We start from the raw sequence: 121,896 nt of genomic DNA, 5'->3' as shown, positions 1-121,896 counted from the left end.
CAGAAGCATGCGCCTTTAGGTCCGTCTGGGATCCGTCCTGTGAGGGTGGGGGGTACTGTCACGGTTTGGGTTTCATTCCTGTTTTATTTTGTAGTTTCCTGCCTCTTGTGTCCCTGGTTAACTTCACTTCCTGCCTTGTCCTGTCATCCCCGGGATTGTCTGCTGTGTCTCTGATTGTTTCCACCTGTGTCCAATCACCTGCCATGTGTGTCTTTTGCCCTTTGTCGCGTCATTGAATGTCTGAAGGTCTTCATGAATGTCCTGCCTGTGTGTTCTGCGTGAATGTCATTCCTCCGTCCGCGTTTTGCCCCTCATTATCTATTGGATTTAATAAAGTAGTTTATTTAAGTCTGTGTTTGGGTTCTTGGGTCCTACCCGTTTGTGACAAAATCAGGGAGTAAAAAAGTATAACATAAACACAGTTGTACATAGTTTGAATTTATAATTAAATTATAAAGGTATTGCTACAAGTGGATGTCCCATTAGTAGCTATTTACACCAAAATGGCATCATAATTTGAGAAGGCTGGTTTTATTACAAATATCCCCAACAATGTAACAGTAAAACGTGAAGTAGCCAGTTGTGGCAGTGAAGACACTCCACTAGATGTCTCTTTGCTGACCTGCTCCTAAATGTGGAACAAGCTCTCTGAAGACATCAGGACCACAGAGAGCCTTCACATCTTAAGACTTAAGCCTACTTTATGCGTCTGCGTTTTCAGAGCAACGCAGACGCAAGACCCCCTTGCATGTGTTTTCACACCTCCTTGCGTCCATGCGTGTGTCGAGCCATTTTTCTAGGCTTGCGTCTCTAAAGGCTCCGGCTCATGCTTCTGCGTCGTTGCGTCGACGCAATCGTTTCAATTCATGGTTGCAGAGTAATTCACCGCCAGAACAACAGGTGGAGTAACGTGTTTCTGTTGAAGACGACCTAGAGAGTCACGTCTATTTATTCATCATAGACTTTATTGCCCTTTATTGTGCATCGCCACTGCTGCTTTTCATCGCGGACACATTTGTCCCGTATTTTCCTCCACAACTTTGTACACCTCTCGACCGGCAAACCGGCGTTTGCGGCGATCTCCCTCCGTAAATCCAACCCGCTTCTACAACCCGCCAATGACGGCTTGTATAAGAGGTCAAATTTGCGCATTTCTTCCGACAAAAGTTCTTAAATCTGATCCGTTCTCTCGTAAACATTCTTCGTTTTAATAACGGCGGTATCGGGCTATGAAAGCGGAAATGTGAGACTCCGTAAAGGACGTAGTTAGCAGACCAATCCCAGCCTGGTGCGCTGCGGGAGGCTTGCGTTGCTGACGTAAGCCTAGAAAAATGGGTCAACACACGCAAGGACGCAAGGAGGTGGGAAAAGCGACGCAAGGGACACGCAAGGGGTCTTGCGTCTGCGTCGCTCTGAAAACGCAAAAGCATAAACTAGGCTTAAGAGATACCTGGGCATAAAGCCTGTGCCATCTTGGCATTAGGATGATGTTAAGTTTAATAAAACACAACAAATAGAACAATCGTTTCCCTGATTTCTTAGAGTATATTATGCTCATGCTGATGTTTGGGATTGATTTTCATATCATTTCCAGTTGTTGGTGTGCCGTGAGATTTTTTTCTGTGTCTCAAGTGTGCCTTGACGCAAAAAAGGTTGAAAAACACTGCTCTAGCCAGTGACGCCATTCCTCCAGCGCCAGCTTCACCGCCAACAACTCCTGATTACCGCCAACAACTCCCGGAACAGCCGATCCCAGGCACTCAGAATGACAACGGTTGCTCCAACTATGGATAGCTTGATGTTGCCAATCAATTTGGGGGTTATGCAAATGCAACCAAGGGAAACCGAGGATTAGAGGGGTGGTTGGGGCGGAGATGACCTTAAAACTGATCTTTTCCCGATGGTTCCCAGACAGAATCAATGTAATAGGGATGGTTTGGTGAGTAATCTTTGACGATTGATGGCAGTAACAAGGAGGGGGGAAGAAATCGACTCCATGGGGAAACCGGCTTGATGCCCTATGCAGGACTCCATTCAGGGTCTCCAAAAAGGCCGAATACTCTGAGCTGCTGTTTGGTGCATATGCAAAGACAACAGTCAGAGCTTTCCCCTCCACCACCCGAAGGCATAGGGAGGTGACCCTTTTGTCCACTGACTGGGGTAAAGTCCAATGTAGCAGCACTCAGCTAAATCTTTAACTTGTATATACAAAATATTCAGTGAATTTATTATCATGAAAGTGTCGTACAGAAAAATGTACATCTTTGTCTGGATAAATCTATTTTTATTGCATTTCAAACTTTGAAAAAAACATGCAATTATAGGGCTTTTACTTTGCAGAAATCTCCAAATCTGTACAGTAAAAATGTTTCAAATTCAGCATGCTAGTAGTCAGAGAGGTCCTTAACACAGGTACATTGGTCTTGCCTTGGAACTATTGATAAATCTGTTTTTATGGCAGTTAAAATGTGGCAGCCTGATCTCCAAGACCTGTTGGTAAAAATGTATACGAAAATCTTGAACATACAAATTTCGTAGTGATACATACAAAATGACGTCCCCTATTCAAAGTGAATGGGGACCTGCACCCCGTAAACACACTTTGTGAAGTCTAACGATGTAAAATAAACGTGTTATGATTGCATTTTTAACGAGAAATCAATGTTAACTTGTAAGAATGGAATCCTAACCCTAACCCCCTCCAAAAATCCGGAGAGGTGGAGAGACGTTCACTCAACAATCCGACATGGTCCGCCATGTTGTTCACTCAAGGGGCGTGGTTAACCACCGCCAGTTCGTATGTATCACTACGAAATTTGTATGTTCAAGATTTTCGTATACATTTTTACGAACAGGTTTTGGAGATCACGTTGAATATGGAGATATAGTATTTTTGAACGTGCAATTATAGGGCTTTTACTTTCGAGATATCTCCAAATCTGTACAGTAAAAATGTTTCAAATTCAGCAGGTACATTGATCTTGGAACTATTAGGAAATCTGTTTTTATTGCAGCTCAATTATGGAGAACTGGTGTTTTTGAAATTTCAATTATAGGGCTTTTACTTTAGAGAAATCTCCAATTTTTTACTGTACAAACATTTATTTTATTGTACACCAGTAGTCCTGTAGGCCTACACACATACTTCTATTATTGTCTGGAATTTGCTATTTAAATGGCCTTTTTTCGGGTTACTTGTTCAATACCGTAAGTGTAAGCATATACGTGCACTAAAATTCAAGCGTCGGCTGCGTTGACCAAGGAAATCCGAGTGTCGGCTGAGTTGACCGCAGTTCTTTAGACTCTACCTCCACTAAAACACTAACTAACTGCAGCACTTAAATTGTACTTATAACGCCACTTATCTATAGCAAGTTGTAAATTGGCTTATTTGAGGAAATTGCACTTTCTTGTTTCTTTTTCTTCTGAGTTTGTACCCTTATGGTTAAATGCACTTATTGTAAGTCGCTTTGGATAAAAGCGTCTGCTAAATGACATGTAATGTAATGTAATGTAAAAGAGGTCAACACTGAGTCTGAAGCAAAAGTACAATACCGGCTTCAACATGCAGCCACTTATTGCGCAAAAACGACTTCCGACGTCCGACTTCCACTAAAGGTTTCCAGATGTGGAAGGAGTCGAGGGCTGAATGCTGGACTGAACTGAATATATGATATAATAACACATCTGTACGCAGGGCTGGACAAGTGGTTTGTGACGACGCGCACCATTATAACACGACAGCACGTCCGGGGGGAGACGAGGGCTCCGGGCTGCTGCTCTTCCGGACTCTCCTCTCGCAGAGGGAGGACCCGGGAACGCCGCCAGGGGCTGACTGTCCGCCCGTCTGTCCGCCCGTGTCTCTGCACGTCTGCGTGTCCCTCCGCCCATCCGCCTGTCTCTCTGCACGCGCCACTCCGCCGACACCGACCCGACGAGCTCCCCGCCCGAAGAAAGGAGAAAAGTTACCCGACTCGCAGCCGACATGTCTCAGGTGAGAAGGCCGCTTGGTCCGGGATTAAGCTCGACGCGGTTTAGTAACGTGGACCTCAGGAACATTAGTTCGTTCGCGAGCTGACTGAGATGGCGGAGAAACTACCGGGAACGGGCCGCAGAGAACTAACGAGGTTCTAACCGCGGACGGGCCTCCCGGTCCCGGTCCCGCTCACAGCGTCGCTCGTCACTTCATTATTACTTTAGTAATAGTGACGCTTCGTCGGAGTGTCTCCGTGCTGACGTGAGGCCCGTGTGTTGCTGTCTGTCCCGTGTGTTGCTGTCTGTCCCGTGTGTTGCTGTCTGTCCCGTTTACTACGACATCTGTCTCATGTATTATATTCAAATATCACATTCGCGGCTCGTCAGTAAAGCCTGTCCCCGCGTATTTCTGTGTAAGTACGTTGGAGCAGCGCAAACATCTGTCGGATGTTCCCGTGGTGTCCTTGATGTTCAGTAGGGAGGGGCCACTTTTTCTTTGGCGGAAGAGAATATACAACTTTTACTGTATCAGCGCAGATAAAACAACAGACTACAGCGACATCGCTCACCGAACCTCATTGGGAGCAAACAATGGGGCCCTGGACCCCAACAACGTCCTCACACCACAAGTGTTGATGTCCACTCGGCAGTGAGCTTGAAATGTATGAAGTTTTTGTGTGTGTACATGAAGATTCTCCACAGCCCAACTGTCCGGTGTAAGTCCAGAAGCGTTTTGCCGTGTTGTCGCGTTGTCCCCAGTCAGGATGTCGGTGCTTCCTGAGTCGGGATCGTTTCTGTTGAGGTGAAGCAGGCCTGCAGCAGCTTGCATGAATCACTCACTAAGGGTGTGGTTGTGACAAAGCCGTTGGCCCACATGCACCGAGTAAACGTCCTTATTGCTGCTCGAAGCCAAGTTGAAATCCACACCGAATCAAATTCATTTCTGTAACGTGAAAGATATTTCAGAGGATCCGTTTTTCGTCTTTTAGCTGCTCAGCAGCTCACAGCTGGAGTCTAGCTGGTGAACTAATGGTGACAGTGACAGAACTCCAGGGAACCGAGACAACTACAAAAGAGTCCAAATTGGGGGACATTGATCAGGTGGACACGTAGTCTTACTAATGAATAATCATGTTGCTCTGTAACTGCTGGATGATCTGCATTAAGGGCGCAGGGGGGGATCACTGCAATGGCTTAATTCAAATAAATAGTTTTGTTAATCCCTCGTAACAAACAGAACTTTAGTCATATCCATTTTCTGTGCAAAACTAAATGTAAACAATTACATTTGGCAAGTCAAACAATAGCACTTTGCTCTTTGCCTAAAGCTAACTGCTAAGTGGTTTTGCTACCTAAACCTTATCTCTTTTTAGTTGGTCAAGTTAACTTCAACCAAGCTCTCCTCCTAAACCGAGCTATCGAGTCAACTTGCCAATCTAAAGTACAGTGCCTGGAAATACACATTAAATTAAAAATACATTTAGAATGGAAACATGCTGCTCTGGTTATGTTGACCATCTTTTTCATTTGTCTTCTCGCCATCTCTTCTCCTCAGCAGTCTGACCTGGAGAAGGCCATCGACACACTGGTCACACAGTTCCACTCTGCTTCAGCTGACAAGGGTCCAACTCTGAAAACTGATGAGTTCAAAGGTCTTTTGTCCTCCCAGATGCCTAATCTGGTCAAGGTAAACCAGCTGGCAGTGTCCATGTGCTTCACTCTCAGCCAGGCCTGCTATTGACTACAACAGTTGGGTCTGACATCACACCTCACATTACTCACTGTGCACAAAGAAATCCTCACCAGCCCCACAGGCCTTATGCACAGATATATATATATATATATATATATATATATATAAAAAAACAGATAACACCATTTAGGTTTTGATTATATTTACCATCAAGGTTTTTTAAACTAGTATTCTTCTGAAAATGTATTATTTTAATCTGTGTTGATCACAATAGAAATAGCTACTGTATATATGGGGATAGAGAAGTGGATTATTTTGTATATGGATGTTAAGTTTTGAAACTGAATGGAATCAATTAAGGGTCAGGGTATTTTTCCAAGTGGACGAGGGAGTCCAATACGACCCTGGAAGAAATCCTGATTTTCTCAAGCAATTTTACCACGTTCCCAAATGCAATGCCCATCCCAATACAATGTAAAAAGTGATCCCTTATTGTATGGGCGAAGATTTGGTCTGTGGATAGACTTTTCCCAAGGAACACACTAATCTTTTCTACCGGTTTTTACTTTGCTCATTATGACAAAACAGGTCGGCTCAGACCAGGGCTTCAGTGAGATCCTGCGGAAGATGGGTGTGGGTGACGGTGAGGGCATCTCTTTCAAGCATTTCTGGAACTTGATCCAGTCAGTAGCCTCCTCACAGCACGGCCTCCTCAAAGGGCAGGGGAGGTCCTCCTGTGGCTGCATCCTCCTGTGAAGAGCAAACTCTCAGCCCAACACATCAGCACTACGTTTTCCACCATGTTTAACAATAAGCACCTCACTTTTCTAACTAGGTTCTGACAGAATACAAAGTATAGTACAAAGAAGCCACATTTTTGACTCAAACATTCCTTTTTTATAATGTAATCTCTTATCTGAAACACCTCTGCCAGTATGTACTGCCCACCATCCTTTGCACCAGTTAAAGTGAAAATTCAGCTTAATTGGTATTTCATGCATGTTGGTATACTTTTAAACAATCTTACAATAAAATATCCTATAGGCCAGGGTTTTTAGTTGGGATTAAACTGGTGAAAAGGGGGAGGGCAACATTCACAGTGAGATTCACGTCTACTTATTTGTCACATTTTTTCCCCGTGTATAATATTGATTTATGGTGCCTTCAAACTAACATTACGAGTATGAACTTGCTTCTGTTTTGGTATTAACAACTTCATAAGTACTTTTAAAAGTTTGGAAAATGAAAACATGCCCTTGAAATGATTAAAAACAAAGAAAACTTGTAATTAGATATATGACACTAATTATCTGAAAAACATACCTTTTTGATTCATTCTAAATATTAGTATTTCGGACAATGCATTCATGTGATGAAACCGCTTAAATTGTGTGCTTTGTAGTCCCGTATGTTTCTACAAGTAATGCTCTACATTGCAATTCTGCATTTTCTTTGTATTTATATTTCGATATTCTCTATTCTGACCTGTAACCCCTGAAGAAAAATGATGTAATAAACATACAAAGAAATAACAAAAACTGCAATTTGATATTGTTAAATCATTTACTTATGTTTAAGAAAAGCATTCCTTAAAGTCTATACATTAAGTAGTTTAGATGAAAAAGTGACTGTTTTCATGAAGTACGCTATTTAAACAGATATGAAGCAGAACCATAAATCTGAAGCTGATAGATAGATTATGCTGCACTATATGGCCGTATCCTATAATATGGCCTGAAACAACATCTGTGTCAAACCTTTTTGCAAAAGAGGAATACTAATCCAACAAATACACAAGCATTATGGATGTGTATTCTCATTTAAAGAGGGAGTACAACCTCTCTTGAGTTTCTTTCCCTCTGGTGTACCTCGAAAGTACTCAAGATAAGAAGAGAACACATATCTATTCATGACTTTAACCCTCCCAAAGATTTCTAGCTCTGTTTGCTCGTCATGTCCAACGGCATTCATCAGCTGTTTCGATTTGATGTACAGGGCATTTTCCTTTTCAACAACCTGATCCAACCAAATCTGTGTATTTCTTGGTGACATTTCATAGTTGTCAACAGTACCGCCATAGAATCCTCGTCGCAGATGTTTTGGCCAAGGTTGGTCAGTCTCCATGGGGTGGTCAAGTCCAACAAAGGCTGTACACAGGGGGCTGTCAGTACCCCGCAAGCGACCAACTTCACAACCTATCACGCTCATAAGAAAAAGCGAGAAGGTCCTGAAGTTATACACGGATGACGAAAACACTGCAGCCATGAAGTATCGACCCCATCTCTCACAGTTGTAGCTACACTGCTGGAACTGGAAAGTCTGGCGACAGAAGTCATTGAATTTGGCTGCTTTGAGACCCTGTCTCAACTCCTGCAGGGAAAACTCACCCTGCTCACTAAAAGTCTTACGGAAATATTCAATTTCTGCTTGATTGTCCATGTTCATGAACTTGCCTGCCAGACTTACATTTAGACTTTCTCTTTGTACTTTATAAATGCATGCATTGAGAACGTAATAAAGGTCTGATGCAACTTCCTCTTTGGCATTGTATCGTATCTCCACAAGTAGATCTTGAATGTTACTGATATGCTTCAAGACAATATTGTTTTCTTCTGGTCCGGGCTCTGTAAGCCAAATTATTATCTGGAGGGTTTTGTCTGGGACGTAATTAGGAGCACGCCTTCTTTCATTCTCCTCAAAGAACAAGCTCCAAGTGAGCCCCTCCAGGCAATCTATGGAAGGGTACTTTTTCCGCAGCTCCATTGGAACAAACATTTGAGGGTGACGAGGCCACTCCAGTGTCTGGAAATACAACAGATTTCCTTCATAATCAGAAAACACTGGCCCTGCACAGCCAAGTTCCACTTGAATTAGCAGCTCACCTCTTTCGTCTAGTTCAGCAATAACCCTTCTGCGGTGGTCATGGGACCTCCAGACCCCATTAGTCCTGGTCATTATTTGTCCATCAAAACTAACAGACAGGAAGGAGTTGTGTAAGTGTAGCTGAGTTTCCACGCTGAGAGACTGGAGAACTTGTAGCAGCTGCCGCATAAAGTTCAGGTCATTTCCAAGGTTGCAGCTGAGGAGGCTGATGGTGCCAATACGACCAAAAATGCTGTATGTTGTTAAGGTTGACACAAATCTGGCAAGTTCTTCTGGGCCATAACCAGCAAGCTGGACTGTTCCATTGGCTCCATTGCTGCCATGGCCAACCAGTATGACATCCTGATTTCTATTGGAAAAGGAATGGCTTCCCCTCAGCAAATGTACAGCCCCCTTCTGGTACTTCAGCAAAGTTGATACAGTCAGATGCCTCTCAAAGAGACTGGTAGCTGCCTTGATCACTGCTGGGTCCTCTTCCATAATAACTATAGTCTGTTGACGTGTTTTACTAAGATCTCTTTCCCCAAAGCTCATGTGTTGTCTCATTTCTGTCTCAAATGTGTTACAACCAAAAGTTAAACTGTCTACCCAAGTCAAATGAAGTGGTAAAGCCTCCTTAATGAGACAAATACCTCCACCACAAGCAGGTATTGTCTCATTAATGGAACACAGTACGTGAAAGAAAGGAATCGAGAAATCAGTGATAATCTGGCACAATTTAGACAACATTTGAGATTCTCTAAACAACAATTCTACTCTTGTATTGATTGCAAACATTAGCTTCGACCTGGTATTTCCATAAGTATAAATTGGCCACTTTCCAGGGTCCCCAGGATCTGGTTGTAGTGGGTCAAACCCTAGTGGAGTCCTCTGAAGACATGCCCTGAAAATAGATAAGAATTACAGGTTGGCCAAGATCAAGTCAATGCACTTGCTTAAATTAATATAATTGTAATATGCCCTCTGATGAACGCACCTAAGTAGTTTTATTGTGAGTTTATAGTGTAATGTCTCGGTAACACCATAAAGTCCCGATCATCATTTGTAGACCTTCACATTGAGAGCTGATATTTGTTGGCATAAGGTCTTATTTGACATGTTAACAGCAAATAGTAGTAGTAGACGGAAAAAGCTTCTCCTTCCTACCTACTGCAATGTTAACAATATGAGCTGTGAAGCAATAGGCTGCATCGACAAGGAATGTTTCAATGGAAGCAGGGACATGTGAACCACACTTGACACGCTGCACGTCAATGTTGAGCTGGCCTCAACCGTTTTCAGCATCAACCAATCATCTTCTCTTCACCATCTCCCTGCCCACAATGCCTCTTCTGATACGGAAGAAAACATTACTGTGGATAGCTAATCCCCAGTGCTACTTAACAAAAATGAATACAGCAACACTCAAATGGAAACTCAGTGACAACGTGTCAGGATCCCACCAGCTTCACTCACTCCTCCCACTCGTTCACAGTCCCCTGAATTCTACTCATCGTCACCTGCACCTCATCAGCTCACCTCCCTTTATATCTGGCTCCTCTTCACACACTCTGTCTGGTCTGGTCTCTACAGGACACCACAGACTCCAAGCTACGTACCTGAATCCCTACCGGCTGATCCAAGGGACTCTCCTACAGTCCGTAACCTGGAACTCGGACTATGTCCTGTTAACGTTCCATCCTGGTCATCTGCCTGCCTATTCCTCATATCTCCGTCTGCTTCCATTATCGTGTCAATAAACTATTGAACTCACCTCACGGCTGCCTCCTGTCCCCCATTCGTGACACAACGTAGCAGGTCACTTTGCCGCTGCTCGTAGTCAGCAAATAACCTTGAACTCTAGTAATGCTAGCGTCTCTCTAGAGTTGTACTTGCTCACGTTGTAATTGTTTTGCACGTCATGCCTTCCACAATGACTAAATTAATCAGCACCCTACTGTCTCTACAAAAAAGATGATCACGTTCCAAAGGTAGTGGAAAAAATAAAGTCCAGCGAGAGATGGAGAGAACCATTCAACAAACTGCAATCATCCTTCCAAATGCAAATGTCAAAAGAGGCAAAGCAGCCACTGCATGCTGCTGAAACTTTGTTCTGCCCTTCAGAGCTGTCAAGTGAAAAGTGAAAATGTATTTTTGTGTGTGTTGTCAGGCCAAATAAATTTGAAGTCACTTGATGAAATAACCGTCTATTATAATGATCTCAGCTAAATTTAAAATTACAACCATACGCTGCACTATCTTCCCTGGTGCTTCTTAAACTCTTAAACGCTGAAGCCAAATTCTTCCCATGGTCCCTATACACCCCGAGCAGAACTCTGTAGCAACCTTGACATTAGGATTCAAATGGCTAATATCCAATCCTAAGCTTTTCCCTATTTTTACCAAATTGTCTGGCATCCAAAATGGATGAACTAGATAACCTATGGGACAGTTAAACAATATACATATGACAGAGTCCTCATATGTGCTTGATATGATTTGGTAAAGACATTTTGTCCATCCCTGTAACTCTGATGGTTAGTAGAAAAGCTTTACTACAGATATGTATTATTACAACAATGTAGAGTAAAGAAATTACATTAACTGCAGTTGATATTATAGCCTCTAGATATAATGTCATGTAAGAGATAATGTCATGTTAGGTTCATCACTAAAAGCAGACGTCTGTTGCATTATGTGGTGTCTCACCGGTTTCCTAGATCAGAACTGGAGGGAGTCCTCTGAACACTCCAATCTGTAATGACAAAAAAGCTAATAGATCAAAGACATTCTCTGATTCCCATTCCCATTGACAGGCTGTTAACTTTAAATGCTGCCTTGTGAGTCATGAATACTTCTGGCTAAATATGCATTGACATTGTAGGTCAAAACAACCCTAAAAAAATGCTATGTTGATACCTGACTTAATACAGATATGCTACCATAATAAATGTGACAGAGACTTCACAATTAGCCAGACTCAAGGAGAGCCATTACAAAGTACTGATCTTACCAACATTCATTCCTGCTGCCAAAGAAAGTTGAATGATAATGACACTTAATCCACAAGGTTTCAGCATGGTTTCTCTGCACAGCTGCTAAAGTGAAGATCACTGTGAATTCAGCAGGCCGAGACGGGAGCCAGTCAGGTCATATCTCAATCCGCATTTGTTTAGATAAGAATGGAAATGGCATAATGCTTCCAACTGTGGTCTTGATCAGTTAAACAATAAAAACGGTATACTGTGAACATTTCCTTTGACTGCTTTTGAACTATGGCTTACTTCTCTGTGTAAACAATTAGCATGGTTTCTTCCTATTTTGATTGTGAATTATTATTAACACTTTGACTGAATATGTAGCTTTCCAAAGATTGTGCTGACGTGTCACTGAAAACAGGTTGGTCTCAGAGACTTTCCCTGTTGCTCTCCGAAATCAAATAAAAAATAAATTCAGAAAAACATTGAACATTTTCTGGTGTTTTCTCAAATGTTTTCTTACGGACTTCGGAAGGCAAACGTCAGAAAAGATCTCCGCCTGATTCATGAACGCCTGAAAATGGGTTCTTACACGGGCAGTGTTCTCATTTGGGCTCCCCCTCACGGGTGTTCTCGTAGGCCCAGATTTGCATACAGAAATGCCTTGTCAGCTCCTTATAAGGGCATGCGACCGAAGAGACATGTGCACAATTGACAGCCTGCAACAGGCAACGCAGAAGCAACTTCAGATTGATTAAAATCATGTCAAAGTGGAAAGTGGAGAAAACTGAGATCTGACTTCATCGGTGCATAATGTAGATGTGTCCATTTACACTGTGGCAATAGACTTTAGTACGAACTTATTTAATCACTTTTATTTGCAATGTTCGTGTAGTGCTTTTGTTTATTTAATGATATCACGATGCCTCTTGAATCTTGAATTGTGAACGTAATCGTTAATGATACAAATAGTAAAAAAAAATCTGAGGACGTCTGTAGAGTTTATATGAACAACTACTTGAACAACTACTTACTCACAGAATGCCTCAGACTGGCCATTTGTGCTTATATGTACTACAAAGCACTCACAGTGACTGCCATCACACCGCAGTGAGGAGTGATGTCTAAAACTGTTTTCCAAAGCAGATACACCACTTATGAATCACAGGAAGGTCAGCGCCTATATGTTCTCCATCCCATGCAGCAATGCACACACAGAAGGGGTCTGTTGAATGACGACATCTGCATGGAGAAACGAGAGGAATTGGCTGGAGGTGGACAGTGTCAAGGCGGAGCAGCAAGTTTGTGTCAATTTCAACTTTTCCTGCACAGACTGGTGCAAAAAGTTCCTTGGAGACAAAAAGGTCTTGGATGCAGCCAGGAATAATCAGAAGTATTGCATATAGAGTACACTAATTGGTGAGTACACTAATCTTATGTGTTATTTCCCAAACAGCCGCACCAGCACTTTCTGACCCAAAGAGCGATCAGCGTACAATTCATTAAAACGTCTTCCAAGTCTCAATGTGGTCTAGTGCAAAATTAGCTGGAATCGCAATATTTTGTTCAAGTGAATTGTGACAGAATAATGTTTTGAAATAAGTTCTTTGGTATCGCAAAGATAACGGCACTTAATATCCTTACTACTACACGTTAATTATTACACTTACTTTTGTTTGGAATCAAAATCATACAGTTGAATTTTCCTTAAAAGAAAACTTTGAAAACGTTGTTGTCGATTGTATTTCGATTGTAAGTGGAAATATGCAGGTCAGTAATAGCTGTGAATGACTGAACAGCTAAAATAAGAGGAATATATATGTATTTATTTTTGACGGATAGACGGACAAGCAGATGATGATGGAAGCCTAACTCCTGGCCACAACCCCGCGTAAATTACAAATCCCCCTCTAAGCTCAACCAGAGAGACCAGCCACTTTGCTTTTTCAACTTGGATCTAGCATCTGGGTTTCAAACTGGGGGGGAAGAGTATGGTCGTCCTCCAATCAGAGGAATAGCGGTTCGATATCAGTGTGTGTTGGTTAAAGACCAACTCAAAAGCCCCACAAAATGTCACACAATGAATTATTTTGGATAAAATGTGCCTGTTGTGTCCTCACCGCAGTCCTGTGTGCGTCGCAGCTGGGTAGTGTAGAGTATTAGAAATAACGACTGACGCTAGGGTTCAGAAATGAAGAAAATGCATTTAGTGTACACCAGAATACAGCCATTGATTCTGGAACTATGTAATCAATAAAACAATGAATATTGTAAAACCACTGTAATTTTGAAACTTCAACCGCTTATCCGGGATCGGGCCTGCTCCAGCAGGGGACCCCAAACTTCCACATCTACTGGGGGATCCCAAGGTGTTCCCAGGCCAGTGCAGAGATATAATCTCTCCACCTTGTCCTGGGTCTTCCCCGGACAAAAAGTCTATTCCAAGGTACTGAAAAAGAGGGTTCGGCCGATAGTGGAACCAAGGATTGAAGAGGAACAATGCGGTGTTTGTCCTGGCCGTGAAACGACGGACCAGCTCTTTACTCTCTCATGGAGGGGCCTGGGAGTATGCTCATCCAGTCTACATGTGTTTTGTGGACCTGGAGAAGGCGTACGACCGAGTCCCCCGAGAGATAATTTGGGAGGTGCTGCGGGAGTAGGGGATCCTACTTGGGGCCATCCAATCCCTGTGCGCCCGAAGCGAGAGCTGTGTCCGGGTGCTCGCAGGAAGTCGGAGGCGTTTCTGGTGGGGGTTGGCCTTCCCCATGGTTGCGCCTTGTCACCAATGTTGTGGACATGGTTCTCATTAGCACATAGCTAACTAGCCAGCTAAACATCCCGGTGTAGAAGTCTCTACAGAAGCATCATATGTGCGGCTTCCCTTTCCTTTCACGCTGGTCCGTTGTCCGATTATGAGGTCAGGCTGATCTGGGTCCAAAAACTAGCGCTAAAACAGTTTTCCAGCAAGGTTGGGTTCGGGTCGGGTCTTCTTGAAGGACACTGCCGGTGGTTGCTCTTGTTATGTCGATAAACGGCGCGTGGGAGACTCATCCTAACGAAGGGCGAGCCCAAATCTCAATGTATTTTAGGACGCTGAAATGATAATGTCACTCGTTAAACTTTGTGGCTAAACTGCTTCTTAGACCGAACCCAGCTGAGCCAAGCGGAGAGGACACGCAGGAAGAGTTTATAACGTGGAAGGACAGGGCTCGTTGGTGGGGAGCAGAGCAGCTGACCTGCCCACAGATGGCAGGGTGACGGTGTAATGCGTGTCGGTGCCTGCAGGTGGCGGCTGCAGCCCTGCGGACCGCCGATGGGAGGAGGCTCTGGGGCTTTGCGGTCGGAGTGAAGGCTCAGCCGCGGTCAGCGTTTTCTCTCACCCGATCCACGCTTCTTGGGTTCAGCTCGGACTCGTGCAAACACACCTGCGGATTTTCTCTCCAGAGAGGAGGCGACGCAGGGAAGGAAACCGACCAAAGCGACGTAAGATCGATCAGATTAAGTTCCATGTGTCTCTGTCTCTTTAAGCGCGATGCTTGAGGAGTGTGGCGGCGTCGCGCAGAGAAGCAGGATTCCTCTCGAAGACAATAACCTGCACGATACGTGTAACGTGGACGTCTTAGTAAACGCTGCTGTCTAACGTGTAGTTACACACACGCAGCAAAGTCAGCAACGCTGAAGCTGTCGTGTAGTTGGATAACATGACACACACACACACGAACACACACACACACACACACACGTTTGCTTGTTGCTGATGTTGGCTGGTTTTGTTTAACACCTCTATGCCCTTTGTATCATCACCTTCAACGATTCATTTTCATCAACAATGACATCATACATGCGTTGTGATTTGGGGTCTAAACATGTCACACACATCTGTGTAGAATGTCTTCACGTTGATGTCCACTGAGCAGGTCAGTTCTAACTTTCTGAGGGTCTTTCTGTCTCTCTGTGCCTTTCTTAGATCCAGTGATGAGCGGCTGCGTTTGTGGCTTCAGATACGATACGTCGGGACATTCTGGATGAACGAAACGTCTCAGATCCCCTGCTGTGATGGAGCATCCCAGCCTGCTGTCCCTCGCTGTGGCTTTGTTGGCTTTCCTGAGCTCAAGTTCCACGAAACTGACACCCAGAGTTTCCTTCCCTACGGGTGTGTATTGTTTTATCCTTTTACAAATCTAAACATACTTAAAAGTGTCTGTGTTAGTAGCGCAGCTTTGGAAAGTCAAGTGTTTGAAGTGTTGGTGGGAGGATGATAATCAGCATGTCCAGTTGGAGGTCTCATGAGACACGGACAGCTGTTTTAGCACCTGTGAAGGAGATTTCTCAACTCTGGAATTGGTGCTAGCAATAGTCCACATCAGGGCTTCAGACCTGTTAAGGCCAGCATCCCCTTCTACCTCCCGCCTGTGTTCATACCTCAATCCCCCACACTTACAGAAAGAACCTGCGCTGCATGAAAATTGGACTAATTACAGAACAGTTTGCACTCAGTGTTTGTGTACAATATTCAATCAGCTGTTAAATGCGCAACATTATGACATATTAATCCTGACAAAAACAAACTAGTGTCAATAACTTCCAGTTACCAATAAGGATGGTGAGGCACATTAGTTGACCATACAGCATTACCATTACATACAAATGTGTACTTACACATAACGACTGATCACCTCAGGAAGGGGAATTTGAAACCACTTAAAATAGTGGCACATGTATTCTCTAAGAAACCGATGGGAATAAAAAAGGAATAGTCTCGCTAGTTGTGCGTTCTTAGACGTGGACGGAACTGCCGTGCGCAGCGAGAAGTGAGGCAATTGTATGAGGTGAAAAGTGAAATGACACAAAAATATATTTTTCCTTTTTGTGGTGCGGCCCGGTGGGGGACCCCCTAGGGGACCCTGCCTTAAGGGGTCCGTTTGCCGCTCACCGCCCTTGTGTTTAACACGTGGAGGAATTCCTCTGTAGGTCACGCCTCTGTTGGTTTTACTTCCAATGCAAAAAGCTTCCTCATCTTGAGCTACCGTCTCGCTTCCTCCGATCTAACTGACTGCAACTAGCGGCTCTTTTGTTTCTGGGGTCAATTTTGTTTACTCGTTTACTAAAGTTGCGTTATTCTCATTTCATAGATTAACACGTTAATGTTGACACCACTATTATTTTTATAATTCATGTTTCTATTTTGTGTAAACCCCCACTATTATTTTAATATATACACACCATTAGACCACCGTTACATGTTTCTTCTCACGCACCCCGGGGGCTGCCCGCGCCAGACTCCCTGGTTTACATCAAAACACGTGCAGAATAACCAAATATAATGTTTGTGGCTGATAATGATTTACTATAGCATATGACCAAATTAAACTTATTCTACATGCTCAGTGATATTTGACATTTCAATAAATCTTTCTGTGCAATTTCTTACAGTGTGCTTACATGTAGCTTATTCTAATTGTCTGTGCTTTTCAATTGCATGAAATAAGTAATAAATGACTTTTGTTTACTGCTGTTTACCAGGTATTCCTGGAAGACATCTCACTCGCTTCAGTGGCCATGATGTCAGCAACACCACCACACTGCTGCTCAGTGACAGTGGAGACATGCTGTATGTCGGATCCCGGAATGCTGTGTTAGCACTGGATGTTAGCCACAAGGATGCTATCATACTGAGGAGTAAGGTGGGGGAGCAACAACTTATAACCTACATTTAGAGATTCATCAGTATATATCTTGCTTAGATCTTACATTTATAGAACTCAAACAACTAGATACTTTACTTTTGGAGGCAAATAAAGGAGATGAAAAGCAGGTGAACTGTCAGCTGATGAGCTGAATTATTACCTGAAGAGTTCAAACTGAAAGCAGATGAACTGTCAGCTGAACAGTAAGAGCTGAGAGCAAGCGAACTTCTCAGCTGACCGGTGAGAGCTTAGATCAGCTGAACCCTCAGCTGCAGAGTAAGAGCCTAAAGCAGCTCATCTGTCAATCTAAGTCTAATCCATCAAGTAGTTCCTGTCACTTAACAATTCAGCACTGAAAGGGAGCGCTAAGAAGAGAACGCAGCTATAAGTACTCTTAAAGGGGAAGAGAAGTGTTCTCACCCAACAGCAATATTGTAAAGACCTATTACATTTTGAGGAATTACTTTTATTCTTATTATTTTCTAAAGTTTTTTGCCTCTTTGTGGGCTTCGTCATATGCCAAAATATGTTAAATTTAACATGCACATCAAGATTTGTGAAAACGGTTGAAAGGGTCTCTGTAGCGCCTCCTATAAATGTTCTTACATTGAAAAGGCCCACTTTTTGCCCCCTATGACTGATTGACTTGAAATGTGGCCGCCACGATAAGAGCTGTTAGAATTCTCTAATGCTGAGGAAAGGAGCTTGAATGCTTCTTTACTTCGCTCCTTCAGCGTAGCAACCACTGGACCATCCTTTACCAGAGGGAGGGCGCTAAGTTAGCCCCACAATCCTTATTTCAATATTAGTGACGCATCATTTGGCCGTTGACGAGAATCTTGATCGAGAAACACAGATCATGTAAGCAACTGTTAGCATAACTCAATATATTGCAACCTTGTTAATAGTAATTTGTACTTTGAACCTGGTTGTTTGTCGTCTGCATGACCCTAACAAACAGACGAAGGAATCTGAGATGCTGCTTTAGTCCATCTTTGGAGTAATTGTTGTTTGGCCGCTGCAGACCGACGTCTTTAACATGCGTCTCCCGTCGCATCAGAACTACGTAGCTTAGCGAAAGCGTTTTTCTTTTCCTAACTCCTCATGAATTCTCTCCATCTCTCCTTGACCCCGTGACACCAGGAAAAAGAAGTTGGTTTAACTCAGCCTCACATGATCTACCAGTCGTGACCTCCATCTGGTCACATTTAATCCTAGTGGCAACAGAGGTTACTTGTTTATTACGTTATAACCAGTGTTGGGCCAGTTACTGAAAATGAGTATTTAGTTACAGTTACTAGTTACTTCTTTTAAAGGTAATTGAATTACTTACCAGTTACTGGGTATCAAAAGTAATTAGTTACTCTGGAAAGTAACTTTTAAGTTACTTTTATGTCTGCTTTTTAAATGTAATGAATATAAATAGTACTGAACAGTCAAACACAATAAACATATTTTTTAGAGCTATTTATTGTAATCAACAGGGCAACAGGCCTTCAAATCGAGCAATAGTACACAAGTCCTTTTTAATACTTAATACAAAATAACAGTTTGAGGCGTTTGCCTGAAGGCAATTGACTCGACACTTGACAGGATGCATCTCATCTCCAACACAGCGAGCGATCAATCTATTCAGCTCTGGCCGGCTTATTGGCTGCACTGCAGTCCGTGTGAAGTGGAGCTCTGGTTGTTTGCGTGGAGCAGCGCCTGCAGCATCCGCGGGGCGGCGCTCTGTCGGCATGAGCGACGCGACGCTGTTTACGTGCACGTACGCCGACTATTCTGTGACGCACAACGTTTGGTGGCCACAACTGTTTAGTGCTGACAGGCAGCTGTTTACTTACTATTGGCCGGCCCTCCGCTTCGCGTCACAAAAGAGAGTAACGCGAGTAACGAACTCATTTCAATTTCAGTAATTCTAACTGCTTTCATTTATTTAAAAAAATACTTCGTTACATGCTCGTTAACGCTAAAAGTAGTGGGATTACAGTAACTCCCAACCCTGGTTATAACCTGCTCCTCACAGATTAATCAGATCCCTCGCAAAAGTTGTCAGAATACACTTACGGCCTGCATCATATTTCACTGTAAATATTGTAAGAATTCGTCCCGGCGAGTCAGAGCATCAGCGAAGTTGATCCTTCGCCAAGAACGAATAAACCATGTGCCTCCACATGATCAGATCCTTTCCTATTTCCACATGTTTGATGAAACCTGACCAGACAATTTTGAATCATAGTCATAACGTCACCTGCTGGTATCAGGAAGTAAAAGTTTGCATACTTTGGCTTGCTTCTCTCAGTAGGTAAATCACATCGACATCCAACTTATTCCACGCAAACATAAGACTGTCCTGATGCCCCTGTAGCATTTTATGTTTCGTCTAACGTTGCCGTGGCAACCCGTTCTTCGCAGTAAACAACAAAGGTGCTTTTGAGGGACTAAATATACGCAAATTGTAACTAAACACATTGAAAGTCAAAGATGTAGTTACTTGATATGATTTTAATGCTTCAAAATGGTAGCAATATGTAAGACATGTAAACTGAAAACAAAGTATTTGGGACCGTGCTCCAAACCGTGCCAGAAGTAGGCTATTTTTATTTTTCCATTCATTTTTTTGTGCTTTAAAATAACCACCTGCTCCTGTAAATTATCGGATAGACTTCAAAGTGGGTCAGTACAATCTAAAAGCCTTAGTGATTAAAAGTGATCAAAATCTTGTGTGTTTTCCCTTAAACCATCAGATCTACATGTCGTTTATCGTCAGCATCCCAACAGGAATGTGTTATCGGGTCGTCTTGTAGAACCATAGGTGCCCACAGATGACAGTAATAATCGTCTCCTCCATTTCTAATTCAACAATGTCAACTGTCCTGCCAGGGAGAACAGCGGAGAACCTCAACGCTGTTAGGCTCTTGTGACCCAGCATCTATTGTCACATGTTGTCTACTTGTGTCTTTGCTTTGATTTGATACGTAATAATGTAGTATGGTATCCACCTGGAGTGCAGATCAATAGAAAGATTTGAGCTAATTGTTCATACATTTAAAATACATCTTAAAAACGTAACACTATCAGTATTTTGTGAGTTCACTGATGAAGGTAGGTCTGAAATAGCCATATTTATGAATACTGAATGATTTCATTACACTATCTATCTTCTATGTAAATGTGAGTATTCTACTAAAATGTGAAGAGGTCCAGTTAGAGAAAATCTCAAGAAGCAAAGGTGCCGAAGAGCATAATGTGACTACTTACTTGAATGGAGGAATAGAGTTGTATCAACATGTGCATGTAATTCAATAACTAACCCAATTCTAAAACTCTTGACAATATTTATTGTCATGTAACAAAGAACTGAACATATATGTGTGACTGCACATGTATATATGTATATGAATATAAATAATGTTCTCTCAATTAAGCTAAATAAAAGTAGGGCTGCATTTAAAAAACAATAAATTGGAATTGAAATAAAATGTTCAAATAAAAAATAAAATAATGGGAAGATAAGCTTGAATTTCCCCTTCTCTGCTTCACATTTGGACTTAACTGTCTCAGAAAATTGTTTTACAAAACACATTTTGTGGGAAGTATGAGCAGAAACTAGTTTGTCCATTATGGATTAAATGCTCTACTTTCACAGTCCACGTTTCTCTTTTTGAAGAGCGCCGTTTGTTCCTCATTTTTCTCACCCTCCCTTTCTATCACTACCCGTCCGAAGAGTCAACCCTCTCCTGAAGAAACCTACCCTCAACCCTTCTGAAGAAAACAACTACAGACCGGTCTCTCTTCTTCCCTTGCGACCTTTAACCAACTCTCCTCCTATCTCCACTGTAACAACCTCCTTGACCCCCACCAGTCAGGCTTCAAGGCCGTTCCACAGAGACTGCTCTCCTCGCTGTCTCAGAACAACTCCACACTGCTAGAGCTCCTCTCTCTCCTCTGTCCTCATCCTTCTGGACCTCTCTGCTGCATTTGACACAGTCAACCACCAGATCCTTATTTCCTCCATTCAGGAACTTGGTGTCTCAGGCTCTGCTCTCTCTCTTCTCTCGTCCTACCTCGACGGCCGCACCTACCGGGTAACCTGGAGAGGATCTGTAATCTTACTACTGGAGTTCCTCAGGGTTCCATCCTGGGTCCCCTCCTCTTCTCGCTCTACACCAACTCTCTCGGCGCTGTCATTTGCTTGCATGGCTTCTCCTACCACAGCTATGCCGATGACACCCAACTCTCTCCGTCCCTCACTCGACACCCAGGTGGCGGCACGGATCTCTGCCTGTCTGACTGACATCTCTCAGTGGGTCCGCCCACCATCTGAAAATCAACCCCGACAAGACTGCACTACTTCTCTTTCCGGGAAAAGACTCTCCGACCCATGACTTGATGGTCAGCTTTGGCAACTCTGTGCTGACGCCCACTTTGACCGCAAGGAACCTCGACGTGACACTCGACAGCCAACTTTCGCTGACTCCCACTCTCCGCTCTGCATCTGATAAACTGCTTGTTCCTCCTCAGTGAGAGCCTTCACATCTTCAGACTAAAGACTCTCCACTAACACACTAACTAACTGTAGCACTTACATTGTACTTGTAACGCCTTATCTATAGCAAATTGTAAATTGGCTTATTTGAGGAAATTACACTTTGTTGTTTCTTGTTCTTCTGAGTTTGTATCCTTATGGTTGAATGCACTTATTGTAAGTCGCTTTGGACAAAAGCGTCAGCTAAATGACATGTAGTGTAACAATATCTATAGTTGTGTAATGGAAAATGTAATTTTATGTGCTGAAGTTTTATTGATGGGTAAGACCGCTCTTCTTCTTTCAGCTGGACTGGAGCCCCTCAGAGAAAGACATTGAGCAATGTTCCATGAAAGGCAAGAAAATGGCAAGTAGTTTATCCTGTGAAGTAATGACACGTCCACGGATCAAACCAACCGGATAAGTTAAGGCTGCCAGTAACACATAGCTACCATAGCTACCATTTTCTTAATCAGCAGTAAAAACACAGGAAGTTGCTGTTTAGGTTTGACGAGCAACGTGTCTCATAACGTTTAACAATGAAGCATTTTACTCAATCTAATCATTGCTACTGTATATCTTTGGTTTTAGTGAAACATCTAAATTGATGTCTTTATGTTTTTTTTTAGGCTGACTGCCCCAATTTCATCCGTGTTCTGCAGTTCTTTAACACCACCCACATCTATGCCTGTGGAACGTTTGCCTTCAGTCCACGATGCACCTACATTGTAAGTCCGTTTTTGACAAAAATGTAATATGGTGTTCAACATTCTGACACCATGTTGATGCCCGCTGCTTTATTTCAACAATTGAATTGGCCCAAAACCCACTAAAAGCAGTCGGTTGCATTTAATGTGATGCCATTTAATGGCAATACATCTTTCTTCCCTTTCTCTCCAGAACTCTGAGACATTGACAATGAGCCTCAAGGCGGATGAAGGACGGGGTCGCTGCCCCTATGACCCCTACCAGCGCAACACTGCTATCATCGTAGGTAGGTAATGCAGTTACGTAATGGGACAGTGCCGTTACTTTGGGCAAGTTGAAAGAAGAATATAGAATATATCCAGCTGTCTGGATTTGGCAGGAGCGTGTTTTATTATTGGCAAGTATGAAAACTAAATTATTAAAGATATCAATATAAATCTTATTATTAATAACGGAGCACCACCCTGAGATGACCAAACGTTAACCAAACTTAAATGATGTTTCCTAATTGATTTTCACTCAATGTTTCTATATTCAAAGTTCCACATTAAGACTGAACAGTGAAGGTTTGAATTGTAGCTTAGAACACAATATACAGCAATTATCCCAAAACACATGCACAAAGAAGTCACTTAAAACTGTTCTTTAAAGTATCCATCCATCCATCCATCCATCGTCAAACCGCTTATCCTGCACACAGGGTCGCGGGGGGGCTGGAGTCCATCCCAGCCAACTTCGGGCGATAGACAGGGTACATCCTGGATTGGTCGCCAGCCAATCGCAGGGCTACACAGAGACATACAACCATTCACACTCACATTCACACATCTACGGGCAATTTAAAGTCCCCAATTAACCTGATCCCCAGAGCATGTCTTTGGACTGTGGGAGGAAGCCGGAGAACCCGGAGAGAACCCACGCAGACACGGGGAGAACATGCAGACTCCACACAGAAAGGCCACTGGGCGGAAACGATGGGGATCTTCTTGCTGTGAGGCAACAGTGCGCACCACCACGCCACCGTGCCGCCCTCTTTAAAGTATAACAGAGTTTATTCAATTGTAACAACACTCATGTCAATACTATTTAAAATGAACGACGAGCACTATACAATTACTATCTCAAAACAACAAAGAGTAATGTGGTGAAAGTGTGCTTGTGGGTCGGTAGGGAGGGAGCCGAGAAAACTAACAGATGGTTTTGATGAGTTTTATTCTTTTAATATGAACAGTGACGTAAAATCGCTCTTAGTGGAGGCGGTTTGCTTCGAGGAGTATTTATAACAGCACATCATTTGGAAATGATATTTTCCGGGGCATTGGCGTCAGCACGTTGAAATAATAACAATTAAGGAAAAGAAAAGGGAAAGAGTGTTGAGATGATTCAGAAGGCACGACGGGAGAAGGTAACAGTACCCTGTCAAACAGGCTGCCAGTTGTTGAGGATTAATTGGTTCATAACATAAAGAAGCTCATTGTGGAATACCTGCCTGTTTTAGACATATTCAATATTTCTTACAGGAAACCAAACTGTTCGTATTTGAGGGGCATGAGTTCAAACTGTTTTTGTCAAATTCCGAGTATCTCTTGAGTTTTGTCCTGTTTGTAGATGGAGAACTTTACACGGGGACGGTGGCAGACTACAGGGGGAACCGGCCAGTTATCTCCCGTCACCTAGGCGAAGGCCGCCGCCTGGACCTCAAGTTGGATGATACGTTAGGATGGCTGGAGGGTGAGTGGGTTCAGTCAGATACAAAATGCTCGTAGTCATATATAAGATTTAACCTGTTTGGACGTCAGTTGTTTAGAAAGATGCTCAGCCCTTGATAATTGCTCAGTTCTTGCTTTGATGTGAGGGATGGGAACTTCTCAAAACTGAGAATTAAGAGACAATAGGAAGTAAAACAACAAATCAACATAGGAGGTGGTTCTATAAACCCAGTTTGCCAAATCAACACTTCAAAGCTTTGCAATGGCTTAATTATGAACCACAGTTGTTTATGAAAGTACTGTCATTATTAAAATGACGGATGTCTCAATTATTCTGCTCGTGGTCCCTATCGGACCTTATATTGATCTTATATTGTCAATCTGTCAATAACGATACAATACTTTAATTTCCCTGGAAAATACAGTACATTCAAAATTGATTAGAAATATTTGACCTGTATCCAAGGTGTTGCCTTATTGTTTTCTTTATATGAAATTGCAAACCGTCTGTTTAACTGAGGGAATACCTTTATACCTTTAAAGAGTCCTCCAGTGTTTCCTGTATTCACTTGAGTGTTTATTTTTGGTTCTATGCAGATCTTTTGCATCGATTACATTAGTCAACTGCTCTTATTGGCTTTCTGCTCGCAGTGCTTGTGTTGACTATATAGTTGCGTGGTGAGTTTGGTAGGAAACAACTTTTGGATTTGCTGTTTTAGATTTTATTTTATTTAAACAATTTGACTTATTTCAACAAACCGTGGGAATACTTTGCCATCTATTTTCTGTAGATCCAACCTTCATCAGTTCCAGCTTCATTCCCGACGAGGAGAAAATCTACTTGTTCTTCAGTGAAGTGGGCCGAGAGTATGACTTCATCGACAAATTTATTGTTTCTCGCGTCTCTCAGATCTGCGTGGTAAGTATAAAGACGAGGCGTCATGTAAGCACCACAAACAGCAACCACATTTGTCTTTAGATGAAAGAACAATACTCCTGTAACTGTGCTCCAGTCTTATTCTGACTCTGAGGTAGTCATTACGTTCTATTATGGTTTTATTATTTACGTTTTTGTGACATACACATGACTCACACAATCCTACATTTTCTGTTTCAGATGCATCTAATGTGTACATGCAATATTCTAAAGCATAAATACTCTGTCAAGGCTCAAAACTAGTGTTTTTCTCATCAAAAACTTGTCAAATGGGACCAAAATCCGGCTGTCGGAGAAATCGCGCGCCCTGACTAGGTGGACGGTGTTGTGTCTGAAATACGGTGTGGATCAGGAATCAGGAACATTCATTGCCAAAATATGTCAGACAGACATACAAGGAATTTGACTTGGCGGTTGGTGCATAACATGAGACAGTAAGACAATGGACAACAAGACAGATAAGACAACATAGTGCAAGAAAGACAGTGCAATCGGAATTTAAATTAAAAATAAAAGTTAAAAATAAAAAGTTAAAAATAAAGTGCACCAGCGAACAGAAAGTGACAAATATATGTGCATGTGGAGTGTGACCGGTGGAAAAAGGGATGACTCAGTCAGTCAGTGGGGGACCTGGGCTCTGTTGATGAGACATTACATTACATTACATTACATGTCATTTATCTGACGCTTTTATCCAAAGCGACTTACAATAAGTGCATTTAACCATAAGGATACAAACTCAGGAGAACAAGAAACAAGAAAGTGCAATTTCCTCAAATAAGCCAATTTACAACTTGCTATAGATAAGAACCATTATAAGTCCAATGTAAGTGCTACAGTTAGTGTGTTAGTGGAGGTAGAGTGTGAAGAGGTGTGTCTTTAGTCTGAAGATGTGAAGGCTCTCTGTGGTCCTGGTGTCTTCAGAGACCTCCTTCCACCATTTCGGAGCAGGACAGCAAAGAGTGGTGATCTAGTCGAGTGTTTTGCTCTCAGTGAGGAGGAACAAGCAGTTTATCACATGCAGAGCGGAGAGTGCGGGTCGGGATGTCGGGTTGGACCAGGTCCTGGATGTAAGCTGGACCCGATCCATTCACAGCATGGTACGTGAGCACCAGTGTTTAGAACTGGATGAGCCACCGGTACCAGTGAAGAGAGCGGAGGAGTGGAGGAGTGTGGGAGAACTTAGGTTAAAGACCAGTGGAGCTGCTGCATTCTGGATGAGCTGCAGAGGTGGAATGGTGGTAGCAGGAGACCTGCAGGAGAGAGTTGCAGTAGTCCAGGAGGGAGATGACAAGAGCCTGAATCAGTACCTGCGCCGCCTTCTGAGTGAGAAGAGGACGTGTTCTCCTGATGTTGTAGAGCGTGTATCTACAGGATTGTGTTGTCAGTGATGTTGGAGTCAGGGAGAGTCGGCTGTCGAGTGTCACGCCGAGGTTCCTAGCAGACAAAGTTAACACGGAGTTGCCAAAGTTAAGGGATCACAACCACAACAGTGTTTTTTACTTGATGCCTTCTCCTCTCCTGTCAGAGTGATGTTGGAGGTCAGCGGACTCTGCAGCGACGCTGGACCACTTTTGCCAAGGCTCAGCTGTTGTGCCAGGCTGACAGTGAGCTGCCCTACAACGTGATCCAAGACATAGACACCCTCCCACCAGCAGAGGGAGCGCCTGCAGATGACACACTCTTCTATGGCCTCTTCACCTCCCAGTGGTCAGTTCACTAAAGGGCAATAATCCACACAGCAACCAAGTGCACCCCCTAAACAGTTTGATACACACAAAATGTCCTTAAAGAGGTGTACGGCACTTCACATGTGATCAGAGATGGTGTTCTGCATTCTTTGGTTGTAACGGGTGATTACTTGAGTTCCTATTGCCTTTCTATCATCTGAAACCAGTCTCTGACTTCTCTGACCTCTCACATCAACAAGGCATTTTTGTCCACAGCAGCCGCTCGCTGGATATTTTCTCTTTATTTCTCTTTTTGGGACCATTCTCACAACCTCTGTACGCCCCAGAGATGGTTGTGTGTTGAACCAACTCAACATCACATTCAATTTTGCATTAATATTTTATAGCCGGCGTGTACACTCGTACTGATCTAAGGTGCCACTGAGGACATCATCATTCCAGCAGTATTATATATTCTTCTAATAATGTGCATAGTGAGTACAATTTTGGTTTTCATAAAGTGGGGGAAAGGCTGTATTTATTGGTTTATTCCATAACGAAAGTTACACAGACAAACAGCTTATAATGGAGTACTCTGCGCTCTTTAGTCATCTCAGCATAGCCACGTTGCTAGATCACTTTACCAGATTACTTTACTAGATCACTGGATCACTTTACTAGAGCAAAGTGCAGTAATGAAGCCAGTGAAAGCTCTCACACAATTACGCTATACCCTCATTATCAGTCTTAATCTCAATGCCATTAAAAACATGAGTGAATTAATACAACACATACTTTTTAAAAACAATATCCTATTTTATTACATTACATGTCATTTAGCGGACGCTTTTATCCAAAGCGACGTACAATAAGTGCATTCAACCATAGGGTACAAACTCAGGAGAACAAGAAACAAATAAGCCAATTTACAATTTGCTATAGATGATCGACGTTACAAGTACAATTTAAGTGCTACAATTTGTTAGTCTTTAGTCGAGGTAGAGTCTATTTGTGTCCTGTAAGACACTACTGTAATACTACTGCAGTCGTGGGCGTATTGGGAGGAAACAAGTTCTCAGGGATCCCTTCATCCACAAGCACTTTGATTTCTGGACCAAAAAAAAAAATCTTCAGTTTCCTCTCAGGAGTTGCAGAAATGTACCATAAATAACCCTCAAGCAGCAGCTCGTTGCAGGATATTATCTAGTATACATGGAGCCGGAGCCGGCAGTGCACATCACTGTGTCTTCTGACTGACTTTGTCCTTTCTATTTATCTACACATGTATTAGTCTGCTGTGTACATCATTTGCTCTCATTCATTTTGTCTTTTTTTCTGCATTAACTAGGTCTGTCAATTCTGGACGATCAGCAGTGTGTTCATTTCGCCTGACCGACATCAAATCAGTTTTCTCTGGTAACTACAAAGTCCTGAACCGGGACACGTTGCAGTGGAGCACACGTGTTCAAGAAAAGGTTGCAAATCCAGGAGAGGTAAATCCAGTTCATATGAGAATGGAACTTTGTTAACTTTTAACAAGATGGGACTTCATCCTGTTGTGCAGCAGTTAAAGTATTATAAACGTGAGAAGTGTTGAAATAATGCAAAAATCCAAAAAGCCAATTCTAGAAAGGCAGACGTCTGCATGCGCTGCTACAAGGGTGGCAGTGACATTGGGGGGTCTAGACGGAACAGACCTGGGCGGCAGATGTTGGCTCTGGGGACGTGGAACGTAACCTCTCTGGGGGGGAGAGGAGCCGGAGCTTGTGCGGGACGTGAAGCGTTATCAGTTAGATCTGGTGGGGCTTACCTCTACGCACAGCCTCGGCTCTGGAACCACACTCCTGGATAGGGGATGGACTCTATTCTACTACTTGCTGCCATATTGAAGAAAAACACCTCCGGTGGAGCTTCTCTGACATTCCTGTGGAGGTAGGGGACATTGAACCAGAGTTGTGTATGTTCAAAACCTCCATTGCTGAAGCCGCGGCAGTGAGTTGTGGCCTCAAGGTCTTAGGTGCATCAAGGGGCGGTAACCCTCAAACCCCGTGGTGGACACCGGTGGTCAGGGAAGCTGACCACAGACTGAAGAAGGAGGCCGACCGTCCGACTCCAGAAGGAGGCCTTCCGGGTTATGATATCCGGTGGGACTCCGGAGGCAGTTGCAGTGTACCGACAGGCTCGAAGGGCAGCAGCCTCTGCCGTGATGGAGGCAAAGCAGCGAGTAAGGGAGAAGTTCGGGGTAACTATGGAGAAGGACTTTCGGTCGGCACCAAAGTGCTTCTGGAAAACCATCCGGCACCTCAGGAGGGGGAAACGGGGAACCATCCAAGCTGTGTACAGTAAGGATGGGACCCTGTTGACCGCAACTGAGGAGGTTATCGGGCAGTGGAAGGAAGACTTTGTGGAACTCCTGAACCCAACTACTACGCCCTCTTTGGTAGAGGCGGAGCTGGAGGCGGAGGAGGGATCATCGTCAATTGGCCTGGTGGAGGTCACTGAGGTAGTCAAACAACTCTGCAGTGGCAAAGCCCCGGGGATTGATGAGATCCGTCCAGAGATGCTAAAAGCAATGGGTGTTGGGGGGCTGTCTTGGATGACACGCCTCTTCAACATTGCGTGGAAGTCTGGGACAGTGCCAAAAGAGTGGCAGACCAGGGTGGTGGTACCCCTCTTAAAAAAGGCAGACCAGAGAGTGTGTGCCAATTACAGGAGTATCACACTACTCAGCCTCCTGGGTAAAGTCTACTCCAAGGTGCTGGAAAAGAGGGTTCGGCCGATAGTCCAACCAAGGATTGAAGAGGAACAATGCGGTTTTCGTCCTGGTCGTGGAACGACGGACCGGCTTTCCGTCGTTCCACCGTCGTTTCCAGGATCATGGAGGGGGCTTGGGAGTATGCTCATCCAGTCTACATATGTTTTGTGGACTTGGAGAAGTATCACTGGGTCCCCTGAGAGAAACTGTGGGAGGTGCTGCAGGAGTACGGCGTGAGGGGGGTGATCATGAGCAGTTCCTTTCCTTCTCCACCTTCTACACTTCTCTTCCCATCATTCTGGTACAAGTGGATGTTTGTTACATCTGTCCATAGGATGTTGTTCCATGACTGTACAGGCTCTTTTAGATGTTTTTGTCAAATTCTAATCTGTTTTCTTCTATTTTTGTGGCTCACCAATGGTTTACATCTCATGGTGAGCCTTCTGTATTTAGTCTGAAGTCTTCTCTTGATTGGTGACTTTGACACAGGTGCGCCGACCTCCTGGAGAGTGGCCAGCTGTTGTAAAGGGTTTTTCATCAGGAAAATAATTCTTTGGTTCGTTTCGATTATTAAGCCTGATGAGGGCTGCCTCCACTGATTGTGGCAGCTCTTTAGACTTCTTATTGAGAGTCGATAGCAACAAATCCAAACACAAATACCACACTTGAAATGAACTCCAGACCTTTTATCAACTCCTTATAAATGAAATAACAAGGGAATAGCACACACCTGGCCATGAAACTGTGCAATCCCTTGGGGGGGCACATACAATAATAAAATGTCTTTCAAATCCATTTTGGTTGTGTACAGGTCCAAAATTATGGTAATGGTGTCAATGTCCAAATATTTATGGAACAACTTTAATCGTGTTCAAATGACTGTGTTACTGTCAACCTTCCTCTATGTGTTAGTGTGGACTGCACAACGCATCTGACAACGCCCTGCGCTTTGTCAAAGAAAACTTCCTGGCAGACGAGAGCGTGCGTCCAGTTGGAAGACGTCTGACTATGTTATCTTCTGAGCACGACTACAGCCATCTGACCGTTCAGAGAGTCCAGGCCGCCAACAGCAGAGACTACACGGTCCTGTTCCTGCTTACAGGTTGGAAGCCTTTCAAAATGTGTCATTGTGGTTACACAAGTAGGAACTTGGAAATTATGACAGAGAGGACGAATTGTCAAAGGAAAGACTGATAACACGTTGGTCCCATTTGTTAAGAGAGTGATAGACAATTCTTTAAATTACTATTTGATACAATAATCTCCAAAAGTGAATCTGTGCTGCAGACTGGAATACGATTTTAAACTATATCAATACGACAAGTACAAAAGTACATGGATCCCATTGGTTAAAATATCTCAATAAATTGAAAGAGACGGGTATGTTTGATGCCTGAAGGAACGAGAAAAAGACATAACTCACTATTCAGATACTCACCAGGTGCACTCCAGACTATTACCTGATGAACACTACAGACAGACACAAGGGGAAGATCAGTAGAGATCACAATGCAATTTATTTAACTTTGTAAGAGGGGTTTCTTTGTCAGACTCTTGAGTCCACTGCCCGGTGATCAATTCTCTGTTAGGCAACGTGAGCGGAAAGTCTTTCCCACCGGCAAATGTCTTGCGTTGGTAGAGAACGGGGCATAGAAGTTAATCGCTGTCTCTTCCAGGATCCCGATAACAGGGTAACATTGCTGCGCTTTCACATGTTAGTGTGGTTGAAATATTAAATAGCACTTTATTCTCCCAGTAACAAACAAAGCCTTTACCCCAAATACAATTATTTGTATGTAAAGATGAATTCATTGCAACCTAACAGTATAAAAATGTCTGTAGTAACATTTTACGTGATCTAATCAAGCCTTAGCAGGAGATTCTGAAACGTTTCACTCTTGATATTTTATCTGAGAACTCTTGGCATCTCAGACAGTTACCATCAAAATGAAACAACCATCTGTCGGGGACGGTGAACCGTTATTTAGACAAATCAAGTATCATAATTAATCTTCACCTGCTTCATTTTAAAAGCCCGACTAGTTTATCACAGCAGATATACACAAAGTAATCACAGAAGGCTGCTCCTTAAAGTGTAACAAGTTCATTGTACAGGCTAGAAGGCCGTCTTTGTTCACCACCAGCCGCCACAGTGAGACACAACAAACCCTGGGGCCTGAGGATGTGTGTAATAGCATGTTTAAACAGTAGAGCAATAATTATTCAGTATTTTGAGGAGCTCAGCAGCCTCTACTCAGACTATCCCCTTGTTGAACAATAATGTAAACCTTTACACAAAAACATTCTAATCTACTATTTCCCATACATCTAAGACTCATTGTGAGTCAATAAGGTTTGCTGTGTTCCCTCCAGTTGTGCGCTGTAACGCCCGAGCCGGCTCATTGGGCGTCTACTGCTTAGTGTGATGTGGAGAGGATCCGGCTGTAACTTGGAGTAAAGAGGTTGTTTATCACCGTGTGGTTGCTTTTATACCAAGCTGGCCTCTACCTGCAGTTCCGGTGCTTTCTGTGACAAAAAAAGGGGTTAGCGCAGAGTTGTGGGTGGTTATCGTGTCAGGGGTCTTGGTTGCCAGCTGGTGGCCAAATCCGCATGGTGCATGTCCTAGCACATCAATTTCACCGGAATTTTCTCACTAACTTTCTTTCAGAGTCTGGTTACCTACACAAAGCTGTCCTTCTACAAAGTGGGGCCCACATCATAGAGGAGGTGCAGGTTTTTGAGCAGCCTCAACCTGTCAAGAGTCTGAAGCTCTCCATACCCAAGGTACACGTTTCCTTACAGCATTTTGGATTAGATATGCTTCTTGTCCTCCAAGGGGAAAACGAGGGAAAGCAGATTCTGCTTGGTGCACGGATGTCACAGTGTTAAAGGAATCATGCAGCCCTCAGTCAGAAACTCTTTTCATTGAATTCACCACAGGAGTTTTCAGTCATTCTGTCCGGTGTTCTCAGGTCTGTCTGATTGAGGCGCTCCAAATCAAACTGATGGTACCGAGCAGCCTGCTTAATGTTTTTGGAACATTAATAAGAGTTTAAAAGTCGATATTTTTGATGAGTTGATAGGAGTTTAAAAGTCGATACACCCCCCATACTTGGATTGTTGGATTGGATTGTGAAAGACTGTGTTCCACTCATCTTCTAAAATTCTCATCAAGTAGTAAGCATTTTTGAGATCGGATATAGAAAGAATCATAGCAAATTTCAGCTGTCCAGCTGATGGAGTGAAAGAGGTGGGATGCCTGCACCTGTCGATGCACAATCTGAGAAACTTCTTTCTTTCCTACGCAGAAGGAATCTACTCCAGTAAGTGAGGGAGAGGGTCTGGTGATGCCCGCAGCAAGGAATGACCTGTTGTGATGTAGCCATTTTGTAGATCTGTACACAACATCCTCTGTGCCAAAACCGGCACAGGAAAAACCCTTCGATAATCCTATCCAGTGTAAAGGCATAAACAGATTATTTTGGATAAAACCTAGAAAGAAGTATTCTTATATTATAGTAAAACTATTACTGTATACTTTTTGATATGTTTTACACTTTAATGAAGTTTCGCAAATAAACTTTTAGGATTTTTCTCAGTGATTTTTTTGTTGATAATAGATTGCACAATAGGTTTTTCACATATGTGTTTCTATGAAGCAACAGCTGCTCTCAAGTTAAAGGGAGCAAAATTCCTTGTAAAGTATTCTAGTCTATTCTATACAGTTCTAACGGTTTTGTTTCTCATTCTGTCCCAATACAGGGAATGATATATGTTGGCACATCTGAGGGTGTAGTACGAGTTCCAACAGCCAACTGCTCTTTCTACTGGACCTGTCCTCAGTGTGTTCTTGCCCGAGACCCCTTTTGTGGCTGGGACCCTGTCAGCAGGGCCTGTGTGGGGGCCTCCAACAGCCGGACCAGCCTGTGAGTACAAAAGGATCATGTTAAAAATGACTTGTATTGTGATACACAGATATATAATACTACTTTTACATTATACAGCATCTTTCGGCATAAAATGAAAAAACAATAAAGGTCTATGTACACTAGGGGTGCCCATTAGGTTGGTCGCCAAGGAAGTGCCGCTTAAACAAAATCACGTCAGGTCACCACACATGCGCAGTTGACCACTGGAGCTAACGGAAAACTTGGTAGTGCTAATTGTCCTTGCATAATAACGCACACATTTAATTTGATTCAAAAGCAACCCAATGAAAGCCACAATGTTTAAACCAATCATAAATTCCCTTGTTAATGACTCCATCTATTGCATAATTAGGACCCAAACAGTTGGACCTATTTCAATTCTGGCACAGACCAGCAATTGGCGCAATGGAGGCCAGAAGGTGACATGGGTCATTAAAATAGTATCCAGGTTTTGTGCTTGAACTCACAGAGTTTTCCTTTAAATGAAACTGCATTGTCGTGGTGTGGTGCAGAGAACTTTGGTTACTTCCGCTCTTCCGGTGTGCCAAAAGAAAAGAAAGTTGACCCCGAAAAATGAAACCGCCTGCTGCAGGTGTAACAGATGTGTTTACGACATGGAAGACGTCGACTCAGATACTGATCTTTTCAGCATTTATTTGCTCCTGCAGAAGACAATAAAACAAAGACATTGCCTTCTGGTCTCTGCACATCAGCATCCTAGACACAGGGTCTTCTGTGAAGGAAAAACGGGACTCAAGTCTAAATTACAGCTTGTCAAAGATCCAAATCATGACAAAAAGGGGAGAACAACAACCCCAAGTGAACAAAATAAATGTGACAACTTCAAAAATTCCAGCATTAAAACAAAAGAAAACACATACCTGCAGAAGACAATACAACACAGACATTGCCTTCTGGTCTCTGCACATCAGCTCCCTACACACAGGGTCTATGGAGGGGAACGTATACGTCAGGACGACCAGCGACGATGTAGCGAATACAAATGGCGCGAAATTAAACAATGACCAAACGTATACTTTTATCACCACTCCATCGTCTAGAATAATGACGCACCACAGCTGATGGTCATGTTACCCACGCTAATGGTTGCTGATGTTAACAGTTATATTTAAGAACATAGCGAAATAGTGCAACATCATTTTTCCCTCAACTTACCTTCAACAGAGTAACGCTACTGTGAAGGAAAAACGGGACTACGGAAGCCTAGGAGGCGCAGGAGGGATGAATCGCAGTTTCCGCAAATTTAACTTGTCAAAATAAAATTCACACACTCAACAAGATTGTTGAATAATAACCACAAATAAGATAGAATACATTGAAAATGACAGTGTATTTCTAACTCCGTTACACAGGCAGTTGGTCAGCTTTTTGCATTGAAAGTAAAACAAACAGAGGCGCGCCATACAGCAGAGAACTTTACAGAGGAATTCCTCGACAACCGTCAAATGATGGAGAGTTGAGAGCACAGCAAAGTGCACGAGGACAATAATTGCTCCCCAGGGAAAAAAAATGTAAAAAGCCATGGGTTAAAAATGCAATGTAAGTCGCTTTGGATAAAAGCGTCAGCTAGATGACCTGTTATGTAATTGAAGTAATTGCCTTCCATGGTTTAACCTCTCTAGAATAAACCGTAAAAGTCATTCAATACAACAAAAGTGAGGGGTTGGATTGTCACTAAAAGGCCCACCTGTTCTAGGCACGAGATGAAAAAAGCATGGACCTGAACCGTGAAATTGGCCAATACATTTCCAAATTACGTTGACCTCTGCTGGATGTCTTCTGAAGTAAAAGGTGACTTAAGGGTTTAAGCTTCATTAGTGGCAATAATATATGTTACAAAGCAACGCTATGTTGCCCAAATGCATGACAGACATTTATGTTTTGAACATTCATTTATTTGGTTCTTTGAGATATTTTTTCAGGAAGTACTTGAAAAATCTCCAACGCACTACTATCGATGAAATATAATTATAAAATTTGAACTAAATGTTGGTATTCCCCAGAACAGATGGGTTAGGGTTTTACAGCAAGTAGACAAATGGTATTTTCTGTCATCTATTTTCTTACCCTATTGCGACACAATCTAAAATGAATTTTTAAGTTGAACTATTGGATTGCCAGCATGAGATCAGGATATCAAGGTAGCTTTTTTGCTGACTGTAGTTCTTCTTCCTCAGATGCCAGGACATAGACAGAGGAAATGTTAAAGAGGCATGCAAGACAGTTTCAATTACGCATAGAGACCGATTTGGTCCAAACAAACTGCCTGCAGGTAAGTGTAACTTATCTCAGTGGCTGGTTACATACTACATAAAAGAAATATTCACATATCATATTTAAACTGTACTTTTCTTCAGAGAAAAGGTATTGTCCACTATGCCACTGAGGCTTAAACTATTTAATCACAACAACTGGCCTGTGTACTTTATTCACCTGAAAAAATTGTTTTGAAATGTTCAGGTGATTATTATTATTATTATTTCTGACCAAGATGAGCACTAAGTTAACATTTTAAAGTGTAAAATGAACTTCTTGGTGGACAAATGTATAGACCCTTGTGATGCTGTCTCTGTTCAACCGTCTGCTTCTCTGTGTGAGGACTTTCTTTGTCAATAAGATTTCTGCCCTTAGACCCTCACTCCGCCAGCATGCCCAGGACCCGCAACTCCTACAGCAAGCTCAGCTGTTTTTCACCAGTTTGAGCCTGTCTCACTTTCTGCACTTACTGAAATAGCTCATCACATACGCCCTGCTAACTGCCCATCAGACAGACATCATTCCATCCCACTTGCTTAAGAAGGTTTTCAGCTCAGTTGGGCCTTTTATTTTGTTTCTTATAAATCTGTGTCTCAGCTCTGGACGTGTCCCAGCCTCCTCCTCAACATGCCACAGTGCAGCCTCTTTTAAAAAGGAAACATTTGGATCCTTTGGTTCTTTCTAATTTCAGGCCAATCTCCAAACTCTCTTTTATCTCCAAGGTCTTGGAGAAAGCTGTTTTTAACCAATTGCAGGAATTCCTGGGTCGTGCAAACATTTGTGAACAGTTTCCGTCTGGTTTTAAGCCTCTTCACAGCACCGAAACAGCTCTTTTAAAAGTTTTTAATGATCTTCTTTTAAACCTTGATTCTGGTAACTGTGCATTTTTTAATGCTATTAGATCTCACAGCAGCATTCGACACAGTGGATCACTCTATCCTCTTGTCCCGCCTCGAGCACTGTGTGGGCATTAGAGGCTCTGCTCTAGAGTGGTTTAAATCCTACCTTGCAGATAGATCCTTCTGTGTACAATTGGGGAAGTTTTCCTCCTCAGTGGCTCCTCTGACCTGCGGAGTCCCCCAGGGGTCAGTTCTAGGCCCTCTACTGTTCTCCTTGTATATGCTACCCCTGGGATCGATATTTATGAAGCATGGAATCCCTTTCCATTGCTTTGCTGATGATGTGCTAGTGTACTTGCCACTGAAGGCCCCCTCCAAGGAATCCCTTCATGCTGTGTTTAATTGTATGACGGACATTAAAACATGGATGGACCTAAACTTCTTAAAACTAAATGAAAATAAAACAGAGATTGTGCTATTTGGTTGCCCTGACTTGGCCCAGGTCCTTGCCATGTCCCTTGACCCACTAGCACCTTACATTGGTTCCCAGGCCAGAAACCTTGGTGTGATTATTGATGGGGCGTTTAAAAGCAGGTAAGCTCTGTGGTTAAGGCTAGCTTCTTCCAGCTTCGGCTTCTAGCCAAAGTCAAACCCCATCTAAAAAGGGCTGATCATGAAAAAGTCACGACTGGTTTTATATCTTCGCGCTTGGACTATTGCAACCCCCTGTACGTCGGTATCGGCCAGTCTGAACTCAACCGTCTACAGCTTGTGCAGAATGCAGCAGCCCGTCTCCTAACGGGACAAAGAATCATGGGCACATAACGCCAGTGCTTTCCTCTCCACTGGCTTCCGGTTAGGTTCAGAATATTTATCCAGTCTCATTAATGTGCATCAACCCTCCAGAGCCCTGAGGTCAGCTGACCAGTTGCTTCTGAACGTTCCTCGGTCGTTCCTTAAAACGAAAGGAGATCGAGCCTTCGCAGTAGCGGCTCCCAGACTGTGGAACGCTTTACCATCTTCTGTGCGGTCTGCGACGAGCCTTTCTACTTTTAAAACTCGCCTTTAGACCCACTTGTTCACATTGGCCTCTGGCTGAGTTAAGTCACCTGTATTGGATCTTTTATTTGTTTACCTTTTACTGTTTCACAGTTTTTTTCTTGTTTGTTGTTTTACTTTTGCTTGTATTGTATATTGCTGCTGATTATTTTTATTCTGTAAAGCACAGGCTGCCCATTGGCCTTTAAAAGTCCTATATAAATAACATTGACATTGATTTTAGAAAGGACCTCAAATCAAACATTTCTGCTCTGTCATAGTGATTTATCAGCAAAGACGTCCACTTATACGATGTATTGTGCATCTAGTATGCCCAAAGATGTCAAGTAACAAAGTACAAATACTTTGTTACCTTTTTCCCCCTTACATTACTTTTACTTTTTTCCAGCACTAAGTCCTCAGCTGATATTTACTAGGCAGGGACTTTTTTATCCGTTAACTTTGTTCTATTAACTATCATAGAATGATATCTTTGATAACTTTGGTTCTATCAACTCACCGTTTGGAAGAGATTTAAAATGAAAATGTCCACGTAGGAGTACCCGTCTCCATTTTTCTGTCCCTGTTTCTGTTTTGCAGCAACAATTTAAATCTCGCCCCCCAATGCTCTCCTTGGCTGACACCCCTTTCCTTGCCCTGCACCCTGTTTCATAATAGCCTTTGCCTGCCTGCACTAGTGGGTGTGTTTTTGATCACACTTTTTTCTCGAGGATTGGACACACTTGGGCGTGGAGTATAAGCAAGGGGAGATGATACGTTTTTTTAGCAGTTTTTGTCTTGTTTGTGTAAGGGTCATGAATTTCCTTCCTGGTCAACACATTCTTTGGCGAGTTTGATTGTTGTGTGCAGCTTTCTTGATATTGCATGATGCTAGGTAGAGACATGTGGTATGATCTCGGTGAGTAATCTGTATGTCAACTTCGTCCTGTAGGAGAACTGGTGTCTGTGTCCCTGAATGAAGTGGTACGGCTACAGTGTCCTGCAGCTTCGCAGCTCTCCCAGCAGCTCTGGGAGCGTCCAAACAGCCGGCTGCCTTCAGACTTGTACCTACACCTGGAGGATGGGAGTCTGAGCTTTGTGGCATCCCCCGCCACACTGGGTCATTACCTCTGCCTGTCCACTGAGAACGGCTACCAACAAACTATGGCCATCTTTCATGTCAAACAGAAGAGCACCCCCTTGACTCAAATTCCAAACATCTACACCTGGCCTGAGGCCCATCGCATAGCCACCACAAAGAGTGTGGCCAGGACAGGTCCTGAACTACACACCTCTGTGGGGACCTGGCCTAAAACAATAGAAACAAGACAAGGAGAGACTGAGGAAACATTGTCTAGCAGTCAAGTCACCACCAGACTACGGAGCAGAAACGTGACCCTGTTGAGAGAGGAATCTTGGCAGAGAGAGCCAGACTTCCGGGACGGAGAGCCCCTCCTGTTGGCCCAAGGCCCCTGCTACCTTAAGGAGCTAGTGGTTGTTTCAGTTCTGCTGGTGCTCTGCCTCAGTCTGCTAATAACCATGCTTCTGTATGGCAGCAGACAGCGCTGTCACAGTCAAACGGCCCCGCAGCCAGTAACTCCAACTAGAGAATGTGACAGAAGGACCCCTGTGGAGCAGGAGGCTCTCAAGGGGAATAGTTTTCTGAGCAAACACAGTGGACATGCTAGTGGACTTGTTTGTAATGGGGTCCTTTCAGGCTCTAATGGGCATTTGCCTAACACCCCTATCTGAACAGTCTCAGATGAGATCAGAGGTGAGGAAAGGACATCCAAGGTACCAGAATTACCAGGGTTCAAGCTCAATGGGAGGCTCTGGTTACACAGCCAACGAAGACAGTTCAAACACTGTGGACTCACAGGTAAGATCTAGATCTAATAGGACGAAAGACAATCTGTTGGACACCAATGCAGACGCATGACTGTTGAAATGGAACTTTTAATTGTTACCAAACACTAAAACACATGTCCACTGTTCTGTCCTCAATTGTTTGCGTTTTCAGCTACGACAATCACAACCACTTGAACTTGAAGGTACTTGCTGATCCAATATAGCTGGTACTTTAAACATTTTTTATAGACCATCGAGGGTTTGATGCAAAACCACTGACTGCCACATATATGCCATATACTGTATATAATATATATGTATGTATGTATATACAGTTTTATGGGACCATTGCATTTTCAAGAATGCTAGATAATGGAGTAATTGGTCAAATATTGTGAACTGAGGTTGTATTTGGTACTTATGGTAAGTATATGTCATATAGTTTGGAGAAACAGACAGTATTAGGAGCTAGGGAACTAAGCAATGTACTTCTGCAAAGAGGTAGTAGCGAAACTTTTTTATTCACCAAAATCAATATTTTGAATATCTGGTGGCAGGGAACTGAACTGAAAGAGAAACTTTTATATGGACTTTTTCTTTTTCATGTGGCTATTAAGAAAGTAAATTTCACTTCAGTTCCGTTCTAACAATTTTCTGAATACTGCATACAGTGAAACTGATTTCACTTTTATTTTAGGTGTCTAAAATACATTTTGCTGTAGCCTCTGTCCACCACATTGCTTTGTGCTCCTGTTTTTATCTCCAAACTCGCAAGCATCACAACTATCTAAGAGATCAATGCTCATCAAACATCTCAGAATCAAACATTACACAGACAGATTGACCAGATATTCCTGTTAATGCGACTCAGCTAATGACGAATAATATATTTAGAGACTTTGAACTTAGGTTCTAAAAGGCCAATGAGTTAGGATCAGTGGACTTATCTTTTCTTTTTTGGATGGTGGTATCACACACATAATAGGAACACGCTTTGGCTATAGTTCACGTGATGCTTATTTCCTTTGCATCATACACACTGGGCCATTTGGACACAGTAAACATGTCTCCATAACCTGTGGTGACACAATGCACAACTCAGTGTTTTTACATGCAGTTCAATAAAGAGGATACTGTCAGCTTTCTTCTTGTGTCACTTTAACTGCGACTGCACCATATTGTGGTTCATCTCATTGGTTTGTGGAGGTTTTGAAGCCTCCAGTGACCTTATATGTCTCTGGTAGAGACCTGTCAATCAGCGAGTAACCCCGCCCTAAAGCATGCCCCGCTTCATGGAGGGAACATACACAGAGAGGAGGAAACTACCTGAATGACAGTGTGGGGGCTTTCAGAGGAAAAGCCTGCCCGATTCCAGAGGGGGAACCCGGACAGCCTGACACACCCTGAGCGAGTGTATGTCTCTGAAGACCTGGTGCTGATCACACCGCCACCTGCACACAGACAGGTGGACCATTTTAAAGGCAGTGTTTCCCAGCATGGGGGGGGGGGGCAATGATAATAATGATAATTAAAAAATGTGAAACATTTGTTGTTGCTCTTATTTCTCCACGCACAGCAGTTCCACACTGACATTAATATTCCTCGATAAGACCGTGTGAGAGCACCACTTGGATGGAGACAAGAGGATTAAATATTGGTGAATATTAAGAATCTCAACCAGAGCAAAGTCCGCCATCTTGTCAGCCATCGGCCGCCCACAGTCTGAGCAGCTTCCTCCTTCAGCATCCTGCTGCTGACACACACACACGAGGTACGCTTGAAACACACAGACCAGAACCTCTCAGATCACAGTTGTGCATCGACGGTGTGATTGTGTGACACGTGAACTAACTCGCTGAGACGCAAACACAAAGTAACTACCCGCTGGAGGCAGAAATAGAACTACATGTGACTTAAAGCTTAAACTAACATTGATTCTCCAACAACTACAGATAAGAACCTCAACCACCGCTTTAACATAGAAATCAGATCACGTGACTGCACGGCTGCAGGAGCAGGCGTCGACCTTGGCGCTCTGGGCCTCAACAGCTTGCAGCCTGATGGCGAGGCCGGCGGCGGGAGACCTAGTTTTTCTTCTCTCTGACTCAAGGATCCAGCTGTGGTATCTGCTGCTGTGGAGGCGAGGCTTCGACATCTTCTGGTAAAATGTTATTATTTTAATATATTGGGGGGGAAACAAGGAAAAACACACACACGCGCACACTGGAACTGGTCACACTGGGAACACTTGATGTGCAACCAGTAATGGAAAAATTGTTCTAGATCATCAAATCTTTAAACTAAACCCGATTGGATTGAGCTGAGGGAACAGGAAGTGGTGCACTGACAGGATCTGCGCTCATCTCACCGGCGGCAGACATGACTGAGGGACGGAGACAGAAAGGTAGACAACTGATCATGTTAATATGACAAAGCTAACTTTAATAATGAAAACTATATTTAGCTTGAAAGGTAAAAAGTGACAGTTTAGTTTGACACCATTAAATTAACGATTTGTTAATAATATTGAATTGATCTTTTTCTTTACACAATGAATATTTACAAATATGCTGCGTTTTTAGAAATAGCAGAAAGTCACAGTGAAAAAGAATATATAATCTCCAGATTAATCAATACTCGTTTTACAATCACATCGTAGCTCTGAATCAGAATTAAATCTGAGAGTCTCGCCTCAAAGTCTGCTATCCCCCAAAGAGCGTCCTGGTCCACTTCACTGACTGCACCAGAAATCCATTCGACCAGCAGAATGATGATATATATGTATTCACAGCCTTTGTCATGACACCTTTGCCATGACACTCAAAATTGAGCTCAGGTTCATCCTGTTTCCACTGATCATCCTTGAGATGTTTTGTTACGTCCCCAGAGTTCTGGGTTTGTTTATTAATTACATTACATTACATGTCATGTAGCTGACTCTTTTATCCAAAGCGACTTACAATAAGTGCATTCAACCATAGGGAACAAACTCAGAAGAACAAGAAACAGGAAAGTACAATTTCCTCATTAATGATGACGGTTCGTCTTCCAACAGGACAACGACCCGAAGCACACAGCCAAGGTAACAAAGGAGTGGCTTCGGCACAACTCTGTGAATGTCCTTGAGTGGCCCAGCCAGAGCCCTGACTTGAACCCGATTGAACATCTCTGGAGAGATCTGAAAATGGCTGTGCACTGACGCTTCCCATCCAACCTGATAGAACTTGAGAGGTTCTGCAAAGAAGAATGGGAGAAACTGCCCAGAAATAGGTGCGCCACGCTTGTAGAATCATACCCAAGAAGACTTGAGGCTGTAATTGCTGCCAAAGGTGCTTCAGTATTGAGCGAAGGCTGTGAATACTTATGTACATGTTATGTTTTCGTTCTTTATTTTTAACAGATTTGCAAAAATTTTCAAAAAGCAGTTTTCACTTTGTCATTATGGGTTGTTGTATGTAGAATGTTTAGGAAAATAATGAATTTAATCAATTTTGGAATAAGGCTGTAACATAACAAAATGTGGAAAAAGTGAAGCGCTGTGAATACTTTCCGGATGCACTATACTTGTCCACAAAATGAAGTTAAATAAATATTTGTTTTTAGAAATAAATACATTAAAACCCAAAACATTTAAATGTGTACACGTTTAAATATTTATTTATGCATTTATTTATTTACACTGATGTCACTTGGGGTCCTTCTTGTATGCCCTTCAGATAAGTGAAGAATTCAAGAGGATAACAACAGTTGGCCTTGAATCGACCTTTCTGGCAAAGCTTGACCAATGCACCCTGAAACTGATGGCCCTGACCCAATCAAAGGGAGGATCCGCAGGCCTCAAGATAAGGCACATTACAGACATGCTTCTTGAGGTATAATGAGTAATTTTATTATGAATAGACCTTTATTTTAATCTGCCTCACAGTTTTTATGTCAAAATGGCTGCTATGAACAAGGTCTATTGTATACTAATACTCCTTTTTTTCATGAATCAGGACAACCGAGATGAAAAGCACAGAGAAATGGCCATTCGCTGCCTCATCTTGGAGAGAAGGAGGAAGACCTTTTCAAACATTACAACGTAAGTAATTGAGTACACTTTTACGCTTTAAAAAAAAAATTTAGTTTGAACTGCATGTCTCTGTAGCCTTCCCGCTTGGAGATATGGCTGTTTCAATACACCAGCCTCCGCTATGCGTTGAAGTACGTGGTCACCCTGTATTCCCTAATGCACATCACCCTGAAGAGCTTGAACTATGTATTTTATACATCCTAACACCTTTTAATTTCCTTCACAAGGATGTGGAGGAGCTTGACGTAGACCTTTCGATGCAAGTGATGAAGATTGCCATCATTGGTGATGGGCGTCCAACCATCGCAGTCGAGGGAACCGAGATCCTGCAGGGGATTGATGTCGCCAGATCCTGTGCTTTGCTGATGGGAGTAATCTATGCCCTTAACCTTAGCTATCCCAAGCACTTTAAATTTACCTTTGAGGTATTTCAGAAGCTATGTCTTGAGCTTGATGGACAAAAAGCCAGCTCTAAAGTAACAAATCTCAAGTACGGTATTTTCTAGAGTAGACTTGATCGACCATGTGAGAGGGAGAGGCTCACATCACACGCACTCACACAATTCGCTTGTTCTTTCTGAGATAATATTAATACCTACAGTACTGAGTGAAAACCAAATCAGTGTAATCAGAATTGAAAAGGATGGCCTCTGTTCTCTGAGGGTGTTGGTGTTATTTTGAACTTGAACTTGTCTCTTTGGAAATTTTTGCTGGAGTTAATCAGGAGGATGAGAAGTCTGATATTGATGAGATAAGAGATGATGCGAGTACTGCCAAAGTTGATTGATAGAAGCTCATTTGATGTTGAAATGTGTCCCTTTAATATACAGCCATCGATCATCTTTTGTTTTAAATCATTTTCATTTGTTCATGTCAAAGGACGGTGATTCATGCACTCGGCTTTACTTTACTATTTTATAACACTTTTCCTCCTCATAGATTTCTGAGTGCATGTTATTTTGTGTCTCAGGAGAATGTAGCCTACACAGTTTGCACAGTTTGAAGGATTTTGAGCCGTGGTTAATTCCTCCCATGACCTTTGCTCTGGGGGTATAGGTGTATTTTGAACTTGATATGCAGTGCCTTCTTTTCCTGGCATTAATCAGGAGGGTGAACAGTCATATATTGAGAATAAGGATGATGATGTGAGAGTACTGCCAAAGTTGATTGAAAGAAGCTTTGCTCATTTGATGTTAAAATTAGTGCCTTTAATGTACAGCCATCTAATGGTGGTTTAACTTCACTTTATAATACTGTTCCTCCTCATACATTTCTGAGTGCATGTTATTTTGTGTCTCAGGAGAATGTAGCCTACAAATGTGGGTTTTTGCTTTTTTAAGAATTGTGCTACTGTTTATTACAGTTACTGTAATTTGAATAAACGGCTCTAATTCATTTGAATAAAACTGTCTGAATTTCTGTTCTTTCTGAGCACCAGTAAAGAGTCCCTTAGCTGCTGTCTGGGTGCAATACTTTTTTCATGTTGACAATTAATAACTTCATATTAGAAATGTGTTTTATTGTGGCCAAAAAGCTACTTCACCATACTTAAAACATTGCTTTGAATTAATGTAATTCTGCCAGCAGTTGGCTTAACTTAAAAATTCTAGTGTAAAACGTTAAAATATTTTTTTGAGTTGTCCCAATGTTTCATTTTTTAGAGTGTATGGACATAATTATCTGTTTATATTGTTAATCCCTGCTTGTATTTTATTCTTATATTTTATTCCTATATTGCACCAATTCAAATTCCTCTATGTGTAACATATGTGGCAGTAAATGGCTTCTGATTCTGAATATATACATAATCATGTTTTTGTCTTTTAATAGCTTTGCTCAGTTACACTGACATTCCGTCACTCTCTGTGGCGTTCACTAGAGCTTTGTGTAATTTATTTATAGCCCAAACCCAACAGACCTGCTTTACCAAACTGAGAAAACGGAATATCCAGAAAAGGCATTTCCTATATTTCAAATACATCTATTGTAATTTGTTAGATTTTCTGGCAGCATTTCAATATGAGTAAGTATAAGCTCCACTCTTCAGGAAGGTAGGGTCTACCCAATAGGACCAGGCCTGCCTGCAGCCGTGCATGCAGAACTCGCTGCATCATCCCCTGCATCATCCGTGCTGCAGTGTGATCCTGCTCGTGAACACACCCTGCTGCAGCCCGCACAGCACCCGGCGCCCCGGTGGTAGGCTGCACTGACCGAGCAGGGACGGAGAGACGGCGAGCCGCTGGAACATTGCAGAGGTAAGACCGCAGTCTTACTGCATTTCGTCCCACGGAACAAATTAGGACAGGTAACGTTGGCGTGGGACAAAAAGACGTGTCATCGATGCCGAGAGGCGGGCGGGGGGCGTCAGCGTTATCGGAGTAGTTTGCGCAGACAAAGAAAGAACGGCGCAGTATTCTAAACAGGCACGTGCCTGTGCGCATACATATCGCAGGGCTCGTGCCCTCAGAGCCTCCACCTGTGCTCGAGCTGCCCCTGGAGCTGCGCGCGTCCCACGGCGTCCCTCCGGGCCCGTGCCTACCGGGATGGGTCGGACGACCTTCATAGCGAGGACGCGTGAAGCACTGGACGTCTCTAAAGGACGGGCGGTCTGTCAAAAACAAGGACTGTCTGTAATATTTCGCATTGGCTAACTTTGGTAAAGTTGGAAAGGGATTGAAAGATTGAGACTTCACAGATGAATAAATCGGTCGCACACTGCTGTAAAATACAAACCAAAACAAAAGGGCACCCGTCGCCAAAATGATTAAAAATATGAATAATAAAACAAATACATTTAAAATACCCAGTAGGATGTATTCCCCGTCCTTCTGCTTCTGGAGTCTCTTTTCTTGGCATTATGCTGCAAATTTTGTAAATGAGATAAATCAACGTTATCAAGAATGCCTTACATCATCTCTATAAAGACGATAACACACACACACACACACACATTTTTGATGAGTTTAAGTATAAGCAGCATTGCACTAATAATATACCTCACCAGACTGTCATGTAGCTCAACTTCAGACCTAGCTTTCATTTCAATAATTTCATTAAATAAACAAACCTAGGGAACTTGTGTAATTTGGAACAGTAAAACTGCCTTTAAATTCTCTCTCTCTCCTTAATAAAGGGGACAAACGTCAGTAAACAGCTGGACAAAGATTTGCGTGTTTTGTTCAGATCCAACGAACACCGTCATTACCTGCGTGTCTGACGCTGCAGCCGATTGGTGCTCAGCACTGCACGAGCACGAGGAAGAGGAGGAAGAGGAGGAGGAGGAGGAGGAAGGAGGGAGGGGCGGGACTTGTGAGCGGGGTATAGCGGGGCGAAATGCTCACAAGAACTCAAATAAATGCCCCGTCTGATATCGAAACACATTTGGGGGGAATTGATGACAAAGTGTCATTTTTATTCTTAAATATTGATGAATGAAGAAAGAATTGGGCTCCAGCAGAAGGGGCACTTTTCTCACAAAAAACAACCTTCAAAACTATAAGGTGACTTTATCACAGTGGCCCTTTGGATTTCCTGACCTCTAGTGCCGCTGTACAGTATTACTTTAAAGAGCACAAGGAAAAACACCGGGAGCACATCACATATTCAAGTGATGCTATGGAAGCTAGATTGTGGAGCTCGTATGGTTTTCTACTCTTTTTTTTTCACTGAATCCTTTTGTAAATACTGTTTTCTTATTCTCCATCAGCAGCAGGATGGCTTTTGATGACAAAGATCCAACGCCTGCATTGGGGACCCTTTCCCCGGGACAACTGCAGTCCCACCTCAAGATGGAGCCAAAGACTCTAGGAGTAAGACGTCAGGCAAAATATCAATGTTTACTTCAAGTTTCACATTAGACACGGAAAGTCTGCTGTTGTGATACACAACCACTTTACTCCCCGCTGTGTGAACTATTTCAAACTTTTACTATATCAGTTGCTCTTATAAGTAAGATAGATTTTTACGACCAAACTATAGTGATAGAAATAAACAGTCTTCGGCTATGATACAGACCGTACAAAGAGGATCACTGTTGAAGTGAACATCAAACTCAATGAGCACCTCCTTCTCTCTCAGGCAATCCAGATCGTTATTGGGGCTTTGATTCTCTGTCTGAGCGCCTCTGTGCTGCAGATCCATGAGGTCCACTTTACAGGAGATGTAGCCCTCTTTCTGATAGTTGTCATACAGGTCAGTTTTGGTAAATGTCATGTTGTTATTTCCCACAGCAGAAAATACTGTGTCTAAGTGGTATTGTAACCCACTAGGTGACCTTGTCTGGTTCAGTGTTGGTCCACAGTGGAAGGAAACCTACTCTGTTTTGGGTGAGTATGTATCCACACTGGTCGTAAAAGAGTCGCCGCTCTTTACTGATTTGACCGTTTATTATCGTCCTCCAACGGAACCGTTAAAACTAGAACACACAACACAGCCTCACGCACAAACAACAAGTACAACCGTTCTTTAATATGTTTGAATGTTCATTGGGTAATTTTACAACAGCAAACTTGTTAATAATTAAAAGTAAAAGAGGAAAAACATTTTACTTTAAGTACTCAAAATCACATTTAAATTAAATGTATTATAACTTTGAATGTATGTATGATGATGAATGGTCATTATTGTACACACACAATCACCCTAGAAACACACCAGTACATGTTTGCCTCTATTACACTAATAGCATACAACGAAATGACAGTCAACATTATCTCAAGTATTAGTCTCTCTTGATACCATTACTTATTTTATTATCGTTGTAGAAATTCCGGGCCAATGTGAGACGGAGGATGTATAAAGATTGTTATGCCCTCAAGGGCCAATACATATACAGCACTATCAGCGCCACGGAAAACGTGCAGATGGCGCTCGCGATGACACTTCAGTCTACGTCGTATTTACAAAACCTAAAAAAAAAATCTGTCAATCAGCGCCTTTGTCTGCCTACTATACCGCACAATGCGAGCATTTAAACTCACAACCCAATGGGCCTCCTTCTCTCTTTCTATTATGGATCAGTCAAAACAGCAAAAACTAAAATTCCTATAATAGTTATTTGTATATGTATTGACTCGCAGACTGTGATATTCCCACTGCTGATGCTGTGAATGATCCTGATGCAAATCATTTTAATGTAGCGAGGAGACGCAATGTCATCTTTGATGTTACTGATGTAACATGATTTTGTGTTCACTCAGCTGAAAAAGTGTGATTCTTGTGGCATAAATCCTTCTGGATACCAGAGCAATTCCATCATCCAAGTTTTGATGTCTCATTCAAGACATTCTTGAAGTCAAGAAGAAATGAGCACTTCTGTTGTCGTCTTTAGGTGAAATTCGTCCTGGTGCTACACCTTATCAGTGCTGCATTTGCCACAGCTGCTTTGGGTCTCATGTCCAAACATCTACCCTACCGCCAGGACTCTTACCACTGTGAACACTGCCGCAGACTGGAGCTACATGCCGTGGTAATGTCTTGAAGACCTGCACACAGAGGCACCGTAGGAAATGCATTAGATTCAAAGCTTTAACGATCATAAAACAATCCGGGGCATAAGAAACTAGCAAATACTGTCACAGAGCTGTAAACTGAATTGACATGTAGTCATTCATGGTCTATTAAGATTAGGAATATCATCCACAGCAGTAGACTAAAGGATCAGTATTGCTATTGAAATGAGGTAGCCTGTGATCTGTTTAGGGCTTCTCTGCGATGTTTATCTGTTGGAGAAGCGAGTCTTTCCTGGTGCAAGACTGAAACAATGTTTGCAGGACACATACTGTACATTGCTGAACAAAAGTACCACTCTCAGGTTATACTGTTATATTTTGTCTCAATCAGTCTAAAAATACATTTTCCAGTCCATAATCCAGGGAAACAATTAGCACACATGGAATGCATAGTGTGGTGGAGGGGGTTGCAGCAGCGTGGAGATAGAAATGATATACAATACAACAAATACATATATACATGCCATGGGGTCCCACGTGCATGATTATTTGTCATTCAGTAGAGGAGGTAAGCTTTGTAGCAGCCACAAATCTAGATCCCTTAGTAGAATCACATTAATTCATAATTGACATACATGTGAAGAAGAAGACTTCCTTTTTCTTTGTCTTTACTGTCACTGCAGCAACATTGTTTCAGAAAATGCACCGGGCTGATCGAGCAAAAGTGTAAAGTAAGTGATTGACTACTGTTACATCTAATACGTTGGTCAGATAGGCTCTGTTGTCTTGTCGAGTGCATGGATTTCATACCCATATTTTACACTTCTATTTGCTTATGTTCTCATGGGTGTCACAGAAAGAAACTTTGTTCCAACATACATACTCTTGCTGTTCTGTTCTGGATTGTTCTGGCTAGCTCTTGATTGACGGGATCCTGGGCACGCTGGTGATTTTCCTGGTGCTGGAGCTGTTGATTTGCATCACAGCCATGCTGTTTGGACTGACTGTCCTAGCTGCTGGTGGAACCCAGGTGAACTCTCATTTAAAGTATCCAAATAATGCAGGTTTACTAAGGGGTTACAATTAACACAGTGGTAAATGGGCCAGATATTTAGATGTTAACTGACAGGTAAATGTAATAAGGCATTTGGGGGTATGAATAACTAGTTGAAATATAAATGGGTAAATGGGATTGAATGGACTATTATGCATAATAACATCACGTTTCAACCATTGTGTTTAACTTTGTTCTATATGGTCCAAAATTAAAATATTTGCATCCATCCTTTGCACATACACTAACTGACAGGAGAAAAACACTGTCTTTGGGGAGAAAATTGGGAGAAATTCATAAAGGACAGCATATATTTTTTGTATATAAATTATTTAACCTATTTTGTCCTGCTGTGGTGGTTGCGTCATCTGTTATGCTGCGTTCACAACAAAAGGAAATTTAATTATTTGTGCGAGTAGATTCCGTCCAAAGTCAATGCACAGATTTTTAACGGGTGCCGCGGAGGATCTGAAAGGAGCAAAGCAAATAAATCGCCCTCTGTATTTAATGCGAAGCAGATAACGAGAAAAGTCTACCTGTTAAAAAGCTCTCCCAAAACCTAATACTCCCGGGGAACGCCGGAGAGCTCTGGAATCTCTTTGGTGACGGGCAGCGTATGATCAGAAGATGGGGCGGTTCTGTATGACCACATACACCCCACTGTACCACCATATCAGACAACCAGTCAACGTGGGGACTGAAGCCAAGAATAGCGCAATATCCTGAGTTGTTGTGATGAAACAAAGGGAGAGTATTTAATTACAATTAGAAGCAGATTTATAGGGGGCCTTGGTTGTATCTGACCCTAAGACGCAGCAGATTCAGGGTATATTGTTTAAACTAATTACCACTTGCAACTAGATTCTACGGCTTAGTCCCGTTTCTTTGACAAATTGCAACAGTGTAAAGCACTCACGTCCACCCTGCTCCACCACTCTACGCCCTGCACCCTCCACCTTCGTCCCAGCTGGCAAATTTTAGTCATCAAGATGTTTATTTCAGTGCTGTATTTTCAGGACACTTCGTGATAATGTCTTCAGTCTCGTTGCAAATATTGCACTTATGATCCCGTTTTTGGAATCAAAAACCGATTTGAGTTCAGTCCCGTGTGTCTGAATCTTAATCGTGATATTATGAACATTTCCTTTTGTATGACTTTACACTCCCTCAATGCGTCTCTTATTACAGCTTTTGCTTCGACTTTAACTAAAGGAATATTATGGAGCCAAATCCAGTTCAAAAGTTTTGATCATCTGAAAAACAAATGTGGACCTGAAAGTTTTGGTCTTGAACATTGAAAAACAAAATGGACGAAGTATTTTTTAAATTTTTGCCAGCATTAGCTTGATCTTTATAGAGTTTAGCAAAAGGTAGAATCAAAGCACTTTTCCAACTGCTTAGCAGTACACTCCTCCAAATAGTAATAAACAGAACCCTTTCCGAGGCTTTCTCTAGTAACTCCCTAAACAAAGCATAATTGGTCTTTCCCTGGCGCAGTTTATCCACTTCTCTCTATTTTCAGCTCCTGTATTGAGAACTCCTTATGGAGTACGTTTCATTTTTTCATTCTGTCCACATTTTCCGTACTCATGCTCGCCGCCACTTCTTGCACATCTGTGCTTCCCTTTACATCGCCCTCGTCCCATCCTTTGACTTTTGAAGCATCTTAACGGAGCTGGAATAAACTCAATTATATCTTATAGCTCATATATCCTATTTTAATTTTCTTGGGTAAGGCCGTTTCAAACTCAAGCAGCACTGACAAGCTGTCAGTTTTCTTCTTCAATATCAATTTGTTCTGCTGAATCCTCCTGCAATTGATCTATTAACCTTCACTTTTTTACTTTTTTAAGTATGAATAGTTAGTATAACAATAATAACAGTTTAAAAAAAATGTGTGTTGGTGTGTATCCTGCAGGCTCCCAGTAAGAGACCTGTCTATCCTCAGACGCGCCCTCCACTCGTTCAAGCTACGCAGACCCCTCCAGCTGCAGCCGAGGCGTCTCAGGTATTAATTCCACTTAAATTTCAATTTTATGTGTTTGGTATATGTGTTTGAAACACACATTTCTTCTAAAGACTAAATCTCATCAAGTAATGAGTAATCACTTCATGTTTTTTCTTTTTATTTGCACAATTCAAGCAATTCAAAATAAACATTAAAGCTGCAGCGTTGGACGGGGCCTCGCTACTCAGCAACTTGGGGCACTGACCGGACGGCTAGAAACGCAGCCGAGAATGCCCGTCGGACAAAGCGTACGAGAGTCAGTTGTCGTTAACCGTGTGGAGCGACGCAAAATGTCATACATTACCAAACTTTCTCTAAAATCTCATTCACCGGTCAACTTCTAATCAATTTAAGATGGGATTTAAAAGGAAACAATCAATAGTTACATGATCACTTCAGGTTGATAGTGCACACTCAGGGATAACCAGGACATTCTGATTTCAAAATTAAAGCGTCTCAAAAATGTTATACATGAGCCAACTTCCTTCAAAATTTTTCATGAGACTATTTCTGGTCAATTTCAGATTAGATTTAAAAGGAAACAATAGTTACATAATTATTTCACTTCAGACTGATAGTACTCATCCCCAAGGTGTCATTCAGAGATAACCAGGACCTTTTGATGTACCATTCCAGAATTAAAGCATCTCAAAATGTCATACATGAGCCAACTTCCCTTAAAAACTTTAACTTTGACTGAGACTTTGCCGATGCTCCCTCTCGCCACAGTTTATTGGATTCTTATAATATTCACAGTGAAGAATAATCAAGGTCTCAAGTCTTTTCTGAGAACTTTTGTAAGGGATCAGATTAAGCCGTGAGTGTTGTGGAAGATTTTTCACAGACAATTGGTAAAGAAGAATAAAGGCTCTGAGTCAAATATGTCTTTCTCCATTTATTTACTTGCAAAGGCAAAAAGGTCAGCTACGTGCTCAGTAAGAACCTTCCTCCTCTCACATTTGGCCAGGCAGGTGGCCTCCAAAAGAACTTGTTCTGTCTCTACAAGAGACTGGCATCTTATCAGTTTGAGACACTCTAGCACAATTATTTTTCATGGCCACACCATCCCAGCACTAAATAACAATCACACAATATGCATTAACATAATATAACACATTTCCCATCTAATATCTAACACAGTCTAATCATAACCATGAGCATCCAGAGATTCTTCATTCCAAAAAACCTTGACCTGTCACAGAACAAAAACTCCCTAAAAATCAATTACAATTACTTATAGGAAACTGCAAGATGTTTAAATCACGATACAGAAATTAATCTGATATCTACAATCACACAATATAGATTTAATATGTTGAAAAACGTCTGTTTTCTCACTCGACACCGGAGTTGACACACATACAGGTCATATGCCAGTCATCATCTTTTGCACCATAACATTAAAACATCGACGCACAAACATCTTGATTATCAGGCTTTCTGTCGTACTAAGGTGGAACATTATGGCAGTTTTTTCCATCATTTCCCTCCTCTTTATAGTAAGGAAAATATAAAAATGTTCAACCAAACTATTTGAATGATTGCGTAAAACCAAGACATTAAAGAGAGCCAGAATGTCACATGGATTACTTTTCCCATTACTTACTGAACTTTTCTAGACTGCTTTCTAATCTTTTTGCCAATACAGATAATACTTTTATTCATAATTTCATAACAATTTCTAAATCATTCTTTTATAATCTGATGTCAAAATCCGGTGTCAAGGTGTTAAGTAAAACATTCAACTTTTTATTTCCACCAGTAGGCGCTATGACTAAGGTTAAAAATGATCAAATGGATGTCTGCAGGGTGAGAAATTCATGCTATATGAAAAATATGAAGCAGATTAGATCAAGTATGGCCAAGTTAAAACAACTTCCATTTTCACCAAAATGCTCCCCTACGCACATAGTTTAATATTTCTTCTGGCAAAATGCAATTTTTAGAGCCCAAGGTCTCAAGATCACACTGCGCAAATTTGAAAAGAATCATGATTAATTCCAAGGAGGAGTTCTGTCTTTTACAACTCTAAAAAAATCATAAAAATAGGCTAAAAATGTTGATTTTCAACAATGAATAGCAGCGCCCCCTATTTTTCAAATATGAAAAAATGAAGGTGGTGTTCAAGAGTTCAATGTTTACATATGTTACAGTATTGGTGAGAGCAGGCAAATTCATTCTTCAGTTATGTGTCACCCCTTAAAAAGTACCTATATCTTCCCAAAACAATAAGATATCAACACGAGTTGATTCAGGGGGACATTAAACCAATAATGATCCACAGAAGATTTTGTGACAATCGGCCACAGTGTAGAGAAATTACCAAAAATGTTTTTTTCACAAAATTAAAAATGGCGGTAAATCTTGACGTTTTTGTATAGCATGTCCAAGAGCACATGTGTGCCAAATTTCAAGTCGATTGGATAATAAAAAAAAGGGACATTTCTTGATACCCAAATGCGAGACCCCAAAATTCCTCAGAGAAAATATTAATAATTCCATGCAATAGGTTTTCTCTATGACAAGTGCAGGAAGAAGCAAAAAGCCAATCAGGAATCAGGAAACATTTATTGCGAAAATATGTCAAACATACAAGGAATTTGTCCTGGTGGTTGCTGCGTGACAGTAGACACAAAACAGACAATAGACAACAAGACAGCAGTGCACAAGTAATAAAATAAAATTAAATGCAAAAGCAATGGGTTAGTAGACTAAGGCTATGGGTTAGTATAAAATAAGAGAATAAAGTTAAAGTTAAAAATTTAAAATATTTAAAAAGTTAAAAAATATTAAAAATAAAGTGCCCTATCGAACAACTTCAGTGACGAGTGACGACAAAGTAACGAGTGACAACAAAGTGACAAGTGAGAAATGACAGTTAAAGTGACATGTGCAGTATGAAGCAGAGTGACCGATGGAATTTTCTAGTCAGTCAGTGGGGGACCAGCTCTGTTGATGAGCCCGACTGCCGACGGGAAGAAACTGTTGGTGTGGCGGGAGGTCTTAGTCTTGATGGACCTCAGCCTCCTGCCAGATGGAAGGGGCACAAACAGGTTTTGTCCGGGGTGAGAGGGGTCGGCCGCGATCTTTTTAGCTCGCTTCAGAGACCTGGAAGCGAACAAGTCCTGCAGGGACGGCAGATTGCAGCCGATCACCCTCTCTGCAGAGCGGATGACACGCTGCAGCCTGCCCTTGTCCTTGGCTGTGGCTGCAGCGTTCCAGACGGTGATGGAGGAGCAGAGGATGGACTCCATGATGGCCGTGTAGAAGTGGACCATCATTGTCTTTGGCAGGTTGAATTTCTTCAGCTGCCTCAGGAAGAACAACCTCTGCTGAGCCTTCTTGGTGATGGAGCTGATGTTCAGCTCCCACTTGAGGTCCTGGGTGATTGCAAGCCCAGGAAACGGAAGGAATCCACAATATTGACGGGGGAGTCACACAGGGTGATGGGGGAGGGTCTGTTCCTCCTGAAATCCACAACCATCTCCACTGTCTTCAGAGCGTTGAGCTCCAGGTTGTTCTGACTGCACCACGACACCAGATGGTCAGACTCCCACCTGTAGGCAGACTCGTCCCCACCAGACTGGTGGCTGGAGGTGCAGCTGTTGGTGTACAGGGAGAAGAGCAGAGGGGAAAGAACGCAGCCTTGGTGTTGGGAGGTGTTGAAGATGTCAGTGAACACCGGAGACAGCTGGTCAGCACAATGCTTCGGGGTGTGAGGGGAGAGTCCGGACCGGCTGCCTTACAGGGATTTAGTCTTCTAAAGAGCCGGTTAACGTCTCTCTCCAGAATAGAAAGGGTCGTTGCTGGTGGGGGAGGGGAAGGTGATAATGATGAAGAGGCGTGAGCACCTGATGGGCTGGGGGAGGGAGGGGAGGGGGACTGCAGCAGGTTGGTGGAGCTGTGGGGGATGGGAACAGGACATTGTCTTTCAAATCTGCAGTAGAACTCATTGAGCTTGTCTCCCAGGCGGAGGTCATTCATGGAGTGGGGGGTTTTAGGCTTGTTGTTAGTGAGGTGTTTGAGGCCTCTCCAAACCGAAGCAGAGTCACTGAGAACGGTTGTTGGAGTTTCTCAGAGTACAGTCGTTTAGCATCTCTCACCGCCTTGCTAAACTTGTATTTTGCCTCTGTGTACAAGTCTTCGTCCCCACTCCTAAATGCCTGATCCTTCTGCAGGCGTAGTGTTCTGAGTTCCGCTGTGAACCAGGTTTGTCGTTGTTGTAACTCACCCTGGTGCATGATGGTACGCAGCTGTCCTCACAGAAGCCGATGTAGGAAGTTACAGCCTCTGTGAACTCATCCAGACTGTCAGTAGCCGTCCTGAAAACATCCCAGTCTTGTCAGGGTAGAGGGTGGAAGGCAGGACTCAAACGCAGAGTTGTCAGGAAACACAAAGGACTTTAATAGTCAATGTTCAAAAACACAGGAACCGGGAGGAAACGCAGCAGGCAACATGTGTGACAAAAGACAATGACGCGACACGTGACACAAGAGACACACGGCTTAAATACACAAGGGAGGTGCAGGTGATTGGACACAGGTGGAAACTATTAGACGAACACAGGGGATGACGAGACAAGGCAGGAAGTGAAGTTACCCGGGGACACGAGTGGCACAAAACTACAAAATAAGACAGGAAGTGAACCACACCGTGACAGTACCCCCCCCTCAAGGGCCGACTTCCAGGCGGCTCACACTAGAGCGAAACAAGGGGTGGGGGGGAGGGAAACCCGAGACGTTGGTCGGACCACCCGGGAAACTCTGGGGGTCGGCCCGGCGGGCGGCCAGACGAGCGAGGAGCCTCTGGGGGTCGGCCCGGCGGGCGGTCACCAATCCGGCTCCGGAGCGGCGACTGCAGGGCACGGAACGTCTCTAGAATGGCAGACTCTGAGACACGGGAAACGTCTGGGGTAGTCGTCGTCGGCAGCTCGGAGACACGGAACACCTCGGTAGTAGTCGGCTCGGGGACACGGAACACCTCCGTAGTAGTCGGCTCGGGGACACGGAACACCTCCGTAGTAGTCTGCTCGGGGACACGGAACACCTCCGTAGTAGTCGGCTCGGGGACACGGAACACCTCCGTAGTAGTCGGCTCGGGGACACGGAACACCTCCGTAGTCGGCTCCGGCTCGGGGACAGGGAACACCTCCGTAGTCGGCTCCGGCTCGGGGACAGGGAACACCTCCGTAGTCGGCTCCGGCTCGGGGACACGGAACACCTCCGTAGTCGGCTCCGGCTCGGGGACACGGAACACCTCCGTAGTCGGCTCCGGCTCGGGGACACGGAACACCTCCGTAGTCGGCTCCGGCTCGGGGACACGGAACACCTCCGTAGTCGGCTCCAGCTCGGGGACACGGAACACCTCCGTAGTCGGCTCCAGCTCGGGGACACGGAACACCTCCGCGGTTGTCGCCGTCGGCAGCTCGGGGACACGGAACACCTCCGCGGTTGTCGCCGTCGGCAGCTCGGGGACACGGAACACCTCCGTAGTCGGCTCCAGCTCGGGGACAGGGAACACCTCCGTAGTCGGCTCCAGCTCGGGGACAGGGAACACCTCCGTAGTCGGCTCCAGCTCGGGGACAGGGAACACCTCCGTAGTCGGCTCCAGCTCGGGGACAGGGAACACCTCCGTAGTCGGCTCCAGCTCGGGGACAGGGAACACCTCCGTAGTCGGCTCCAGCTCGGGGACAGGGAACACCTCCGTAGTCGGCTCCAGCTCGGGGACAGGGAACACCTCCGTAGTCGGCTCCAGCTCGGGGACACGGAACACCTCCGTAGTCGGCTCCAGCTCGGGGACACGGAACACCTCCGCAGTCGGCGGCGGCTCAGCCCCCCCCATAACCCACCCCATAGCCCCCCCCTCAAGGGCCGGATCCCAGACGGCCCTCAAATCACCAACGGGAGGGTGGGAGAGGACCATGGGATGGGAGGGAGGGAGCCTGAGTCTCGGAGCGGGGACTGGGGGCGTCGGGGTCATGGCTGAGAGTCTCGGAGCGGGGACTGGCCGAGTCGGGGGCATGGAGCGTGGCGCCGGAACTGGTCGGGTCGGGGGCATGGAGCGTGGCGCCGGAACTGGTCGGGTCGGGGGCATGGAGCGTGGCGCCGGAACTGGTCGGGTCGGGGGCATGGAGCGTGGCGCCGGAACTGGTCGGGTCGGGGGCATGGAGCGTGGCGCCGGAACTGGTCGGGTCGGGGGCATGGAACGTGGCGCCGGAACTGGTCGGGTCGGGGGCATGGAACGTGGTGCTGGTACCGGGGGCATGGATCGTGGCGCTGGCTCGGGGGTCGGGGACATGGATCGTGGCACTGGCTCGGGGGTCGGGGACATGGATCGTGGCACTGGCTCGGGGGTCGGGGGCTTGGGTCGGGAGGCCGGGACGGGAATCTGCTGCGGCCCAGCGCGGGACATCTTGCGCTGCGACCGAGCGGGGTCGGGACGTCGCTGCGGCCCAGCGCTGGACATCTTGCGCTGCGACCGAGCGGGGTCGGGACGTCGCTGCGGCCCAGCGCTGGACATAGTGCGCTGCGGCCGAGCGTGGGGAGCATAGGTGGCCTGTAGTCGGACCGCAAGGTCCATTACCCGCTCCCAGTGCGAATCGCCGCCAGACGACCACGAAATGGTCTCCTCCTCTGGGGACCATGTGGGGGGCGGCGGATGGTGACCCAGATGCCTACTGAGGGCTCCAGATGGGGAGACGGAGTAGTACAAGTACCCAGCTGGAACCCCCGGGAGGACCGTTCCCCCACTACGGGCAGCCCGCTGGAGACTCCGTGGACCGCCCATTGCTAGACGGGTTCCCCTGAACTCGTCCAAGGGAAAAAACTCTGCTGAGTCCTTTCTTGGTCGCGTCATTCTGTCAGGGTAGAGGGTGGAAGGCAGGACTCAAACGCAGAGTTGTCAGGAAACACAAAGGACTTTAATAGTCAATGTTCAAAAACACAGGAACCGGGAGGAAACACAGCAGGCAACATGTGTGACAAAAGACAATGACGCGACACGTGACACAAGAGACACACGGCTTAAATACACAAGGGAGGTGCAGGTGATTGGACACAGGTGGAAACTATTAGACGAACACAGGGGATGACGAGACAAGGCAGGAAGTGAAGTTACCCGGGGACACGAGTGGCACAAAACTACAAAATAAGACAGGAAGTGAACCACACCGTGACAAGTCTGTGCAGTCCCAAAGATGCACGCCCAAAGATCCTCCAGAGCCTCACTGGTCCACTTCTTGAATTCCCTCACCACAGGTTTGCAGAGCTTCAAACTGGGCTTATTTGAAGCTTCCACCTATATACTATTCAAATATTGAAAACAAAACAAAATGTGATTTGTGATAGACAACAAAACAAAAGAAAGAAAAAGAAAGTAATTCGATTTATTCGATTCGACCGTTTGATAATCTCCAGGGCAGAATTCCACCGGGTCATTCGACGGCTGACATCTCCAGATGTTTAGCCAGGACGTTTAGTGGCAACAGTGGTTGTCCTCTTTAGACCATGTGCTGCGCAAGGTAGATGTTGAGATGGAAGTAGCCCAGCAGCTAGATTAGCCTAGCGGTGTGTAAAAAGTGGTCTGTTTGCCACTTACCTCCCTTCTGTCTGTACGCGTGGAGGAATCCCTGCACAGTTCTCCGCTGTATGTCGCCCCTGTTCCAACAGACTGCAGCTAGCGGCGGTTTCGTTTCCGGGTTCAACTTTGTTTACTTCTGGAAAAGTTCAAAAATCTTTTCTGATGTTGATTTTCTAAAGTCCGTAAGAAAACATTTCAGAAAATGTTCGAGAATGAGGCCCAATGTGTTATTTTTATTAATTTGTCGTTTTATTTTGGAGAGCGACAGGGAAAGATCAATCTCCAAAACTAGGACTACTCAGGTCCTTCAGTGCTTCTACAATATGCAGCCCTGTCGGGTTGGCTAGCAAAAGTAGCTTGCTAAAGCTCGATGAAAAACAAAATATTTATACATGGTTTATGCCTTGTAATGATGCATTTGATGGCCTTAGTGCTTTTCTAATATGCTTCAGTATAATGTGCCTGCAGACACCTATGGACGAGCTTTTTTCAGTTCTCAATTTTTTGATTATCATTTTGCGTTTTTTTTGGTCCTGCTGTATGTGATATGTTGATCGTCTTTTATTTTTATGATGTATAGCTTGTGGCTTGCCATTACACATTGTTAACAGTAGTTAGCCACAATAGGATTTGACACAATAGCACACTAATGACACGTTAACATTCAACATGTTTTATATCCTATGCAAGTAATGTTTACGTTTTACTGCTATCTTCGTGTCAACAGGTGGCTGTAGTTGTGACCGGACCAGACTCAGAGCAGATGGAGGACATCTCAACCCCACCCACTGAACCCCAAGTGGAACCAATAGAATCTGTGACAACACAGCCGTGAACTCTGCAAACACGGCTCACTATGTCATGTCATGGCAGAATGTAAATACGGATGTCACCTGAGAAAAACTGTTCTTGTCAGACTCATTTAGGTCATTAAACTCTTGACCATTATAATGTAAAGGAATATAAGAATTATTGTGGAATTAATAAATGTGTAAGCGATTTGTAAGGGGTAGTCATCCTTTTACTTCTGGCATAACATGATCACAGAATTGTATTAGCACTTCTGCAACTACAGCACTGCATGTATTGCATATATGATATGGATCAATGTAACTAGTTCATGTTGATGTATTCGTCAAATATGTATATCAATAAAAGAATAGAGAAATAAGAATTCAGAAATATAAAAGTGACACACACACAAACAGCCAGATTCTTAGCTTGTAATACAGGGGTCAGGCTCAGATTCTGGACACAAATAGTATGTAGTACAATATATTCACGTATCTTAAGAGTCCATGCATTGTTTGGGCGACTGTGGGTGAGTGGGGAGCACGGTTGTCCTCCAATCAGAGGGTTGCCGGTTCGATCCCAAGCTCTGCTAACCCACATGTTGATGTGTCCTTGGGCAAGACACTTAACCCAACATTGCTCCTGTAGCTGCGACTACAGTGTGAGAATGTTAGTTACTGATGTGCAGGTGTCACTGTGTATGGTTCTCCTGTCATCAGTGTATGAATGGGTGTGAATGGGTGAATGATGTCATGTAGTGTTAAAGCGCTTCGAGTGGTCAGAAGACTAGAAAAGCGCAGTCCATTTATGTGCATAATGGTAATACATTTTTTAAGGTTCAGTCACATTGTGTGAGATAATGCATCCTTCGTCAAGACAAAATTAAATGCATCTCTCTATCTGTCATACGCTTCTATTTTTTCAATCCCCAAGCCACAATAACCCTGAAAGAGACATCACAACGTATTCCAGAGCGGGTGAAAAAGAGCATTATAAGTATTTAAGCATAATGCAGCAGTGTCCACTTTTATTTTACAAATAAACCAGAACACCCCCCTGGAGTCCAGACACTGGTGGTGGTGAAGACAGGAAGTTGCTGCAGGCCAATGCTGCCTGGAGTATGACTGAAGGTGGGTTGCATTCGGTTTGATCTGAGATGACAGCTGACAGGACCCGCAGAGAGCACTCTTTAAAAAGCTTTACAACTAGGTTATGGTTGGTCGATTGTTACCCGTGGACCCACGCCGATGTCCGGGCCTAGAGCGTGTTGCAACCTGATCCAATGCCTGGCCCCTGTCTGTCCACCTCGGTTTCCTGCGCCCCCAGGTCCTCTGCCTCGTCCCTCCGCCTGGTCTCTGCATGACCACCAACTCACCAATCATCTGGCCCAGTGCTGTTATAATGCGGTGCTTAATCATAAACACGAGGACACTCTTCCAGGTCTCACCTCACTGGGTTGTAAACTTTAATACATTTTCACGTCGCGTGTACGGTCCATCTTGCTCGGTTTAGTTACAAGGCAGTGTTTCACAATAACAGTCCGTGTGATTCACGGAACTAAACAATAGTTCCTACTCATAGTTCCTATTGTTACAAGTGCGACATCCCCCGGTGTTGCTCGTTGTCCGCCACTGCTCACCCCGTATGTCGTGCGCAACTGTAACATCTGAGGTTATCCGGGGATTCTTTTTGGGCCTATTGACAGAGGCCGGACACCTTACTGGTATGGCACCTTTATTGATGCAGCAACAAGACGTTTCTCCTTCCCAGAACTCTTCTCTGTGATTATCCCTTCCTCGCCACATTAGTAAACAAGTAACAACTGAGGCCAATTACACCTCATTCCGGGCCTGTTCCCTGAGCCTCTGCAGCTGAGTCTAAACCACGCCCTGCCACCACAAGTACATTATAGTGTAGGATAATTGAATATTAGGTGATATTGCAGGAGGATTGCTCAATAATAATGTGTGGGTGACTCTTAAAAGAGCTGTTTGGCTGTCCTTGAGCATTACACTGTGTCCTGCCATGGGACACTTCCCTCGGCAGAGAAGTTTGATGTTACGGCCGGGGAAATCCATTCACCGATCCCTGAGAACAAGTTATCAAACTGACGAACGGTTAGTCTCATTCACCTCTGGAAGGGACAGTCATCCAGACACAGTTCCTGTAGAAATAAGGGAAATTCAAGCTGTCTGCGCCTACGGTTGCAATTTTGTACCCAAACACAACGCTGTTTGGTGGTCTGACATGAATAGGACTTCCACATCAGGTACAGAGTCGCTATATCTTCGATGGTTGATATGTAGGAAAAACAATATCGAAATGTTTTCAGGGTGATAAGCCACGTCCCCTCTCTGTCACGTCTAGCAGGAAATGAATCATGCCATTTGACCAGAAATGGTCATTGCGTCATTGTGTGTAATGGTGTGTGAACACACCGTTACAAAGCCGACTCGTTCTCAGCAGGGGTCCCCCAAATACGCGTTCTCGTATTTTGGAAATTTGTTACGAATGCCAAAAAGGCACCTGAGTGGCAAAAGGTTGCAGAGCAACGCTGCAGCCTCACGACCTCGGACCGAAATAAAGAAAAAATGGGACACCGGAGCTGTCCCCTCTGGATGAGAGTCTGGCGGCAATGATTGGGGATCGGGGGACAGGGACTGCTTATTGCGTAGAGAGCGGCGTACGCCTTCTTTTGTACGTATGCAACGTTTATAAATGAGGCCCCAGGTCATAGTTTTGTTTCATCCCAAGCCACGTTGTGGACTCTTTAGTTGTCTTTGTGCCGTTTATCGCTCCCCAGTTCCTTGATTTAGTTTAGAGCCTTTTTTTGTGATGGTTTTGCATTCGTTTACTATTCAGCTCTATGTTTTGCCAGAGCATTTCCCTGTTCATTCCTCTTCGGAGAAGTTTTTGTTCCCAGGGCCTTCCCTGAGTTTTTTGTTGGGAAATAAAAGCGTCAGCTGAACCTCAACTCTGCGTCCGAGTCCTCCTCCCTACGTGCTCCCTACGTGACACCTTCTTCATTAGTCAATACTCAATAATTGTCTCACCTACCAAACAATGGAGCTGAATTATTTGGGATGGATGTGTTGCGTTTTAAGTTTTTGTCGTGCACAATATCTCATCTTGCTCACAGACATAAAATATGTTTTCTTTCTTACCATTGCTGCTGTAAAATATAAGCTTTTTGTAAACGGTTTCCAATTGGTATGTAGTAAAGAGCAGATAATTTATCTATACTAGGCATTCACACGCAGCTGAGCACTGTGCGTGTGTGTGTGTGCGTGTGCGTGTGTGTGTGTGTGAGTGAGAGAGAGAGAGTGTGAGTGGGCGGTGATGATTCAGAAGTCAGATTTCTCACAGGAACAGTCACTTCACTAGAAGCCGAAGCACATTGCAGTTGGCCAGTGTCGGAAGATTTTTGAGAGTTTTTTCCTCTTTGGTAGATATCTGAGGGTATACAAGTATACAAACGCCTTTACTGGATATTTTATTTTGAGATTGTTACAATGTCCAGAGTTACCAATCTATCGAAGCTGCGACAAGAGAGAATGAGGGAGATCAACCTGCGGGTGAGTTGGCATTATGTTCATCATTGAGTATAGCATTAACATCAGATTCACTTTAGGTCCGGCCAACCACTGTGTTTAAATAAGACAGTGACAACAACAGATAATGAGAGACTGCTACTACATAGTGCTCTATAGATTTTTCCTGTCTTTGTTTTTGTCACTTCCTCTTTTTGTCACTTCCCCATCTACATCACTGTCATTGCCTATTTTTGCACTCGCTGTGATAACGCATTTCCTCAATTTGACACAGGGCCGGCTTTTTATGGAAGAGCAAAGGCCTTAAAATGCACACGGGCCCTGAAAGCACTGCATTTACCCTGACACAGGATATCTCTATGTATTTGTGGATGTAGGTGGTGGTGTGTATTCTCACTGGATATTTGACCATATACCAACTGTTGCCATAGAAATGGTCGTGGGTGGTTTTTTTATAATATTACTGCTTTCTTTGAGAATGTTGTTTGGCTAAAAGGTGTGTGTGGATAAATATACAAAGACTATTGAGTGCAAAATAATATAAAGTGCACAGACGATGGTCACACTAAGGAGCAATTCATCTCACTCCCTCTCTCATGTATCTATATATATATCTATATATTATCTATATATATCTATATATCTATCTATATATATATATCTATATCTATATATATATATACCAGTCTGCCTGTTATTTTTGATATATATATATATATATATATATATTGATATATATATATATATATATATATATATATAAAAAACTTCTGCTATTTATAGGAGACATATATAATGATCAATTCAATACGTGTCACATTTTGCGAGATGGGAGCTTGCTCACAATAATATCACCAATTATTACTATGAAAAAACTTCAAACAGACTCTTGAACAAAAAGACATGCAAGTTTAAATCTTTGTCCATTTAGAACAAAATAAATATAAACTCACTAAGGGAAATTGTAGATGTGATCACAAGCCATACCACAAAGCTTTCATTCTGTAAAGTGTTGGCTAAATTGCTTAATCCTGCGGTACAAAAGTAATTTATTAAAAACAATGCCAAAGAGCTAAAGCAGCAATGGCCAGGCGTCATGGAGATGTAGGCAAAATAACAGGCAGACTACAGTCTATGACAACAGTCACAGGTGGTAAGTATTTTTCCCTACAAAGACAAACTTCTGTTTGCAATGAGGGCATGGATCATTTGAAACTATTTTGCATGAAGTGGAAGTGGAACAAGAAGTTGGCAACTGATGCATCATGAGTGAGTGTTCTTTCCCTATTATGCAAGCCAAATGCCACACAAAAAGTATAACCTTCCATTACCAATGTAGCTGCATGCTGCACAGAAGGATCCTCATTGTTAGACAGAAATGAGGGTTTCAATGTTCATTTGAAGGGGACAGCATTATTCAAACATTAATCTCTCATAAACAAAATTAAACCTATAACTGTGTTATAGAAAAGCACGCCCTGTCAACAAACACATCTTTGGATGCCTACTTGATGCCAGAGCACCACAGACCCCCTGACGGATACCACGGTGTTTCCTGGAACTTCCCAATCGCATAAGGGAGATCCTGACCCTTAATAATGATAAACTACTGAAGATACTTTATCAATAACCTTTCATACCAAGCAAAGACATACATGCATCCATACTGTGGACGGCAAAGTGGAGCGGAGTGAACAGAAAGAATGAACTGGAGAAGGAGGAAGGGGAGTACCTAGACCTGGGGATGAGCTCATGGAGATTCGACAGTGAACATGGACACATGCAGGTTTTTCTTGTGTACAATTTTGGCTGTTTAAAATGTCTTGTTCAGCATTTTGTTACACTTAGCTTCAACCTTCTGTGTCACTTTGGCTGCGGAAGCTGAGATTGCAACGGCCAAAATGCTGAGGATTCAAAACTAGTCCACAATCAATTTGGTGCCACATAGTTCCTCAAACTGGAACAACAACAACAACAACTACTAACTGCCACCATTTAGCAAACACCTGTTTGCAATAACAGCGGTTGTGCTGTCCTTGCTGAAAGTTGTTGGAAGAAAAACGTTTTTCCAGCTATACAGCCAGCTTGACATATATTTTCCAGCACCGTATTCTCCAAGGAACAGACGATGCTTGTGTTAGCAGGCTTAAATGCAGGAAAATGTGGATTTGTAAAACTGAAAAGAGCACAATACAAAAAGTAAGTCTGTTGTAAGTACAAATGATATCTGTCAGAAACTAAAGGCTGTTAGCATAAGCCATGAGCAGTTCAATACATATAACAACATATAAAACACACAGCGCATTCTGTTTGTTAGCGGAAAGATGTAATGACTATGCAATAAAACATGCATACTGACATCATGACTACATTATAGTGGAACTTAACAAATATCGACATAGGAATGTTAATACAACTCTAAATAGTGGCAAACTTACGGATGAAGACGCTTTGGGGACTCTAAAGCACAGAATTATAAAGATTGACGGCTAAGATGCTAACTTGAGCTACAAGTAAAACCCTGTCACTTGCTCGCTTCCTGCTGGGTGGAGGAAACATCACCAGCCCACATGATACCCGTCAAAGTAGATGGGATAGATGCAGAAGCGTTGGTAGACTCGGGCAGTGTGGTCTCCCTCATACAACCCCACTTTCTGGAACCATCACAGCCGGGGGAGGTGGTGTCGGTCTCCTGCGTCCATGGAGACACTTAAAGAGATCCTACAGGGGTCATCACCCTCACTACAGTTAAGGGCAGCTGTCAGCTGACAGTTTGGGTGGTTCCGCTGGCTGTGGCTAAGCTAACCTCCCTTTGTTTCATAATCAAAGTGCCAGGAGACACACCTGGACCTCATGTCGTCAAGGGGCTACATAAGGAAGATGAAAGGAGTAGTGGGAGAGAAGACAGCTTGGGGAGAAGACCTTGGTAAACCGGATAGCAGCGCTTAAGTTGTGTTTAGGTTTTGCTGGCTGCTGGAATTACCGGAGTGATTTATTTTGTTTCTTTGATTAAAATGTCTCCGAAGACAGCCGCTGCCTCTGCCTCTTGACTGCTGCGCGGCCATTTATTCACTGTCCTCCGTGCCATCCTGTTACATTACCTAGACGTAAAATCTTCTCTCACTGTGTATGTATCCTAGGACAACTCTGCTGTCTCTGTAGAATTGAATGGTATTTATTTTCAGGTCAATCTCTTTGCTGACTTGTTCTGCAACCTCAACAGCCAATACAGCTGCACATAAATCCACCTGTGTATTGTCAGTTTAGGTTGAGGAGCTAGTTTGGACTTATCAAAGACAAATCTGACTTCACTGTGACCATGTTCATTTGCAACCTTCAGGTAAGCCACTGCTGATATTGCTTTCACAGAGGCCTAAGAAAAAACACACAGTTCTGTATTTTGTGCTTTGGAAATCGAGAAAGATGCATATGTGGGTGGGATATGTACCTCCTTCAGTGTAGATAGTGATTCCTGCCATCCTCTCCAATCTTCATATTTGGCCTCAGGGAGACATGCGTCCCATTCTGTGTCTTGGGTCGAAAGCTCTCTGAGGATCAGTCTGCCTTCAATTGTGACTGAAGCCAAAAACCGAGTGGATCAAACAGACTGTTCACTGTTGACAGTACACCTCGACGTGTGAATGTTTTTTTACCCTCGGGCACATGGAATGTGAAAGTGTCCGACATAATATTCCAGCTGACTCCAAGGCTCCATTGAACAGGCGAGTCGTCGGTGGAGAGGTTGAGGTCTTTGATATCCTTTGCTCTTTCCTTTGCCGAGAATGCATCACTTCTGTTCGATTTGAGGTGATCTTGTGCAGCATGATGTTTGACGCAGCCAACATTCTCTGTGTTTGACGTACAACTTCAATGGCCTCAGCTTTGGTTGCAAATGATCTAAGACCATCGTCGACGTAAAAATTTCTCTCAACAAAGTGTCTAGCATCACTGCCATAGCATTACTCTTGGTGCTTTGCTGCCCGCCTCAGACCAAAGATTTCCACCGCCATTCTTCCATTCTTTTCTGAATCTGAGAAGCACTCCAATGAGGCTATTGTTAAGGTCTGGTCCAGAAAGCAACACATCATTCAGTGAGATTCCATCATACTGTGCACTGGAATCAAATACCACACAAATCTGGTCTGGTTTTGGATGGTACACTCCAAAGGTATACCAAGAAGATACCAACATTCTGTCCCTTCTTTGAGTGGTGGTGCAAGCTCAGCATGCTTATTGTCAAGCATTTTTTGCATGAATTCAGTGAAATGCTCTTTCATTCCAGGTTTCTTCTGCAGGTTCTATTTTCGTGGATGGAAGTCTTCATGGTACTGACTGTGTATGCCTTGTGAGCGCCTCCGAGGCATACGTCCCCTATTATGACCCACCCAAGGTCTAGCTTCTGTGCATATGGAGCATCGTGAGGGCCGCAGCTTCTGGTGTTGGGATCTCTGCTCTATCATTTGGAATTTCATTACACTCGGTTAGTGCAGGTAGTGGCATGTTCATTTTTCCATCTATGGATTCCACTGTAAATCCACAGGCCATTCTGGCAGCTGTTTCCACCATTCCTGCACAGGTTATGACACTGCTTCTCTCCTGATGTTGAACATTTCATAAAACTCAGATCTCACTATGCTCACATTGCTCTGGTCTTCTAAAATGGCATACATTTTTAGGTTACGATGACCACTAGGACACACATTCACAATGCAGATCTTTGAGCAGGATTTGCCTTTGAAGTCCTCACCACAAACTTTGGTACACCTTGATGGGCTGCTTTGTCTCCTCCCTCTCCCCACTGTTCTCTGAGGAAGGGAAGAAACTTTGCTGGGACTGTGGAGCAGGACCGTGGTGAAGAGCAGAGAGGTGTTTATCGCTGTGCATTTAATGGGGGTTTCACAGAACTTCACCTGATGAATTGTGGAAGCACGGCAACGAAGGCATATATTGTTCTCTTCCTGTCATCTAAGATCATTTTCCTGAACCCTCTGCATCTCTAAAGAGAGAGGCAGAGCTGTCAACTGATCATCATCTGGTGGTGAGCTGGGTCAGAGGATGGTAAAAGACTCAGGATAAACCTGGTAAACCCAAACGCGAAGTGTGGGTGAACTGGGAACGTCTGGAGGTGGCCCCTGTGCAAAAGATTTTAACTCACTCCTTTGGCAGAGCTTCTCTCGGATTCCTGTGGAGGTAGTGGACATTGAAAACAAAGTGGTATATGTTACCTCTCTTCAAAAAGGGGGACCGGAGAGTGTGTGCCAAATACAAGGGTATCACACTACACAGCCTCCCTGGTAAACGTCTACTCCAAGGTGCTGAAAAGGAGGGTTCCAACCAATCCCTGTGCCCCCAAACCAAGAGCTAATTTCGGGTGCTCTGCAGTAAGTCAGAGTGATTTAGGTACCTCGGTGTCTTGTTTGCGAGTGAGGGTAAGGTGCAGTGTGAGTTTGGCCGGATAATCGGAGCAGCAGGGGTGGTACCAGAGTTGCTTTGCCACACCAATGTAACAAAAATCGAGCTCTGCCAGAAGGCAAAGCTCTCAATCAACCAATCTTCGTTCCTAGAATCACCTATGGTCAATAAGGATGGACTAAAGAACAGGTACAAGCGGCCAAAATGGGTTTCTCCAGGAGGGTGGCTGTATCTCCATTAGAGATAGGGTGAGAAGCTAAGCCATTCGTGAGGAGGTCTGATTAGAACTGCTCCTCCTTTACCTTGGAAGGAGCCAGTTGAGGTGGATTTGGCATCTGATGCCAATGCTGGGAGGATGCCCACGGTTCTAATACCATTGTCAAGTTTGCAGACGACACAACGGTGATTGGCCTCATCAGTGACAACGATGAGTCGGCCTACAGAGAGGAGGTCCAGCACCTGGCGGTATGGTGCGCCGACAACAACCTGCCACTCAACACCAAGAAGACCAAAGAGCTAATTGTGGACTTCCGGAAAAAAACTGGCACACACATCCCCATCCATATCAACGGGACGGTGGTTGAGCGTGTTGCCAGCTTTAAGTTCCTGGGTGTCCACATCTCTGGGGACCTCTCTTGGACCCTCAACACCTCATCCCTGGTAAAGAAAGCACACCAGCGTCTCTTCTCCCTGAGGAGACTGAAGAAGGCCCATCTGTCTCCTCAGATTCTAGAGAATTTCTACCGCTGTACCATAGAGAGCATCCTTACAAACTGCATCTCAGTATGGTATGGCAGCTGCTCTGTCGCGGACCGTAAATCACTGCAGAGGGTGGTGAAAACTGCCCAACGCATCACCGGCTCCTCATTCCCCACCATTGTGGCTGTCCGGAGCAAGAGATGTCCGCGGAGGGCACGTAGCATCGAAAAGGACAGCTCTCACCCCAGCCACATACTGTTTGCCCTCCTCCTCTCTGGGAGGCGCTACAGGGTGCTCCGTTCCCGTACCAGCAGGTTCAGGAACAGCTTCATCCCTGCGGCTGTCACTCTATTGAACTCTGCCCCCCCTGAACTCTGAACTCTGCCCCCCACCCCCACACACACATCTCCCTCAGTGACTGTACTCCCCCCTCCACCCTGGCTTGACTGCCACACACCTTCCTCCAGCCACTGAACATTTGCACTGTTATTGTATATCCATTTCTTACTGTTCATATTGCACAACTATTTCTTACTGTACATATCTATTTATTCACTTATTACACTTTACATATACACATACTCTGCACTTTTTGCTATTTTGCACTTCTCGTTGGATGTTAAACTGCATTTCGTTGCCTCAGTACTTGTACCCTGTGCAATGACAATAAAGTTGAATCTAATCTAATCTAAGACCCAGGACTAGGTGGAAAGATTTTATCTTCACGCTGGCCTGGCAACGCCTTGAGATCTCCCAGTCAGAGCTGGTAGATGTGGCCTGGGAAAGGGAAGTTCAGGATCCCCGGCTGGAACCGTTGCCCTGTGACCCAACCCCGCATAAGCGGATGAGATGAGAGATGTGCTTTTAACCAGATCAACACAACAATCCCGAGGCCCTGATTAAAAGTTAAATCCTTGTTGTTTCATGTTACGCTGTTACAGTGGCAACCCATTCTTCATAGCAAAAAAGCAGTTGCTGTTGAGTGACTAAATATGCTTGAGTCATAACTAAACTGAAAAAACAAACATTTAAAGTTATACTGTAGATGTAGTTTACTCAAATTATTTTAACACTTACAAATAGCAATTTGGCACAAAAGCGGCCTCGACACAACTGCAACCGCTCTGATCAAGTTCTTTGCCAGTTGCAGTCTGTTCCTTTGGATTGTTCTGATCCCAGTCAATGCAGAGAAGGAGCTATCACATACAAATGTGTAAACAAAAGGGCAGTAACTGTCCCAGGTCAGGGTGCTCTAGGTTTCCACACACCCAAAACTGTGTGGATGTTGCAAACCTCACCTTGAGCCACAGTCAGAGGACGCTTCCAAGAGTTTGAGAGGTAGCTCTCTGAAATTGTTTTCTCACCCAAACCCGCTGTGCAGATGTCTCCTCCATGTCAGGAAAGGATTAAAAATATTAAATCAAGTTGGTCAAATGTATTTCTATGGCCAACATGACTGGACAGCAGTAATGCCAACCTGCTCCTCTAACCCGTGTAAAAATGAATTCTGAGGTCCGATTTCTCTTTAAAAAGTATTTTTCACATTGAGTCTGTTTTCTTTTTCAGAATAAAGAGAGAGAACACATGAGGGAACGAGAAAAGGCAGCAAGGGAGAGGGAGGCACGTTACAGCAATGGTCACCTCTTTGTGTCATTGACTGTGTCAGGAACCACACTCTGTACAGGCTGCAACAAGAGTATAACTGCCAAGGAGGCGCTCAGCTGCCCTAGTAAGTATGGAGTTAGTGCACATATACAGTGAAAGGTGGGTAAGTTCAGTCACATATTACTTCAGAAAGACTATGAAGATAGCTATACCCTACATTCCCAAATACCAAAACTGCGCGGAAGAAGGTGTGAGTGGGTGGATAAGAAAGAAGACCTAAAAATTCCATTTGGGTCTGTTTGAACCAACTAGTTTAGTTGCTATTCTTAATTCATTTTTAGCCCAACTCTGATTAAAACTGACCAGGTAGTATTGTAACTTTGTTTTGTTTAACGCTAACCACGTGTTTTCAAACCTTGTCTGTAATCTCGAAGAAGATGGAGAGGAGCTATAACATGTTCCTCTTTTTTTTCAGCATGCAATGTTACTATCCACAACCGCTGTCGAGACACTTTGCCAAACTGCGCCAAAATGAAACAGAGGGTAATACACATGCAACACCACAAATCATCATTACTCTGAGTATTTAAAATCTGACAACCTTCAAGTTCTACATACAGATACTGATTATGACCAATTGAAGATAAATAACACAGAAACATTTCACAGTATATCATTAGAGAGTACAAGCACAAGAGTAGAATTCTATGAACAGAAAGTAAACACACAAAGATGACGCAAAAACAGGGGCTGTATGAAGTATTGGAGGACACAATATCAATCATGCCCCAGGCGTGCCCACACTTACGGTTTGTGAGCTACTTTTCAATCAACCTATAGCAAGCTACCTCCTCCCGTCTGCCGGTCCTCCCGACTACCAGTAGTAACGGTAACCAAACGAGCCTCTCATCTGTCAGACGGGAGGGAACCGTCACAACCATTCCATACATTTTAGGTTTGATTAGAGTCAGCCTGGGTTGCTTTTGAATTAAATTAAATGTGTTTGTTAGTAAGCAAGGATCATAATTAGCACTTCCAAGGTTTCTGTGAGCTCCCGCGATCGACCGCGCATGCATGGTGACATGTCATAATTTTTCCGATGGATCCGATGTTAGGATCGGCACTGCCTTGCGGATTGATCGGTTGTTTGCAATCAACCTATAGTTTTAGACTTTTTTTTCTTCCTCAACATTAATATAATTGAAAATGTACAATAGTAATTCGTTGTTTCTTTCATAGAACTTGCTTTATACATATGTTGATCCTCTTTACACTTTAAACTATCCAAGGCTAAAATACTGGCATGCGTAATTTAACACCAACAAGCAGCTAATACCGTTAGCCTTACGTGCTGACATATAGTACGAGTACATTTACATTCTCATGTGTAAATTAAATCGGTTACATTTTGAGATAAACCTTGTTTGTAGGACAACTGACGAAGGGAAGGCCAGTAGATCTGTTCATAAAATTTCCTCTAGTTTTTTTGAATATGAGATAGGAGCGCTGTTGTTTTTTTAAAGACGGAGTCGATATCTAAATTGTTATGGTATGCAACACAAGATTTCAGAACAAGATATCTCCTAGTGAGACACCCAAGCCTATTTATATATACTTTGTATGGAATGCTATTGTATATGTAACATACTGATTTGTGTCCCTTATTATACAGCAGCAGAAGGTAGCCCTAATGCGGAATAACTCATCTGTACAGAATGTCACGCTCCGCACAAAGAGTGAGAACTTTTCTTACAAACACATAAATATTCATTCTCAAAAATCGTTCTCATTCAGCTATTCCTTTTTTATCTCCTACTGCCATATCCTGTTTGCTTGTCACTCTCCCTTCTGTTGTTCTCCCTTGCTGCAACTCTTTTCTCCACAGCTCCAGGAATGCGTGAACGTCCAAAATCAGCTATCAATCCTTCTGACAGCTTCCGACAGTCCCTGCTTGGATCCCGCCGTGGACGCTCCAGTCTATGCCTGTCCAAGAGTGTCTCCACCAACAACATTGCAGGGTGAGCCACACTTTTTGCCTGAAGCTACGACAAAGTAATATAAAAGGCAGCTCCCGAAGGATAAGGCCTAACCTTGCCCATCCTTTAGTTTTTATTTAAGGACCATTGATGTCCAGTGGATCATCGTTCATCAGTAAATTATACCTGCGAGTCTTATCCTGGTTTCATATATGTTAATTGCAATGTTTCCATACAGTATGTAAACTGGATATTCCTATCTGTGTATCACATTCATGACCAAACATTGTTGTGGTTATCCCCCAGAAAAATGTTCAACTATAAAGCTAGTCTGTAGACTCTCAGCAAATTAGTTAATTAAATAAATCAATTACAAGATAGTTCCTCAACCCAGTAATTAATGCTAGAATCCAATTCAGCAAACATCCCAGGGCAAATTTAATTTTAAACAATTAAGGTATATCATCCATCCATCCATCTTCAACCGCTTATCCAGGGTCGGGTCGCGGGTGCAACAGCTCCAGCAGGGGACCCCGAACTTCCCTTTGCTTCTCTCTAGTGCAGAGATATAATCTCGCCACCTAGTCCTGGGTCTTCCCCGGGGCTTCTTCCCAGCTGGCCGTGCCTGGGACACCTCCCTAGGGAGGCGCCAGGGAGCATCCTCACCAGATGCCCAAACCACCTCAACTGGCTCCTTTCGATGCAAAGGAGCAGCGGCTCTACTCCTAGCTCCTCACAAATGGCGGCGCTTCTCACCCTATCTCTAAGGGAGACGCCAGCCACTCTCCTGAGGAAACCCATTTCGGCTGCTTGACCTAGTTTTTTCAGTCATGACCTGTCCTTCATGACCATAGGTGAGGGTAGGAATGAAGATTGACTGGTAGATTTGCGGTAAAGCGAGTGCGATACCGCCCTGCTGCTCCGATTCTCCGGCCAAACTCACACTCCATCTTCCCCTCACTCGTAGACAAGACCTCAAGATACTTGAACTCCTTCACTTGGGGTAAGGACGTGTATATACTGTCTTCCAACCCCTCAGTTTGCTTTTTCACGCTACATGATATTATTTATCTATCCATCCATACACTGGTAACAGTGCCCATCAATAACAAACATTTACACACCGTAGTCATAGCTCAGAAGCAATTTTGGGATTGAGTGTCTGGCCTGAGGACACATTGACCGGCTGGCTAGTGGATTTGCGGATCCTATGAATGACCACCTTGCTCTTCACTGAGCCACAGTTGGCCAACAGAATACATTTTCAATCTTCATTTATTTTAATTGTAGGTGAGCACGTTCCAATTGGCTTGAGTCCCAGAAGAAAAGTCAGGACATGTTGTATCCAAATGCATACCAGGCAGGCAGTTCATGCCTGTCCTACCAGCTACCAATATGTGTGTGTGTGTGTGTGTGTGTGTGTGTGTGTGTGTGTGTGTGTGTGTGTGTTGTAGGACCTTGAATGACGACTCTCCCCTCGGGCTGCGCAGGATCCTTTCCCAGTCTACAGACTCCCTCAGCTTCAGGACCAGAGCTATGTCAGTGGAGTCGCTCAATGATGACGGTATCACTACTTTCAACCTATACATTACATAGTAAAATGGCTGGGAAATGTGACATTGTGGAGAGAGGTATTGTGTGGCTAGATAAGGTGTGATGTGCAGCAGTGGAAAAGAGGTTTTAATTACTGAATTCCTTTATGGTAAAGTGAGCAGTGTGACAGACAAAGCAAGAGAACTTTGCTGGGTCAAGCCCCATATGTTTTAATGTAGTCTTTGTAATGCTTGCAGCTGTGCTCCCAGTACTGAACTCCCCTTAGGCTGGAAAACTGGGGATAGGCTTGTCAGGTGCCTTTAGATTATTCAGATGATTGAACTTCCTGCACGCTGGGTTTAGCTCTATAACCAGTCGCAAATAAACCACGCTTCATGAGATAATCAACAACTGTATGTCAATTCTGGTCAATGCTTCATTTAATTCTGTATAGTTTATGAAAAAGCTTGGGTTTTAAATTTACTTTTAATTTAATTTTCTTCCTCTGGGCTTAGGGCTTTTACAAAAATGAAAGAGACAAAAAGAGAGAAAGAAGAAAAAGTATAATAAAAACAAAGACAAAAATAGGAAGACATATTTCTTTTGTAGAAACATTTATGGCCTAAATATGTCATACATACAAGGAATTTGACTTGGCGGTTGGTGCGTGACAGTAGACACTATAACAATAGACAACAAGACAGCCGTGCACAAATAATAAAATGAAATGAAATGCTAATGCTATGGGTTAGTAGAATAAGGCTATGGGTTAGTTTAAAATAAGAGAATAAAGTTTTAAAATTAAAAAAAAAATTAAAAATATTTAAAGAAATTAAAAAATAAAGTGCACTAGCGAACAAGTGACAAAAGTGACGAGTGCAGAATGAAAGAAAGTGACCGGTGGAATGTCAGAGTTAGTCAGTAGGGGACCGGGCTCCACTGATGAGCCCCACTGCAGACGGGAAACTGTGTCTTAGTCCTGATGGACCTCAGCCTCCTGCCAGATGGAAGGAGCACAAAAAGGTTTTGTCCGGGGTGAGTGAGGTTGGCTACGATCTTTTTAGCTTGCTTCAGAGACCTAGAACCGAACAAGTCCTGCAGGGACGGCAGATTGCAGCCGATCACCCTCTCTGCAGAGCGGATGACACGCTGCAGCCTGCCCTTGTCCTTGGCTGTGGCTGCAGCGTACCAGACGGTGATAGAGGAGCAGAGGATGGACTCGATGATGGCCATGTAAAAGTGCACCATCATCGTCTTTGGTAGGTTGAATTTCTTCAACTGCCTCAGGAAGAACAACATCTGCTGAGCCCTCGTGGTTGTAGAGCTGATGTTTAGCTCCCACTTGAGGTCCTGGGTGAGGATGGAGCCCAGGAAACGGAAGGAATCCACAATAGTGACTGGGGAGTCGCACAGGGTGATGGGGGAAGGTGGGGCTCTGTTCCTCTGGAAATCCACAACCATCTCCACTGTCTTTAGAGCGTTGAGCTCCAGGTTGTTCTTTCACAAGTTGTTGTGCACCTCAACAGTGGGACAGTTGAGATCCACTTTTTTTGTTGTATTGTAAGTGACTGGTTGAGGTAGTGTTCCTATTGAGATGTGATTAAAAATCAAGTTTTTCCACTGTGCAATGTGTATATTGTTCCCTGATTTCCAGTTCATGATAGCAATAGTTATGGCCATGAGGAGTAATCTGCGGTTTATTTCGCAGAGGTTTATTGTTGAAATGTGACAAGGCAGCCCAGGAAAACAGACAATAAACCAGCAGTGTGAACAGATGTCTGACGTGAATCCAATTTTAAACAGTTTTTGCCCAGTGTATACTTTATTAATTGCAAATATAGATTATATATATTATTGCAGATTTGAGTCCAGAAGTCAAACTCCCATTTTCTGGAGTTACATTTTTTGAGGAGGTGATATTAATTAATTGATTGTACCCAATGTCGGACATCTGAAACAACTGAAGATGTGTTTCAAATGAGTGATGCCTTGAGTGGACCAGTTGCGGAAATTAAGATGTTTATTGTGGCTTGAAGGGTCGGGATTGTTCCATATAAGAGTGAAATTTGAAGGTGCAAAAGTGATGTTTGTGATTTTGTGAAATTTACACCAGGCTGTCAGAGTTTCTGTTTTTTGTAAGTGTTTTCAAACAAGAATGGCATATAATGGCTTGGCTGAGGAAAGGTAGGTCTGAAATCTGAATGTCCTTACCAACTGTGTTCTATATCTAACCATATGTCTGATTGGGGTGGATCCATTTAAGAATGTATTGAAGTTGATTGTCTAGTGAGTAATGTAAAAAATGTGGGGCCTCAAGTCCTCCTTGTGTTTTTTTGTGTTTTATTCTTTGTGTCTTTTTCCAGTAGAATTGATTGATGATTGAGTCGAGATATTTGAACCAGGTGTGGGTGGGTTGAGATGGTGTCATTATGCTATTCATAATGACACCATCTCAACCCACCCACACCTGGTTCAAATATCTCGACTATAATTTATCTTAGGAAGTACTGCCATTTTAACTATAGCTATTCTGCCCATAAATGATAGTGGTAGTTGAATCAAGCAGGAGGTTGTCAGTCATCGTTTTCAATAGCGGAGTAAAGTTAAGTGTTAAAGGTTCTGACAACCTAGCGGAAATATTTATTCCTAAATACGTCATGGCACTAGTACGAAAAGGGATAGGTGGTGCATGGGCTGCCCCATCCCAACTATTGCTGTAAAGGGAGGATGGATGATTTATTCCAGTTAATGGAGTGGTCTGAGATATTAGAGAATGATTCAATAACTTTGATATTTTCTTGTAAGAATGAGTAAGGATTTTGGAGGAAAAGCAGTATATCATCTGCATAGAGACTAATCTTGTGATGGATATTACGTGTTTGAATTCCTTTTATATAGGTCATGTAGTGATGGTTTTAATATCTAAATTGATGAGTGAAATAGGACGGTAACTAGATGGAAGAGATGGAACTGTTTGGTTTGAGTAGGAGTGATATACAGGCTGTATTCATGTTGGTTGGAAATTACAAATTTGTTTTATTTCAGTTATCATTTGTTTTTAAAAGTAGAGCTAAAATAAACCTAAAGTGTTTACAGAACTCAGCAGGGAAGTCATCAGGTCCCGGAGCTTTGTTGTTGGGCAAGATTAAGGGCAGTAAAAAGTTTTAACTAAGTTAGTTTGTTCTTGGTTAATCTGTGGTAGATCAATACCGTTAATAAATAAGTTGATGTCTTCCGGATTTGGGTTCTTTTTTGATGAATATAGATTGGCATAAAAACATCTGAAGATTTTATTTATGTCATTGGGTGAATTGGTGAATTCCCTGCTGAGTTGATACTGTTTGTTTGTTAATTTGTTTTGGGTTTCCAATGTTGTGTCACTTGCATTAATGATTTCAAGTCACTTGCTTCGTTGTTCCAGTTGAGCTTCTTGTTTTTCTTTCTTCTTTTCATAAATGTCGATTGAGATGATTGTTCCTCTTAAAACTGCTTTCCCTGTTTCCCACAGAAGGGTCGGTGATGACTGGGGAATTATATATTTCTAGGAACGATGCCCACTCTTTTTTAACTTGTTCAAACCGAGGATCTTGGACCAGAGACATATTGAAGCGCCATCTAGTGACAGGTTTAGGTGTGATAATGCTGTTCCAAACAAAAGTTATAGGGGCATGGTCACTGATAATGATAGGATGGATTTTCGAATTTGGATTACTGCTGGGGAAGTCAATATGTGAGTATGAGTGGTGAATTAAAACCAAATATATATGTTTATAATGCTAAAACGGCCTTCTGGATCAATGATGGTGATGTTGTGAATAAATGAGACTTAAATAAAATGCAGACCCCTCTTTGTTTAATATTGCAATTAACCGAAAATTAGTGAGGAAATTGTGAGGATTCAAATTTGTGGTGGCCTGATTCTAAAAGGTGTGTTTCTTGTACTGCATATGTTTTTAGTTCAGCCAATGATTCAGAACTATTTTGCCTGAGAACAAAAACATGATAACAATAACGCGTACAGAAAGAGACATAAATAGGAGCGTGGAAGCAACAACGTAAGTAACACAATACATAAAACAAAAATACAACGAAATGTGTGAACCAGATTGAGGTTCATCACATCCTCATCGCGGTACAACTGTTCCCCTATGTATCCAGTGATATTATTGCTTTCTTTCCCACATCATGTGTCTACGAATGGGAAACAAAACGTTGTTGCATGATTTCTTGTGGGTATTGATCTTTGGAGACAAAGCCGGAGAGTTTGTTTTCAATGGACATGAGTATGTTGCTTACCTCGGAGCGGCATGGTGGTTTTGGAGAAGTGGATGGACTTATACCTATGCTGGAGTGTGAATTAGGACGGGCTCTTTTGCCTAGTGAAATTCATGTCTTTTCAAACTTGTCCATGATGCAGATACGTTCGAAGCACTCATCAATATATTCCTCCAGATGGTCCAGGGCCCTGTTCATTGTACGTGGTTCAACTAAGTCAATCAAATGTCCCATTATCCAGCTGAGGTGGTTCAACCTGGGATGGTTATCTCGGTTCCTCAAAACTTGAACAAGATGTCAGTCATCAGAATAATCGCGCATGTCCCACATTAGAAGGCGGAAGAGTCAATCACCGAAACCAGGATTTTTTAACACTACAGCGGCAAATAAACTTAAAGGAAGAGCGTCTTTATTCTCCGCTGACGAGCGGATAAGCGGTATGTGTATTTGAATCATTCTGTCAGATGAATTGTGTATTGTACATCTTTGACGTTGTTCATACTGTACATCCATTGCAGTTTGTCCGTTCCGGGGAGGATCCTCCTCTGTCTCTCTAAAGGTTTCTTCCCTTTACTCTCCCCAATCGAATGCTTTTTCATTGTGTTAGGGTTTCTGGACAGAGGATGTTGCATGTGTACAGACTGTAAAGCCATCTGAGGCAAATTTACGATTTTGTGCTATTGTCAGGGATTGCGGGGGAGGTAGGACTCAGACGCAGAGTTAAAAAACAAAAGGGACTTTAATAGTCAAAAAGGTTAAAGCAAAAGGCCAAGGGGCAAAACGGGAGACAGGAACTGCAAACGACGAGAGACAAGGACATGCGTGGCGAAAGACAATGACGCGACAAGTGACAACAGACACACATGGCTTAAATACACTAGGGAGGTGCAGGTGATTGGACACAGGTGGAAACTATTAGACGATCACAGGGGATGACATGACAAGGCAGGAAGTGAAGTTACCCGGGGACACGAGTGGCAGAAAACTACAAAATATAACATGAAGTGAACCACACCGTGACAGTACCCCCCCCTCAAGGGCCGAATTCCAGACGGCTCATACTAGAGCGGACAAGGGGTGGGAGGGAGGGAAACCCGGGAAACTCTGGCGGGCGGCCCGGCGACCGGGGAGCCTCTGGGGGTCGGCCTGGCGGACAGGCACACTGCCGGGGAGCCTCCGGTGGTCGGCCCGGTGGACGGTCATTTGGCCGGCTCCGGAGCGGCGACTGCAGGGCACGGAACGTCTCTGGAATGGCAGGCTCTGAGACACGGGAAACCTCCGGGGTAGTCGGCGGTAGCTCGGGGACACGGAACACCGCCGTCGGCTCTGGGACACGGAACACCGCCGTCGGCTCGGGGACACGGAACACCGCCGTCGGCTCGGGGACACGGAACACCTCCGCAGTCGCCGTCGGCTCGGGGACACGGAACACCTCCGCGGTTGGACACGGAACACCTCCGCGGTTGTCGTGAGGATGCAGGAAGCCGGAGTTGCCAGCTGGAGGGAGCGGGAAGCCCCCGGAGTCGCTGTTGCAACCCCTGCCATGACCCCCCCCCCCCCCCAAGGGCCGGATCCCAGACGGCCCTCAAATTGCCAACGGGAGGGAACCTGAGTCTGGGAGCGGGGACCAGAGGCGTCGGAGTCATGAGTCTCGGGGCCGGTACCGGTCGGGTCGGGTGCATGGATCGTGGGGCCGGTACCGGTCGGGGGCATGGATCGTGGCGCTGGCTCGGGTGTCGGGGGCATGGATCGTGGCGCTGGCTAGGGGCATGGATCGTGGCGCTGGCTCGGGGGCATGGATCGTGACGCCGGTACCGGTCGGGTCGGGGGCATGGATCGTGGCGCCGGTACCGGTCGGGTTGGGGGCATGGATCGTGGCGCCGGCTCGGGGGCATGGATCGTGGCGCCGGCTCGGGGGTCGGGGGCATGGATCGTGGCGCCGGCTCGGGGGTCGGGGGCATGGATCGGGGCGTCGGCTCGGGGGTCGTGGACCTGGATCGGAGCGTCGGCTCGGGGGTCGTGGACCTGGATCGGAGCGTCGGCTCGGGGGTCGTGGACCTGGATCGGAGCGTCGGCTCGGGGGTCATGGGCTTGGGTCGGGGGGCCGGGACGGGGATCTGCTGCGGCCCAGCGCTGGACATTGTGCGCTGCGACCCAGCAGGGTCGGGATGTTGCTGCGGCCCAGCGCTGGACCATGTGCGCTGCGACCGAGCAGGGTCGGAACGTCGTCTCGGCCCAGCGCTGGACACTGTGCGCTGCGGCCGAGCGTGGGGACCGTAGGTAGCCTGGAGCCGGACCGCAAGGTCCATCATCCGCTCCCAGGAAGAATCGCCGCCGGACGACCACGAAATGGCCTCCTCCTCTGGGGACCATGTGGTGGGCGGCGGATGGTGACCCAGATGCCTACTGAGGGCTCCAGATGGGGAGACGGAGTAGTACAGGTACCCAGCTGGAACCCCCGGGAGGACCTTTCCCCCATTACGAGCAGCCCGTTGGAGACTCCGTGGACCGCCCATTGCCAGACGGGTTCCCCTGAACTCGTCCAGGTGAAAAAACTCTGCTGAGTCCTTTTTTGGTCGCGTCATTCTGTCAGGGATTGCGGGGGAGGTAGGACTCAGACGCAGAGTTAAAAAACAAAAGGGACTTTAATAGTCAAAAAGGTTAAAGCAAAAGGCCAAGGGGCAAAACGGGAGACAGGAACTGCAAACGACGAGAGACAAGGACATGCGTGGCGAAAGACAATGACGCGACAAGTGACAACAGACACACATGGCTTAAATACACTAGGGAGAAAACTACAAAATATAACATGAAGTGAACCACACCGTGACAGCTATACAAAATAAAATTAATTCAATCAAATAATCATGGCAAGAACCGACACTATACTTTGTATAGCCCGAAATCGCAAATTAGAAATTTGCCATATCCGATATCCTCTGTCCCGAAACCCGAAAGAGTTCGAGGGTTACCGCCCCTTGATGCACCTAAGACCTTGAGGCCACAACTCACCGCCGCGGCTTCAGCAATGGAGGGTTTGAACATAGACCACTCTGGTTCAATGTCCCCTACCTCCACAGGAATGTGAGAGAAGCTCCGCCGGAGGTGTGAGTTGAAAATCTTTTGGACCGGGGCCTCCTCCAGACGTTCCCAGTTCACCCTCACTACACGCTTGGGTTTACCGGGTCTGTCCCGAGTCTTCCCCCATCCTCTGACCCAGCTCACAACCAGATGGTGATCAGTTGACAGCTCTGCCCCTCTCTTTACCCAAGTGTCCAGAACATGCGGCCTCAGATCAGACGATACGATTACAAAATCGATCATTGATCTTTGGCATAGGGGGCTCTGGTACCACGTACACTTATGAACATCCTTATGTTCGAACATGGTGTTTGTTATGGACAATCCGTGACTGGCACAGAAGTCCAGTAACAAACACCTGCTCGGGTTCAGATCGGGGAGGCCATTCCTCCCAATCACGCCTCTCCAGTTATCTCCATCGTCGCCCACGTGCGCATTGAAGTCTCCCAGTAGGACTATGGAGTCCCCTACTGGAGCCCCATGCAGGACTCCAGGACTCAGGCACCACCCGAAGGCGTAGGGAGGCGACCCTTTTGTCCACTGGGGTAAACTCCAATGTAGCAGCACTCAGCCGGGGACTTATGAGTATCCCCACACCCGCCTGGCGCCTCACACCATGGGCCACTCCGGAGTAGAATAAAGTCCACCCCATATCCAGGAGTGTGGTTCCAGAGCCGAGGCTGTGCGTAGAGGTAAGCCCCACCAGATCCAACTGATAACGCTCCACCTCCCGCACAAGCTCCGGCTCCTTCCCCCCCAGAGAGGTTACGTTCCACGTCCCCAGAGCCAGCATCTGCCGCCCAGGTCTGTTCCGTCTAGACCCCCCACTGTCACTGCCACCCTTGTAGCAGCGCACCCGACCCCATCGGTTTCCTCCACAGGTGGTGAGCCCATGGGGAGTAGAGTGTTGGGCTGCCGCGTCACTCCTTCGGGCTGTGCCCGGCCGGGCTCCGCGGTAAACCCGGCCACCAGACGCTCGCTGTCGGGCCCTCCATCTGGGCCTGGCTCCAAATGGGGGCCCCGGGCTTCCTCCGGGCCGGGTAACTCCTTCCCTCTTCCGTTTTTTCATGGGGGTCTTGAACCATTCTTAGTCTGGCCCCTCGCCTGAGACCACTTTGCCAAGGGTAACCCTACCAGGAGCACAAGGCTCCCGACAACACAGCCCTCAGGTTCATAGGGACACACAAACCTCTCCACCACGATAAGGTGACGGTTCCCAGAGAGAGACAGGACACTGAATTTAGAGCAGAAGGAATGGCTTCTTTAAATGAAGCTACAGCGGTATCCGATAAGCGTCGACTGTACAAACCCTTGGCAGAGGGAGGAGATTCCGGTAGAAGAAATTCAAAGGTTATCAGACAATGGTCCGACAGGAGAGGGTTCTGTGGAAAAATTGTTAGATGTTCAATCCCAATCCCATACACAAGCACCAAGTCGAGAGTGTGGTTAAAACAGTGAGTTGGTTTATTTACACACTGACAGAAACTAATTGAATCTAACAATGAAAGAAATGAAGTACCAAGGCTGTCGTTATCACCATCCACATGAATGTTAAGATCACCCACTATAATTATCTTGTCCGTTTTAAAGGACCAAACTTGTTAAGAACTGTGAAAATTCAGATGGAAATTCTGAATAAGGACCTGGGGCCCTGTACACTATTACAAAGAGAACCGGCTGGATTATTTTCCAGGTTGGTTACGAAAGACTGAAAACCAGGCTTTCAAATGAATTATAATCCATCTTAGATTTAAGGCAGGGGTGTCAAACTCATTTCAGTTTTGGGCCAGATACTGTCCATTTCGACCAATATGAGTATTAACATGACTCAGAGGAGTTGCTTCATTTAAGCAAAAATATTCCTCATTCGATAGCCACGTTACAATAAGTAAAATATATCAACATGGTGATCAGAGTTCATTTACAACAGCTTTAGATGACAGAGATCTAATATTAAAAAGTCCACCTTTGATCCTCCTATTTTGTTGCACTGTTGCATTATTGGTTTTAACTTTGATTAAAACTCTGCTTCCTGGTCTGAACTTTGGGTCATGATTAAGTCCACTAAGAAACTGGGTCAGATTCTTAGAAATAAGTTCAGCTCCATCCAAAGTGGATGGATGCCGTCCCTCCTAATCAGACCAGGCTCTCCCCAAAACGTCTTCCAGTGATCAACGAAGCCCACATTATTTACTGGGCACCACCTTGTCAACCAGCGGTGGAATGACCACATGCGGCTGTACATGTCGTCACTGATCAAGCTTTGGAGGGAGCCAGAGAAAACTACGGTGTCCGACATTGTTTTAGCGTATGTACACACCGATTCCACATTAACTTTATTGAGCTCCGAGTGACGTAATCACGTGATGTTAATGGCCTGTATATATACAGTATTCGGTTTAAAAATCCTGAATTCTTAAAATGCAGCACAATCAAAAGTACTGTTTCCTCTTACTGTTATGTTCTTTTTTTCAGGCATATCCATTAGATACATGTTTGCAAAATTCTGGTGTATAGCACTACATCATACTAAAATCAACATTTTAGCATATTTTAACGTAGTGTTCAAAGTAAAAACGCTTAATATTTCCTATATGTAATACAACATGCTTGAAAGTTTCAACCTCAAGATACCAGTTCAGCAGAAGCTTTTTGCCATAGTTAATTGGAATATTACAAGAAAAAAAGAACAGAGAACTTTTTTTGTGCAGATATCATATTTGATAATAATATATTATAAAAGTTTTTCCCTGCGTAACAGGATAGTGATATCCCTTATTGACGGTGTTTAATTGTAATGATACAGGCACATTCTGTAAAATATTCGTGCTTCTCTGCAAAACCTTTTCATTATTAAATCAAAACATCTTATTAAATGAATATAAGTAATGAGTATAGGTAACACAACTTAAGTATATCTCATTCCACAAATTGATGATGCACAGTTGATAGTTAGTCAGGAAGTTTTTTCATTCTATGGAAGACTCAAAAATCATTTTTTCGCCTGTGATCTCTGATGTTCTTGTTGATGTTATTTTATCTTATTTAGGAGATATCTACTATACTGCAGTATTGGAGGATCTGGAAGTGGAGGGTCAGGACTTTAAAGCTGACTCATGGAGCATGGCTGTGGACACCAGCTATTTGCAGACACACCGCAAAAACATCATCAAGAGGCAGGATGTCATCTATGGTGATATATATATATTTTTTTTACGCACGAATTTTATGTTTTGCTGAAAATACAGTAGCTGGAAGTTTTACATGTACATTGATGGTATTTACCATAGCAAGACTTAAAAAAGAATGCCATGTATACTTTGGCATACTATACTTTCATTGCCTATGCTGACTACTACATGACGTGTGTGTGTTGTGCGCGGGTGTGTTTGTGTGTATTCGTATGTGTGTGCCTCTCTCTCAGAGCTGATTCAGACAGAGCTGCACCACATGCGAACGCTGCATATCATGGAGAGGGTGTTCCGGCAAGGCATGCTGGAGGAGCTTCAGCTGGACCTGTGCACCGTGTATGCCATGTTCCCCTGCCTGGACCAGTTGACCAGGATACACTCCCATTTCCTGTCTCAGCTTCTTCTGCGGCGCAACAGCAGCCTGCAATCTGGATCCAGCCGCAACTTCACAATTCACCAGCTTGGGGACATACTACTAGAGCAGGTTTATACCAAAGAAAATAATCAAAGAATTAAGACGGGAAGGCGCATAATTCAGGCTTAAAACAACAACCCACCTTTGATTGGTCGTTAGACGATGCTTCTATATAGTTGATCTATTATCTCTTTAACCTGAAGTTACCTCGCCAACCCCAAATCCTACTTTGTAGCACAGGCCTTAGGTGTGAACCCTGTCTCCACACTCAACATATCAACTTGTGCATTTGGTCTTCTGCCAGTTTTCAGGCCAGTTTGCGGATGAGATGCGGAAGACCTACGCTGAGTTCTGTAGCCGCCACTTGAAGGCTGTCAAATTGTACAAGGAACTGCTGGCCAGAGACAAGAAGTTACAGTGCTTCATACGGGTGAGACAGGAACAAAAACACAAATATACATAAAATAGACAACATATTGTGCATGAGTCGTTAGTTCATACATAGTATTGCATTTGGTTCATTTCAGCAACTAATTACACTTTTCAAAACATGTTCAACAAGCATGGTAATCTAAAATGAATTGGATCCTACCTCCATCCGCAGAGCAGTTTTTCAATATATGTCTGGGACAGGCGCTCATTCAGTGTTAGTACATCTTAGATCACTTAACGTAGTATGAAGACATAGTCCACACACTTGGTGGTGTAATATAAAACACAGGACTTCAGGAGAGGAGAACACTGTTACTGTGAAACCAAAGGTAATATTGATATTTTGTCACTGCAGTTGTTAATCATCATCATCAGTATTTCTTCAACTTTCAGTGTTTCTGGGTTCTTCTGTGTGGCACTTTGACCATTGCACATGACCATTGCCCTTTCGGTTTTGAGAACCAGGAGTTTGGAACAAAAATAGGAAATTAATTTGCATTAATTGAAAGGGTTGTCAGCAGGAAAAAGGGACAGTCTCACGGTCTTATTGCAGTTAGCAGTAATGTTTTCCTGTATCTGTCCTTGTAAAAGCGGAACTGGATCATCCTGTTCCTACGCTTTCTCTGCAGTAGGTGGTGAGAGTGGACTGGGTTATCCAATATGTTTTTTAGTTCTATAGTTTTTTCAGTGTCCTCCTCTCCCCCACCTGTTTTGGATGCTCCTGTTCGCAGCCAATGATGGAGCTGCACTTCTTCACCAGCTTATTGAGTGCAGCTCCAGCGCTGCAGAGTACAGAGCACTAGCCTCAAGAGACTGGTAGAACATCTCAAACATCTTGCTGCACATGTTAAAGGATCAAAGTTTCCTCAAGAAAAAGAGTTGACTCATCCCCTTCTTGTACACAACGTTGACGTTGGCCTTCCAGTTCAGTATGTTGTTGGTGGAGACACTTCACCGAACAGAACTCTCATTGGTTGTGTACAAGGTTAACAGGAAGAAAGACAGGACAGTTCCCAGTGGAGCTCCGGTGATACTGACCGCCACATCAGACAGCAGACGGCCCTGTCGGACCAACTGTGGTCTGTCTGTGAGGTATTCAGTGATCCAGGAGATGGTGGACACGTTAACCCCTGCCACCCAAGCTTCACACGTGGCAGCAGTGGTTGGATATTGAATGCACTGGAGAAGTCAAAGAAAGCAACGTGATCTCCAAAACATGTTCGTAAAAATGTATACGAAAATCCTGAACATACAAATTCGTAACAATACATAGGAACTGGCGGTGGTTAACCACGCCCCTTGAGTGAACAACATGGCGGACCATGTTGGATTCTTGAGTGAACGTCTCTCCGCCATGTTGGATTTTTTGAGGGGGTTAGAAGATGCAGAGCGGAGAGTGCGGGTTGGGATGTAGGGTTTGACCATGTCCTGGATGTAAGCTGGACCCGATCCATTCACAGCATGGTACGTGAGCACCAATGTTTTGAACTGGATGCAGGATGTTGACTCTGCAGTCCAGATACAGTGGAATGGACGGTGTCCACTGCTGCTTCTGTCTCAGCTGATGGTGGCACCTAAACGGCGACTGTGATGCCAAATGTGAACTCCTTCGGCAAATAATATGGACACATCCCCAAGTCTAACTGTTCAATGTCCGGGCTGCAGAAGCGCTCCTTCACACAAACACAGTCAGGATTGCACCAGCTCTCAATCCCGCCACCTCTCTTCTCATCGCTCTGTATAATGTCTCTGTCCGCCTAAACAGTCCTGAAGCTGATGTCCTTCAGGACTGTTTAGGCGGACAGAGACATTATACAGAGCGATGAGAAGAGAGGTGGCCGGATTGAGAGCTGGTGCAATCCACGACTGCACTGCACTGTGATTCGGAAAATCTGCCATGTCTCCATGAAACAATAATCAGACCCAAGCCCTTCTCTGCAGCTCCTTTGGGATCTTGGGCCTGGCGCCAAGCAAAAGCTGCGCTTTGCTCAGCACAATCAGCTGATCATGGGAATAAACAATGGCCTTAGTTATCGTTTGTGGTTCACCATTACAAACCTTACAAAAGGTAACAGAAAAGCCACGAGAATGTTAAGTAAAAGGTTCAGTCCATTTTCACGCTGTAATATAAACCAAACGTGATAGAAACGTAAATCAAAAATAATAATATTATATAACAATTAACTAAAACACAGCAAGCTACAGCCACAAGCAATCGCTGGCCCGGCGACATCTTGGAGGCTTGTATCTAATCCAAAGACACACACGTGCTGACGTCACTGTATGCCTGCTAGGTGGCCCCTGTGTCGTCAACTCGACATCTGATTGATTTACGCCAAGGTTTTGTTTCAATTCGCTATAATATATCAAAACTAAATATATATTCTGATGGCGTTAAGGCCAATCGAGAGTCCTCGCAGTGAAGTTGTGATTGATACGCTGTTTTTGTTTTAGAACTTTAACCCTTTAGAGCAGGGGTCTTCAACGTTTTTCAGGCCAACGTTTTTACTTTTACTTCTGTGTGTTTCCCCGTGGTGCAACTAATAAAGGATTATCTCTCAAACAAGAGTATGTGGCTCGCTAGAGATTGTGATTGAGCAGCGGCGTTAAACTAAATATCCTCATACTGCAATTGGTTGTTAAATTGAGTTCAGCACAGAATTGGTAAAGTAAAGATTAGGCAGTAAACCGCTTCTCCTATTCAGTGGTAGCTTGATCTGGCATTCTCCATATGAGAAGGGAGTTATGTATAAAAGGTTTTAATTCAGGCACTTCTATTTAAGTTGCCTTATTCTTATGTCTGTTACAAAACAGTGGTCTGGACCTTTAAGGTTGCCTTCCACACAAACAAAAAAGTAACCCATGCTTGTTTTGTCTGTGTTTGTGTCTATCTCTCTGTCACTGGGTAGCGGATGAGTCGTGGACCCCTGCTACGTTGCCATGGTGTTCAGGAGTGCATCTTGTTGGTCACTCAGCGGATCTCCAAGTATCCTGTTCTTGTTCAGCGTATTCTGGATAATACCACTGGTAAATAATTTCAATCAAAGCAGTTCAAAATGAGTCAAGAATAGGAATTTTGTTAATTAATTTTCCAATGTTCACATTTTATAATGAACAATCACAGTGTAGAGCTATAACCTAATTTTTTTTATTTTATTGATCTACTTGTGGTCATGTAAATGTTCAATAGTCGAGGCTGCCTAAAGGCAGGTAAAGCTTGTGTCATTGTTGCATTGAATTTATACGTGCAATGTAATTCCACCAACCAAAAGTACGCTCGTTCAAGTAAGTGTAATAATGAAAATTAATTCAAGGAAGTCAAGTCGCAAGACCGCTTGCCTGCAAAGTAAAAGTTGTACGTTTTCAAGCATGTTCATTATGTCTTTTAATGTATTAACTTACTAAAGTATTTTACATCGGATAACTGGTACTGTCAAAAAAGCCAGTAACCCAGAGAAAATTCTCTCTTTCTACATTGAGACTCATCATGCAGCTCCACTCCATCGCCTCGATCATTCAACTAAATATTTTTTAAATCCTTCATTAAAATCAGTAAACTGTTAACACAACACAACAATCACATACCCATTATTCAGTTGTGGAAAAGGTTGCAGAAGTATGGCATTGTACCATTTATTTATTAAGGTCATTGATAAGAATATTTGTTTATTATTTAATTTAGGCTTTCTCAGATTGATCGCTGGAGGAAACAAGTTTGTAAACGAGCAACCTTTAGTTTGAAGGCAAGCGGTTTTATTCAACTCTTGAAAATGAATTTTCAGTATTGAATTACCACGCACAATATACAAAGTGATGCTGCACTAAATAACATGTTACCAACCAAAATGATTCCCAAAGCAATAGTACTTAGAACATTTTTTTTCTACAAGGATAATAACAGTGACTTCATATAATACTAATACATACATTGCTGGCTTGGGTTTTTGTACCTCCACAAAATTGCTGCTTGTTGATTTATTTTCCAGAAGATGAAGAAGAAGCCTCCTCTCTGGCCCAGGCTCTCGCCATGGTCAGACAACTTCTTTGTTCGATAGACCAACAGGTACCAAACTATTTCCTTGGCCAGAATATAAAACAATTTAAATGCTATTGCCTTGTTGTTCTAAAGGCATTTTATAGCACTCAGATCTGGTTTGCTATGAGACAAAAGAACAGGAATAAAAAACAGCATAATGAATGACAATTGCAAAGAACAAAGAATTGTCAGCGGTCGTGTTCATTTGATTTTGGTGTGTGTGTGTGTGTGTGCGTATCATATAATACTACTGTTAACAATTGCTCAAAGCAGCAATAAAATAGTAATTTAGTTGTCATACATTAATGACACAAAAACAGTCAGCCTTTAAAAGTGTCCTTTTATCTAACTTAATGATCTTAGGTATAATAGATGAAAACACACTACAATCCCCAATGTAATTTAAGCTGGGAATTTGTTTTGCACGGTTTCCTAATATATTCAATTGAAATGTAATTTGCATTCATTAAAAATGTGTTTTCCATATGGAAGATGACTTTTATCACGGTTGGCAGATGGAAGATCTGGAGAAAACACAGTGTCTGCAAGAGATCCAGGCCAAGCTGGACCCACGAGCCGTGACAAAAGTAAGAGATGGTGGACTTTTCAAAACTGGAGAGTTGTTCCGCCGGAGACTTGTTCATAATGGGACCCTTTTTTGGAAAATCCCAGGATCCCGACTCAAAGGTATGCAGTGCTGTGAAAACTTCACTTTGTGTGTAAAGTATTTAGTATGAAGCACTGGACAGAATTATAATCACAAAACATTTTATTTATATAGTGCTTTAAAAGACATAAGAACAAAAGCAATAACATCATTGCAGTCAGGAACAACATGAGAATAAAGAAATAAAACATTACTGACTTTACAAGTATAAAGCAGCGAGTGACAGAGAATGTCAGAGGTAGGGTGCAGCGATGGAGATGGAGCTTTGACACGATCGGTGGGCTGAAAGGTGGCGATTGTGTTTCCTTCTCTTCCCTGAAGAGTATTCTTATAAATAATGTATTTATATATATATATTAATTAATATATTATATATAATATATAATATGTATATTAATATATTATATATATATATATATAAATATTATATATAATATATTAATTAATATATATATATAAATACATTATTTATAAGAATACTCTTATAATATATAATATATATATTAATATATTATATATATATATAAATATTATATATAATATATTAATTAATATATATTAGTTAGTTCGAGCCCGCAACTGCTTCTGGAGTCCCACCATATATATAAACCTTGGAGATCTCTTCAGTGGAACGGCTTCCCTGACCACAGGTGTCAGCTACGGTGTTTGAGGGTAACTGCCCCTTGATGCACCTAAACTTGGAGGCCACAACACACTGCCAGAGCTTCAGCAATGGAATTTTTGAACATACACCATTCTGGTTCAATGTCCAGAGAAATGAGAGAGAAGCTGCGCCGGGGGTGTTAGTTGAAAATTCTTTGGACTCGGAGCAGGCGATGCAATCACAAATCTTTGGCCTAGGGTGCCACGTATACTTGAACATCCTTATGTAATTCCGGAACTGGCACAGAGTTCCAATAACAAACAACCGCTTGGGTTAAGATCAAGGACGTGACTCCAGTTCCTTTGAAGTCTCCCAGTGGAGCCCCAAACAGTACTCCGAGAAGGCTAAATACTCAGCTATTTAGGTGCATACGCACAGATAACAGCAAGAGCCCCCCCAGGTGAGCCTCACCAGATCTAATTGATAGCGCTACACCTCCCGCACAATCTCTGGCTGACGTGACGAGATGTGATGTTCCACGTCCCCAGAGCCAGCATCTTCCGCCGAGTTCTGGTCTGTTGAGACCCCCTCCACTATCACTGCCACCCTTGCAGCAGCGCCCATGAGAATGAGGGATAAGGAGTGCCTTGTCACTCCTTTGGGCTCGGCCGGGCAGCTCCTTTCCTCTTCCACTTTGTCATAGGGTCTTTGTGAACCATTCTCAGTGTGGCCCCTTGCCTAAGACGACTTTGCCAAGTGCAACCCTACCAGGAGCACCAGGCTCCAGATAACACAGCCCTCGGGTTCATAGGGACACAAAACCTCTGCACCGTGATAAGATGCTGGTTCCCCGAAAAGCGTAGGGTGTATACCCACTAGAAAAAGTCAAGGATTTCCAAATACCCCCCAACAAAAGCACGATGATACAGATACAGACTATTCTGTCACTCACAAATTCACCCCGTCAAAAGGCAGTCACGTCACGCACGTCACGAGACCAAAACTTTAGCGATCCTCACTTACTGACGGACGCATTCTCCTAACTAACGCTAGTCTGTAGTCACGCAGTTCCGCCACTCACGCTAAAAAGCCTCCTTGGTTCCTATTCAACCTACCCATACGTCTCCCCCCCCCCCGTCGGCCAGCAGTCACAGTATACTCACTACACAAATATACACAACACCCCTGCCGGAAAAGCATAAAGATGTATGTCTGGCCAGTGAATTAGCTTGTTGCCACCAACGTCAATACCAGCGGCTCGACAAACAATGCAGTAAATAACTTTTTCTTAACTTACGTCGTATTTTTCAAAAGCAAAAACCTCAGCAGACACAGCTCCTCTCTTGGGCACAAGTTGTGTAAGTGCGTCGCTGGTCGTTGTTCCTTCTGCGTGGCTCTTTTTCTGTGTTTTCATGTAGCGACAGCTAGAGTGAGCTGTACAAAGGTCATTTTATAAATGTAAAATTATTAGTGTAACAAATTGTTTGTGTCACAAACTTTGGTTTTGCTGTGTTTTACCGTGTTAAACAGCATTAACTGCAGGTTATTGATTGTTGTTATAAAGGTATAACCATGACTCAATCTCAAAACATGTCAGATAAGTACCTCCGACTGCTGCGCTCTTTGCAATGAGCGAGTGAACGATATATTTTGTCGCCTACCGAAGAGTGAAAACAGTTGTTACAGTTGTTTCCAGTATGACTGTGTGAAAAATTCATACCATTGGGAAATTTGTAACCGGTATGCCGCCCCGCCCTACTAAGACAAAACCTTTAAGGTTTTCCCAACAACATCAAACAACCTTTAGGTTTAAGTTGTGATCTTTAATGTTTTTTTTTCCTCTTGGTTTCCCCAACACAAAGTTGTTTCATTGTTTCCTAGTTTGAAATCAAAATGGGCTTGGGCTTAAACTGCCACAGCTCTGCTACTACTACCGGGTCTTTTCCACCTCTTTTCCAAAAAGTATCAAAAGCAGGGTGAGCAGGTGGGAGAAATGAGCTGATGAGGTGAGTGGCTGGAAGTTAACTGGCACTTAATGAACTGATTAGGTATCAACTTCCAGCCACTCACCTCATCAGCTCATTTCTCCTACCTGCTCACCCTGCTTTTGATACTTTTTGTTCCCCCGATTTAATGCCAAACCGTCCAGCATATACACTTGGACTGATTCCTCTTTGCTGACTCTGCCTGTTTTTGACAATCCATCCTTGCCTCTTCCCCGGTAATTCACCCCACCTTATTTCTTTGACCACAAGATCCTGCAGTCTTTACCCAATGTGTATCCGTTACAAAAATAAAGACTGTTTGTGGGTCCATACCTTGCCAATTATATCAACACAATTTCAGCTTTTGGTCTATAAGACAAAAGAAAATGTATTTTGGGGACACAGAATGGCTTCAGGTGTAATGGTTACATTTTTATTTAATGATCTAAATAATAACTTGAATGTGTTTCTGCCTGGGATTGAATGTTGTGTGTCTTGTGTTGCGTAGATACACAGGTCTTATTGATGACAGACATCCTAGTGTTTCTGCAGGAGAAAGACCAGAGATACATCTTTCCATGTCTGGTAAGAATATGTATCCACTTACATATGAATACAGACTCAAATTTAAGGGATCCATTGTTTGATGTTAATGAATGGAAAAACAAGTATTCATATTTACGTTTTTACTTCTTTGTGTCTTCTTGTGTCTTTTTTCTTTAAAAAAACTGTCCTGTGTGATCTAGGACAAATCTCCAGTACTTTCCCTTCAGAACCTTATAGTGAGGGATATAGCAAATCAGGAGCGAGGCATGTTCCTCATCAGTGACTCTTCTCCTCCTGAGATGTATGAGTTCCATGCTGCCTCCAAGGAAGACAAGAACGTCTGGATGCGCCACATCCAGCGCACCGTCAGCAAGTGGGCAAATGCACCGACACACACAAACATTATTCTCTCTGCTTAGCTAAAATAATTGTTATCAACGTAAACAAATATTTTTATTATGTTTAGTATTTAATCTTATCTGTCGAACTAACATGACATCATAATGGGCTTGTGGACCCAATTTGTACATGACACATCGGGCCTACCAGTAATGCAATGGAGAGAGCAATAATCGGGGGCGGGAGTAATAGTTTGCCGAACGAGTAGTAGCGCTAACCATCGCGTCCCATTTTTTCCCGCTTCATTCGCGCCTGAAAGGGGCCGTGGCCTATCTCTGGTCTCTGTAAAGACATTATATAAGACGTTATAATTGCTACTATCCACCGTGGCAATAAATAACCACAATTTCTGCTCTTTATTTGTTGTGTGAATTACACAAACGTTGGAACTGCAAACGGTGTTGTGTTCGGGTTCATGACATCATCCGTCGCCACACACAGCTTGAATGTCACCGACTCGTCCAGGTGCGTCTGGATGACTGCGGCTTCCAGCACTGCTTCAGGCGGACCAGCAGCCGGTCTGATGACCTGTTGTGTCGGTTACACACAAACTAACTTACAGGCGTTCAGTCTCAGCTGTGTGTTTCTAGCAGTTTAATAAAGTGTATTCACGCTGTGGCAGCAGGACGGCAGTGATGACGAGTGGAGCATCTTGCCGCTGATTGGCTTTCGCAAGACAGTATCGGGTGAATTTTTCGACAAACAATGATCTATCCGCTTCGCTCCTTTAGTTTTTTCGTGTCCCACGCGCTGCCCGTTTAAAATGAGTCTCATTCGCAACCAGACGCGTCTGTGCATTGACTTTGCATGGGATCAACTCGCGCAAATAATTTTCTTCGCTTTTGGTGTGAACGCACCATTAGACTGGTGGCGGGCATCGTTTGGCATTCCTCGACTAATGTCTAGGGGAGCCGGGGAGTAACAAATGAAGATCATGACGATTAGATCAGGAAATGGTAAACAGATTTGTCAATGAATCCAAACGCCCATATCACGTACAAACTCAAAACAACAGTAGAAAAACTGCCACCACAGGCAAACACCTACACACACTGCAGGGTGCATGCATTCCAAATCCAAGCTGTCTTCGGCCTTGCTTTCCCCAGCCTCTTATCCACCGTGGCATCAATCAGTCGATTTGCCTCTAGCCTCACTCACTAGGAGTTTCAGCGCTACCTGAAGAGAGAGCAAAAAGAAAGTACACAACCGTACACCCCCTCCCATGAGACCAAACTACGGTTTGAGCAGTATCCCATCAACACCCCCCATATGCTTTATCTACGCGAACAACCACATCAAAACATCTTACCCATGGGATAAAGCATCAGTGACCACATTTTCTACCCCCTTTTATCCTTTATTTCAATATTGAACCCCTGCACCAACAAGGCCCAAGCAATAATTGGCCTCAGCGGTTTGCAATAGTTTGAATTGTTTGTCTCCGTTTTGATAAGCAGTAGTGGCAATCCGGCGAAGGAAAAGGACAAGTGAGATGAGAATTCCTGAGTTTAACTTTGTCCCGGTTTGGGTTAATGTCCTGTTTTATTTTGTAGTTTTCTGCCTCTTGTCTCCCTGGGTAACTTCACTTCCTGCCTTGTCCTGTCATCCCCTGTGATTGTCTAATTGTTTCCACTTGTGTCCAATCACCTGCACCTCCCTAGTGTATTTAAGCCATGTGTGTCTCTTGTCGTGTCATTGTTATTTGTACGGAAGCCCATGTCCACGTCATAGTTCCTGTCGCCTGTTCCTCGACTGCGTTTTGCCTTTTTGTAAATTTGAGGTTTGAATTTTTGACCACCGAAAGTTCCTTTTTGTTTCTGGAGAGTCCTACCTTTCCCCGAGAACCTTCCTGACAAGCTTACTGCTGCAAAGAGAATCTAAATAAAACCAGATTACAAACCAGCAATTTGTGTGCACTTCATTCCTGTGAACCCCCACAGAACCCCTCGTAACCACACACACGTTACATCAACCTATATTGTGTGTGTGAGTTATTCTGTTACTCAGGATGTTCATAGGGGGCATGGAACTTGGTAGTGGTAGGGCAGTGTCTTTTCTAAGAATTTAAATGAGAGAGTTACAGAGTGCTGTATCTTTGTTATGAAGCTTATCTGAAGATGCTTCGTGGCTATTCTAAACGTTTGCTTAATTTCATATACTTTTATTTGTAATAAAATGTAGAGATAATTTATATTCTAAAACAGCCTTCTAATAGCTTATACGTCCACCAGGAAAAATCCAATTGCGAGAGGTCAGACCGCTGGAGTCCATTTATCCAGCCGCGTGCTGTTCAGGGTGGACTGCTTCTATCCATTACAGCTCCGTTAGTTTTGTCTACTACCGTCTCATTTCCCCTGCTGTTTCTGTCTCTCCTCCTCCGTTCTATCCGTTCAGTCTGTTTTTCTTCCCCTCTTAGTTAGCAGTTTCCTCTTTTATACTCTTATATTTGTATACCTCTTTGCCCCTTGATAGGTGGGTTAATGATCAGGTAATTAGTCCAGATTAAAACAATGAGTGCTTTGTGATGCCCAATAGGATAAAAGCGGTTTCATTTTCAGAAATTTGGAGGAGTAAGTGGGATGGTTTGAAAAAAAGGTAGAGAAATTTAGGAAGAATATTATATCAGAATATTAATATGCCCAATCATGGAAATTGGGATGGATTTCCCTCTATTAATGTATTCAACTACTGACTGTCACAGGATTATAGTTAGTCGGCACAGATTCTAAAGTAGGCGTTATTTCAACACCAAGGTATGTAAAGTTGTCCACTATTCCTAAATGGTCTATTTAGTGGTGGATCCCTTGTAGACTGTAGACTTGGATGCATTAACCTGAGACATTACCATATGTATTAGATTTAATAAAGAACGTATAGATTGTTTCAAGTCTCACAGAGAGCACTATATCATCAGCAAATAGTGTCATGGTTTACGGCTTTCTGTGTATCCCATATTCATCTGGGCCCTGTGAAAGGGTTCTCTAAAGCAAGTGAAATGGCCTGAAGCCCAGCACTGTGGAAAAGTTGCTATTCTTAAATTAAAATGAATTAAAATGTTTCACATGTGTCCCTAGTAACATAAGCACAGTCACAAACCAAGTAAAATAAGTAGAGTCACAAACCAAGAAGTCTATACATATTTGGCCGTGGCTCAATGGGTAGAGAGGCTTGCACAGTAATTGTAAGGTTGACGGTTGGATCCTTGGATTTTTTTTTTTTTTTTTAATACTTTTCACATCCCAACCCTCTCCCCAATTTGTTTCCACTTCTTTTTTGGGGAAACTCTGCCATTGTGTCATAAAGAAAGACACCATATTAATACATTCATAAGTTAGATATTACACATCAAACTTCATTGATTTATTCAATTCAATGCTTCACACACCAAAGCCATGGTCTCATTTCATTTATTGTCCACTCAATGGCGCAGTAGAGCAAATGAAGCACCATGAAGCTACGGCTCCTGTGTGCAACAATTGGATGGAAAGCTTTAGTGCTTCATAAAGCTTCATCCCGCCATCACTACAAAACAACTCAAGCGGTAGCGAGGCAAAAATCTACAACAGGGGAAGTCACAAACGTTAATCGCGATAGTCATGAGAGTCACATGAGGGCACGGATAATGACGATCTGAGATTGCATTTAAGTTCCCTGTAAAAAAATTACCGCAAACTTTCCACCCCTTTGCAACTCTAATTAAAATATATTTCTCTGTATTCTGTGTTTGACTGATAATATACAACAAATGTATTACTACTGTTATAACAGGTGTTCGCTAAACGGTTGCATTTGCAATTGTGTTAGTTGTTAAAGTGTCAGTTGTGTGGAAGCAAATTCCTTGCACTGAGAAAGCCTAAAACTTAGAAAACTGTCACCCATTGTGGACTAGTTTTGAATCCGTCGGTTCAACATTTTGGCCGTTCCTGATCTTAACTTCCCATGGAATTACCAAAAATGTTTTGCCCCTTTGTAACCATAACCCTAAATGAACTCCAGTACAACCAGAACTCTCCCTTGATCAAATCACCCCTGTTGTATTATTTGTATTATTATTATAGTATATTGTGGTTGTTGTACCAATGCATCTTGTATCAGTGTCATGTTTAACAGTACATTTTTTTAAATTAGTAAACAACTAATGCACATCAGAAATATTACAGAAAAGCAGACCATGTTCATCCCATCATTGATAACAGGCATCGTTGATCGTGATCTTTGCTTTTTGTTTGCTCAGGTGCCCGTCACGAGAGGAGTTCCCCCTCATAGAGACTGAACAGAAAGCCCATCTCAGGAGCCTCAAATGTAAGGAAAAATGGATCAAAGCAGTTTTTACATAGCTTTCAACTGTATTTCTCTTGAATGAACTCATAGTCTACTCCTCTGTATTCCAGCTATGACTCAGTCATTTTGTCTTTCTGTTCTGTGAACTCCTGTTCATGAAGATTCATTCTCCCCTTTTGACCGGTTGATGGGACATTAATGTATAGGGCTGGTTATTAGAGCAGAATTCGGTTTACCATTAAAAAAAAGTTATTATATAGCACCAGACCCGTGGAGAGGCAGTCAAAGGGCTGAACCCAGACTACAAAGCAAAGTGTATATTAGTTATATACAGTGCATCCGGAAAGTATTCACAGCGCATCACTTTTTGTTATGTTACAGCCTTATTCCAAAATTGATTAAATTCATTATTTTCCTCACATAACAACATTCTACACACAACAACCCATAATGACAAAGTGAAAACTGTTTTGCAAATCTGTTCAAAATAGAGAACGAAAACATAACATGTACATATGTTGTACTTCAACAAAGTATTCACTTTGTTGAAGCACCTTTGGCAGCAATTACAGCCTCAAGTCTTCTTGGGTATGATTCCACAAGCGTGGCGCACCTATTTCCTGGCAGTTTCTCCCATTCTTCTTTGCAGAACCTCTCAAGTTCTATCAGGTTGGATGGGGAGCGTCGGTGCACAGCCATTTTCAGATCTCTCCAGAGATGTTCAATCAGGTTCAAGTCAGGGCTCTGGCTGGGCCACACAAGGACATTTACAGAGTTGTGCCGAAGCCACTCCTTTGTTACCTTGGCTGTGTGGTTCGGGTCGTTGTCCTGTTGGAAGATGAACCGTCGCCCTAGTCCAGAGCATGTTTTCATTGAGGATGTCTCTGTACATTGCTGCATTCATCTTTCCCTCAATCCTGACTAGTCTCCCAGTTCCTCCCGCTGAAAAAAATCCCCACAGCATGATGCTACCACCATCATGCTTCACTGTAGGGATGGTATTGGCCAGGTGATGAGCAGTGCCTGGTTTCCTCCAGACATGACGCTTGGCATTCAGGCCAAAGAGTTCAATCTTTGTTTCATCAGACCAGAGAACTTGGTTTCTCATGGTCTGAGAGTCCTTCAGGTGTTTTTTTGCAGCAAGGCAGGCGGTCATGTGCTTTTTACTGAGGAGTGGCGTCCGTCTGGCCACTCTACCAAGCAGGCCTGATTTGTGGAGTGCTGCAGAGATGGTCCTTCTGGAAGGTTCTCCTCTCTTCATAGAACAACGCTGGAGCTCTGTCAGAGTGACCATCGGGTTCCTGGTCACCTCCCTGACCAAAGCCCTTCTCCCCCGATCGCCCAGTCTGGCTGGGCGGCCAACTCTAGGAAGAGTCCTGGTGGTTCCAAACTTCCTTCATTTCCGGATGATGGAGGCCACTGTGCTCATTGGGACTTTCAATGCTGCAGAAATCTTTCTGTACCCTTCGCCAGATCTGTGCCTCGATACAATTCTGTCTCGGAGGTCTACAGATAATTCCTTGGACTTCTTGATTTGGTTTATCCTCTGATATGCACTGTCAACTGTGATACCTTATATAGACAGGCGTGTGCCTTTCTCAATCACGTCCAATCAACTGAATTTAGCACAGGTGGACTCCAATCAAGTTGTAGAAACATCTCAAGGATCATCAGTGGAAACAGGATGAACCTGAGCTAAATTTTGAGTGTCACGGCAAAGGCTGTGAACACTTATGTACATGTTATATTTTCGTTCTTTATTTTTAACAGATTTGCAAAAATTTGCCAAAAAACAGTTTTCACTTTGTCATTATGGGTTGATGTGTGTAGAATGTTTAGGGAAATAATTTATTTAATCCATTTTGGAATAAGGCTGTAACATAACAAAATGTGGAAAAAGTGAAGCGCTGTGAATGCTTTTCAAATGCACTGTATGATATGAGTTGCTCTAGATTTATTGACACATACATGTTGTATTTTGTATTGTAGAGTGCCCAAATTCCTCAGCAGCCACCCAGCACTGTTGCAAACACAATGAAAACTGTGTTTGGGGATATTATCTTGGTGAATGCATGGTTAAGGGAAAGCTCATTAACCAAAGCGCACCCAAACATGCACGTTTCTCACCAATGTGATGTAAAACTGTGGTGTATAAATATAGGAAAATTCACATACTGATGCAAGCTTTTGTGACTAGCCCTGTTTCACAACCAACATTTATACAACTAAACTGCCATCACAGTTACAATTTGAGAAAAATCCCTATCCTCTACTATAAATAAAAATAAAGCATGGTATACTGGTACCATGGGGAAGATCATGCATGCACCATGCACATAGGTGTATCTATGACAGGTAGAATAATATAGGTTTGGGGTGTTGATTGGATCTGAAAATTGGTTAAAATGTTGTCATGGGGATGTGATCATATGTTGTTTAGACTTTTGTTGGAAACATAATTGATTAATCCTGAGAAACCATTCACAGCTGACCTGCAGCAAAAGGATAGAGAAATGCTGGAGCTCCTGCAGGAGAGGGTGACTCTATTCTGTGAGCTGGCAGAGGTGACAAGTGGTGAGGAGGCCCTTCAACCTCCCATCACTCGCTACTTTTTCAGGGCAGACACACCCCAAGCGCCCCGTGCTGAGAAACTCCTACTGGATGCCACAGCTGAGGGTAACGCACCAACTCAAAACAATCATGCAAACTCAAAACAATTTAGACTAGTGCGTTAGTTGTTCAGACCAGCTGGTAATACAGGTTAACATGCATCGTTTCAGTTTTCTTGAACTTTTTTTGTAATTTAAATTAACATTTGTTATTCCCGACCTTGAAATGAATTGTCTTAGTATCCATGAGCCTAACACATTAAATGATGAGACGGCCTGTCATTGTCAAATATGCCATCAACCATGAAAGGGGTGTCAAATTCAATCACAGAGAGGGCCAAAATAGAAAACTGGGAATACGTTGATTCCAAACAGCATCAGCATTTGCTGAACAGGATAGAAAGGATATGGGATAGTGCGAACAGAAAACAAAATTAGGTAGGCTTCTATTCTTTCATGCAGATGTACGAGAGACAGATGTTAGGCATTTTTTCTTGGCTGCCTGTTCACTAATGTTGGGGGTTAAGTTCTGTGCTGTGGAAACCCTCAAGATGGAGTGAAGATGTGCATCAGTAAGACTCTTACTTACTCTCAATTATGTTGAATAATTAAGTGGCATCAACTCAACTTGGTTTGATTAATATATTTGTTAAATATAAAGCAGTAAATTAAATATAACCCTCCCAAATTAATTAGTTGATCTTAGTACTTAATCCATTTTGAAAAAGAAAACGAGCGGTCTAAAAAAGAAAGTTTTGACCTGAACAAGAATTTGTCCCAAACATTTGCCGTTTTGTCGTTCAATGTCCTGATGAACTCCGAGAAGACAAAATCATATCTGCTTTAGCCATCATTGGGCAGTCTCAAACTTTTGTTTTGAGAGCTTGTGCTTTCATGGATAGTTTGTTTCCATCTAGTTCCATAATCAGTGTGTTTACATGATGGTATAATTCGAATCTTTGCTTAGTTAGACTATGCTATCTTTCGGGGGGAGGTGCTATTATCCCAATATACATGGCAGTGAATAAATCGAATCATTGGCCGAAAGCATGTCATATCCGATACGATAGGTGGCGCTGTTTTCATTACAACTAGTTGTGATACAGCCATTGTCAGGCTACAATGGCGGACCCAAATGCACGACTCAGGAAACAGGGATAAGGGTAATCGGTTTATTGCTCCCAGAGAGATGCAGGCAACAGTACAGGTCCAACAGGCAGGTGAACGTGGTCGAAGAAACAGGCAATAGGTCCAGGTACACGAGAAGACAAAACGAGAACGCTGGAAAGTGAGTCGACATGGAGCTACAACAATCTGGCAGGTGATCAGTGTGATCACAGGTGAGCTTATATACTTGGGGGAGGGGAAGACAACTAGACACAGGTGAGAAACATCAAAGTGAAGACCGGCAATCAACAGGCAGGAAGACAAGTGATGTGAATAGGAACGAACAGTAGGTGGAAAATAAGACAGGAAGTGCATGGAAACAGACAGAAAACACAATAAGGGCAGAGGATGATCTTACAGCCATTTCCGCTTGACCGCTTGACCACTACCAACAACAACAACATCAACATTACGAGAAAGATGGCGAATGGAGAGCAAGGTGAAGCTACATCCCTCTACTATTTGTGCATGATGTTAATAGGAGCACAGCGAATGCAAATGGCGCAATTGGCTGATTTGATAACGGAGAGAAGACGCCGTCGGGATCTCAAGCATGCGCAAAGACCCTGTTCCTTATCCGATTCACCGTTACATGCCGCAATAGTCGAACTATCAACTGGATCGGATCGAGTTATCCAGGGGTGTTAGTCGGATCGTAGTCGGACCGCACATAGTCGGACAAAAGTGTTCAATGAAACGGATAATTCGATTTCAGTCCGACTAAGCCAGTTATTCGAATCCATGTAACCACGCTGATTGATGTTCTGCAGAGGTTCAAAGTTGTACTTTCTCTGGAGGGTAGGTCAGGTTGACCGCATACACAAGTGAAAGCAACATTGACACTGCAAAAGGTACATAAAGGTACGGATTTTCGTCGAAGTAGACACAAAGACCGTTGAGGATGCATTCCCGTCTGACGTCAACGCTGTCATTTTATGTACGCAGATGAGAAAATGTGTGCAAAATAAAACATAAGGAAAACCATCATAAACAACCAGTTTATTAATCCCAATTATTAACCATGCAATATCCAAATATATGTGTGTATTAGTATGTTAACCCGGGACTGCGTTTGCCATCAGGTTTGTGTGTTAGGGCATTTACTGCAACTTTTGGCTTTCCAAGCCATCTGAGCTTTGTTCAGTAGTTACCAAGTTTGTATTCCAATCTGCCAAATCCTGTGATGGAACTTGGCTCTATCAAACTTGGACTTGTTGACACAATAGCTTCTGCTACATCCTCAAACTCTCTGATAGAGAGGACAAGGCCGAGAAGACTATGGACCATCCAGGCGCTCTTGAGGAGGTGGACTCAGGAGAAGAAGATATGTCCGTATCAAAAGAGCTACCAGATGAAAAGCAGGAGAATTCACCTAGAGAGAAGACTGTGCAAGCCATAGATATAGTGCACACAGACTTACTCCTAGTCAGCCTCAATTAGTGACACTTGATGTCCCTGCCCCTAAAGGTCCCACATACTTCCCTTACATGGATAAGTTACAAACTATCAATCAATCCCTTGTTTGGGAAACTGAAGATGTCCATCCCTCACCCGATCCAGGAAGAGGCGCTCTGAATCTGACAGTTTCCACTCCATATTTATTATCGCAGTCTCAATGTGACCGCACAGGAGTAATTCCCACTCCAACCTAGGACTTGAATAAGATTGCAGAAAAAAAACAGGAGGGTTGGGACCGAATGCAGGAAGAAATGAACCAACAAGGACGAGACATAAAAGAGCTTACAGAGGGATTGAAAGGAAGTCATTATTCCTTAAATAAACAACTTTTTCAAAATTATCGCTAACTTTTCACCAAGATAACATAGCATAAAGAATGTATGGAATTAGAAGTGGATCGAATAGTGAAAGGAATAAAAATGATTGTGAAAGAGGACATGCAGAAACCTCCCTCCTATCAGAAATCTGCTTCATGATGGAGCAACTTCAAATAGAAGTACAACAGTAGCTCAGAGGTTTTAACATTAATACTGAAGAAAGTCAAAAACCATTACTAACTAAATTGACATCAATCATTCGAAAGGAGGAAGTGGAAAATAAATAGTTACAAACAGAAAACTTCTTGTCTGCAAGAAAAACTGTTTTCTTGAGCTAAAAGATAAAACAAACCCTTCAAGCCCTACCCCATGTCTGTCCACTGCTGAAAACACAAGCCCAGTGGTAATCAAAAAAAGCCTATATAGAGATAACCTTTCCCACCTATGAAATACCCAACGATGATCCTGACTCTCTCAACCCCTTAGCCAATTGCCATGATTATCTTGCCATACATCCCTTATCTGACGCAGATATATAAAGTTTGTTTCAATTCGAAATGTCTTCCTGGCAGCCTTCCTCTCAGAAGATTGTAAAGACTAGCTGGCTGAACTTGTACGAACGAGAAGACAATGAGAGAATGGAAGAATGTGATTTCACTTTTTTTTTTTTATTGAACTCTGTGTAGAAGACGGAACCCCTCTCTCACAGAAGTGGGAATATTTCAAATGATTCTAAAAAACACTAAACCACTTCTGGCTAGTATGCTCAGAGGTCGAATTGACACGGTCAAAGATTTGGTTCGCCTTGGAAAGGCCAGAAAAGGACCATAAGCAAGAGCTTCAAAACAACCAAAGAATGGGAATGAAAACTCTGAACCCCTTCTCAAAAAATAACCCGCCCTCCTGCCCACAGTACAGTTCAACTGGTACTTGCCATACTCCTAACAGGGTAGTTGGCTGTAAATAGCTCTGTGTCTGTTGTCAAAGCTAACAAATCTATCCAATACCAACACTCTCAAGAGTTATCAAATTCAGAGACTACAGACAATCCAATGCACAATGCAACCTCCTTAAGACTTGCACAACTACTTGTACCAGTTTCAATAGATACGTGGCGGGGAAAAGCTATTGTTGATACAGGATCAAGTTACACCAAATATCTATGGATGAAATTAAAAGGATCCAAAGTGGAACTTTAACCATGGGAAGAAGTTCCTTTTGTATCTAGCTAATAGGGAGGCAGCTAATCCAAATGGATGGGGAAAACTTGCAGTGGATCTTCAAGGAAGGTTTCCACTCTCTCTGCTGTCCTCAGGCTGAAAGCTCTAGCCTATGGTATGGTCCTGGGACTCAATTTTATTTCTAGTGTGTGAATGGTAATCAATGTGGCTGATAAGTCCTAGTTTTATGTCCAACCCCTTTACCTATCCATTCCAGTCGGGAAATGCCAACATCCCACAGAATACAAAATCATAACAACCAAAGCAAACCCAAGACTGAAAAATTTCCTTACTAAGAGGTGAAACCCCTCTTCTTCTTTCTTTGGAGCCGGTGCAGATGGAAGTAAAAGATTACATCAACCTTGCTGTGGCGGATTTTCACTTGCAAGATGGAGAAAGGAAACAATTAAGAACTCTCTTTGAGTTTAATCAGGAATCAGGAAACATTTATTGCCAAAATATGTCAAACATACAAGGAATTTGTCTTGGCGGTTGGTGCGTGACAGTAGACAGTGTAACAATAGACAACAAGACAGCAGTGCACAAGTAATAAAATAAAGTAAAATTAAATGCTAATGCAATGGGTTAGTAGAATAAGGCTATGGGTTAGTGTAGCCGTGATAGCGCTACCACCGACGGGTTCTGTACAGACGCACGGACACACGATGGGTGTAACGAGTTTTTATTGTCCAAAAAGGGGGATGGCAGTGAGCAGGAATAAGCCCGTCGTTCGCACTCTGCTCCGCCCTTTCCAGCTTCGCTCAGCTCTTGCGTGCTGCTCCCGTGCTCCGCTCAGCTCTGCTCGGCTCACCTTCTTCCCCTGACCTGGATCCTGCTCACTGTTTTTGAAGGAGACAATTAGTGCAGATTCCTCACACCTGCTTACTCTTCACCTACCAGCACCCGTGAGTTTGCTGCCAGCTCCAGCAAACTCACGGGGGAATAAAGAGGTTTGCAGTTGATGAAGAAAGTTTCCAGATCAGGAGAACTCAGGTCTCACAAATACCCCAGCCACCTTTTAAAGGCTCAAAGAAATTAAATGTAAAATCTGTCTTGTCTATGTCAGCGGTGTGTGTCCTTTCTTGTAGATGACATAATCGTTTATTCGTCATCTGTAACTCAGCATTTTAAGCGTCTACGGACAGTAATCGATTGACTGCAAAGCCAATCTGACAATCAACCTCAAGAAGTCTAAATTCTGCATGCAAGAACTCAGATTTCTGGGACATATTGTCTCTGGTAATGGACTGATCCCGAGAAAGTCGAAGCAATCTGATCCTATCCAGTACCAATAAATCCCAAGGAAGTTTAAAGGTTCTCAGGGCTTGCGAGATGGAATCATGAATTTGTATCCGACTTTTCAAACATTGCTCAACCCTTTAACTAACTAAGGAAGATGGAAATACCTTTCATCTGGAGTCAAGCATGTCAGAAGGCCTTTGACCAATTAAAATCCACTTTGATCTCTCCCCATATCTTGGGTCACCCAAATACTGACTTACCGTTCACGGCCTATACGGATGCTAGCGCTATGGGTCTGTAACTGAAAAAGAATTTCTAGCCATCATTTGGGGTTTAAAGAAATGGCAGCACTATCTTGAAGCAAAACTCTTCACCGTCATGACTGATCATTCAGCCTTGAAATGGGTTCTCTCTTTCACCAAGACCACCAGTTGTCTGATTAGATGGGCACTAACATTACAACGGTTTGACTTCATTGTGGAATACAGGAAAGGAAAGCTGGGGGTGCTCCTGATGCTCTCTCAAGGTTTTATCTTAATATCGGATGCTGCCTAAGAAAACAGAGCTAGATATCCTTTTTTTCACTTGAAATAATTTGGGAGGAACAGCACAAAGATCATTACTTGGAGCCTACTCTAGTAGAAGGACACAAACGAGGAGATAACGTGGAAGATAAAGTATATTGGAAAAAAATAAATGTCAGAAAACCAATTCCACTATATGATCTACAGTATATTCCCCTGAGTCTAGTTCAAAAGACCCTTCTTGCATATCATGACAACCCTTCAAGTGGGATTTTCAAGACTGTTGGGTTTGTCAGAGGCTGAAAGCAGGTAATCAGAAACCGGCTGGAAAGATTAAACTGTCAAAAGCCCAGATAAGATGTTGGGAATCGACATTATGGGTTCCACTACCTAGGAGTCCATAAGGACACGAAAACCTGTTGGTGGTGGTGGATTACTATAAGCGGTAATTTTCTCCCTTGTGATCTGCAACAGCCCCATCAATGGCCCGATTTTTGAGGGAAGGCTTTTTCACAAGATGGGGTGTACTTGATGTGGTGGAAATTTGCGGATTAAGCCCTCATGAGAAATCAAAAGTATCTTAAACTTGTTTGTGATTAAGTAGTTATTACTAACCAGGATATAGAAATAAATAAATAAAGAATACAGAAATCAACAGACTGAAGTCAAATGACTCAATTCAGCTGAAAAGGGACAGATTGTTGCTTCTCCTCAAAGGAGCAGGAAGATCTGATCAAGCTTCTTGGGAAGACTAGATGCTTTAATACACATCACAGAGGTTTGTGTTGTCCAATCAGAAGACACCTCTGCACAAAGGGATTTTAGTATGGAACACAGATGTTGTAGGAGAACACCCTTAACCCTCCCTTAATGGGACCCAGGCAATCATATTTAAAAGGCAGAGAGAAAACCAAGAAATGGATCAGTCAAGGCACATATGGGTTCCAGCTGTAGAAACCGTGTACAACCCTAGACTAGTTTAGGTTACAGGTTTCCCAAGAAAGGTCACAAAAGTTTTTTTGTCTCATAGTGTCATCTTACGCAATATCCTTTAACTACGGCCACGTCATCTTCACAAACAAGGCAAACTGGTTTACCGCTAATGCTAGTAAACGTGTATTCTTCCTCCCACCTGTCTTAAAATCTGCTAATAATAATAATAATAAGCAGCTTCCATGTAATGATGGAACACAATGTCAATACAACACATTTTTAGGCATGTAGTGAATCATTAGAAGCATATTTAACAGGACATCTTAACTGTAAATCAACAATTTAATGCTGTGAGGTTTTTCTATTGTTCAAATTTTTAAAACTGAAATATCTGCACAGATATAAATCTGGCTACACTAGTATTACTATTGTTGTAATATTTGTAAAATGAGATTCCAACGGCATTTGTTTCCAAAACTACTCAAACACACTTTTGCTGTGCACTTCTGACCACATGGTTAGAGCATGGCCCTTCTTCTTGTTTAATTGTTGTTTGGAATGGGCAAAATATCCCCTTTTAATTTCATTATTAGTGTTTTTTTAAAGTCATTTTTTCATGGAGTGTCCTTGCATCTTTGTCTCGTCACATCTGTAAGTATTGTAGCCTACATGAACAGTGTGTGACTCTGGTTTGACCTATTTTCATCATCACAGAAGCGTCACACAGGATAATTAGTACTTTGTAACCAGCCATTTTTGTAACAAATGTAAACAAGAATGTAATTGCCAAAGATGTTGATCACGTCTTCCCACGATATTCTGCAATTGTTCTGAAAATAGGAAAGATTGTATTTTCAGGTGTTTCCTCAGTTGACAGGTTGAGTGAGCTCCTTCTGGGATCCACGGTGGACATCCCTCTTCCACGCCATCACAACCCCATGGAGGTGCAGGACACCAGTGAGTCACTAAAAGCTCATCATTGCTTTTAAGCGACACAAAATCATAATAATCTGTACGCACACACACAGACAAAGAACAGACACAAATTAAGTTAGGGTAAGGTTGGGCACAGGTTGGGAGGAATATTTACTAACTCACAATACAACTCAAATATTAAATAATATTATAATTGATGACCCAAAGCATGTACATGTACTAGACTTGTGTGATTTCTCGTTTCAATGATCATCAAGATTGTATTTAGATCAAATGCAGTGGCAGCAAGTGGATTTTTATTTTGGTAGGGCTAGCCGATCAGTTTCAGTAAACCAGTATGATTCAATGCAAAAAATGGTATCAAACACGCATTATTACTTTGCAATTAAACTGTTGGATTAAATGTTAAATATTTAACACAATAAGAACATCTTATTCAAACAATTCAGAATATTAATGAATGTGTAAATAACTATATATCTAGTTATTTACATATTCATTAATCATTAAACACTGGTGAGGCGTTCGGGGTGAACGTACCATAACAACCGTTTAACAGCTCAGGACTGTTCACAGACGGTCGCCCAGCAGAGATCTCCATGTGGACCTGCTCCTTTTTCTAAAATAATAAACTCATTGCAGGATCCTCAAGCCTCAAGCATTGACTGTGAGACACACACATTTAAACTAGTTCACACACCACACCGTGAGAAGGAAACGCAAAACAAGTTGTCCTGCTACGGCTTAAAGGGTTGCACGTGTTGCAAAGCAATTCACCGCCAGAATAATGGGTGGAGTAACGGTTTTTGGCGAAGACGACCTAGAGAATGACGGCAATGACGGGTTGTATGAGTGGACAAAAGCTCTTCAATCTGATTCATTCTCTCTTCGTTTTAATAATGGCGATATTATGCTATGAAACCGGAAATGTGAGACTCCTGAAAGGATGTAGTTAGCAGACCAATCACATCCTTACGGGCTGCGAGTCTAGAAAAGCTTGTTGACGCACACAAGGAGGGGTGAAAAAACGCGCAAACGTGCACTTATTGATTCCCCTTTCAGCAACCGTACGCTCGTTACTAAGCAACATAGACGCACAAACACACGTGACAAGTGGAGGCTTTTGATAAAACCAACCTGCTCAGTGCAAGTGAAGGATGTGGCGGAACCAGAGCAGGTGTAGGAAAACCTGCAGGATAGACACAAAAGAGAAAAACGGATGATGAAACCTAAAATGAGGAGAAGACAACGAAAAAGAAAAGTGAAGAATGGGCTGATCTATGATCCAGCCAAGAAAATACCGTATTGCCCTGATTGTAGGACGTACGGCACTGAAAAGCTAAGGGGGTGTCTTTTGTAGTTGGTACAAGCAACTTCACATTAAAAGGACAATGAAATTTCCGTTACACAATTTTCCGTTGTGCCACGTCACAAGCAAAATACTTTTATATGTCACTCATCAACTTTAATCAGTGATTGGTTAAACTGCTTCTTAGACCCGCCTCACTGGGACACAGCCCAGCTGAGACATGCGGACGTGCAGGACAAAAAACATATATTTTGCGCAAATAACTTAATTAACAAATAATACTGGGTATATTCCATGTTTTAAAAACACAATTAGACACATATTGACTATTTGTAAAATATATTTTTAATATAATTTTTAAAGTGATAATCTTTTTTTTTTTTATTCAAGATGGGGCCACGCCCCATTGCCCTCTATGGACCAGCCGCCCAATAAACTGATAAATGAATGTTCAAAATCCCATATCAATCTTGATCTTATGAGTTGTATTAAATAGTAAGACATTCCATATGCGTCTAATTCTGAGTGACTGCTGTTGTTTGCTCAGGTGATCGGGACTTGTTGGTCAACGGAGCCAATGAATTCTCAGCATCAAAGGTGAGCGGGGGGGTGAGGTTTTTGAATGCTTAGTCAATATCTCATAATATTTAAATCTTCGGCCACTTTATTAGGTACACCTGTTTAATTGCTTGTTAACACAAATTGCTAATGAACGAAAAACCCTTCAATGGGGAAAAAAGTAACCTTAGGGAGACCATCAGAGGAGGGATCGCTCTCCCGAGATGAACAGAAAATGGATGTCATGTGTCCAGAATGAACAATGAATAAGATGAAGATGAATAATACATTCAATTCATATGACAGAAATTATTCAAATAAAGTAGCAAGCCAAGCGCACGGCTGGACCACTGCTGGGACAACCACCATCAGATAGAACCACCATCCGGAGACCTGCTAGGGGAGAAAGCACAAAAAACTCCCAGAAAGAAGCTGAATTAGTCACGTGCATTAATAAAACGTGGATTATTGTAGAACGAGAGCGTGAGAGAGGAGCTCGGTGTGTCCTAAGAAGTCCCCCGGCAGTCTAAGCCTATAGCAGCTTAACTAAGGGCTGGTCCGGGCTAACCTGAGCCAGCCCTAACTATAGGCAGAATCAAAGAGGAAAGTTTTAAGCTTTACCTTAAAACAGCTGACCGAATCTGCCCCCCGTACTGAAAGTGGAAGCTGGTTCCACAAAAGAGGAGCTTGATAACTGAAAGGTCTGGAATTTGGTGCTAGACAAGCACGTCTGAGTCTGTCACAAACTGCTGATCTACTGGGATTTAAACAACCAAACATCTAGGGTGTACAGAGAATGGTCCCAAAAAGAGAAAATATCCAGTGAGCGGCAGTTGTGTGGACAAAAATGCCTAGTTGATGTGAGAGGTCAGAGAATGGGAAGACTGGTTCCAGATGATACAAAGGCTACAGGAACTGGAGTAACCATTCGTTACAACCAAAGAATGCAGAATACCATCTCTGAACACACAACACGTGGAACCTTGAAGAAGATGGGCTACAGCAGCAGAAGACCACACCGGGGGCCACTCCTGTCAGCTAACAGGGAACTGAGACAACAACTCACACAGGCTCACCACAATGAGACAATAGAAGATTGGAAAAATGTTGCCTGGTCTGATGAGTCTTGATTTCAGCTGCAACATTCGGGTGTGCTCGAAATTTGGAGAAAAGAACATGAAAGCATGGATCCACCCTGCCTTGTATCAAGTGTTCAGACTGCTGCTGGAGGTGTAATGGTATTTTCTTGGCACACAGTGGGCCCCTTAGTACCAATATAGCGTGGGTAAAATGCTGCAGCCTACCAGAGTATGTTGCTGACCACGTCCATCCCGTTATGACTACAGTGTACATCTTCTGATGGCTACTTCCAGCAGGGGTATGCAACATGTCACAAAGCTCTTTTCATCTCAAGCTGGTTTCTTGAACATGACAATGAGTGAAGCAAACAAATAAATAACCAGATACTGTGATTTTTTCAGTGCAAAGTGCTGTCATACATAGAAATCCAACTCAAAGATTTTAACATTTTCCCTGCTCTACCTCACCCATTAGCATGACTGGTTCTCCTTTAATGAGAAACTTGTGGCTTTGCCTGTTGGCGCACAATAGAGTGGATAAAAATGTCAATCTTTGTGCATCCAATTTGCATCAGAGAAAAAAGAGTGTCATCCGTGAGCCAGTTTCTCTTTCAACTTGATGTGCTTTATTGTCGAAAAACTTCTCTCACAAATGTATGTGCTCCCAAACATACTGGTCATTGAGAGAGCAAAATCTCGGAGGAGTGGGAAGCGGCGTTCAGGCAGCAGACTCCAAAACAAAATTCCCTTCTCATTGCGCCTTGCCTGAAAAAACGGATCAGACTGCAATTCGCAAAGTTTGCTCTGAAATGCGTTGATGTGTGCACACAGGTCACACAGAGTTTGGTCACTTCCCTGCAACTTTGTGTTCAGGTCATTGAGGTGTGTAGTAATGTCAGTAAGGAAGGCCATGTCGCACAGAAACGCCGTGTCTTTGAGTTTCCTGCAGTAGACACTCATATCACCACCAACGCTCTCTTCCAAAAATACTGGAATTTCAGAGCACAGCGCAAAAAATCGCTCAAGACACTTTCCCCAACTCATCCATCGGACCTCGGTGTGCATTTGTAAATCCCCATATGTGGCGTCCTCGTCATCCAAAAATGCTATAAATCTCCTGTGACTGAGGGATCTGTTCCCTCTTCGGATGAGATTTGTTACTTTAATCACCAAGTCCGTAACATGGCTAAAGTTCAGTGTCTTGGCGCAGAGGGTCTCCTGTAGGAATAAATAAAGTACCCGGTAAAATGTTCCTATCTTTGTCCTGCATGTCACTCAAAATCCCCAAATCAATAGGACTACTCACTCACCTGGTGTATGATACAGTGCAGTATAGGGCAGTTCACTCCGCTTTGTTGAAGGAGCCCTGCGAATCCGGTGAGTCTCGCCATCCGTAACAATAGTTTGTCCAAGCCACCATAAGCGTTTGCAACACTATTAACGGCGTTGAATATATCCGTGCCTTGGTGGTATCATGCAAAGACTCCATCTTTAGTAACTCCTCGTTCACTTCAAATCTTGAAGTGCACTTTCGTCCAAGGCCAGGGAGAAGTACTTGCAGTCATGCATAACTTGTTTCATCTTCCCCTCGACATGATCGTTAATGTCAAAAATTCTACGAGTCACTGTGCGACGAGACAAAGAGACCGTATCAAAGTTTTTAACCAGGTTAGCATCACCAAACGCTTTGGGAATTTCCACGGCACATCTCTACATAATCTCGCCATCGGACAAGGGCTTCTTTGCTTTAGTAAGCAGCCTCCTGTGTGGTTGTGGCTCTGGTAAAAAATTGCTGTTGTTTGTGTACTTTTGATTTGAGGTCGGCAATGAGAGCAGCCCTGGCAGCTTCTCGTATTTAACATTGTGCAAGATGTTGTAGTGGCGACTTAGGTTGGCTGATAGCGTCTCCAAGCAAACTAGGCACATGGGTTTGCCTTTACATTTGGTAAACGGATAATCCACTCCCATTTCACCTGAAAAGACACAATTCGGGTTTTCTCTTTGCATTGCTTTTCGCCATGGCTTGACCTCTCTTCCTCGCTGATGGAGAAGACCCGGTGGAAGCATAGGAAGCGCCATCTAGCGGTGGATTCTGATATTACAACTTAAAAGTGATCGGGCGCTGTAGAGGACACACTTCTAATTTTCAGAAATTAGTCTAGGGGCCACTCCGAATGAGAGCATTCTCATTCGCATTCTGTGGCTGCTGCCACATGCAGCCCGGCAGTTGCCCATCACTGATCTAGCATATGGACATCGCGCTACCGTGACTGACCCACCCCCTCCTCCACGGCCAGAGAGAGAGAGAGAGAGAGACAAAGAGACAGCGAGAGAGACTAAGTGTGTTTCTTTTTAACAGAGGATCTATCAGAGGCTTGTGAATCTCAGTGTTTACCTCCACGCACTCCAGGTGAGTGGGTTTTTGTGTCTTTCTTCTTAAACATCTTTGAGTACCAGTTTATTGGGAAAGCACATTGTATGATACATGTTTGTGTGTGCATGTATTAAAGGATTAAGTATTATTCCTAAATTGATTTTGTCCATCTTTAGCCTGTAAAATCTTTCCCACTGAATCCTCTACCCTATCCTGCAGGGTGCTGTCATCAAACAAGACTCCATTTTGGAGCTGTTACTGCAGCCACAGAATTACGGGGCACCAGCTGCAGGAGCACAATGGCGCTCTCTCTGGCGAGATGGTGTGAATCGGGAGGCCAATGCAGCATCAAGCATCGGGGAGCTGGCTCTTTTACAGAGACAACACAGCCTGCTGCAGGAGGAGCTTCTGAGGCTGCGGGATGCTGAGAGCCGGTTCAAGGATAGTGAGAGGGCCCGGGCAAAGCTGGAGAGGCATGTTCGACACATGAAGGTCTGCAGCGGGGCTGCACCTGCCTCCCAGCAGCTAGGGGAACAGGCTGTTCAAGTGAGGGCATTTGCAATTTCACAAAGTTAGGAGACTAACAAGACTTGATTTTATAATTAGTCATCAGGTTCAACAGACAGAATCCACACACAATCGGTTGACATTAAGGCCGTAAAAATGAGCACGTTAATCCATGCGATTGATGTGGTCGAGATTAATACAATAAATATGTCAATATTTTAACGCAGTTAAAGTTTTGTTTACTTCCGGTTGACCCCGGAAATGAAACTACCGCTAGCTGCAGTCAGTTAGATCGGAGAGAGCGAGACAGTAGTTGAAGAGAGCTTTTTGCAGTAAAATAAACAGAGTTGTGACATGCAGCAGAAAGCTGTGCAGAGGAATTCCTCCGCGTGTCAAACAGCATTTTGCTAGCTGCTAGGCTACATCCACTCAACATCTACCCTGCACGGCATACGGTCTGCAAAGGACCACCACTGTGTCCCTAAAGGGTGGTTTGGAAAACATCCCGGCTAAATGTCAGGAGACTGACGGCAAACACAGCCGTTAAATGATGAAGAGTTGAGCACATCAAACTGGACGAGAACAGCAGGAAGAGTCGCTAGTTCATTGTAATCGGTGAAATTCTGCTTCCAAGATGATCACGTGTGTAGTTTGTGTCTAATAGACAAGATTTCTGATGTAATTTGTAAGATTTAAAACCTTTTAATCGTGATTGAAATTTCCAAACGTGCAATTAATTAGTTAATTATTTTTAATCTATTGACAGCCCTAGTTTATAATGATCCGGAAGTGGTTAATGTAATGTGTAGTGTCTCTGAGGTGGGACAACTTTCTGCATCGGGGGTGTGGTTTGGAGGTGATTCAGGTGAAAATTGTTCAAGATGGACGAAGAGACGGTGTGTGTTCCTACCACTTTTTGTGGATTCTGTTTCTTTAACAGCCTGTTTGTGTCCTCTTCAGTATGTAGAGTATTCATTAAAGTGAGGAATATCCTACCTTTTAGTTCCTTGTTCAGAAGCATTTATTCGGGGGACACATCCTACCTCGGGTTGCCACACGTCCTTTAAAATACAGAATCGTCCCGTATTTGAGAATAAAATAGCATGCCCCGTTTTGAATCAATACGGGACGGGGTTTGTCTCGTATTTTCCCAAACATCCCTTATCTTTCTGTATTGAAGTAATCATACCCGTCAACTTTCAACAACAAGTTTGAATAAAAGATTTACATTTTTATTCTCATTTAGGTCTTAACCGGAGCCGACGCCATGTGGGCCAGCCATGACCCTTCCCACCAATCCGATGTCCTCCAAGACTGCATAGATTTGGAGGTAGACATGACGTCCGATGATGATGATGGGACGGAATCTGAAAGCTCCAAGGGTCAGATTAAGGACATAACACACAATGACTGCAAAGTTTACATGTCTGATTTTGGTTTAATTATCTATTTTCAAGCAGGTATAGAAAGAGTCAATACAGTAATGTTAACACCAACCAGCAATACAGTTTTCTTTAGACATTTGGTCTGTAAATCATTATCAATTTACAACTGCCTTCCTCAGATTCGCCCAACAGTAAGTGCAAGTATAACTAACTCTTAGCACCCTGCGGGAGCTATTGTTTAGTTATCCATCATCAAACCGCTTATCCTGCACACAGGGTCGCGGGGGGGCAAGAGTCTATCCCAGCCAACTTCAGGCGATAGACAGGGTACATCCTGGATTGGTTGCCAGCCAATCACAGGGCTACACAGAGACACACAACCATTCACACATCTACGGGCAATTTAGAGTCACCAATTAACCTGATCCCCAGAGCATGTCTTTGGACTGTGGGAGGAAGCCAGAGAACCCGGAGAGAACCCACGCAGACACGGGGAAAACATGCAGACTCCACACAGAAAGGCCACTGGGTGGAGTCGAACCCAGGACCTTTTTGCTTTGAGGCAACAGTGCTAACCACCACACCACCATGCCGCCTTATTGTTTAGTTATTTATTTCCTAAATATTATTGTTTCATTTCTTAGGTTGATATAATATTAATATATTTCTGTTTTTGTAGTCGATTTAGTTTAATCATTTTCAGACACATCTCAGCAATTTATAACCTTGTTTGTTCAATGAAAAATTTTTAAGGGAAGAGAACAACACAATATAATGTGTGGGCTTTGAATATTTTTCGATAGTCCCTCCCACAGAATTTCTCAAGGGCTGATTTTTTATTTTTTTTTCTCTCTTTTTCAGACCTTCAAGATATTCCAGAGGAGCTCTGATTCAGGCCGTGTGTCACAGTGCTAATGAGCACGAAACCCTGGCTGACTATGAATCAGTTGATTCCAACTTTGTGCATGTCTATCATTTTGGCAAATCTTCATTTTTATTTAGCTGCTTTTCTTTTCAGGATATGGCTTGTGACTTGGCTTGTGTTTTTTGGTTAGTCCAACTCGATCTCATCCCCGTGTAGACAATGTGTTGCGATAATTCAGCAGCCTTAACATTAAAGGGATGATGCCCCCCTACGTAGATTATTTCATGATCATTTCAAGAGTTCATATTAGTTGTAGTTGTCAAATTTCACAATGACCGTGAAATTCTGTCTCATGTGTTATTATATACTGAATGCAAAAAAAACTACAAAACAAAATCACACTCTTTCTGATCTTTGAACTGTCTGAAACCATGTTATGGATATTTGTGGCCCCAAAAAAGCCCCCCAGAAAATTGTCACGCACGCAGATATAATTGTTACAACATATGTTGTCCATCATCGAAACCAACGCCTTACCTAAAAGTAAATATGCTAATACCCACATACGTTGTCTATGGCAGGGGTCTTCAACGTTTCGCAGGCCAAGGACCCCCAAACTAATGGCCAGATTCGTGGAGCAGGGACCCCCTATTCTACAGAGTTCTGTCAGCCATCTTTTAACAAGAGAACAAAGCTCAAAAATAATGTGTATTTAAAGACAATAAATACAATTCAGATTCTGAAAACATTTCAATTTGTGGGAAAAAAATGGTTGAAAAAATAAATAAAACCATAATAAAAATACAAAAAAATTATCAACTAAAAATGTGGCGACCCCCCTGCAGTTCCTCCGCGGACCCCCTGGGGGTCGCGGCCGCCCTGTTGAAGACCTCTGCTCTATGGTTCACCTCACTAACTACTTGAACATTAACACAGCTATGGATTGAGGTTTATCAGAGCACGCTTCAATACTGTCAGAGGATTATTTTAAATACATTTGTAAGTAAAGCGTATCCAAATGTATGTTGACAGCATTTCACACAGCGTTATGTCTGCAGAGGTGTCAGTCATGAAAACTAGACACAGACATAGCAGTTTAAACGAGTGTCTAGAGGCAGAAATGGTGGCGCTTACTGGAACATAGTCCTGCCAACTTCATAGGCGCTTTACGTTTGATGATTTAAAGAGATAGTATCTGCTTGGCTTGGTTGTTTTGCATGTTTTCTAACCTAATATTTTCTTTTCTTAATCTTGAAGTAGAAAATAGCTTTTGGCTTTCTTTATTCAGTTCTAAATGGTTTTATTGCATGTTAGAACCGACTGATTGTAATGGAGTAACACAAAGAAGGAGCAGGTAAACACAACTCTGACAAATGGATTTAACATTATCTTCATAATATAGCTTTAATATAGCTTTTTCTTAAACGTAAAAAGTGGTTTGAGCACCGTTCGTAGATTTGCAATTTTCCACGGTTGACCTCATTTAACAATGTTGCAACTGCATGTGTACTATTCTGCTGAATGCATTTTAGTCAGCAATCGCCAAGTGGTATTTCTCTGCCTAAAAATGCAGAATGATTCGATTGTTCGATGGCAAATACCATTCAATGCCTACATTGTAATAACACGAATGAAGTATTATGAAGTCAGTAGATGCTTTATTTGTTAGTGACACTGTAAGGCCGAACATAAAACAAGGGCAGTACTTTTGTAAAACATTGTCATTTGTGTAAAATGTATTACTACATAAAAAATAAAACCATGTTATAAAAATGTGTCAGTGTTGAAAAATGTATTTCCCAGTTGGAGATGGGTAAAAGCAGACTGACGATGATGCTGTTGCAGTTCTGTTAATTAATTCCCCTCATATCTAATGATGTACATCCATTTATATTGAGACTGACCTGAGCACATTTCTGTGGAAACTGCATGCTTAACTTAAGTGAAGGGAAGTAGAGATTGGTGCAATAACTTTTTTATAACAACAATATATTTCAGATCGGGCGGCACGGTGGCGTGGTGGTTAGCACTGTTGCCTCACAGCAAGACGGTCCTGGGTTCGATTCCGCCCAGTGGCCTTTCTGTGTGGAGTCTGCATGTTCTCCCCGTGTCTGCGTGGGTTCTCTCTGGGTTCTCCGGCTTCCTCCCACAGTCCAAAGACATGCTCTGGGGATCAGGTCGATTGGGATCTTTAAATTGCCCGTAGATGTGTGAATGTGAATGTATGTATCTTGTATGTCTCTGTGCTGCGATTGGCTGGCGACCAATCCAGGATGTACCCTGTCTATCGCCCGAAGTTGGCTGGGATGGACTCCAGCCCCCCCGCGACCCTGTGTGCAGGATAAGCGGATTGACAATGGATGGATGGATGGATATTTCAGATCTAATTAAATACAAATATGTTATTTCTTCACTCTGAGAACATATGTTTATTATCAATGACTGCTAATTTACTAGAATTATACATAGACCATAATGTTGTCGCCATATACAGTATATGAGCACACTCAGGTGACACTGGGCCGGGCACATAATAGAAAAGGATGCTGTAGCTGCGATATCACTACCACCGTCGGGATCCGTTAAGGACGCACGGACACACGGGTCTACTGAGCAATATGTCTTTTATTTTTCTGGTTGCAGTGAGCAGGTTTCATTTATTTCGTTCCAGTGTTGCTCTGCTCCGCTCCTCAGCCTCGCCCCTGAGCGTCTGCTCCAGTGTCTCGCTCCATGTCCTGCTCACTGTTTTTCAAGAGGGAGACAATCATTCCGGATCACTTCCACCTGTGCTTCTTACTCACCTACCGGCACCGTCCCCTGAACCACTCTCCCGCTCTCCCCTCTGCAGTTGAGCTAACCACACCCCGCCACCACATACCCCCACCGCCCGACTTAGGCCGGGAAGCCATCCGGCCAAACCGACTCCCTCCCTCCCTCCTGAGGGCGGGAGAGGAAGTCCTTCACGACCATCTGCGCCCCCGGCCTATCGACCACCTTGAAGTTAAAAGGCTGTAGAGCCAGATACCACCGAGTGATCCGGGCGTTGGTATCCTTCATGCGGTGGAGCCACTGCAACGGGGCGTGGTCCGAACAGAGGGTGAACTGGCGTCCCAGGAGGTCGTACCGCAGGGAGTCGACCACCCACCGGATGGCCAGGCACTCTTTCTCCACCGTACTGTACCTGCCCTCTCTCTCCGACAGCTTCCGTCTGATTTAGAGGACCGGGCGGTCCACCCCCTGCACCTGCTGGGACAAGATGTCCCCCAGCCCTCCGCTCGACGCATCAGTCTGCAAGACAAAAGGGAGAGAGAAGTTAGGTGTATGGAGCAGTGGTTCCCCACAGAGGGCCCGTTTCACCCCCTCAACCGCTCACTGGCACCGCTCCGTCCACTGGACCGGATCTGATGCACCTTTCTGGATCAGGTCAGTCAAGGGGCTGGTCAGTTCCGCAAAGCCCAGGATGAACCTCCTGTAGTAGCCCGCCATCCCCAAAAACTGCCTCACCTCTTTTTTTGTCTTGGGCCACGGGCAGGCTGCGATGGCTGCGGTTTTGTCCACCTGAGGGCGCAGCCTCCCGCCGCCCAAGTGGTACCCCAGATACCGTACCTCCCTCCGTCCAACTGCACACTTCCCCGGGTTGGCCGTGAGCCCGGCCTGCCTCAGAGACTCCAGCACCGCACCCACCCGCTGCACATGCGCCGCCCACGTGGTGCTGTGTATGACGACGTCATCTAGGTAGGCGGCAGCATACGCAGCATGCAGACGCAGCACCCGGTCCATGAGGCGCTTGAAGGTGGCCGGGGCACCGAACAACCCGAAGGGAATTATGGTGAATTGGTATAATCCAAACGGAGTGGAGAAAGCCGACTTTTCCCTGGACTCTGGTGACAAGGGAATCTGCCAGTAGCCCTTGGTCAAATCCAGTGTCATAAAAAACTGCGCGGTCCCCAATCGGTCCAGGAGTTCGTCGACCCGGGGCATCGGGTACGCATCAAACCGTGACACCGCATTCACTCTGCGATAGTCCACACAGAACCTTATCGAGCCGTCCTTCTTGGCGACAAGAACGATGGGGCTGCACCAGGCACTGTTGGACTCCTCTATTACCCCCATCTCCAGCATAGCGGAAAATTCTCGCTGAACAATTTTCCTTTTGTGTTCAGGTAACCTGTAGGGCTGCGTCAGCAACGTCACGCCTAAATGTACTATGAGATCCGTGCGACCTGGCAGAGAGGAGAACACATCATTAAATTGATCTTGCAACCAGGCTATGTCCGCTTGCTGGGCTGCAGAGAGATGGGCGTTGAATGGGAGCCGGGTTGGATCGGTGGACTTTGG

At 43.5% G+C, this 121,896-nt stretch overlaps 4 protein-coding genes, 1 long non-coding RNA gene and 1 pseudogene across 11 annotated transcripts; 5 read left to right on the top strand and 1 right to left on the bottom strand.

The window, feature by feature from the left end:
* The first annotated feature begins 3,239 nt into the window (after window positions 1-3,239).
* Window positions 3,240-7,206, top strand: s100v2 (S100 calcium binding protein V2). 2 transcript variants are annotated; one of them, XM_040188838.2, is made up of 3 exons: window positions 3,240-3,994; window positions 5,531-5,662; window positions 6,257-7,206. In XM_040188838.2, exons 1-3 carry the CDS (start codon window positions 3,986-3,988, stop codon window positions 6,422-6,424), a joined length of 309 nt encoding a protein of 102 aa, XP_040044772.1. In that variant the 5' UTR covers window positions 3,240-3,985; the 3' UTR covers window positions 6,425-7,206. The 2 variants fall into 2 exon arrangements, with proteins under 2 accessions (XP_040044772.1, XP_040044773.1); XM_040188839.2 differs by having other exon boundaries at window positions 3,511-3,994; window positions 5,534-5,662.
* An 11-nt stretch (window positions 7,207-7,217) lies between these two features.
* On the bottom strand, window positions 7,218-11,655 carry LOC120826488 (uncharacterized). The gene is made up of 3 exons (XR_013450955.1): window positions 11,544-11,655; window positions 11,240-11,285; window positions 7,218-9,434 (listed from the first exon to the last, which is right to left on the bottom strand). It is a non-coding gene; the product is annotated as an uncharacterized LOC120826488 (long non-coding RNA).
* Window positions 11,656-14,316: 2,661 nt separating this feature from the next.
* On the top strand, window positions 14,317-40,577 carry sema4ab (sema domain, immunoglobulin domain (Ig), transmembrane domain (TM) and short cytoplasmic domain, (semaphorin) 4Ab). The gene is made up of 15 exons (XM_040188912.2): window positions 14,317-14,991; window positions 15,476-15,661; window positions 17,032-17,192; window positions 22,031-22,090; window positions 22,353-22,451; window positions 22,624-22,717; window positions 24,040-24,162; window positions 24,932-25,059; window positions 26,606-26,787; window positions 28,096-28,240; window positions 30,415-30,604; window positions 32,171-32,286; window positions 33,265-33,428; window positions 35,630-35,724; window positions 38,538-40,577. The coding sequence occupies exons 2-15, from the start codon at window positions 15,565-15,567 to the stop codon at window positions 39,335-39,337; spliced, it is 2,454 nt and encodes an 817-aa protein (XP_040044846.2). The 5' UTR covers window positions 14,317-14,991; window positions 15,476-15,564; the 3' UTR covers window positions 39,338-40,577.
* Window positions 40,578-42,986: 2,409 nt separating this feature from the next.
* Window positions 42,987-44,911, top strand: LOC120826641 (uncharacterized; annotated as a pseudogene). Its single transcript, XR_013451037.1, has 4 exons — window positions 42,987-43,013; window positions 43,150-43,305; window positions 43,429-43,514; window positions 43,733-44,911. The product of XR_013451037.1 is annotated as an uncharacterized LOC120826641 (transcript).
* A 452-nt stretch (window positions 44,912-45,363) lies between these two features.
* LOC120826640 (uncharacterized) lies at window positions 45,364-61,293 on the top strand. Of its 4 annotated transcripts, none has more exons than XM_040189099.2 (9): window positions 45,383-45,760; window positions 47,212-47,314; window positions 47,583-47,696; window positions 47,774-47,830; window positions 48,835-48,972; window positions 49,639-49,686; window positions 49,872-49,985; window positions 51,928-52,017; window positions 60,323-61,293. In XM_040189099.2, the coding sequence occupies exons 2-9, from the start codon at window positions 47,219-47,221 to the stop codon at window positions 60,428-60,430; spliced, it is 765 nt and encodes a 254-aa protein (XP_040045033.1). In that variant the 5' UTR covers window positions 45,383-45,760; window positions 47,212-47,218; the 3' UTR covers window positions 60,431-61,293. The 4 variants fall into 4 exon arrangements, with proteins under 4 accessions (XP_040045034.1, XP_040045033.1, XP_077937383.1 ...); XM_078081257.1 differs by having other exon boundaries at window positions 45,599-45,760; window positions 47,215-47,314; XM_040189100.2 differs by lacking the exon at window positions 49,639-49,686 and having other exon boundaries at window positions 45,364-45,760.
* Window positions 61,294-63,728: 2,435 nt separating this feature from the next.
* arhgef2a (Rho guanine nucleotide exchange factor (GEF) 2a) lies at window positions 63,729-119,331 on the top strand. Of its 2 annotated transcripts, none has more exons than XM_040188299.2 (22): window positions 63,729-63,962; window positions 71,616-71,778; window positions 72,130-72,197; window positions 73,327-73,390; window positions 73,540-73,672; window positions 75,085-75,194; window positions 85,569-85,712; window positions 85,944-86,194; window positions 86,430-86,555; window positions 89,467-89,584; window positions 90,544-90,620; window positions 91,109-91,280; window positions 94,358-94,434; window positions 94,596-94,768; window positions 99,029-99,096; window positions 101,563-101,751; window positions 109,416-109,502; window positions 111,338-111,387; window positions 114,787-114,837; window positions 115,021-115,347; window positions 116,555-116,690; window positions 117,555-119,331. In XM_040188299.2, the coding sequence occupies exons 1-22, from the start codon at window positions 63,900-63,902 to the stop codon at window positions 117,581-117,583; spliced, it is 2,676 nt and encodes an 891-aa protein (XP_040044233.2). In that variant the 5' UTR covers window positions 63,729-63,899; the 3' UTR covers window positions 117,584-119,331. The 2 variants fall into 2 exon arrangements, with proteins under 2 accessions (XP_040044233.2, XP_040044234.2); XM_040188300.2 differs by having other exon boundaries at window positions 63,734-63,962; window positions 116,555-116,638.
* Window positions 119,332-121,896: the final 2,565 nt, after the last annotated feature.

This window comes from Gasterosteus aculeatus, chromosome 10 (genome assembly GCF_964276395.1).
Source record: "Gasterosteus aculeatus chromosome 10, fGasAcu3.hap1.1, whole genome shotgun sequence".
NCBI classification, from domain to species: domain Eukaryota; kingdom Metazoa; phylum Chordata; class Actinopteri; order Perciformes; family Gasterosteidae; genus Gasterosteus; species Gasterosteus aculeatus.
Note: the sequence above shows the minus strand (reverse complement) of the source record. Positions and strands in the feature narration are given on the sequence as shown.

Excerpts from the sequence above, each read along its gene's own strand:
- s100v2 (XM_040188838.2), top strand. Across the intron at positions 5,663-6,256 it reads AGATGCCTAATCTGGTCAAG|GTCGGCTCAGACCAGGGCTT; the intron begins GTAAACCAGCTG and ends ATGACAAAACAG.
- sema4ab (XM_040188912.2), top strand. The coding sequence starts at position 15,565 with ATGGAGCATCCCAGCCTGCTGTCCCTCGCTGTGGCTTTGTTGGCTTTC. Across the intron at positions 22,718-24,039 it reads CAACACTGCTATCATCGTAG|ATGGAGAACTTTACACGGGG; the intron begins GTAGGTAATGCA and ends TCCTGTTTGTAG. Across the intron at positions 32,287-33,264 it reads TGAAGCTCTCCATACCCAAG|GGAATGATATATGTTGGCAC; the intron begins GTACACGTTTCC and ends GTCCCAATACAG.
- LOC120826640 (XM_040189099.2), top strand. The coding sequence starts at position 47,219 with ATGGCTTTTGATGACAAAGATCCAACGCCTGCATTGGGGACCCTTTCC. Across the intron at positions 47,831-48,834 it reads GGAAACCTACTCTGTTTTGG|GTGAAATTCGTCCTGGTGCT; the intron begins GTGAGTATGTAT and ends TGTCGTCTTTAG. Across the intron at positions 49,986-51,927 it reads TAGCTGCTGGTGGAACCCAG|GCTCCCAGTAAGAGACCTGT; the intron begins GTGAACTCTCAT and ends TGTATCCTGCAG.
- arhgef2a (XM_040188299.2), top strand. The coding sequence starts at position 63,900 with ATGTCCAGAGTTACCAATCTATCGAAGCTGCGACAAGAGAGAATGAGG. Across the intron at positions 86,195-86,429 it reads GGGACATACTACTAGAGCAG|TTTTCAGGCCAGTTTGCGGA; the intron begins GTTTATACCAAA and ends GTCTTCTGCCAG. Across the intron at positions 94,769-99,028 it reads ATCCAGCGCACCGTCAGCAA|GTGCCCGTCACGAGAGGAGT; the intron begins GTGGGCAAATGC and ends TTGTTTGCTCAG.